This window comes from Lepisosteus platostomus, chromosome 2 (assembly GCF_059453375.1).
Source record: "Lepisosteus platostomus isolate fLepPlt1 chromosome 2, fLepPlt1.hap1, whole genome shotgun sequence".
Taxonomy (NCBI): Eukaryota; Metazoa; Chordata; class Actinopteri; order Semionotiformes; family Lepisosteidae; genus Lepisosteus; species Lepisosteus platostomus.
In genome coordinates, this window is record NC_142612.1 from 51,267,297 (window position 1) to 51,411,475 (window position 144,179).

Consider the following 144,179-nt stretch of genomic DNA (forward strand, 5'->3'; position numbering starts at 1 on the left):
GGTTAAGGATTGGATCAGAAGAATCCCTCCCAGGAGTAATTTACACTCATGGAAAGAGGAGTGATCAGTGTGAGGGGAGCTCTAAAGCTAAGCTTCCAGCACAGAGCTGTGTCTATAACCTCCCCAAGAGAAACCTCAGCCCGTCTGATGCTGGGATTTACTTTTGTGCTGTGGTCACATGCTGGGAGATAGTGTTTGGGAATGGGACAGTTCTGGAGATAACAGGTATTGTTATTACTCATACAGATGCACCCATTCAAAATGCGCTGGCGATACCGCATTATGCACTGTACGCAGTCTACCGTGAGTTACCGGTAAATACGGCTAGTTACCGTAAATTCTCCTATAATACCGCAAGCAAAATAATAGTATCCGGAATTTCTGCAAGGTGGAGCTAATAAAGCTCAACCTCTCATGTTTGAGCTGTCGCCATCAAAGTCTTTAACGAAGATATTACTAATAGTATTAATAATGAATGACCTTGGACAAGCTGTAAGTGTAAACTCAAAGTATTGCCCTGGTCCTCATTCTTTTTTTCATTGACCGTCTTTGTAAAAGTAACACCACAGCATTTCGCAATCACGCATTTGTTTCCAATCATGCAAAGTACAGTAATTTTTGAGAATCGATTCACCATACCTTTCACATGCTCATAAAAGAGATTGATTTAGGAACATAAACATATTACTGTATGCAAACTGTACTGTATACAGTATGTATATGTATATTTAATGTCTTAACTGTGCCCGTTTAAGTATTGAATATTTATATGGAATTTTACCACTGAAGCATAAAAGCATTTTATTTTCTATACCCGTTTTCTCTGGGTATTTACTTTGTAATCTGTGGATTACATCTACTGTATTGTTTTGAGATGCCACTTTTAAAGGTGATATGTAAAATAAAGTTTTTTATTATTGTTATAGAGAAACATGATCAGATTTTCCCTGGTTCCGAAAAAAGACGATTAAAATCTGTAATCTTTCCACTTGTATCGGAAAATACAAGAAGTTTCTGCTTTGTGTTTCTGCTTTGTGTAAGGATGGTATCAAAAAGTAATCTAAGTGGTGAGAAAGCTGTGCTCCCCAAAGCGCTTTACAGGATAAAAACAATAACAGCAATAGTGGCTGGGCAAACGTTTTTTTTAAAGAAATACAAAATGAGATATAATGATGTGTTCCGGCTAAGACATTAACGAGTACAACCCCCCTCTCTGCGGGAGTGCAGGCTGTGACGAATTAAACCAGTTTCACAGGTATTTTCATAGTAGAAGGGGGCGAGATTTCCAGCTTAATTTTCGTGTTAAATAATTTTTTAAAATTAAAATTCATCCAATACAGCAATCGCATATTTGGGTACCGTTTCATTTAACTTTCATGCTTAAAATGTTTAGGAAGAAATGGAAGACTGATAATGGAATGGAATGGAATGAATGATAAGTGTTGCAGTTTAAATAAATTTCATAGTTAGAAATTATGAAATGCTCTGTTAAAAGCAAGAGAGTTTTTGTGTCCGTTGCAGTAAAAGAAAATGCCTGACAAAGTAGGGCTTGGACAGATTCCATCTTTAAATCTTTATTTATGGGTTGCAATTTAGAAAAAGTCAAAAACCGCACTCAAAATGCAATTTAGAGCTTTCTGGCAAGAGGAGACACCCAAATTATAATGTAACATGCCACTGTTTGTGCATGAACAAAGTTATACTGCTATTTTCCTTAGATACCAGGTAATAACTTAACTATATGTGCAAACGTTTTATGATATGTCGCTGTTGTGAATGTCTGTGGAGTGTATCTTATTTGCATGTCTGTCCTGGCTCTCTCGCTCGCCCTCCCCCCTCTCTCTCTCAATTCAATTCAATTCAAGGTGCTTTATTAGCATGACAATCAGTGTGGGGTATTTACTTTGCTTTGAGATTCCACTTTTAAAGGTGATATATAAAATCAAGGCTTTAACTTGCTTTAACTCCGCAAGTCTGAGTTCTCGTGTCTGTCCTATCCGAACTCGAAAGTATTACAATATGTATCTTTATAGCAGGTGGTGTACAACTTTTTAGCATAGATTACACTTTTATAAAATGTATTTAAAAAATAAAAATGATTACAATCTAATCTTCCCACGTTTGATCACAAGATCCCACGAAAAATAAATCTAAATGGGGAGAAAGCTACAGATGCAGCCATTCAAAATGGGTGAGGTATTTCGCGGCATACCGCGACACGCCCACCGGGGTATCACGCAGTTCATGTGTGTCACGTGACTAACTATCCGGCATCGCCTTGTAAAACCGCCAGGGGGAGCTTAACCTCTCATGTACAGCATTTGAGCCTTTAATTTTGAACTGTGTATTACAGCATGTTAATCATCAGTCATTCAAATGTTGGTATATTTTATGAAAGCAAGATTGCTCAGTTGGACAAAAGTACACAACCTACCTTTATCAGAAATATTTATGCATCAAAGCCTTTACTGAAGATATTACTAATAGTATTAATAATGGATGACTTTGGACAAGCTGTATACTCAAAGTATAATTTCTTTAGCACATTTGTACAAGCACTTGGAATCTGTCCAAGCCATACTTTGTCAGGCATTTTGTTTTACTTCAACGGGCATAAAAACTTCCTTGCTTTTAACAGGGCGTTTCATAATTTCTAACTACGAAAATGATTTAAAATGCGACACCTATCATTCAACTAGAGCTTAAAATATCACAAGGATCCTCAAGAGCACAGCAAAGAGTGTATTAAAAGACACTTGTATTTATCAACGCTTTCTTTTCCGTATACCAGATTTTATGGAACCACTTCAGAGGGGTGTTCCAGGAATCGGCACTTTAAAGAAAAAAATACACACCAGTATTCCATTTCTCCCTAAACATTGTAAGCTTCGAAGTCTTGAACTAACGTGATACCGGAGTGAACAAGCATACTTTTAGAATTTGATTAAAAGGGAATATAATATGGAATCGCGTATCTCAAGAATTTAATAACGGTATGATTATATCCATGTACTGCGGCAGGGCTGTGTAAGGCTGTTTCGCCTCCCTGTTCATGCAAGTTGTCTTGTAGCCTACTGGTCTAGGTGGCCTGGCACGGTGAAGTGCGCTGGCAGCTGTGTGGTGTGACGCAGTGGTGGCCTGGCACGGTGAAGTGCGCTGGCAGCTGTGTGGTGTGACGCAGTGGTGGCCTGGTGGATGGATTTTTAGAAACATCCCATCATATTCACAACGTGAAATCTAGAAAATAATATTACGTAACCAAAATCCGCAATATGGAAACAGAACCTGTGTAATTGTTGATAGATGATGTACTCGTAACATTTTTTCAAGATGAACTACAACATTTAAAAAATGACTTGTATGTACTTGATATCTCTAATCAATCCACGGGTCCCAGCACAAAACGAAACTAAAACGCATACCGTTTCGCGCTTCTTATTAGTTGCTCAAAAGTAATTTGACCGTATGAAATGCATAATATAAACCTAGAAACATATACGTGAGCAGTACTTAAGCACTGTAGTATCGGTGTTAAGACATACCTATCAAATACTGTAAATCAAGTTAAAAATATCTCAAGACCGATTCTGGTCATAATGAAACCATGTTTCGTGTATGTTTTCTTTTTCATCTTGAAATAACTCATTTCTAAATACCTTTTTCACTGTTAACATCTTGCAGCAACTCTGCAACAAAATATACACTCTGACAGTTCATCCTGCTACCAACATTAAATAAAACAAATCTTAAGATTCTATATTTATGTCTTTATTTAGTGGTTTCATTAGTGACAAAGGCTAAACTTTCTTGGAAAAATGTATTTTATGTGTTGCGGAAAAAACTGACTTGCTTTAACAAAATATGTTTACAAATCCTTTCACCTGGCATTTTCGTAGTTAGAAATTATGGAACGCTCTGTTAAAAGCAAGGGAGTTTTTATGTCCGTTGCAGTTCTTTTGCAACATGAATATAATTATATCGTTATTAATTTCTTGAGATACGCGATTCCATATTATATTCCCTTTTAATCAAATTCTAAAAGTATGCTTGTTGACTCCGGTATCACGTTAGTTAAAGACTTCGAAGCTTACAATGTTTAGGGAGAAATGGAATAATGGTGTGTATTTTTTTCTTTAAAGTACCGAGACCAGCCATATACTGTATGTTTATGTTCCAAAATTAATATCGTTTATGGACTTCACACGCGTTACAGTATGCTCCTATTCTTTTTATGCTCAGCTACTTAGATTTCCCTTCAGTGGTAAAATTAGATATGAATATTCAATACTTAAACGGGCACAGTTAAGACATTAAATATACATATACATACTGTATACAGTACAGTTTGCATACGGTAATATGTTTATGTTACGCGATTAAAAAATAAATAAAAATGAAAAGTCCAGCACCAGCTGGATTCGAACACACAACCTGCCAGGTGGTAGTCACGCACCTAGACCAGTAGGCTACAAGACAGCTCGCATGAACAGGCAGGCGAAACAGCCCTACACAGCCCTGCCGCAGTACACGGATATAATCATACCGTTATTAAAATCTTGAGATACGCGATTCCATATTATATTCCCTTTTAATCAAATTCTAAAAGTATGCTTGTTGACTCCGGTATCACGTTAGTTAAAGACTTCGAAGCTTACAATATTTAGGGAGAAATGGAATACTGGTGTGTATTTTTTTCTTTAAAGTTCCGAGACCAGCTATATACTGTATGTTTATGTTCCAAAATTAATATCATTTATGGCCTTCACACGCGTTACAGTATGCTCCTATTCTTTTTATGCTCAGCTACTAAGACTTCCCTTCAGTGGTAAAATTCAATATCTACAACGGGCACAGTAAAGACGTTTACAGTAAGTCTTTCTACGACAGACCAACGGACCACGAGTGCCCCTGTCGGTCAACCAATCACGCACCGCGGTATTTTGCGTCATCGCGCGTCACGATGCACGACGCCGTAGCCAATTACCTCCAGTACGTGTCTGTACCGCGCACTTTGAATGGCTGCATCTGTATGCTGAAAGTTTATTAAGATACTTAGAAGACAAAGATATCAATTTATGTTGCATTTGTCTGATTGTGAATCAAAAAACACATATATTTAAACATGCGTTTACGATTTAAATCAAAACGCGATTCAAATCAATATAAATGTTTATTTCGTAACGCATAGGTGACTATTCATTGTTATTAAAATGACTTACATTCGATCATGTTGTGATATTTAGAAATATAAATTTGTTTGGTGCGAGTGAGGTTTTATTTAATCTCTGACCAAGGGAAATGTTTCATTTTTTCAAAGAAATGTTTGTTAAAAAAAAGTCAGGGTTCCACAGTGGGATTTGATCACAGACCATCTGACACAGGAGTCAGGAACCTAACCCACAGTGCCACCGGTGCGGTCACATCCAGTGTGCTGAAAAAGCACTACAGAAACATTATCAACAGACAATGTACAGTGTGTACTATTCTTGTGTTGCGGTACATGAATATAATTATATCGTTATTAATTTCTTTAGATACGCGATTCCATATTATATTCCCTTTTAATCAAATTCTAAAAGTATGCTTGTTAACTCCGGTATCACGTTACTTAAAGACGTCGATGCTTAAAATGTTTAGGGAGAAATGGAATACTGGTGTGTATGTTTTCTTTAAAGTACCGAGACCAGCCATATACTGAATGTTTAAGTTCCAAAATGAATATCGTTTATGGCCTTCACATGCGTTACAGTATGCTCCTATTCTTTTTATGCTCAGGTACTAAGATTTCCCTTCAGTGGTAAAATTCCATATAAATATAAATTTTAATTAAATGTTCTACTACAAGGTTTTTTGGTTTCTTAACATACAGTATTTATAGATACATCTATCTACAGTTTTTTACTGTTTCCCCACCCAATTTGAAATTTCCAGATATTTTTAGACTTGTCTAATGAAATGAGACATCCAGTCCTGCTCCTACAACATGCCAGCATGCACAGCCAATTTGTCATTTGTGAGCTCCACAGTCCCTAAATGCAAATGTACTGGAAGAATACAAGGATCTTTACTGGCATCACTGCAAGCCACATGCCAAGTCACGAGACTCATTAGTGTTGGAAAGCAATGTGCAGATGAATCACAAATAATAATAACTCATCATTCAAAATCATATTTTACTAGGAAAATTGACACTTATATAATTCGTTTTGCTGTTGTTACTGTGCACAAAGGCTAATTTTTCTCATTCTGTTTTCAGCTTTCTCCAAAGATACACATCTTGGTGCATTTTTCCATCAGTGCACGAGAGAAAGCTCAATTTACAAACAGGTACAACAGCAACCTCTGAAAATAATTAAATTATTCAATTTCTAACATAAAAGGTTTAAAGAACATGTGTTAATTCATACAGAATAGTTTTTTTAATTGAATTATTGAATAATTATTAATCATTTGAAACCCTTCACTAAAGAATAAATGAGCTGAAAATGTTTTCCCTTTCTTTTTTTCTGCCACTTGGACATCACTTCATTAAACATACAGTAGTTTTGCATTATTTTTTGTTGGTATTTGAAACAACAAAAACAAAAGAATATAGAACATTAGTAGAATAAATGTGTAAATTGTGTGCAGTTAAATTACATAAAGTTAGGCATTATCTGATTTACAGTATGTGTAACTCCTTTTCTCTTTTTTAGAACCAGGACACAGAAGTGCTGAATCACGCTGCCTTGAGTTTTACTGAGAGTAATTCTAGGCCTGGGAGGAAGATGACTGAGATGGACAGACAGGCTGTGTATTCCCAGGTCCAGTACAAGCAGTGTAATTGAGTGTTCTGGAGGTTGTGCCTGTCTCCAGGGAGGAAAGAGCCATTTCAAGATGAATTAATTACTGTCATGTTCTCCTCCACTGGAGCACTGCAAAGGAAACTAGCTTTACCATGGTAACTCATGATGGCTCTACTCACCTGTCAGTCAGCCGGTTGCCGGTACACAAACAGACTTGAAGCCTGTTCCACCTGTGTGCCATTTACTACCACATTTTTCTCAAGTGGATCAGCCCATTTAAAATCTGTTTTGGCCTTGCCCGGGGCCCTGTTATACAGTTTTGCCTGGAGCTTCAGTTGAGTTCTCAAGCGTTGTATTACCTCCATTGGAGGTTTCCTCCACTCTCTGGATTCCTAGCTTCGCTTTGTCTCAACCTTGCCTTTGGATTTTCCCTATGCTTGCTCTAGTCTTTCACACTAATGGATCTTTATAGCTTGTCTCAACCATGCCTTTGGATTCTCCCTGTTCTCCACAACAGTGTCTACTTAGATTTCATCCTTGCTTTGCTAGAACACATCTCTGGATTGTGTTTGCCTATTTCCATTGGCTGCTCTTATGTTAACCTTATGACTCCAGGCTGCTGCAATACTCCATTATGAGCAGCAATATTACAATAACCTGCTTGTTTCAAAAATATAATCTGATCAAATAGCTTAATCTACCATGATGTGGGGGTACAGTATACACAGGGCTGTATTCTCCAAAGCACTTACAGCAAAAAATCCCCACAGTTATTTCCTCTTGAATGAACTTTTATTTGAGCTATTTTCACGTGAGAGTTCTTTATCTTAGATGTGTATGTAAAGATAAAATACATAAAGAATATGTATGTGCTGAATAAATATTGAAAGCCCCAGAAGGAGAGTGAATATGTCTAGTCTTAACATGAACTCCCATTTACAAATTTCAAAAAAAGCATTTGTGTGTCTTAAAATATTTATTGGTAGTGTGGCAAGTTTGTCTCCAAATGCTAAGGAATTGGAATTTGATTAAATATGCAATTGAGGTTATTTAGTACTCATCTCACAAAAAAAACATCAATCAACAAAATATCTTTTTAGATTCTCTAAGGGGTCACTATTCACATTCAATTTCTCTCCAAATTGTATTAACCATTAGTCATCTGCTAAATGGATAGTTATATATAAAAAATCTCTGTGGTGGTACTATAAAAGTTTTATTATTCTAAAGAAATTGATTATTTTAAATTCTTGTATCTTTCAGCTGAGCTGAGATGATATCAAATTAATAAATCATTTTGTCTTTTACACATCCTTAATAATAGCAATGCAATTTCTTTGACTTCCACTGAACACTTATTCTGTATGCCACAAATGAACTGCAGAAAGATGTTATTTTCATAATTCTTACTGAAATCTCCAGTAAAGCAGAGCATGTGGAAAAGGAGGGAAATTAAGGTGGAAACCTTCAACATGATGACTGTTGAAAGCTTGTTTGACTTTTTATACAATTCTGAGTAAAAAGGGGGAAATAGCCACATGTTTTCAAGGGTTTTATAATTTCTTTAGAATAACATGTGTGACTTTAAATCAAACCTGTATCTATTTTACAATTTATTTTGGAAAAACATCATTGCTTAAATTATAAAGAAATCTGGTATTAGATTCTTTCACATTCTGAATGGAGTGGTTTCTCTGTGGTTGACTCTGATCAAATAAAGAGCATAAAAATATTAAACAAGCATGAAAACGTGATTTTACTGGGCACTGTGGAGAATCTGTTTCACACGGAACAAAAGAACACACAGAATGAAAGAAAAAGTAAAACTGTTATAAAATGTGTTAAACAAAAAATAGGTACCAGACACTGTTACCATATCTGGAAGAAAGCACTCATTTACATTTCAATGAAATCAGTGATTTTAGCAGCCAGCAAATGTTTTTCTCAATATTCTGTGTGGTGGAGTTTGTATCCTTGACTGGACACACTGTATGCAATTGTTTTTCCTGTGAAGTTTCTTTCTCTTCTGAAGGAACCAGTACATAATGGTTTAAATACAAGCCATGAGAGATAACCAACTGGTACTAGGTATGGGCTGACAGTCATCGAGCAGAAAATAATATAAACAACAAATGAGAAACTATGGGCTTGGAAAAATAGTTTTTAATTTCACCATAGTTTCTATTATTAACCTCAGACAGCCATGATCACACTGATCTCTCTGTCTCTGTTCTCAAAGAACGGTTTCTCAACTGCCATGACAGAAAGGCAACAGAAACTAAACTCAAAGGCAACTGAAACTAGGTTCAGACCTTCACCCTTCTCTGAATGATAGACTTATTTTTGTGTAATCTTCTCTATTCTCTATTCTATTTTTATTGTTTTGGCTCTGTACTCCAGCACATTGGATTTGAAATGAAACAATGTCTATGAGGTTAAAGTGCCGAATGTCAGCTTTAATTCGATGGTATTTACGTCTATATTGTCTGAAACATATAAGAATCAAAGCCCTTTTAATACATAGTTCTCCCATTTTAGGAGACCAAAAGTAATTGGACAATTGGCTGCTCAGTTGTTTCTTGGCCAGCTGTGTGTTGCTGCATCATTAGTTCATGCACAAATGAGCTAACAAAAGGTCTACAGTTGATTCTAGATGTAGCATTTGCATCTGGAGTCTGTTGCTGTTGGCTCTTAACATGAAGACCAAAGAAATGTTAATGCCCGTAAAGTGGGCCATCATGAGGCTGAAAAATCAGAATAAATCAATCAGAGACATAGCCAAAACATTAGGTGTGTCAAAACCAACTGTTTAGTACATTGTTAAGAAGCAAGAATGCACTGGTGAGCTTAGCAATAGCAAATAACTGTAACGATCAGTTTTTTCCGGGCCCTATGCGGACGACACGATCCGGAATTGTGAGGATACAATAGGGTAAAATAGTCATGCAGGAGAAGGGTCTGGAGACGGGGGGCGTGTCCGATGAGTGCAGGTGTCCAGGGGGAGTGAATCCAAGGCGAACAATCCAAGCGTATATCCAAAGGGGAAATCTAAAACAGGAGTCCAAGACCAGGGGATCCATCCAAAGGAACTAAAAACACGAACCGGGTCGGAACCAGTGGGACAGGGAATCAGGAACAGGAAACTAAAACCATGACGGAGCCAGATGCGGCAGGACCCGGGCTCTCACGAAACGGGATTCAATGAGAAGCCTTGGGCAAACACCTGCGCCTGGCTTTAAAGGTGGAACTAAAGAGGGGCTGGGCAAAGGAACAGGTGTAAACAATGGGGGAAAACGAGGAAGGGCTGGAGCGCCCTCAAGAGGGGGAGTAGCGATCCTGACAATAACCTTGCAGAGCACAGTAGTGGATGACCAAAGAATACCTTCAATCGTGAAGAAAAACCCCTTTTCGACTGCTGAACAGATCAAAAACACTCTCCAGGATGTAGGCATAGACGTGTCAAAGACTACCATAAAGAGAAGAATACACCAGCATACACCATCTCAGAGGGTTCACCACAAGATTCAAACCACTGGTATGAAAGGCCACAGAAAGGCCAGATTACAGTTTGTGAAAAGTACATAAAAAAGCCTCTAGAGTTCTGGGAAAAAGCCTTATGGACAGATGATATGAAGATTAACCTGTACCAAAGTGATTAAAAGAGAAAACTATGGAGAACAAATGGAACTACTCATGATCCAAAGCATACCACCTCATCTGTGGAAGATGGTGAAGGTAGGTTCATGGCTTGGGCATGTATGGCTGCCAGCGGAACTGGTTCACTTGTCTTTATTGATGATGTGACTGCAGACAGCAGCAGCAGAATGAATTCTAATGTGTACAAAAGCCTCTTATCTGCTCAGATCCAACCAAATGCTTTAAAACTTATTGGACAGTGCTTCCCCTTGCAGCAGGACAATTACCCCAAACATACTGCTAAAGCATCTAAGGAGTTTTTCAGGGCCAAAAAGTGGAATGTTTTTGACTGACCAAGTAAGTCGCCTGACCTGAATCCCATTGAGCATGCATTTCACTTACTGAAGACAAGACTAAAAGCAAAAAGCCCCCGAAACAATCACTAAAAATGATTGAATTACAGGCCTGACAGAGCATCACCAGGGAAGATACCCAAGGTCTGGTGATGTCTATGGGTCGCAGACTTCAGGCAGTTATCAACTGCAAAGGATTTGCAAACATGCCAAATTTTATTTAAGGTTATGTTAATGTGTCTCATTACTTTTGGTCCCATGAAATGGGGGAACTATGTATAAATAGGGCTGTGATTCCTATATGGTTCACCCAACATAGATGTAAATACCCTCAAATTAAAGCTGACATTCTACACATTTATCTCATAGTCATTGTTTTATTTCAAATCCAACGTGCTAGAGTACAAAGCCAAAACACCAAAAATTGTGTCGCTGTCCAAATACTTATGGACTGCACTGTATTTGTGCATTGGGTTTTGTACAGCACCACTCACAGTGGAGGGTGTGTGTAAGTAATTGAAAAATAGCAAAGAAGTTTCCCATCAGCTTATGAGGAGCATGTCTGGAGCATTGGACATGCCTGTTTACATGCCCACAGTGGCAGACACAACCCCCAGCATTTAAACAAATTACTGAATTTCCTATTTAGAGTGAAAAATTCCCTTTACAACATATTTAGAAAATAAAACTTGAAATCTCCTAAATAACTAATAAAACCTGAAGTTTGCCAAATAATTACACCTCTACTAGATTACCGCAACATTTTATATTTCAGTCTTTCAAATCATTGCTCATGTAGTGTGCTCTCACGAGGCACCAGTTCCGTAGGGTTTGGGCATTTACGGGGACAATTATTAATTGTAGCCATAAATCACAAAGTGATTCTTTTAATGGCTTTAGAATCCAACCATGCGATATAACTCAAACAACGCACACACACAGGTACTAATACACGAGGATACATTTATTAATACATAGAATATGCATGTAAACCTAACAGATCTTATCGAGAGGGTTATCAGAATACAAAAGGTATATATTCAGTCAGTTACGAAGAGTTACACATATCAAGAGGACATACGTTCGGTATATCATTCATTTAGACCGTTTCGTAAATGAACTTGGTTATAACTTCTACATTAGATACTCAAAACAAGTACATAACTCTTAGGAATTAAATTGATATCAACTGGTTGGGATAACAATTGAATTCTCGAGCTGTAATGCATTGAAGTTGAATACTCATCCAATCTCTGGGGATTCAGATCTCCTGCGGGCTCTCTGGCTCGGTGCCAGGCTGTGCTGTGCGGCTTGCGACGGTGCGCTGCTGATGCTCACTGACCGGCTAGTTAGTGTTGACTTTAACTAGCAAAGTTGTGCTCAGGAGAAAAGATAACGGTGGGTCCCAACAGGTCAGGAAGAAGACCGGTTCGTTCCTGATGAAGCGCTAGTTCTTAATAGTGATTCAGCTGTCCACAGTTCCGACCTGTTCACGGGCTTGCTGCTGATGCTAACCTCGGGTGTATCCTCTGGTTACTCTCTGGCAACCTCCGCTCTAGACTCTTAGAACAGAGGAAAGTTCTGGCACTCGGAGACACTGGCTGTTCCGCGGTTGTCCGTTGTCTCAGGATGTTCAGGAGGAGCGCTGCGAGAATGTCCTGCCCTTGGGAGCCTTTCTGCTCCTGGGCCGTCCTACCCTGGAATTGTCTCGCACCCCTGGAATTCTCCTTAGAATTCTCCTGCTGGAATAGTCCGAAATAGTCTCTCAGGCCCTCTGTGTTGCTTGTTTTTACCTGGAGGAACTTCAGCTCGTTCATTGGCTGAAAGTTCCAAGGGCATCATAATTCCACGTGGGTTACTCGGCCCTACCAGTCCCTGATTGGTTGATCAAGGTGAGATATGAGTCACTTACTCCTGACACTTAGGAATGCAGTCCAGATGTCCATCTGGCACTCCCTAGACAGATAGGCGCCAATGGATGACCATTGATCATGATAGCCAGGCTTAGCTAAGTGCATCCCCCTTTGGGAGCTGTCCCTTATCAAAAGAAAACAGCCTGCATGAATAGCTTCTCTGTGGCTGCACCACAGAGATGAAGAGAGAGATGGGGCCTCATTTGGGAAAGCACAGCAACACTTAATTCTGTCTTATTAACAAGCATTGCCGCTACACTTATCTGAAATACACATTGCTTATCTGAAATACCAGGACATCTTTTAGTATTAGCTGGTGGCGTATTATGCAATTGATTAAAAACTATTTCATTAGAGATTTAGATTATTTCATCAGAGATTTCTATATTGGTCAGAACAGATCTAATAATATTGTAAATATTAATCTCTGTATTTCAAGAGTGAATTACAAAAGGAATAGACAGGTTACTTTTTTAGCTTTCCAAGAATGTGGAACTTTTTATCATCTTCAATCAAAAGTTCACCTTTCAATTGGATTTATTTTATTCATCAGGCATTAAAACACCTTTATATTTCATAATCTTTCTATAATTGTATACACATTATACATAATTTGGCTTCTTCTATGATGTTTTTTGCATTTCACATTTTAATTTGTCTTTGTTTTTCATTTCCTACACTTTCTACTCTTTTCCACTCTGGGCTTGTTCTTTGTAATGAATTTCATATCATGTTCATAGTTATTTTCTTAATCATTTTCAGGATATCAAAAATCCTCAGTCAGATCTCATTCAGTCTTTTACATTGCACAGTAAAAACCTTTTTTATTTACCTGATTTAAGGCAAACATACTTGTAATAATCCAGAAATTGTTTATTTTGTGACTTTTCCTGTGTAAAGTTTGTACATAAAAATCACATAAAAGAACTGAAGCACAGATTAAATGAAATACTGAACCTCTGGAAAATTTCAAGCATGTCTTGATAGAAGTGTTGTTTGGCAGAAGCCACTGTCATGCTCTAAGGTTTTTCATTCGTAAGTTAGTAGCAATATTTTTAATGTAATTAAAAAGCACATTTTTTTTTCAAAAGAAGAAAACTAAATATGATTGTATATTATTATTCATTAAATCAAATTTCCCAACACACTTATCCAGTCACTATTCCTTCACTTAGTTTTTTATGTTTATGGCAAGAATTTGTTTCTTCCCTCTACCTTTCCATTTACATGGAGTAAATTAAGATGGTATCAATGCTACTCAGCTACAGATGCAGCCATTCAAAACAAGCGGGCAATACCGCATTATAATGCGGTGTGCTTGTCGCAGTGTAACGCAAGTTACCGTATTAGTATCCGGAATTTCCTCAAGGTGGAGCTAATAAAGCTCAACCTCTCATGTCTGAGCTGTCGCCATCAAAGTCTTTACCGAAGATATTACTAATAGTGTTAATAATGAATGACCTTGGACAACCTGTAAACTCAAAGTATTGATCCCCTCTCCCACCCCTCTCTGTGTACAGTAGAGCCTCCTGTCATGACTGGAGGAGCTCATCCAGCTGTGTCTGGACAGAAGCCAGGGTATCGGCTTCAACAACAGGGATGGGTAGCTTGTTCCCCCCTCCCACCGCTCTCTTTGTACTGTAGAGCGTCCTGTACTGACTGGAGGAGCTCATCCATCTGTGTCTGGAGAGAATCCAGGTAATCGGCTTGTTCCCCCCTCCAACCCCTCTCTGTGTACAGTAGAGCCTCCTGTCGTGACTGGAGGAGCTCATTCAGCTGTGTTTGTGTCTGTGTTCAAGCCGATACCCTGGCTTCTCTCCAGACACAGATGGATGAGCTCCTCCAGTCAGGACAGGAGGCTCTACTGTACACAGAGAGAGGTGGAAGGGGGGAGCACCCCCTGCTGGCCTCACTAACACCTCTTCCAGCAGCAACATTAGTTTTTTCCAGGAGGTCCCCCATCTAGGTACTAACCAGCTCACACCTGCTTAGCTTCAGTGGGTTCCCAATTGTAAGTTGCAGGGTGACATGGCTGCTGGCTACAATCCTTTATACACTCAAGTGAAAAATTAATAACGCCAATGTAAACGTCGTATTTACAATTTGTTGATAATAAAAATGTTAAGTTCTCTAAAGCTTTGTAATTTACCCAGGGAGCTGTGTAAGCATGTGTGGGCAGTAAAAGATCAGCTAAACTGGGAAGACGCAATACCGAAGATATTATTAATAACCTTTTAAATCTGAAGGGAGATATAAAGGGATCCCCACACGATAGAAGCAGGAAGCAGAAGCAGAAGCAGGAACCGTTGTCAGAAGGAAAGAAGGTGACTTGGGTGAGATCCTCCAGTCAGTACAAGAGGCTCTTCTGTACACAGAGAGGGGTGGGAGGGGGGAACAAGCTGTCCATCCCTGTTGTTGAAGCCAATTCCCTGGCTTCTGTCCAGACACAGCTGGATGAGCTCCTCCAGTCATGACAGGAGGCTCTACTGTACACAGAGAGGGGTGGCAGAGAGGAACAAGCCTTCGCTTTGCTTGTTGAAAGCCTTCAAAGCAAATGCACTTTGAAAACCACAACTTGTGAAAATGTTCACAGCCTCAACAGAAAACGATCAGCGAGATAATTCTCTTCTTTTAACCCTCCGGTTTTTCACAGATGCATAATCACGCATTAACTGGAACCCCCCGGGGAGGCGGGGTGCCATGTGTTAAGAAAGTTAGGTGTTAGCATAAACTATTAATGAGTGGTTCTGGTGGGGGGTCTGCCCTCAGTGACAGCTGACAATCCTCCATACATTGAAATGAAAAATTAATAATGCCAATGTAAATGTCTTATTTACAATTTGTAGATAATAAAAATGTTAAGTTCTCTAAAGCTTTGTGATTTACCCAAGGAGCTGTGTAAGCATGTGTGGGCAGCAAAAGATCAGCTAAACTGGGAAGATGCGACACCGAAGATATTATTAACAACCTTTTAAATCTGAATGGAGATATAAAGGGATCCCCACAGGATAGAAACAGGAAGCAGAAGCAGAAGCAGGAACCGTTGACAGAAGGAAAGAAGGTAACTATTCATTGTTGTGATATTTAGAAATATAAAAAGTAAATTAATTGTCCATAATATTGCTATTTTATTTTTTCAAAGAAATGTTTGTTAAAAGAAAAGTCACAGCACTGGCTGGATTTGAACAGTCAACCTCTCACTCACAGTACAAGTCCAGCACTTAGACCACCACACCACTCACATGAGGAGTGGTGAAACAGCCCTACACATACAGTATCAACAGACATTGTACAGTGCATACTATTGTGTTGCAGTACATGAATATAATTATATCGTTATTAATTTCTTTAGATACTTGATTCCATATTATATTCCCTATTAATCAAATTCTAAAAGTATGCTTGTTTACTACGGTATCGAGCGTATTCACAGAAAAGCTTAAAACTACCACTTTTTATACACATGTTATTTCACATGTTAGTTGGAGACTTCGATGCTTAAAATGTTTAGGGAGAAATGAAATACTAGTGTGTATTTTTTCTTTAAAGTTTCAAGACCAGCCATATACTGTTTACATACTGTAATACTGTGTGTTCATGTTCAAAAATTAATATCGTTTATGGCCTTCACAAGCGTTATGCTCCTATTCTTTTTATGCTCAGCTACTAAGATTTCCCTTCAGTGGTAAAATTCCATATAAATATTCAATACTAAAACGGGCACAGTAAAGACATTTAAATCTTTCTACGACCGACCAACGCACCACGAGTGCCCCTGTCGGTCAACCAATCACTTACCGCAGTATGATGCATTATTACGTGCTATGACACGTGATGACGTAGCCAAATGCCCGCGGTACGTGTTTGTGCCGTGCACTTTTAATGGCTGCATGTGTATGCTGTCTGTTTGGGCAAGGGCATAACTGTTGTGGTTTACATTTCTTTCTTAGCATCAGACACAGAGAAAAGATCTTCAAGAGATCCCTTAAGTGATTCTAAGAAAGGGAAACTAGAGTTGTCGAATCCAGGGAAGCTGATAGGCCATTATTTACTACATTATACATGCTGGTAAATGTAATTTATTTTTGTTTGTCTGGTTCTTTTTGTGTTTGCATGCTTACACATGTTCACTAGAAAAAAAAGGAAATTCACCACAGAGCCGTAAAGTGTCGTTTCAGCACATAGAAGCCATAAACAAAGCAAAGAATGAAAACCACATACTAAAATGCACCCCACAATGTGTTTACAATCTATCAGCTAAAGAAACTTACAGACTGCACTTTGATTTTGAGGTTTAGCTTTACTGACAGCAAGTGCTTATGTATCTGTGCTACACTTATGTGTAAAAGACACTCCACTTCAAAATGACAAAGAGCTTAGAAACATCTTGACCACAAAAAAAAATAACCCAGACATTAAGTTTCATAAGATCACATAGAACATACAGAGGCTTGTTTCAAGACTCCCTCAATACAAGATAAAAGCAAACCATTGCTACATTTGACAAGCCACATACTCAGGTGCAGGTGAACATATACTGTAGAGGGTTAACATTTGAGTAAGAAACAGTATGGAACTATTCACATAGCTTTGAAAGATAATTCATAAGCTCTGAAAACAGTGGTGCTCAGGTCCAGCAGCTGAAGAGACACTACATTAAGAAGGTTCCTGGCTTCTAAATGGAGACATGGCATAAGAAAACAGGATGGTAATAAGCTTTGATGTATATTAAACGACAGCACTCCAGTCAGTGAAGTTGGTCTTCTCTGAAGATGCACAGTGAACGTAGGCTCAGAGTTCAGCAGGACACGCTGATTTCACACTGATCCACAAGGAATCAGAATTCAATAGTCAAGCTTTGACACTGCCACCCAATAGAACAGTGAGTCAGGGACAAATTAGGAGAAGAATAAAACAGTCAACACAAAACATCAGTACTATGGAATAGATGATGTAAAATACATTTTCTTTACCTTCTCCTTTTACTGCATAGAGTAGGAGGCTGGAGGTTTTAATTTGCTGTAACAATCAGAAATTGTAACAGTAAATTGCAAGAGTACTTGAAACGTTTGTGAAACAATAAAACATAATAATTAACAATCTCAAACACAGATTCTAAAGATATAATATACAATTTATTTATATAACCAGACATAAATAACAAACATAAATGTAATAGAATATGTACCTGTGAAAAGATCTGCTGTGAACACGAATGACTGATCATTCACTCAAGGATTACAAAGATCAGAGTTAAACTTCAGAGTTAAAATACACATTGACTATAAAGTGTTACAATCTAGCTCATAGGTTCTATCGGTCTCATATAACTTAACCAAATTTATATTCTCATACACAAGTAAATATGCATTTACTACTGTATAGTGAATTTAACATCAAGATGAAACATGTGTTTGTAATAATCTTGAGAATAATACTTCAACAATCCATTCTCCACATGTTCTTGACGAGTTTAAACTTCACATGGGTAAAAAGCTATCTGGGTTTCCGTAGCAGTTTCTTTGTGCTGGGAGGGTCCCGGTGCAGGAGAGAGAGAAAGAGCTTTTACCTTGCTTTGCTTAGCACCTTGCGTTGACCTCAGGTAGCTCTGCCAAAGTACCGTCCTGCTGAATTCGGTCTTCAAAACAGTTTTAAAAATTCAGTCAGTGCAGTTTGTCTTCTTGGGGTTCACAAGGTAAATAAAAGGGAGCTCAATTCATTCTGTGCTATAGATTTTTTTTATTATTCTGGATTCTGACAAAAAGAAAGAGTCCAACTGTCTAATTTCACTGACCATTGACCAAAAATAACACTGGGTTCCAAAATATATTTTTTAGTTTCATGAAGAATATCTTGAACAGAATTATGCACTTTACTGACTCACTCTGGTATCTTGGAGAAAAGGTTAAGTGCTGCTTGCACTCACGTGGTTGTTAAGGTCAGTTTGCCAGTTTAGAGAGAAATTGAGAAAGCCATTGATCAACCAAGAAAAACATTGCTTGTGTTCCAGTTTATATGGGGCAACATCACCAGATGGTGATTGGCGGAGATACCATCAGGTCTGGTTCAGGTGCCCTCCCTACAGATCCCCAGATGGTGGATTTTTCTTTTTTTATTTCTTCTTCGGGTGATGGATAATGAAGTTTGAAGAAATCAGCCTGGAATCTGCTCGAGCCCATCTGTGCTATATATCTTTAAATATATACCACTGGCACAGTTTTACAGTCTTTTATCAAAGGGGCCTCTTTAGCTATATTCCTCTGAATTTAAGGAGAGGCACCAGGCTTTTTTGTCAAGGCACAGAAAGATTATTAGAAATCTTTAATAACTCTTAATTCTAAGTTAAATTATAAACTTTGTTCCTATAATAGTATAGTTTTTCTCTCTGCATAAAAACCCTATAGGGTCACTTAAATATCGCGTCTACTTAATATTAAATTCACAAATTTAATTAGGAAATGTTCAAAAGGCTAGGCTGAATTTTAGCCAGAACTTTAAGATAATATTTTAAATTTCCAAAAAATTAAAGTACTCATGATCTTATCTGGACAGTGCCACTAGCAATACAGCATCTCCTGCATACGAGTAGCATTTTGTAGCAAATGTGTGGAGCATTTTGAGAATATAAGATGCACCAAGAAGGCAGAAAATCAATGGAAAAGCTGTAACATTATAGAAAGGCATTAGAACAATAAACACGTCCACATTCTCTGTTAAAGTGCAAGTTTTAGTTTTCCACGTATTTCTTTAACCTCCTGCAGAGATAAATGAAAGAAGAACAACACCGCGTCAATTAATCTCTGATAATAAGACTCGTTTTTACATAAAATAAAACTGAATTTGAGACTTAAATAAGGGTTAATTTAAATATCTGTCAGAGCTAAATCAACAGTTAATTATTTACTGAAGAACAATAAAATGAATAACAAGAGCTGGCCAGTTAGTTGCACTTTTTGCTGATACTCATTTCACAAATCTATTTATGAAAATTGCATAATTCAACATGCTATAACTATAACAAACTGACCAGAGGGCCTTGGAATATGATCATCTGTATCTGCCCATATGCCACCTAATGGATGACCTTGGCTCACTTGGCTCACTTGAATTGGGGTAATACTATATATTGTAGATCAGATCACCATTCAGCAAATCTGCCTAAAAATTAACCACATAGTCCAGGATTTCCATTTTTCTATAGAGTGTCAGTCTTCTTCAGTCTGAATATACAGTAAAGCTCATTTACTGGCTAAGAAGAGGGGCTCATCTGTTTGATAATTCAGCCAGACCGGAGGGAAGTCATTAATATGCATTTATTTAATAAGGCCCAAAATAAGATGACTGGTATCTACCTCTCCTGTTATTTGGAATAAATGAAAAAGGTGTTGCAAGCTTTTAATTAAATACTGTATGTAAATTAAATGTGTTAAATCACCTGGATGAAAACATAAATGATACTAATGAAGGACTTATTTTGCGATCTGACATTTACAGCAGTAGTAGGTGCTCTCAATAGTACTGTATGTGTGTAAAATTTCATTACAAGGTTATTATGTTATAGACACAGCAATAAGCAACACAGTCAATGTTTTACATCTGAGACATTTATTGTGCTGAATTACATATGTTTTTACACCCTATTAAATGATGATGTATGAACGGCCCGCCTATCTTACAGTGCAGTGTCCTTACCCTCCCCTATTTATTTCCAGTGTGTTTTCTGGGTTCGGTCATCACTGTAACAGCCAGAAGACCTCAGGAGAAGACAGCATGTTTGCAGCTTCTATTCTATCTGTCACTCTATACACAATAAGTAAGTTTGGTTCAATATTATAAACACAATTGTTAAAGAACATTCTTGAAAACATTTTTATTAGACTGACCTTCTGTTTGTTTTAATACTTAATTGAAAAAACAGTGAAAATGCCAAGCTAATTGAAAAATTAATTTTAGTATTCCAAATCCGCGAGTATACATTCAGCACTGACAAAGTTTAAATAATTTGTCAAAGTTATCAATGATTACTTAAGACTTAATGATTTATAGTATTCCACTGGATGTACTATCCTCCCTGTAAAATATAATCACTATATAAAAACTGATTACGTAAAGAAAATAAATTATTTTGGTTTTCTTTAAAATATTTTTCAGACTATTAAATGAAACATATCAACAATACTATATATGTTCTACATATTTTAAAAAGTGCATTATCTTTATATGCTCTACATATGTTAAAAAGTGCATTATCTTTATATTATCTTAATTAAGATGTAAGTTCTATTTTATGAATTAATTTCTTTGTCACTTAGCTATACCAAATCTTAAAATATATGGTTTTATATTTGAACACTTGCAATTCAACACTTTTTTAAACAACTTGTCTGAAAATAAAAAACAAAGTTAAGCCTTCTTGTCAGTTTAAGTAAGTTGTTCTCTCTTGTTAGTAGTTCTAGGTCTGGTTCCTGGAGGTGCCGTCTCTCAGCCATCTCTCTCACTGACAGTGAAGCCTGGAGACACTGTCACCTTGCAGTGCTGTGTTCTGATGAGAGACCCAGGTCACCTGGCCTGGTTCAAACAGGACACAGGTCGGGCTCCTCTGTGTATACTGTCCACCTACAGCAATGTGAATGGATCAACAATTCATAATGGATTCAGCATAAATCGTTTTAAAATTCAGAAGGGCAGCAGCAGTTTTAACCTCAGTATCTTGCATGTGGAGTTCTCGGATGCTGGGCTGTATTTCTGTGGAATGATCCCCACCACACATATGGAATTTGGGAATGCAACTCTTCTACAGTTTGAAGGTAAACAAATTATCATTAAAATGTATTTGACTGATGACTGAATTCTTTATCCAAAGAATTTGAACACCCAACCTAAAATACAGTTATCTACACACAGGTCGTCACTGTTGTGTCATAACATGCCTTTGGATTGGCCTTAAAAACACATTCACAATGTATTCTTTAAAATTGTACTCCACAATTTAGTTCCAGTTTTAAACGTCTAAAAATAAAAAAGTAACCATACAGTATATCATAATGGATATTATAATGATGGCATAGACTGTACAGTGAACATTACTGCCTTGCAGCTCTGGGGATCTGGGTTCAATTTCAGACCTGGGCAGTGAGATGTGAAGGAGGTTGTGTTCATCAGTTGGGCCAGTAAGTAGTCAGGAATTGAGACAAGAACACACCTTAGGCAAGTTACACTTAACAAAATAAGTATTTTACAGAGAAATAATTGAAAAAAACAACGATTGGTTCACTTCCTTCTAATGGGTATATTCTTTAAAAATAACTTAAACTGCATACCGAGGAAGCTGGTCTGCCCTGATAAAATAAAAAGCACAAAAACAAAAAAACACTTGTCACCAACACAGTGGAAAAAAAAAACCTCATATCCAAAACAAACATAAATTTCTTCTCAAAGTCCGAAAAATAAATCTTGCCATTCCATCGTTAAAAAAAAAACAAACAGATCCAGTCTTGCCTTCTTAACAGTATAAAAATAGATATGAATAGACTGCCTCAGCAATTGGTCTTTCTTTTATTCCTTTTCTTAGTAATCATTAGACTTTCTTCCTTGAATTCCAAAACAAAACTTGATGTGTTCCCTTTTTCTCATCACCTTTCTTTCTCATCTAAAGAATACTATCGTGGATCTCTTGCTTATTTATTTACTTTATTCTGTACTTCTTTTGAGAAAATGGAGGTCGCTTTGAGTTGGCCATTCAATGTCCAGTGTTATGATTATAGCTTCAGGACTTCAAATTCTCACCAGTAGTGAGAGGCTTGTGTCAAGGAAATGTCTGCTCATTCTGAGAGATTAAATAGTGCCGTGACCCTTTGTCTCTTAACAATTGTCTCTACAATTTGATCCACTGATTTGGGTTTTGCATGCCTCAAAAAACTGGTAATCTACAGAAAAAGTGCTCAAATTACTATTTATTCAACAATCTTGGGATCTAGAAGTTCTTCAGGTCATAGTCATTTTCTGGCCAGGTGAATCAAATCAAACATTTGAGACCTTGGTGGTTTCTCCAGTTAGTATACCCAGCTATGGAACCTTTGGGCTCATACAGTAGTATTCAACCCCAACCAGGGAAAGATTTCTTTCTTAAGTTCATCAAAGTTTTCTGTATCTTGATGCTCCAAATTGAAATAAGCCTTCTGTGCTTCTCTTACTAGCAAAGGGGCTAATATGCCAGCCCACTGTTCCCAAGGCAATTTATTCCTGATTGTAGTCCATTTTGAGATATTCTTCCACACCATCTAAATGTGTCATCTTCTGTAGTCCTGGATAACTCATATTGGAGATTGGTACAGTAGTAGTTTTAATTAATGGTTAGTAGTAGTAGTTTCTTTGTGTAGTAAGTTCCAGCAATATTTCCATTCTGGAAAAAGATGCCTACAGGAGAAGACAGGGAAAACTTAGTTCATGGGTTTCTTCTTCCTTCCTTCCTATAACAGTAAGCACTCAAAAATACTAAAGTACCTGTAGTACCTAAGGTACTATCTGCGCAGAGTTTGTATGTTCTCATGTGTTCGCATGGGTTTCCTGTAGGTAGTCCAGTTTCCTCCCACAGTCCAAAGAAATACTGGTAGCCTAATTGATTTCTGAGAAAATTTGTCCTGGTGTGAGTGTGTGTGTTGGAGTCCATTCTTGCCCTGCAATTGACTGGCATCCCGCCCAGGCTGTATCCAGCCTTCTGCCCACTGCTTGGTGAGATCCCCTTGTGACTCTGTATTGGATAAAGTGGTTAGAATATTGTTGGACAATGATGACATAAATTTATAAAATAATCTTTAGAACGAGGTTTGACATTTTAACTTTACTTTGTATTTGTAATGTTGTTTATATTTAAGTTTATATTTTTTATATTTTGTGTTTATATTTAAGTTTTCTTTATATAATTGATGTTCTTATTCTTCTTATTTATGAATGAAAAAGCCAATGAAACCGCAGCTGAGAAGCCAAATCCAGGTAATTGTCTCTGCATATCTATTCTCATTAGCACTTTAGGTTTTCCAAATTTTGAAATGCACGGAAACAAGTTATCAACATAAAATTATTTATATAATTCCTATATAATATAAATTATATATAAAATATTCCTAACAATATAAGTTTACAAATTGTTTATACCATAAGTGAGAACACATTTTTATTAATAGAATTCAATCACAAATAAGTGGAAGTTCTTGGCAGGTTAATGACACTATTAATATCTAATGTGTTGTAAAGAATTCATGAATGGCAACTGCAGTGCGTATTTGTCAGTTTTTCTACAATATCTTTAGAGTGAGTACTTTTGTATTAATTGAACAGGGCCATGTGAAGGGTATGGTCTTCTTACAGTCCTGGCTCTGGCTGGCGTGAGTGCGGTGCTCTTGATAACCATCGTTGTCCTTATTTATCGACTGAACAAGAGAAGAAGATATTATCACAGTACAGGTATTCAGTCTATTCAGGTTTGAATTATGCAGTACATGGCTTGAGAGAAATGATGCACATATGAACAGGATCATATCGAAATGCATATACTGTCTTGATGTGCTACAGAACCAGTTCACCTTAGAAATAAGAAACAGGAAACGTCAACCATACAGCAGTACAGTGAGCATCAAATGTCTGCTGGCTCAGAACTCGATGAGACAACAATAAAAATGGGCACTCCATGTTAACAGTAACACAATGTGAAACTGCCTTCACTCAAGCTATTTATTCTACTTTACTTCTTTTGAAGTGTAGTGTGCTCTCTGAAGGCACACACACACACAGGTACTAATACACGAGGATACATTTATTAATACATAGAATATGCATATAAAACTAACAGATCTTATCGAGAGGGTTATCAGAATACAAAAGGTATATATTCAGTCAGTTACAAAGAGTTACATATATCAAGAGGACATACGTTCAGTATATCATTCATTTAGACCGTTTCGTAAATGCACTTGATTATAACTTCTACATTAGATACTCAAAACAAGTACATAACTCTTAGGAATTAAATTGATATCAACTGGTTGGGATAACAATTGAATTCTCGCGCAGTAATGCAGTGAAGTTGAATACTCATCCAATCTCTGGGGATTCAGATCTCCTGCGGGCACAAAGAAACAGTTGCAGGCTGTTGCTGTCCAATCCGCTCTCCAAAATTGTTTAAGTTCCAACATTAATATCGTTTATGGCCTTCACATGCGTTACAATATGCTCCTATTCTTTTTATGCTCAGGTACTAAGATTTCCCTTCAGTGGTAAAATTCCATATACATATTCAATACTACAATACTACAACGGGCACAGTTGCATTTGTCTGATTGTGAATCAAAAAACACATATATTTAAACATGCGTTTACGATTTAAATCAAAACGCGATTCAAATCAATATAAATGTTTATTTCGTAACACATAGGTGACTATTCATTGTTATTAAAATGACTTACATTCGATCATGTTGTGATATTTAGAAATATAAATTTGTTTGGTGCGAGTGAGGTTTTATTTAATCTCTGACCAAGGGAAATGTTTCATTTTTTCAAAGAAATGTTTGTTAAAAAAAAAGTCAGGGTTCCACAGTGGGATTTGATCACAGACCATCTGACACAGGAGTCAGGAACCTAACCCACAGTGCCACCAGTGCGGTCGCATGCAGAGTGCTGAAAAAGCACTACAGAAACATTATCAACAGACAATGTACAGTGTGTACTATTCTTGTGTTGCGGTACATGAATATAATTATATCGTTATTAATTTCTTTAGATACGTGATTCCATATTATATTCCCTTTTAATCAAATTCTAAAAGTATGCTTGTTGACTCCGGTATCACGTTAGTTAAAGACTTCGATGCTTAAAATGTTTAGGGAGAAATGGAATACTGGTGTGTATGTTTTCTTTAAAGTACCGAGACCAGCCATATACTGAATGTTTAAGTTCCAAAATGAATATCGTTTATGGCCTTCACATGCGTTACAGTATGCTCCTATTCTTTTTATGCTCAGGTACTAAGATTTCCCTTCAGTGGTAAAATTCCATATAAATATAAATTTTAATTAAATGTTCTACTACAAGGTTTTTTGGTTTCTTAACATACAGTATTTATAGATACATCTATCTACAGTTTTTTACTGTTTCCCCACCCAATTTGAAATTTCCAGATATTTTTAGACTTGTCTAATGAAATGAGACATCCAGTCCTGCTCCTACAACATGCCAGCATGCACAGCCAATTTGTCATTTGTGAGCTCCACAGTCCCTAAATGCAAATGTACTGGAAGAATACAAGGATCTTTACTGGCATCACTGCAAGCCACATGCCAAGTCACGAGACTCATTAGTGTTGGAAAGCAATGTGCAGATGAATCACAAATAATAATAACTCATCATTCAAAATCATATTTTACTAGGAAAATTGACACTTATATAATTCGTTTTGCTGTTGTTACTGTGCACAAAGGCTAATTTTTCTCATTCTGTTTTCAGCTTTCTCCAAAGATACACATCTTGGTGCATTTTTCCATCAGTGCACGAGAGAAAGCTCAATTTACAAACAGGTACAACAGCAACCTCTGAAAATAATTAAATTATTCAATTTCTAACATAAAAGGTTTAAAGAACATGTGTTAATTCATACAGAATAGTTTTTTTAATTGAATTATTGAATAATTATTAATCATTTGAAACCCTTCACTAAAGAATAAATGAGCTGAAAATGTTTTCCCTTTCTTTTTTTCTGCCACTTGGACATCACTTCATTAAACATACAGTAGTTTTGCATTATTTTTTGTTGGTATTTGAAACAACAAAAACAAAAGAATATAGAACATTAGTAGAATAAATGTGTAAATTGTGTGCAGTTAAATTACATAAAGTTAGGCATTATCTGATTTACAGTATGTGTAACTCCTTTTCTCTTTTTTAGAACCAGGACACAGAAGTGCTGAATCACGCTGCCTTGAGTTTTACTGAGAGTAATTCTAGGCCTGGGAGGAAGATGACTGAGATGGACAGACAGGCTGTGTATTCCCAGGTCCAGTACAAGCAGTGTAAATGAGTGTTCTGGAGGTTGTGCCTGTCTCCAGGGAGGAAAGAGCCATTTCAAGATGAATTAATTACTGTCATGTTCTCCTCCACTGGAGCACTGCAAAGGAAACTAGCTTTACCATGGTAACTCATGATGGCTCTACTCACCTGTCAGTCAGCCGGTTGCCGGTACACAAACAGACTTGAAGCCTGTTCCACCTGTGTGCCATTTACTACCACATTTTTCTCAAGTGGATCAGCCCATTTAAAATCTGTTTTGGCCTTGCCCGGGGCCCTGTTATACAGTTTTGCCTGGAGCTTCAGTTGAGTTCTCAAGCGTTGTATTACCTCCATTGGAGGTTTCCTCCACTCTCTGGATTCCTAGCTTCGCTTTGTCTCAACCTTGCCTTTGGATTTTCCCTATGCTTGCTCTAGTCTTTCACACTAATGGATCTTTATAGCTTGTCTCAACCATGCCTTTGGATTCTCCCTGTTCTCCACAACAGTGTCTACTTAGATTTCATCCTTGCTTTGCTAGAACACATCTCTGGATTGTGTTTGCCTATTTCCATTGGCTGCTCTTATGTTAACCTTATGACTCCAGGCTGCTGCAATACTCCATTATGAGCAGCAATATTACAATAACCTGCTTGTTTCAAAAATATAATCTGATCAAATAGCTTAATCTACCATGATGTGGGGGTACAGTATACACAGGGCCGTATTCTCCAAAGCACTTACAGCAAAAAATCCCCACAGTTATTTCCTCTTGAACGAACTTTTATTTGAGCTATTTTCACGTGAGAGTTCTTTATCTTAGATGTGTATGTAAAGATAAAATACATAAAGAATATGTATGTGCTGAATAAATATTGAAAGCCCCAGAAGGAGAGTGAATATGTCTAGTCTTAACATGAACTCCCATTTACAAATTTCAAAAAAAGCATTTGTGTGTCTTAAAATATTTATTGGTAGTGTGGCAAGTTTGTCTCCAAATGCTAAGGAATTGGAATTTGATTAAATATGCAATTGAGGTTATTTAGTACTCATCTCACAAAAAAAACATCAATCAACAAAATATCTTTTTAGATTCTCTAAGGGGTCACTATTCACATTCAATTTCTCTCCAAATTGTATTAACCATTAGTCATCTGCTAAATGGATAGTTATATATAAAAAATCTCTGTGGTGGTACTATAAAAGTTTTATTATTCTAAAGAAATTGATTATTTTAAATTCTTGTATCTTTCAGCTGAGCTGAGATGATATCAAATTAATAAATCATTTTGTCTTTTACACATCCTTAATAATAGCAATGCAATTTCTTTGACTTCCACTGAACACTTATTCTGTATGCCACAAATGAACTGCAGAAAGATGTTATTTTCATAATTCTTACTGAAATCTCCAGTAAAGCAGAGCATGTGGAAAAGGAGGGAAATTAAGGTGGAAACCTTCAACATGATGACTGTTGAAAGCTTGTTTGACTTTTTATACAATTCTGAGTAAAAAGGGGGAAATAGCCACATGTTTTCAAGGGTTTTATAATTTCTTTAGAATAACATGTGTGACTTTAAATCAAACCTGTATCTATTTTACAATTTATTTTGGAAAAACATCATTGCTTAAATTATAAAGAAATCTGGTATTAGATTCTTTCACATTCTGAATGCAGTGGTTTCTCTGTGGTTGACTCTGATCAAATAAAGAGCATAAAAATATTAAACAAGCATGAAAACGTGATTTTACTGGGCACTGTGGAGAATCTGTTTCACACGGAACAAAAGAACACACAGAATGAAAGAAAAAGTAAAACTGTTATAAAATGTGTTAAACAAAAAATAGGTACCAGACACTGTTACCATATCTGGAAGAAAGCACTCATTTACATTTCAATGAAATCAGTGATTTTAGCAGCCAGCAAATGTTTTTCTCAATATTCTGTGTGGTGGAGTTTGTATCCTTGACTGGACACACTGTATGCAATTGTTTTTCCTGTGAAGTTTCTTTCTCTTCTGAAGCAACCAGTACATAATGGTTTAAATACAAGCCATGAGAGATAACCAACTGGTACTAGGTATGGGCTGACAGTCATCGAGCAGAAAATAATATAAACAACAAATGAGAAACTATGGGCTTGGAAAAATAGTTTTTAATTTCACCATAGTTTCTATTATTAACCTCAGACAGCCATGATCACACTGATCTCTCTGTCTCTGTTCTCAAAGAACGGTTTCTCAACTGCCATGACAGAAAGGCAACAGAAACTAAACTCATCCTGAAACTAGGTTCACACCTTCACCCTTCTCTGAATGATAGACTTATTTTTGTGTAATCTTCTCTATTCTCTATTCTATTTTTATTGTTTTGGCTCTGTACTCCAGCACATTGGATTTGAAATGAAACAATGTCTATGAGGTTAAAGTGCCGAATGTCAGCTTTAATTCGATGGTATTTACGTCTATATTGTCTGAAACATATAAGAATCAAAGCCCTTTTAATACATAGTTCTCCCATTTTAGGAGACCAAAAGTAATTGGACAATTGGCTGCTCAGTTGTTTCTTGGCCAGCTGTGTGTTGCTGCATCATTAGTTCATGCACAAATGAGCTAACAAAAGGTCTACAGTTGATTCTAGATGTAGCATTTGCATCTGGAGTCTGTTGCTGTTGGCTCTTAACATGAAGACCAAAGAAATGTTAATGCCCGTAAAGTGGGCCATCATGAGGCTGAAAAATCAGAATAAATCAATCAGAGACATAGCCAAAACATTAGGTGTGTCAAAACCAACTGTTTAGTACATTGTTAAGAAGCAAGAATGCACTGGTGAGCTTAGCAATAGCAAATAACTGTAACGATCAGTTTTTTCCGGGCCCTATGCGGACGACACGATCCGGAATTGTGAGGATACAATAGGGTAAAATAGTCATGCAGGAGAAGGGTCTGGAGACGGGGGGCGTGTCCGATGAGTGCAGGTGTCCAGGGGGAGTGAATCCAAGTCGAACAATCCAAGCGTATATCCAAAGGGGAAATCTAAAACAGGAGTCCAAGACCAGGGGATCCATCCAAAGGAACTAAAAACACGAACCGGGTCGGAACCAGTGGGACAGGGAATCAGGAACAGGAAACTAAAACCATGACGGAGCCAGATGCGACACCCGGGCTCTAACGAAACGGGATTCAATGAGAAGCCTTGGGCAAACACCTGCGCCTGGCTTTAAAGGTGGAACTAAAGAGGGGCTGGGCAAAGGAACAGGTGTAAACAATGGGGGAAAACGAGGAAGGGCTGGAGCGCCCTCAAGAGGGGGAGTAGCGATCCTGACAATAACCTTGCAGAGCACAGTAGTGGATGACCAAAGAATACCTTCAATCGTGAAGAAAAACCCCTTTTCGACTGCTGAACAGATCAAAAACACTCTCCAGGATATAGGCATAGACGTGTCAAAGACTACCATAAAGAGAAGAATACACCAGCATACACCATCTCAGAGGGTTCACCACAAGATTCAAACCACTGGTATGAAAGGCCACAGAAAGGCCAGATTACAGTTTGTGAAAAGTACATAAAAAAGCCTCTAGAGTTCTGGGAAAAAGCCTTATGGACAGATGATATGAAGATTAACCTGTACCAAAGTGATTAAAAGAGAAAACTATGGAGAACAAATGGAACTGCTCATGATCCAAAGCATACCACCTCATCTGTGGAAGATGGTGAAGGTAGGTTCATGGCTTGGGCATGTATGGCTGCCAGCGGAACTGGTTCACTTGTCTTTATTGATGATGTGACTGCAGACAGCAGCAGCAGAATGAATTCTAATGTGTACAAAAGCCTCTTATCTACTCAGATCCAACCAAATGCTTTAAAACTTATTGGACAGTGCTTCCCCTTGCAGCAGGACAATTACCCCAAACATACTGCTAAAGCATCTAAGGAGTTTTTCAGGGCCAAAAAGTGGAATGTTTTTGACTGACCAAGTCAGTCGCCTGACCTGAATCCCATTGAGCATGCATTTCACTTACTGAAGACAAGACTAAAAGCAAAAAGCCCCCGAAACAATCACTAAAAATGATTGAATTACAGGCCTGACAGAGCATCAACAGGGAAGATACCCAAGGTCTGGTGATGTCTATGGGTCGCAGACTTCAGGCAGTCATCAACTGCAAAGGATTTGCAAACATGCCAAATTTTATTTAAGGTTATGTTAATGTGTCTCATTACTTTTGGTCCCATGAAATGGGGGAACTATGTATAAATAGGGCTGTGATTCCTATATGGTTCACCCAACATAGATGTAAATACCCTCAAATTAAAGCTGACATTCTACACATTTATCTCATAGTCATTGTTTTATTTCAAATCCAACGTGCTAGAGTACAAAGCCAAAACAGCAAAAATTGTGTCGCTGTCCAAATACTTATGGACTGCACTGTATTTGTGCATTGGGTTTTGTGCAGCACCACTCACAGTGGAGGGTGTGTGTAAGTAATTGAAAAATAGCAAAGAAGTTTCCCATCAGCTTATGAGGAGCATGTCTGGAGCATTGGACATGCCTGTTTACATGCCCACAGTGGCAGACACAACCCACAGCATTTAAACAAATTACTGAATTTCCTATTTAGAGTGAAAAATTCCCTTTACAACATATTTAGAAAATAAAACTTGAAATCTCCTAAATAACTAATAAAAGCTGAAGTTTGCCAAATAATTACACCTCTACTAGATTACCGCAACATTTTATATTTCAGTCTTTCAAATCATTGCTTATGTAGTGTGCTCTCACGAGGCACCAGTTCCGTAGGGTTTGGGCATTTACGGGGACAATTATTAATTGTAGCCATAAATCACAAAGTGATTCTTTTAATGGCTTTAGAATCCAACCATGCGATATAACTCAAACAACGCACACACACAGGTACTAATACACGAGGATACATTTATTAATACATAGAATATGCATGTAAACCTAACAGATCTTATCGAGAGGGTTATCAGAATACAAAAGGTATATATTCAGTCAGTTACGAAGAGTTACACATATCAAGAGGACATACGTTCGGTATATCATTCATTTAGACCGTTTTGTAAATGAACTTGGTTATAACTTCTACATTAGATACTCAAAACAAGTACATAACTCTTAGGAATTAAATTGATATCAACTGGTTGGGATAACAATTGAATTCTCGAGCTGTAATGCATTGAAGTTGAATACTCATCCAATCTCTGGGGATTCAGATCTCCTGCGGGCTCTCTGGCTCGGTGCCAGGCTGTGCTGTGCGGCTTGCGACGGTGCTCTGCTGATGCTCACTGACCGGCTAGTTAGTGTTGGCTTTAACTAGCAAAGTTGTGCTCAGGAGAAAAGATAACGGTGGGTCCCAGCAGGTCAGGAAGAAGACCGGTTCGTTCCTGATGAAGCGCTAGTTCTTAATAGTGATTCAGCTGTCCACAGTTCCGACCTGTTCACGGGCTTGCTGCTGATGCTAACCTCGGGTGTATACTCTGGTTACTCTCTGGCAACCTCCACTCTAGACTCTTAGAACAGAGGAAAGTTCTGGCACTCGGAAACACTGGCCGTTCCGCGGTTGTCCGGGCTGAGTCTCAGGATGGTCAGGAGGTGCGCTGCGAGAATGTCCTGCCCTTGGGAGCCTTTCTGCTCCTGGGCCGTCCTACCCTGGAATTGTCTCGCACCCCTGGAATTCTCCTTAGAAATCTCCTGCTGGAATAGTCCGAATAGTCTCTCAGGCCCTCTGTGTTGCTTGTTTTTACCTGGAGGAACTTCAGCTCGTTCATTGGCTGAAAGTTCCAAGGGCATCAGAATTCCACGTGGGTTACTCGGCCCTACCAGTCCCTGATTGGTTGATCAAGGTGAGATATGAGTCACTTACTCCTGACACTTAGGAATGCAGTCCAGATGTCCATCTGGCACTCCCTAGACAGATAGGCGCCAATGGATGACCATTGATCATGATAGCCAGGCTTAGCTAAGTGCATCCCCCTTTGGGAGCTGTCCCTTATCAAAAGAAAACAGCCTGCATGAATAGCTTCTCTGTGGCTGCACCACAGAGATGAAGAGAGAGATGGGGCCTCATTTGGGAAAGCACAGCAACACTTAATTCTGTCTTATTAACAAGCATTGCCGCTACACTTATCTGAAATACACATTGCTTATCTGAAATACCAGGACATCTTTTAGTATTAGCTGGTGGCGTATTATGCAATTGATTAAAAACTATTTCATTAGAGATTTAGATTATTTCATCAGAGATTTCTATATTGGTCAGAACAGATCTGATAATATTGTAAATATTAATCTCTGTATTTCAAGAGTGAATTACAAAAGGAATAGACAGGTTACTTTTTTAGCTTTCCAAGAATGTGGAACTTTTTATCATCTTCAATCAAAAGTTCACCTTTCAATTGGATTTATTTTATTCATCAGGCATTAAAACACCTTTATATTTCATAATCTTTCTATAATTGTATACACATTATACATAATTTGGCTTCTTCTATGATGTTTTTTGCATTTCACATTTTAATTTGTCTTTGTTTTTCATTTCCTACACTTTCTACTCTTTTCCACTCTGGGCTTGTTCTTTGTAATGAATTTCATATCATGTTCATAGTTATTTTCTTAATCATTTTCAGGATATCAAAAATCCTCAGTCAGATCTCATTCAGTCTTTTACATTGCACAGTAAAAACCTTTTTTATTTACCTGATTTAAGGCAAACATACTTGTAATAATCCAGAAATTGTTTATTTTGTGACTTTTCCTGTGTAAAGTTTGTACATAAAAATCACATAAAAGAAATGAAGCACAGATTAAATGAAATACTGAACCTCTGGAAAATTTCAAGCATGTCTTGATAGAAGTGTTGTTTGGCAGAAGCCACTGTCATGCTCTAAGGTTTTTCATTCGTAAGTTAGTAGCAATATTTTTAATGTAATTAAAAAGCACATTTTTTTTTCAAAAGAAGAAAACTAAATATGATTGTATATTATTATTCATTAAATCAAATTTCCCAACACACTTATCCAGTCACTATTCCTTCACTTAGTTTTTTATGTTTATGGCAAGAATTTGTTTCTTCCCTCTACCTTTCCATTTACATGGAGTAAATTAAGATGGTATCAATGCTACTCAGCTACAGATGCAGCCATTCAAAACAAGCGGGCGATACCGCATTATAATGCGGTGTGCTTGTCGCAGTGTAACGCAAGTTACCGTATTAGTATCCGGAATTTCCTCAAGGTGGAGCTAATAAAGCTCAACCTCTCATGTTTGAGCTGTCGCCATCAAAGTCTTTACCGAAGATATTACTAATAGTGTTAATAATGAATGACCTTGGACAACCTGTAAACTCAAAGTATTGATCCCCTCTCCCACCCCTCTCTGTGTACAGTAGAGCCTCCTGTCATGACTGGAGGAGCTCATCCAGCTGTGTCTGGACAGAAGCCAGGGTATCGGCTTCAACAACAGGGATGGGTAGCTTGTTCCCCCCTCCCACCGCTCTCTTTGTACTGTAGAGCGTCCTGTACTGACTGGAGGAGCTCATCCATCTGTGTCTGGAGAGAATCCAGGTAATCGGCTTGTTCCCCCCTCCAACCCCTCTCTGTGTACAGTAGAGCCTCCTGTCGTGACTGGAGGAGCTCATTCAGCTGTGTTTGTGTCTGTGTTCAAGCCGATACCCTGGCTTCTCTCCAGACACAGATGGATGAGCTCCTCCAGTCAGGACAGGAGGCTCTACTGTACACAGAGAGAGGTGGAAGGGGGGAGCACCCCCTGCTGGCCTCACTAACACCTCTTCCAGCAGCAACATTAGTTTTTTCCAGGAGGTCCCCCATCTAGGTACTAACCAGCTCACACCTGCTTAGCTTCAGTGGGTTCCCAATTGTAAGTTGCAGGGTGACATGGCTGCTGGCTACAATCCTTTATACACTCAAGTGAAAAATTAATAACGCCAATGTAAACGTCGTATTTACAATTTGTTGATAATAAAAATGTTAAGTTCTCTAAAGCTTTGTAATTTACCCAGGGAGCTGTGTAAGCATGTGTGGGCAGTAAAAGATCAGCTAAACTGGGAAGACGCGATACCGAAGATATTATTAATAACCTTTTAAATCTGAAGGGAGATATAAAGGGATCCCCACACGATAGAAGCAGGAAGCAGAAGCAGAAGCAGGAACCGTTGTCAGAAGGAAAGAAGGTGACTTGGGTGAGATCCTCCAGTCAGTACAAGAGGCTCTTCTGTACACAGAGAGGGGTGGGAGGGGGGAACAAGCTGTCCATCCCTGTTGTTGAAGCCAATTCCCTGGCTTCTGTCCAGACACAGCTGGATGAGCTCCTCCAGTCATGACAGGAGGCTCTACTGTACACAGAGAGGGGTGGCAGAGAGGAACAAGCCTTCGCTTTGCTTGTTGAAAGCCTTCAAAGCAAATGCACTTTGAAAACCACAACTTGTGAAAATGTTCACAGCCTCAACAGAAAACGATCAGCGAGATAATTCTCTTCTTTTAACCCTCCGGTTTTTCACAGATGCATAATCACGCATTAACTGGAACCCCCCGGGGAGGCGGGGTGCCATGTGTTAAGAAAGTTAGGTGTTAGCATAAACTATTAATGAGTGGTTCTGGTGGGGGGTCTGCCCTCAGTGACAGCTGACAATCCTCCATACATTGAAATGAAAAATTAATAATGCCAATGTAAATGTCTTATTTACAATTTGTAGATAATAAAAATGTTAAGTTCTCTAAAGCTTTGTGATTTACCCAAGGAGCTGTGTAAGCATGTGTGGGCAGCAAAAGATCAGCTGAACTGGGAAGATGCGACACCGAAGATATTATTAACAACCTTTTAAATCTGAATGGAGATATAAAGGGATCCCCACAGGATAGAAACAGGAAGCAGAAGCAGAAGCAGGAACCTTTGACAGAAGGAAAGAAGGTAACTATTCATTGTTGTGATATTTAGAAATATAAAAAGTAAATTAATTGTCCATAATATTGCTATTTTATTTTTTCAAAGAAATGTTTGTTAAAAGAAAAGTCACAGCACTGGCTGGATTTGAACAGTCAACCTCTCACTCACAGTACAAGTCCAGCACTTAGACCACCACACCACTCACATGAGGAGTGGTGAAACAGCCCTACACATACAGTATCAACAGACATTGTACAGTGCATACTATTGTGTTGCAGTACATGAATATAATTATATCGTTATTAATTTCTTTAGATACTTGATTCCATATTATATTCCCTATTAATCAAATTCTAAAAGTATGCTTGTTTACTACGGTATCGAGCGTATTCACAGAAAAGCTTAAAACTACCACTTTTTATACACATGTTATTTCACATGTTAGTTGGAGACTTCGATGCTTAAAATGTTTAGGGAGAAATGAAATACTAGTGTGTATTTTTTCTTTAAAGTTTCAAGACCAGCCATGTACTGTTTACATACTGTAATACTGTGTGTTCATGTTCAAAAATTAATATCGTTTATGGCCTTCACAAGCGTTATGCTCCTATTCTTTGTATGCTCAGCTACTAAGATTTCCCTTCAGTGGTAAAATTCCATATAAATATTCAATACTAAAACGGGCACAGTAAAGACATTTAAATCTTTCTACGACCGACCAACGCACCACGAGTGCCCCTGTCGGTCAACCAATCACTTACCGCAGTATGATGCATTATTACGTGCTATGACACGTGATGACGTAGCCAAATGCCCGCGGTACGTGTTTGTGCCGTGCACTTTTAATGGCTGCATGTGTATGCTGTCTGTTTGGGCAAGGGCATAACTGTTGTGGTTTACATTTCTTTCTTAGCATCAGACACAGAGAAAAGATCTTCAAGAGATCCCTTAAGTGATTCTAAGAAAGGGAAACTAGAGTTGTCGATCCAGGGAAGCTGATAGGCCATTATTTACTACATTATACATGCTGGTAAATGTAATTTATTTTTGTTTGTCTGGTTCTTTTTGTGTTTGCATGCTTACACATGTTCACTAGAAAAAAAAGGAAATTCACCACAGAGCCGTAAAGTGTCGTTTCAGCACATAGAAGCCATAAACAAAGCAAAGAATGAAAACCACATACTAAAATACACCCCACAATGTGTTTACAATCTATCAGCTAAAGAAACTTACAGACTGCACTTTGATTTTGAGGTTTAGCTTTACTGACAGCAAGTGCTTATGTATCTGTGCTACACTTATGTGTAAAAGACACTCCACTTCAAAATGACAAAGAGCTTAGAAACATCTTGACCACAAAAAAAAAATAACCCAGACATTAAGTTTCATAAGATCACATAGAACATACAGAGGCTTGTTTCAAGACTCCCTCAATACAAGATAAAAGCAAACCATTGCTACATTTGACAAGCCACATACTCAGGTGCAGGTGAACATATACTGTAGAGGGTTAACATTTGAGTAAGAAACAGTATGGAACTATTCACATAGCTTTGAAAGATAATTCATAAGCTCTGAAAACAGTGGTGCTCAGGTCCAGCAGCTGAAGAGACACTACATTAAGAAGGTTCCTGGCTTCTAAATGGAGAAATGGCATAAGAAAACAGGATGGTAATAAGCTTTGATGTATATTAAACGACAGCACTCCAGTCAGTGAAGTTGGTCTTCTCTGAAGATGCACAGTGAACGTAGGCTCAGAGTTCAGCAGGACACGCTGATTTCACACTGATCCACAAGGAATCAGAATTCAATAGTCAAGCTTTGACACTGCCACCCAATAGAACAGTGAGTCAGGGACAAATTAGGAGAAGAATAAAACAGTCAACACAAAACATCAGTACTATGGAATAGATGATGTAAAATACATTTTCTTTACCTTCTCCTTTTACTGCATAGAGTAGGAGGCTGGAGGTTTTAATTTGCTGTAACAATCAGAAATTGTAACAGTAAATTGCAAGAGTACTTGAAACGTTTGTGAAACAATAAAACATAATAATTAACAATCTCAAACACAGATTCTAAAGATATAATATACAATTTATTTATATAACCAGACATAAATAACAAACATAAATGTAATAGAATATGTACCTGTGAAAAGATCTGCTGTGAACACGAATGACTGATCATTCACTCAAGGATTACAAAGATCAGAGTTAAACTTCAGAGTTAAAATACACATTGACTATAAAGTGTTACAATCTAGCTCATAGGTTCTATCGGTCTCATATAACTTAACCAAATTTATATTCTCATACACAAGTAAATATGCATTTACTACTGTATAGTGAATTTAACATCAAGATGAAACATGTGTTTGTAATAATCTTGAGAATAATACTTCAACAATCCATTCTCCACATGTTCTTGACGAGTTTAAACTTCACATGGGTAAAAAGCTATCTGGGTTTCCGTAGCAGTTTCTTTGTGCTGGGAGGGTCCCGGTGCAGGAGAGAGAGAAAGAGCTTTTACCTTGCTTTGCTTAGCACCTTGCGTTGACCTCAGGTAGCTCTGCCAAAGTACCGTCCTGCTGAATTCGGTCTTCAAAACAGTTTTAAAAATTCAGTCAGTGCAGTTTGTCTTCTTGGGGTTCACAAGGTAAATAAAAGGGAGCTCAATTCATTCTGTGCTATAGATTTTTTTTATTATTCTGGATTCTGACAAAAAGAAAGAGTCCAACTGTCTAATTTCACTGACCATTGACCAAAAATAACACTGGGTTCCAAAATATATTTTTTAGTTTCATGAAGAATATCTTGAACAGAATTATGCACTTTACTGACTCACTCTGGTATCTTGGAGAAAAGGTTAAGTGCTGCTTGCACTCACGTGGTTGTTAAGGTCAGTTTGCCAGTTTAGAGAGAAATTGAGAAAGCCATTGATCAACCAAGAAAAACATTGCTTGTGTTCCAGTTTATATGGGGCAACATCACCAGATGGTGATTGGCGGAGATACCATCAGGTCTGGTTCAGGTGCCCTCCCTACAGATCCCCAGATGGTGGATTTTTCTTTTTTTATTTCTTCTTCGGGTGATGGATAATGAAGTTTGAAGAAATCAGCCTGGAATCTGCTCGAGCCCATCTGTGCTATATATCTTTAAATATATACCACTGGCACAGTTTTACAGTCTTTTATCAAAGGGGCCTCTTTAGCTATATTCCTCTGAATTTAAGGAGAGGCACCAGGCTTTTTTGTCAAGGCACAGAAAGATTATTAGAAATCTTTAATAACTCTTAATTCTAAGTTAAATTATAAACTTTGTTCCTATAATAGTATAGTTTTTCTCTCTGCATAAAAACCCTATAGGGTCACTTAAATATCGCGTCTACTTAATATTAAATTCACAAATTTAATTAGGAAATGTTCAAAAGGCTAGGCTGAATTTTAGCCAGAACTTTAAGATAATATTTTAAATTTCCAAAAAATTAAAGTACTCATGATCTTATCTGGACAGTGCCACTAGCAATACAGCATCTCCTGCATACGAGTAGCATTTTGTAGCAAATGTGTGGAGCATTTTGAGAATATAAGATGCACCAAGAAGGCAGAAAATCAATGGAAAAGCTGTAACATTATAGAAAGGCATTAGAACAATAAACACGTCCACATTCTCTGTTAAAGTGCAAGTTTTAGTTTTCCACGTATTTCTTTAACCTCCTGCAGAGATAAATGAAAGAAGAACAACACCGCGTCAATTAATCTCTGATAATAAGACTCGTTTTTACATAAAATAAAACTGAATTTGAGACTTAAATAAGGGTTAATTTAAATATCTGTCAGAGCTAAATCAACAGTTAATTATTTACTGAAGAACAATAAAATGAATAACAAGAGCTGGCCAGTTAGTTGCACTTTTTGCTGATACTCATTTCACAAATCTATTTATGAAAATTGCATAATTCAACATGCTATAACTATAACAAACTGACCAGAGGGCCTTGGAATATGATCATCTGTATCTGCCCATATGCCACCTAATGGATGACCTTGGCTCACTTGGCTCACTTGAATTGGGGTAATACTATATATTGTAGATCAGATCACCATTCAGCAAATCTGCCTAAAAATTAACCACATAGTCCAGGATTTCCATTTTTCTATAGAGTGTCAGTCTTCTTCAGTCTGAATATACAGTAAAGCTCATTTACTGGCTAAGAAGAGGGGCTCATCTGTTTGATAATTCAGCCAGACCGGAGGGAAGTCATTAATATGCATTTATTTAATAAGGCCCAAAATAAGATGACTGGTATCTACCTCTCCTGTTATTTGGAATAAATGAAAAAGGTGTTGCAAGCTTTTAATTAAATACTGTATGTAAATTAAATGTGTTAAATCACCTGGATGAAAACATAAATGATACTAATGAAGGACTTATTTTGCGATCTGACATTTACAGCAGTAGTAGGTGCTCTCAATAGTACTGTATGTGTGTAAAATTTCATTACAAGGTTATTATGTTATAGACACAGCAATAAGCAACACAGTCAATGTTTTACATCTGAGACATTTATTGTGCTGAATTACATATGTTTTTACACCCTATTAAATGATGATGTATGAACGGCCCGCCTATCTTACAGTGCAGTGTCCTTACCCTCCCCTATTTATTTCCAGTGTGTTTTCTGGGTTCGGTCATCACTGTAACAGCCAGAAGACCTCAGGAGAAGACAGCATGTTTGCAGCTTCTATTCTATCTGTCACTCTATACACAATAAGTAAGTTTGGTTCAATATTATAAACACAATTGTTAAAGAACATTCTTGAAAACATTTTTATTAGACTGACCTTCTGTTTGTTTTAATACTTAATTGAAAAAACAGTGAAAATGCCAAGCTAATTGAAAAATTAATTTTAGTATTCCAAATCCGCGAGTATACATTCAGCACTGACAAAGTTTAAATAATTTGTCAAAGTTATCAATGATTACTTAAGACTTAATGATTTATAGTATTCCACTGGATGTACTATCCTCCCTGTAAAATATAATCACTATATAAAAACTGATTACGTAAAGAAAATAAATTATTTTGGTTTTCTTTAAAATATTTTTCAGACTATTAAATGAAACATATCAACAATACTATATATGTTCTACATATTTTAAAAAGTGCATTATCTTTATATGCTCTACATATGTTAAAAAGTGCATTATCTTTATATTATCTTAATTAAGATGTAAGTTCTATTTTATGAATTAATTTCTTTGTCACTTAGCTATACCAAATCTTAAAATATATGGTTTTATATTTGAACACTTGCAATTCAACACTTTTTTAAACAACTTGTCTGAAAATAAAAAACAAAGTTAAGCCTTCTTGTCAGTTTAAGTAAGTTGTTCTCTCTTGTTAGTAGTTCTAGGTCTGGTTCCTGGAGGTGCCGTCTCTCAGCCATCTCTCTCACTGACAGTGAAGCCTGGAGACACTGTCACCTTGCAGTGCTGTGTTCTGATGAGAGACCCAGGTCACCTGGCCTGGTTCAAACAGGACACAGGTCGGGCTCCTCTGTGTATACTGTCCACCTACAGCAATGTGAATGGATCAACAATTCATAATGGATTCAGCATAAATCGTTTTAAAATTCAGAAGGGCAGCAGCAGTTTTAACCTCAGTATCTTGCATGTGGAGTTCTCGGATGCTGGGCTGTATTTCTGTGGAATGATCCCCACCACACATATGGAATTTGGGAATGCAACTCTTCTACAGTTTGAAGGTAAACAAATTATCATTAAAATGTATTTGACTGATGACTGAATTCTTTATCCAAAGAATTTGAACACCCAACCTAAAATACAGTTATCTACACACAGGTCGTCACTGTTGTGTCATAACATGCCTTTGGATTGGCCTTAAAAACACATTCACAATGTATTCTTTAAAATTGTACTCCACAATTTAGTTCCAGTTTTAAACGTCTAAAAATAAAAAAGTAACCATACAGTATATCATAATGGATATTATAATGATGGCATAGACTGTACAGTGAACATTACTGCCTTGCAGCTCTGGGGATCTGGGTTCAATTTCAGACCTGGGCAGTGAGATGTGAAGGAGGTTGTGTTCATCAGTTGGGCCAGTAAGTAGTCAGGAATTGAGACAAGAACACACCTTAGGCAAGTTACACTTAACAAAATAAGTATTTTACAGAGAAATAATTGAAAAAAACAACGATTGGTTCACTTCCTTCTAATGGGTATATTCTTTAAAAATAACTTAAACTGCATACCGAGGAAGCTGGTCTGCCCTGATAAAATAAAAAGCACAAAAACAAAAAAACACTTGTCACCAACACAGTGGAAAAAAAAAACCTCATATCCAAAACAAACATAAATTTCTTCTCAAAGTCCGAAAAATAAATCTTGCCATTCCATCGTTAAAAAAAAAACAAACAGATCCAGTCTTGCCTTCTTAACAGTATAAAAATAGATATGAATAGACTGCCTCAGCAATTGGTCTTTCTTTTATTCCTTTTCTTAGTAATCATTAGACTTTCTTCCTTGAATTCCAAAACAAAACTTGATGTGTTCCCTTTTTCTCATCACCTTTCTTTCTCATCTAAAGAATACTATCGTGGATCTCTTGCTTATTTATTTACTTTATTCTGTACTTCTTTTGAGAAAATGGAGGTCGCTTTGAGTTGGCCATTCAATGTCCAGTGTTATGATTATAGCTTCAGGACTTCAAATTCTCACCAGTAGTGAGAGGCTTGTGTCAAGGAAATGTCTGCTCATTCTGAGAGATTAAATAGTGCCGTGACCCTTTGTCTCTTAACAATTGTCTCTACAATTTGATCCACTGATTTGGGTTTTGCATGCCTCAAAAAACTGGTAATCTACAGAAAAAGTGCTCAAATTACTATTTATTCAACAATCTTGGGATCTAGAAGTTCTTCAGGTCATAGTCATTTTCTGGCCAGGTGAATCAAATCAAACATTTGAGACCTTGGTGGTTTCTCCAGTTAGTATACCCAGCTATGGAACCTTTGGGCTCATACAGTAGTATTCAACCCCAACCAGGGAAAGATTTCTTTCTTAAGTTCATCAAAGTTTTCTGTATCTTGATGCTCCAAATTGAAATAAGCCTTCTGTGCTTCTCTTACTAGCAAAGGGGCTAATATGCCAGCCCACTGTTCCCAAGGCAATTTATTCCTGATTGTAGTCCATTTTGAGATATCCTTCCACACCATCTAAATGTGTCATCTTCTGTAGTCCTGGATAACTCATATTGGAGATTGGTACAGTAGTAGTTTTAATTAATGGTTAGTAGTAGTAGTTTCTTTGTGTAGTAAGTTCCAGCAATATTTCCATTCTGGAAAAAGATGCCTACAGGAGAAGACAGGGAAAACTTAGTTCATGGGTTTCTTCTTCCTTCCTTCCTATAACAGTAAGCACTCAAAAATACTAAAGTACCTGTAGTACCTAAGGTACTATCTGCGCAGAGTTTGTATGTTCTCATGTGTTCGCATGGGTTTCCTGTAGGTAGTCCAGTTTCCTCCCACAGTCCAAAGAAATACTGGTAGCCTAATTGATTTCTGAGAAAATTTGTCCTGGTGTGAGTGTGTGTGTTGGAGTCCATTCTTGCCCTGCAATTGACTGGCATCCCGCCCAGGCTGTATCCAGCCTTCTGCCCACTGCTTGGTGAGATCCCCTTGTGACTCTGTATTGGATAAAGTGGTTAGAATATTGTTGGACAATGATGACATAAATTTATAAAATAATCTTTAGAACGAGGTTTGACATTTTAACTTTACTTTGTATTTGTAATGTTGTTTATATTTAAGTTTATATTTTTTATATTTTGTGTTTATATTTAAGTTTTCTTTATATAATTGATGTTCTTATTCTTCTTATTTATGAATGAAAAAGCCAATGAAACCGCAGCTGAGAAGCCAAATCCAGGTAATTGTCTCTGCATATCTATTCTCATTAGCACTTTAGGTTTTCCAAATTTTGAAATGCACGGAAACAAGTTATCAACATAAAATTATTTATATAATTCCTATATAATATAAATTATATATAAAATATTCCTAACAATATAAGTTTACAAATTGTTTATACCATAAGTGAGAACACATTTTTATTAATAGAATTCAATCACAAATAAGTGGAAGTTCTTGGCAGGTTAATGACACTATTAATATCTAATGTGTTGTAAAGAATTCATGAATGGCAACTGCAGTGCGTATTTGTCAGTTTTTCTACAATATCTTTAGAGTGAGTACTTTTGTATTAATTGAACAGGGCCATGTGAAGGGTATGGTCTTCTTACAGTCCTGGCTCTGGCTGGCGTGAGTGCGGTGCTCTTGATAACCATCGTTGTCCTTATTTATCGACTGAACAAGAGAAGAAGATATTATCACAGTACAGGTATTCAGTCTATTCAGGTTTGAATTATGCAGTACATGGCTTGAGAGAAATGATGCACATATGAACAGGATCATATCGAAATGCATATACTGTCTTGATGTGCTACAGAACCAGTTCACCTTAGAAATAAGAAACAGGAAACGTCAACCATACAGCAGTACAGTGAGCATCAAATGTCTGCTGGCTCAGAACTCGATGAGACAACAATAAAAATGGGCACTCCATGTTAACAGTAACACAATGTGAAACTGCCTTCACTCAAGCTATTTATTCTACTTTACTTCTTTTGAAGTGTAGTGTGCTCTCTGAAGGCACACACACACACAGGTACTAATACACGAGGATACATTTATTAATACATAGAATATGCATATAAAACTAACAGATCTTATCGAGAGGGTTATCAGAATACAAAAGGTATATATTCAGTCAGTTACAAAGAGTTACATATATCAAGAGGACATACGTTCAGTATATCATTCATTTAGACCGTTTCGTAAATGCACTTGATTATAACTTCTACATTAGATACTCAAAACAAGTACATAACTCTTAGGAATTAAATTGATATCAACTGGTTGGGATAACAATTGAATTCTCGCGCAGTAATGCAGTGAAGTTGAATACTCATCCAATCTCTGGGGATTCAGATCTCCTGCGGGCACAAAGAAACAGTTGCAGGCTGTTGCTGTCCAATCCGCTCTCCAAAATTGTTTAAGTTCCAACATTAATATCGTTTATGGCCTTCACATGCGTTACAATATGCTCCTATTCTTTTTATGCTCAGGTACTAAGATTTCCCTTCAGTGGTAAAATTCCATATACATATTCAATACTACAATACTACAACGGGCACAGTTGCATTTGTCTGATTGTGAATCAAAAAACACATATATTTAAACATGCGTTTACGATTTAAATCAAAACGCGATTCAAATCAATATAAATGTTTATTTCGTAACACATAGGTGACTATTCATTGTTATTAAAATGACTTACATTCGATCATGTTGTGATATTTAGAAATATAAATTTGTTTGGTGCGAGTGAGGTTTTATTTAATCTCTGACCAAGGGAAATGTTTCATTTTTTCAAAGAAATGTTTGTTAAAAAAAAAGTCAGGGTTCCACAGTGGGATTTGATCACAGACCATCTGACACAGGAGTCAGGAACCTAACCCACAGTGCCACCAGTGCGGTCGCATGCAGAGTGCTGAAAAAGCACTACAGAAACATTATCAACAGACAATGTACAGTGTGTACTATTCTTGTGTTGCGGTACATGAATATAATTATATCGTTATTAATTTCTTTAGATACGTGATTCCATATTATATTCCCTTTTAATCAAATTCTAAAAGTATGCTTGTTGACTCCGGTATCACGTTAGTTAAAGACTTCGATGCTTAAAATGTTTAGGGAGAAATGGAATACTGGTGTGTATGTTTTCTTTAAAGTACCGAGACCAGCCATATACTGAATGTTTAAGTTCCAAAATGAATATCGTTTATGGCCTTCACATGCGTTACAGTATGCTCCTATTCTTTTTATGCTCAGGTACTAAGATTTCCCTTCAGTGGTAAAATTCCATATAAATATAAATTTTAATTAAATGTTCTACTACAAGGTTTTTTGGTTTCTTAACATACAGTATTTATAGATACATCTATCTACAGTTTTTTACTGTTTCCCCACCCAATTTGAAATTTCCAGATATTTTTAGACTTGTCTAATGAAATGAGACATCCAGTCCTGCTCCTACAACATGCCAGCATGCACAGCCAATTTGTCATTTGTGAGCTCCACAGTCCCTAAATGCAAATGTACTGGAAGAATACAAGGATCTTTACTGGCATCACTGCAAGCCACATGCCAAGTCACGAGACTCATTAGTGTTGGAAAGCAATGTGCAGATGAATCACAAATAATAATAACTCATCATTCAAAATCATATTTTACTAGGAAAATTGACACTTATATAATTCGTTTTGCTGTTGTTACTGTGCACAAAGGCTAATTTTTCTCATTCTGTTTTCAGCTTTCTCCAAAGATACACATCTTGGTGCATTTTTCCATCAGTGCACGAGAGAAAGCTCAATTTACAAACAGGTACAACAGCAACCTCTGAAAATAATTAAATTATTCAATTTCTAACATAAAAGGTTTAAAGAACATGTGTTAATTCATACAGAATAGTTTTTTTAATTGAATTATTGAATAATTATTAATCATTTGAAACCCTTCACTAAAGAATAAATGAGCTGAAAATGTTTTCCCTTTCTTTTTTTCTGCCACTTGGACATCACTTCATTAAACATACAGTAGTTTTGCATTATTTTTTGTTGGTATTTGAAACAACAAAAACAAAAGAATATAGAACATTAGTAGAATAAATGTGTAAATTGTGTGCAGTTAAATTACATAAAGTTAGGCATTATCTGATTTACAGTATGTGTAACTCCTTTTCTCTTTTTTAGAACCAGGACACAGAAGTGCTGAATCACGCTGCCTTGAGTTTTACTGAGAGTAATTCTAGGCCTGGGAGGAAGATGACTGAGATGGACAGACAGGCTGTGTATTCCCAGGTCCAGTACAAGCAGTGTAAATGAGTGTTCTGGAGGTTGTGCCTGTCTCCAGGGAGGAAAGAGCCATTTCAAGATGAATTAATTACTGTCATGTTCTCCTCCACTGGAGCACTGCAAAGGAAACTAGCTTTACCATGGTAACTCATGATGGCTCTACTCACCTGTCAGTCAGCCGGTTGCCGGTACACAAACAGACTTGAAGCCTGTTCCACCTGTGTGCCATTTACTACCACATTTTTCTCAAGTGGATCAGCCCATTTAAAATCTGTTTTGGCCTTGCCCGGGGCCCTGTTATACAGTTTTGCCTGGAGCTTCAGTTGAGTTCTCAAGCGTTGTATTACCTCCATTGGAGGTTTCCTCCACTCTCTGGATTCCTAGCTTCGCTTTGTCTCAACCTTGCCTTTGGATTTTCCCTATGCTTGCTCTAGTCTTTCACACTAATGGATCTTTATAGCTTGTCTCAACCATGCCTTTGGATTCTCCCTGTTCTCCACAACAGTGTCTACTTAGATTTCATCCTTGCTTTGCTAGAACACATCTCTGGATTGTGTTTGCCTATTTCCATTGGCTGCTCTTATGTTAACCTTATGACTCCAGGCTGCTGCAATACTCCATTATGAGCAGCAATATTACAATAACCTGCTTGTTTCAAAAATATAATCTGATCAAATAGCTTAATCTACCATGATGTGGGGGTACAGTATACACAGGGCCGTATTCTCCAAAGCACTTACAGCAAAAAATCCCCACAGTTATTTCCTCTTGAACGAACTTTTATTTGAGCTATTTTCACGTGAGAGTTCTTTATCTTAGATGTGTATGTAAAGATAAAATACATAAAGAATATGTATGTGCTGAATAAATATTGAAAGCCCCAGAAGGAGAGTGAATATGTCTAGTCTTAACATGAACTCCCATTTACAAATTTCAAAAAAAGCATTTGTGTGTCTTAAAATATTTATTGGTAGTGTGGCAAGTTTGTCTCCAAATGCTAAGGAATTGGAATTTGATTAAATATGCAATTGAGGTTATTTAGTACTCATCTCACAAAAAAAACATCAATCAACAAAATATCTTTTTAGATTCTCTAAGGGGTCACTATTCACATTCAATTTCTCTCCAAATTGTATTAACCATTAGTCATCTGCTAAATGGATAGTTATATATAAAAAATCTCTGTGGTGGTACTATAAAAGTTTTATTATTCTAAAGAAATTGATTATTTTAAATTCTTGTATCTTTCAGCTGAGCTGAGATGATATCAAATTAATAAATCATTTTGTCTTTTACACATCCTTAATAATAGCAATGCAATTTCTTTGACTTCCACTGAACACTTATTCTGTATGCCACAAATGAACTGCAGAAAGATGTTATTTTCATAATTCTTACTGAAATCTCCAGTAAAGCAGAGCATGTGGAAAAGGAGGGAAATTAAGGTGGAAACCTTCAACATGATGACTGTTGAAAGCTTGTTTGACTTTTTATACAATTCTGAGTAAAAAGGGGGAAATAGCCACATGTTTTCAAGGGTTTTATAATTTCTTTAGAATAACATGTGTGACTTTAAATCAAACCTGTATCTATTTTACAATTTATTTTGGAAAAACATCATTGCTTAAATTATAAAGAAATCTGGTATTAGATTCTTTCACATTCTGAATGCAGTGGTTTCTCTGTGGTTGACTCTGATCAAATAAAGAGCATAAAAATATTAAACAAGCATGAAAACGTGATTTTACTGGGCACTGTGGAGAATCTGTTTCACACGGAACAAAAGAACACACAGAATGAAAGAAAAAGTAAAACTGTTATAAAATGTGTTAAACAAAAAATAGGTACCAGACACTGTTACCATATCTGGAAGAAAGCACTCATTTACATTTCAATGAAATCAGTGATTTTAGCAGCCAGCAAATGTTTTTCTCAATATTCTGTGTGGTGGAGTTTGTATCCTTGACTGGACACACTGTATGCAATTGTTTTTCCTGTGAAGTTTCTTTCTCTTCTGAAGCAACCAGTACATAATGGTTTAAATACAAGCCATGAGAGATAACCAACTGGTACTAGGTATGGGCTGACAGTCATCGAGCAGAAAATAATATAAACAACAAATGAGAAACTATGGGCTTGGAAAAATAGTTTTTAATTTCACCATAGTTTCTATTATTAACCTCAGACAGCCATGATCACACTGATCTCTCTGTCTCTGTTCTCAAAGAACGGTTTCTCAACTGCCATGACAGAAAGGCAACAGAAACTAAACTCATCCTGAAACTAGGTTCACACCTTCACCCTTCTCTGAATGATAGACTTATTTTTGTGTAATCTTCTCTATTCTCTATTCTATTTTTATTGTTTTGGCTCTGTACTCCAGCACATTGGATTTGAAATGAAACAATGTCTATGAGGTTAAAGTGCCGAATGTCAGCTTTAATTCGATGGTATTTACGTCTATATTGTCTGAAACATATAAGAATCAAAGCCCTTTTAATACATAGTTCTCCCATTTTAGGAGACCAAAAGTAATTGGACAATTGGCTGCTCAGTTGTTTCTTGGCCAGCTGTGTGTTGCTGCATCATTAGTTCATGCACAAATGAGCTAACAAAAGGTCTACAGTTGATTCTAGATGTAGCATTTGCATCTGGAGTCTGTTGCTGTTGGCTCTTAACATGAAGACCAAAGAAATGTTAATGCCCGTAAAGTGGGCCATCATGAGGCTGAAAAATCAGAATAAATCAATCAGAGACATAGCCAAAACATTAGGTGTGTCAAAACCAACTGTTTAGTACATTGTTAAGAAGCAAGAATGCACTGGTGAGCTTAGCAATAGCAAATAACTGTAACGATCAGTTTTTTCCGGGCCCTATGCGGACGACACGATCCGGAATTGTGAGGATACAATAGGGTAAAATAGTCATGCAGGAGAAGGGTCTGGAGACGGGGGGCGTGTCCGATGAGTGCAGGTGTCCAGGGGGAGTGAATCCAAGTCGAACAATCCAAGCGTATATCCAAAGGGGAAATCTAAAACAGGAGTCCAAGACCAGGGGATCCATCCAAAGGAACTAAAAACACGAACCGGGTCGGAACCAGTGGGACAGGGAATCAGGAACAGGAAACTAAAACCATGACGGAGCCAGATGCGACACCCGGGCTCTAACGAAACGGGATTCAATGAGAAGCCTTGGGCAAACACCTGCGCCTGGCTTTAAAGGTGGAACTAAAGAGGGGCTGGGCAAAGGAACAGGTGTAAACAATGGGGGAAAACGAGGAAGGGCTGGAGCGCCCTCAAGAGGGGGAGTAGCGATCCTGACAATAACCTTGCAGAGCACAGTAGTGGATGACCAAAGAATACCTTCAATCGTGAAGAAAAACCCCTTTTCGACTGCTGAACAGATCAAAAACACTCTCCAGGATATAGGCATAGACGTGTCAAAGACTACCATAAAGAGAAGAATACACCAGCATACACCATCTCAGAGGGTTCACCACAAGATTCAAACCACTGGTATGAAAGGCCACAGAAAGGCCAGATTACAGTTTGTGAAAAGTACATAAAAAAGCCTCTAGAGTTCTGGGAAAAAGCCTTATGGACAGATGATATGAAGATTAACCTGTACCAAAGTGATTAAAAGAGAAAACTATGGAGAACAAATGGAACTGCTCATGATCCAAAGCATACCACCTCATCTGTGGAAGATGGTGAAGGTAGGTTCATGGCTTGGGCATGTATGGCTGCCAGCGGAACTGGTTCACTTGTCTTTATTGATGATGTGACTGCAGACAGCAGCAGCAGAATGAATTCTAATGTGTACAAAAGCCTCTTATCTACTCAGATCCAACCAAATGCTTTAAAACTTATTGGACAGTGCTTCCCCTTGCAGCAGGACAATTACCCCAAACATACTGCTAAAGCATCTAAGGAGTTTTTCAGGGCCAAAAAGTGGAATGTTTTTGACTGACCAAGTCAGTCGCCTGACCTGAATCCCATTGAGCATGCATTTCACTTACTGAAGACAAGACTAAAAGCAAAAAGCCCCCGAAACAATCACTAAAAATGATTGAATTACAGGCCTGACAGAGCATCAACAGGGAAGATACCCAAGGTCTGGTGATGTCTATGGGTCGCAGACTTCAGGCAGTCATCAACTGCAAAGGATTTGCAAACATGCCAAATTTTATTTAAGGTTATGTTAATGTGTCTCATTACTTTTGGTCCCATGAAATGGGGGAACTATGTATAAATAGGGCTGTGATTCCTATATGGTTCACCCAACATAGATGTAAATACCCTCAAATTAAAGCTGACATTCTACACATTTATCTCATAGTCATTGTTTTATTTCAAATCCAACGTGCTAGAGTACAAAGCCAAAACAGCAAAAATTGTGTCGCTGTCCAAATACTTATGGACTGCACTGTATTTGTGCATTGGGTTTTGTGCAGCACCACTCACAGTGGAGGGTGTGTGTAAGTAATTGAAAAATAGCAAAGAAGTTTCCCATCAGCTTATGAGGAGCATGTCTGGAGCATTGGACATGCCTGTTTACATGCCCACAGTGGCAGACACAACCCACAGCATTTAAACAAATTACTGAATTTCCTATTTAGAGTGAAAAATTCCCTTTACAACATATTTAGAAAATAAAACTTGAAATCTCCTAAATAACTAATAAAAGCTGAAGTTTGCCAAATAATTACACCTCTACTAGATTACCGCAACATTTTATATTTCAGTCTTTCAAATCATTGCTTATGTAGTGTGCTCTCACGAGGCACCAGTTCCGTAGGGTTTGGGCATTTACGGGGACAATTATTAATTGTAGCCATAAATCACAAAGTGATTCTTTTAATGGCTTTAGAATCCAACCATGCGATATAACTCAAACAACGCACACACACAGGTACTAATACACGAGGATACATTTATTAATACATAGAATATGCATGTAAACCTAACAGATCTTATCGAGAGGGTTATCAGAATACAAAAGGTATATATTCAGTCAGTTACGAAGAGTTACACATATCAAGAGGACATACGTTCGGTATATCATTCATTTAGACCGTTTTGTAAATGAACTTGGTTATAACTTCTACATTAGATACTCAAAACAAGTACATAACTCTTAGGAATTAAATTGATATCAACTGGTTGGGATAACAATTGAATTCTCGAGCTGTAATGCATTGAAGTTGAATACTCATCCAATCTCTGGGGATTCAGATCTCCTGCGGGCTCTCTGGCTCGGTGCCAGGCTGTGCTGTGCGGCTTGCGACGGTGCTCTGCTGATGCTCACTGACCGGCTAGTTAGTGTTGGCTTTAACTAGCAAAGTTGTGCTCAGGAGAAAAGATAACGGTGGGTCCCAGCAGGTCAGGAAGAAGACCGGTTCGTTCCTGATGAAGCGCTAGTTCTTAATAGTGATTCAGCTGTCCACAGTTCCGACCTGTTCACGGGCTTGCTGCTGATGCTAACCTCGGGTGTATACTCTGGTTACTCTCTGGCAACCTCCACTCTAGACTCTTAGAACAGAGGAAAGTTCTGGCACTCGGAAACACTGGCCGTTCCGCGGTTGTCCGGGCTGAGTCTCAGGATGGTCAGGAGGTGCGCTGCGAGAATGTCCTGCCCTTGGGAGCCTTTCTGCTCCTGGGCCGTCCTACCCTGGAATTGTCTCGCACCCCTGGAATTCTCCTTAGAAATCTCCTGCTGGAATAGTCCGAATAGTCTCTCAGGCCCTCTGTGTTGCTTGTTTTTACCTGGAGGAACTTCAGCTCGTTCATTGGCTGAAAGTTCCAAGGGCATCAGAATTCCACGTGGGTTACTCGGCCCTACCAGTCCCTGATTGGTTGATCAAGGTGAGATATGAGTCACTTACTCCTGACACTTAGGAATGCAGTCCAGATGTCCATCTGGCACTCCCTAGACAGATAGGCGCCAATGGATGACCATTGATCATGATAGCCAGGCTTAGCTAAGTGCATCCCCCTTTGGGAGCTGTCCCTTATCAAAAGAAAACAGCCTGCATGAATAGCTTCTCTGTGGCTGCACCACAGAGATGAAGAGAGAGATGGGGCCTCATTTGGGAAAGCACAGCAACACTTAATTCTGTCTTATTAACAAGCATTGCCGCTACACTTATCTGAAATACACATTGCTTATCTGAAATACCAGGACATCTTTTAGTATTAGCTGGTGGCGTATTATGCAATTGATTAAAAACTATTTCATTAGAGATTTAGATTATTTCATCAGAGATTTCTATATTGGTCAGAACAGATCTGATAATATTGTAAATATTAATCTCTGTATTTCAAGAGTGAATTACAAAAGGAATAGACAGGTTACTTTTTTAGCTTTCCAAGAATGTGGAACTTTTTATCATCTTCAATCAAAAGTTCACCTTTCAATTGGATTTATTTTATTCATCAGGCATTAAAACACCTTTATATTTCATAATCTTTCTATAATTGTATACACATTATACATAATTTGGCTTCTTCTATGATGTTTTTTGCATTTCACATTTTAATTTGTCTTTGTTTTTCATTTCCTACACTTTCTACTCTTTTCCACTCTGGGCTTGTTCTTTGTAATGAATTTCATATCATGTTCATAGTTATTTTCTTAATCATTTTCAGGATATCAAAAATCCTCAGTCAGATCTCATTCAGTCTTTTACATTGCACAGTAAAAACCTTTTTTATTTACCTGATTTAAGGCAAACATACTTGTAATAATCCAGAAATTGTTTATTTTGTGACTTTTCCTGTGTAAAGTTTGTACATAAAAATCACATAAAAGAAATGAAGCACAGATTAAATGAAATACTGAACCTCTGGAAAATTTCAAGCATGTCTTGATAGAAGTGTTGTTTGGCAGAAGCCACTGTCATGCTCTAAGGTTTTTCATTCGTAAGTTAGTAGCAATATTTTTAATGTAATTAAAAAGCACATTTTTTTTTCAAAAGAAGAAAACTAAATATGATTGTATATTATTATTCATTAAATCAAATTTCCCAACACACTTATCCAGTCACTATTCCTTCACTTAGTTTTTTATGTTTATGGCAAGAATTTGTTTCTTCCCTCTACCTTTCCATTTACATGGAGTAAATTAAGATGGTATCAATGCTACTCAGCTACAGATGCAGCCATTCAAAACAAGCGGGCGATACCGCATTATAATGCGGTGTGCTTGTCGCAGTGTAACGCAAGTTACCGTATTAGTATCCGGAATTTCCTCAAGGTGGAGCTAATAAAGCTCAACCTCTCATGTTTGAGCTGTCGCCATCAAAGTCTTTACCGAAGATATTACTAATAGTGTTAATAATGAATGACCTTGGACAACCTGTAAACTCAAAGTATTGATCCCCTCTCCCACCCCTCTCTGTGTACAGTAGAGCCTCCTGTCATGACTGGAGGAGCTCATCCAGCTGTGTCTGGACAGAAGCCAGGGTATCGGCTTCAACAACAGGGATGGGTAGCTTGTTCCCCCCTCCCACCGCTCTCTTTGTACTGTAGAGCGTCCTGTACTGACTGGAGGAGCTCATCCATCTGTGTCTGGAGAGAATCCAGGTAATCGGCTTGTTCCCCCCTCCAACCCCTCTCTGTGTACAGTAGAGCCTCCTGTCGTGACTGGAGGAGCTCATTCAGCTGTGTTTGTGTCTGTGTTCAAGCCGATACCCTGGCTTCTCTCCAGACACAGATGGATGAGCTCCTCCAGTCAGGACAGGAGGCTCTACTGTACACAGAGAGAGGTGGAAGGGGGGAGCACCCCCTGCTGGCCTCACTAACACCTCTTCCAGCAGCAACATTAGTTTTTTCCAGGAGGTCCCCCATCTAGGTACTAACCAGCTCACACCTGCTTAGCTTCAGTGGGTTCCCAATTGTAAGTTGCAGGGTGACATGGCTGCTGGCTACAATCCTTTATACACTCAAGTGAAAAATTAATAACGCCAATGTAAACGTCGTATTTACAATTTGTTGATAATAAAAATGTTAAGTTCTCTAAAGCTTTGTAATTTACCCAGGGAGCTGTGTAAGCATGTGTGGGCAGTAAAAGATCAGCTAAACTGGGAAGACGCGATACCGAAGATATTATTAATAACCTTTTAAATCTGAAGGGAGATATAAAGGGATCCCCACACGATAGAAGCAGGAAGCAGAAGCAGAAGCAGGAACCGTTGTCAGAAGGAAAGAAGGTGACTTGGGTGAGATCCTCCAGTCAGTACAAGAGGCTCTTCTGTACACAGAGAGGGGTGGGAGGGGGGAACAAGCTGTCCATCCCTGTTGTTGAAGCCAATTCCCTGGCTTCTGTCCAGACACAGCTGGATGAGCTCCTCCAGTCATGACAGGAGGCTCTACTGTACACAGAGAGGGGTGGCAGAGAGGAACAAGCCTTCGCTTTGCTTGTTGAAAGCCTTCAAAGCAAATGCACTTTGAAAACCACAACTTGTGAAAATGTTCACAGCCTCAACAGAAAACGATCAGCGAGATAATTCTCTTCTTTTAACCCTCCGGTTTTTCACAGATGCATAATCACGCATTAACTGGAACCCCCCGGGGAGGCGGGGTGCCATGTGTTAAGAAAGTTAGGTGTTAGCATAAACTATTAATGAGTGGTTCTGGTGGGGGGTCTGCCCTCAGTGACAGCTGACAATCCTCCATACATTGAAATGAAAAATTAATAATGCCAATGTAAATGTCTTATTTACAATTTGTAGATAATAAAAATGTTAAGTTCTCTAAAGCTTTGTGATTTACCCAAGGAGCTGTGTAAGCATGTGTGGGCAGCAAAAGATCAGCTGAACTGGGAAGATGCGACACCGAAGATATTATTAACAACCTTTTAAATCTGAATGGAGATATAAAGGGATCCCCACAGGATAGAAACAGGAAGCAGAAGCAGAAGCAGGAACCTTTGACAGAAGGAAAGAAGGTAACTATTCATTGTTGTGATATTTAGAAATATAAAAAGTAAATTAATTGTCCATAATATTGCTATTTTATTTTTTCAAAGAAATGTTTGTTAAAAGAAAAGTCACAGCACTGGCTGGATTTGAACAGTCAACCTCTCACTCACAGTACAAGTCCAGCACTTAGACCACCACACCACTCACATGAGGAGTGGTGAAACAGCCCTACACATACAGTATCAACAGACATTGTACAGTGCATACTATTGTGTTGCAGTACATGAATATAATTATATCGTTATTAATTTCTTTAGATACTTGATTCCATATTATATTCCCTATTAATCAAATTCTAAAAGTATGCTTGTTTACTACGGTATCGAGCGTATTCACAGAAAAGCTTAAAACTACCACTTTTTATACACATGTTATTTCACATGTTAGTTGGAGACTTCGATGCTTAAAATGTTTAGGGAGAAATGAAATACTAGTGTGTATTTTTTCTTTAAAGTTTCAAGACCAGCCATGTACTGTTTACATACTGTAATACTGTGTGTTCATGTTCAAAAATTAATATCGTTTATGGCCTTCACAAGCGTTATGCTCCTATTCTTTGTATGCTCAGCTACTAAGATTTCCCTTCAGTGGTAAAATTCCATATAAATATTCAATACTAAAACGGGCACAGTAAAGACATTTAAATCTTTCTACGACCGACCAACGCACCACGAGTGCCCCTGTCGGTCAACCAATCACTTACCGCAGTATGATGCATTATTACGTGCTATGACACGTGATGACGTAGCCAAATGCCCGCGGTACGTGTTTGTGCCGTGCACTTTTAATGGCTGCATGTGTATGCTGTCTGTTTGGGCAAGGGCATAACTGTTGTGGTTTACATTTCTTTCTTAGCATCAGACACAGAGAAAAGATCTTCAAGAGATCCCTTAAGTGATTCTAAGAAAGGGAAACTAGAGTTGTCGATCCAGGGAAGCTGATAGGCCATTATTTACTACATTATACATGCTGGTAAATGTAATTTATTTTTGTTTGTCTGGTTCTTTTTGTGTTTGCATGCTTACACATGTTCACTAGAAAAAAAAGGAAATTCACCACAGAGCCGTAAAGTGTCGTTTCAGCACATAGAAGCCATAAACAAAGCAAAGAATGAAAACCACATACTAAAATACACCCCACAATGTGTTTACAATCTATCAGCTAAAGAAACTTACAGACTGCACTTTGATTTTGAGGTTTAGCTTTACTGACAGCAAGTGCTTATGTATCTGTGCTACACTTATGTGTAAAAGACACTCCACTTCAAAATGACAAAGAGCTTAGAAACATCTTGACCACAAAAAAAAAATAACCCAGACATTAAGTTTCATAAGATCACATAGAACATACAGAGGCTTGTTTCAAGACTCCCTCAATACAAGATAAAAGCAAACCATTGCTACATTTGACAAGCCACATACTCAGGTGCAGGTGAACATATACTGTAGAGGGTTAACATTTGAGTAAGAAACAGTATGGAACTATTCACATAGCTTTGAAAGATAATTCATAAGCTCTGAAAACAGTGGTGCTCAGGTCCAGCAGCTGAAGAGACACTACATTAAGAAGGTTCCTGGCTTCTAAATGGAGAAATGGCATAAGAAAACAGGATGGTAATAAGCTTTGATGTATATTAAACGACAGCACTCCAGTCAGTGAAGTTGGTCTTCTCTGAAGATGCACAGTGAACGTAGGCTCAGAGTTCAGCAGGACACGCTGATTTCACACTGATCCACAAGGAATCAGAATTCAATAGTCAAGCTTTGACACTGCCACCCAATAGAACAGTGAGTCAGGGACAAATTAGGAGAAGAATAAAACAGTCAACACAAAACATCAGTACTATGGAATAGATGATGTAAAATACATTTTCTTTACCTTCTCCTTTTACTGCATAGAGTAGGAGGCTGGAGGTTTTAATTTGCTGTAACAATCAGAAATTGTAACAGTAAATTGCAAGAGTACTTGAAACGTTTGTGAAACAATAAAACATAATAATTAACAATCTCAAACACAGATTCTAAAGATATAATATACAATTTATTTATATAACCAGACATAAATAACAAACATAAATGTAATAGAATATGTACCTGTGAAAAGATCTGCTGTGAACACGAATGACTGATCATTCACTCAAGGATTACAAAGATCAGAGTTAAACTTCAGAGTTAAAATACACATTGACTATAAAGTGTTACAATCTAGCTCATAGGTTCTATCGGTCTCATATAACTTAACCAAATTTATATTCTCATACACAAGTAAATATGCATTTACTACTGTATAGTGAATTTAACATCAAGATGAAACATGTGTTTGTAATAATCTTGAGAATAATACTTCAACAATCCATTCTCCACATGTTCTTGACGAGTTTAAACTTCACATGGGTAAAAAGCTATCTGGGTTTCCGTAGCAGTTTCTTTGTGCTGGGAGGGTCCCGGTGCAGGAGAGAGAGAAAGAGCTTTTACCTTGCTTTGCTTAGCACCTTGCGTTGACCTCAGGTAGCTCTGCCAAAGTACCGTCCTGCTGAATTCGGTCTTCAAAACAGTTTTAAAAATTCAGTCAGTGCAGTTTGTCTTCTTGGGGTTCACAAGGTAAATAAAAGGGAGCTCAATTCATTCTGTGCTATAGATTTTTTTTATTATTCTGGATTCTGACAAAAAGAAAGAGTCCAACTGTCTAATTTCACTGACCATTGACCAAAAATAACACTGGGTTCCAAAATATATTTTTTAGTTTCATGAAGAATATCTTGAACAGAATTATGCACTTTACTGACTCACTCTGGTATCTTGGAGAAAAGGTTAAGTGCTGCTTGCACTCACGTGGTTGTTAAGGTCAGTTTGCCAGTTTAGAGAGAAATTGAGAAAGCCATTGATCAACCAAGAAAAACATTGCTTGTGTTCCAGTTTATATGGGGCAACATCACCAGATGGTGATTGGCGGAGATACCATCAGGTCTGGTTCAGGTGCCCTCCCTACAGATCCCCAGATGGTGGATTTTTCTTTTTTTATTTCTTCTTCGGGTGATGGATAATGAAGTTTGAAGAAATCAGCCTGGAATCTGCTCGAGCCCATCTGTGCTATATATCTTTAAATATATACCACTGGCACAGTTTTACAGTCTTTTATCAAAGGGGCCTCTTTAGCTATATTCCTCTGAATTTAAGGAGAGGCACCAGGCTTTTTTGTCAAGGCACAGAAAGATTATTAGAAATCTTTAATAACTCTTAATTCTAAGTTAAATTATAAACTTTGTTCCTATAATAGTATAGTTTTTCTCTCTGCATAAAAACCCTATAGGGTCACTTAAATATCGCGTCTACTTAATATTAAATTCACAAATTTAATTAGGAAATGTTCAAAAGGCTAGGCTGAATTTTAGCCAGAACTTTAAGATAATATTTTAAATTTCCAAAAAATTAAAGTACTCATGATCTTATCTGGACAGTGCCACTAGCAATACAGCATCTCCTGCATACGAGTAGCATTTTGTAGCAAATGTGTGGAGCATTTTGAGAATATAAGATGCACCAAGAAGGCAGAAAATCAATGGAAAAGCTGTAACATTATAGAAAGGCATTAGAACAATAAACACGTCCACATTCTCTGTTAAAGTGCAAGTTTTAGTTTTCCACGTATTTCTTTAACCTCCTGCAGAGATAAATGAAAGAAGAACAACACCGCGTCAATTAATCTCTGATAATAAGACTCGTTTTTACATAAAATAAAACTGAATTTGAGACTTAAATAAGGGTTAATTTAAATATCTGTCAGAGCTAAATCAACAGTTAATTATTTACTGAAGAACAATAAAATGAATAACAAGAGCTGGCCAGTTAGTTGCACTTTTTGCTGATACTCATTTCACAAATCTATTTATGAAAATTGCATAATTCAACATGCTATAACTATAACAAACTGACCAGAGGGCCTTGGAATATGATCATCTGTATCTGCCCATATGCCACCTAATGGATGACCTTGGCTCACTTGGCTCACTTGAATTGGGGTAATACTATATATTGTAGATCAGATCACCATTCAGCAAATCTGCCTAAAAATTAACCACATAGTCCAGGATTTCCATTTTTCTATAGAGTGTCAGTCTTCTTCAGTCTGAATATACAGTAAAGCTCATTTACTGGCTAAGAAGAGGGGCTCATCTGTTTGATAATTCAGCCAGACCGGAGGGAAGTCATTAATATGCATTTATTTAATAAGGCCCAAAATAAGATGACTGGTATCTACCTCTCCTGTTATTTGGAATAAATGAAAAAGGTGTTGCAAGCTTTTAATTAAATACTGTATGTAAATTAAATGTGTTAAATCACCTGGATGAAAACATAAATGATACTAATGAAGGACTTATTTTGCGATCTGACATTTACAGCAGTAGTAGGTGCTCTCAATAGTACTGTATGTGTGTAAAATTTCATTACAAGGTTATTATGTTATAGACACAGCAATAAGCAACACAGTCAATGTTTTACATCTGAGACATTTATTGTGCTGAATTACATATGTTTTTACACCCTATTAAATGATGATGTATGAACGGCCCGCCTATCTTACAGTGCAGTGTCCTTACCCTCCCCTATTTATTTCCAGTGTGTTTTCTGGGTTCGGTCATCACTGTAACAGCCAGAAGACCTCAGGAGAAGACAGCATGTTTGCAGCTTCTATTCTATCTGTCACTCTATACACAATAAGTAAGTTTGGTTCAATATTATAAACACAATTGTTAAAGAACATTCTTGAAAACATTTTTATTAGACTGACCTTCTGTTTGTTTTAATACTTAATTGAAAAAACAGTGAAAATGCCAAGCTAATTGAAAAATTAATTTTAGTATTCCAAATCCGCGAGTATACATTCAGCACTGACAAAGTTTAAATAATTTGTCAAAGTTATCAATGATTACTTAAGACTTAATGATTTATAGTATTCCACTGGATGTACTATCCTCCCTGTAAAATATAATCACTATATAAAAACTGATTACGTAAAGAAAATAAATTATTTTGGTTTTCTTTAAAATATTTTTCAGACTATTAAATGAAACATATCAACAATACTATATATGTTCTACATATTTTAAAAAGTGCATTATCTTTATATGCTCTACATATGTTAAAAAGTGCATTATCTTTATATTATCTTAATTAAGATGTAAGTTCTATTTTATGAATTAATTTCTTTGTCACTTAGCTATACCAAATCTTAAAATATATGGTTTTATATTTGAACACTTGCAATTCAACACTTTTTTAAACAACTTGTCTGAAAATAAAAAACAAAGTTAAGCCTTCTTGTCAGTTTAAGTAAGTTGTTCTCTCTTGTTAGTAGTTCTAGGTCTGGTTCCTGGAGGTGCCGTCTCTCAGCCATCTCTCTCACTGACAGTGAAGCCTGGAGACACTGTCACCTTGCAGTGCTGTGTTCTGATGAGAGACCCAGGTCACCTGGCCTGGTTCAAACAGGACACAGGTCGGGCTCCTCTGTGTATACTGTCCACCTACAGCAATGTGAATGGATCAACAATTCATAATGGATTCAGCATAAATCGTTTTAAAATTCAGAAGGGCAGCAGCAGTTTTAACCTCAGTATCTTGCATGTGGAGTTCTCGGATGCTGGGCTGTATTTCTGTGGAATGATCCCCACCACACATATGGAATTTGGGAATGCAACTCTTCTACAGTTTGAAGGTAAACAAATTATCATTAAAATGTATTTGACTGATGACTGAATTCTTTATCCAAAGAATTTGAACACCCAACCTAAAATACAGTTATCTACACACAGGTCGTCACTGTTGTGTCATAACATGCCTTTGGATTGGCCTTAAAAACACATTCACAATGTATTCTTTAAAATTGTACTCCACAATTTAGTTCCAGTTTTAAACGTCTAAAAATAAAAAAGTAACCATACAGTATATCATAATGGATATTATAATGATGGCATAGACTGTACAGTGAACATTACTGCCTTGCAGCTCTGGGGATCTGGGTTCAATTTCAGACCTGGGCAGTGAGATGTGAAGGAGGTTGTGTTCATCAGTTGGGCCAGTAAGTAGTCAGGAATTGAGACAAGAACACACCTTAGGCAAGTTACACTTAACAAAATAAGTATTTTACAGAGAAATAATTGAAAAAAACAACGATTGGTTCACTTCCTTCTAATGGGTATATTCTTTAAAAATAACTTAAACTGCATACCGAGGAAGCTGGTCTGCCCTGATAAAATAAAAAGCACAAAAACAAAAAAACACTTGTCACCAACACAGTGGAAAAAAAAAACCTCATATCCAAAACAAACATAAATTTCTTCTCAAAGTCCGAAAAATAAATCTTGCCATTCCATCGTTAAAAAAAAAACAAACAGATCCAGTCTTGCCTTCTTAACAGTATAAAAATAGATATGAATAGACTGCCTCAGCAATTGGTCTTTCTTTTATTCCTTTTCTTAGTAATCATTAGACTTTCTTCCTTGAATTCCAAAACAAAACTTGATGTGTTCCCTTTTTCTCATCACCTTTCTTTCTCATCTAAAGAATACTATCGTGGATCTCTTGCTTATTTATTTACTTTATTCTGTACTTCTTTTGAGAAAATGGAGGTCGCTTTGAGTTGGCCATTCAATGTCCAGTGTTATGATTATAGCTTCAGGACTTCAAATTCTCACCAGTAGTGAGAGGCTTGTGTCAAGGAAATGTCTGCTCATTCTGAGAGATTAAATAGTGCCGTGACCCTTTGTCTCTTAACAATTGTCTCTACAATTTGATCCACTGATTTGGGTTTTGCATGCCTCAAAAAACTGGTAATCTACAGAAAAAGTGCTCAAATTACTATTTATTCAACAATCTTGGGATCTAGAAGTTCTTCAGGTCATAGTCATTTTCTGGCCAGGTGAATCAAATCAAACATTTGAGACCTTGGTGGTTTCTCCAGTTAGTATACCCAGCTATGGAACCTTTGGGCTCATACAGTAGTATTCAACCCCAACCAGGGAAAGATTTCTTTCTTAAGTTCATCAAAGTTTTCTGTATCTTGATGCTCCAAATTGAAATAAGCCTTCTGTGCTTCTCTTACTAGCAAAGGGGCTAATATGCCAGCCCACTGTTCCCAAGGCAATTTATTCCTGATTATTTTCATACACCTAGCTTAGTATTGTTGTTGGAACTAGGGTGTTGTGTGCTTACGACTGTCACATAAATGTGTGTAGTGGTCCAAAAAGTAGGAGACTATGACCTAACACTGAGACAGTTTGTATACCCTTTACTTGTCGAAAGTATCCATAGGTGCCTTCCAGATTCCTTCATACCCCAATGGAATAGGAACAAAACTATCATATAACAGAATGATTGACGAAATACATAATGTATCTTACTTAAAAATATATAAAAATGTTGTTATATTGGAAAAATAGCAGTGAACAGAGCAAAGTTATATATGTCAGAAAAGATATGTGTTAACCTGTATTCTTACTTCTATAACTTTTTATCTTAGGACATGTTTCTGAAAATACCCATCATGCTTCTCATTCCCAGTCTCAAGATGATCAGGTAAATATATTTTTACATCAAATTATTTTAAAATCACAGAATAATTTACACCTGTGTAAATACACCTGTTTACACCACATTTCAGGCTTCAAACATAAAGATATAAATTTTTTATTTTATGTGAAGAATCACCAACAAGTGGGACACAATTGTGAAGTGGAACGAAATCTATTGGATTTTTGAAACTTTTTTAACTAATAAAAAAATGAAAAGTGGGGCGTGCAAAATTATTCGGCCCCTTTACTTTCAGTGCAGCAAACTCACTCCAGAAGTTCAGCGAGGATCTCTGAATGATCCAATGTTGTCCTAAATGACTGATGGTGATAAATAGAATCCACCTGTGTGTAATCAAGTCTCTGTATAAATGCACCTGCTCTGTGATAGTCTCAAGGTTCTGTTGAAAGCGCAGAGAGCATCATGAAGACCAAGGAACACACCAGGCAGGTCCGTAATACTGTTGTGGAGAAGTTTAAAGCCGGATTTGGATACAAAAAGATTTCCCAAGCTTCAAACATCCCAAGGAGCACTGTGCAAGCGATCATCTTGAAATGGAAGGAGTATCAGACCACTGCAAATCTACCAAGACCTGGCCGTCCCTCTAAACTTTCAGCTCAGACAAGGAGAAGACTGATCAGAGATGCAGCCAAGAGGCCCATGATCACTCTGGATGAACTGCAGAGAAGTACAGCTGAGGTGGGAGAGTCTGTCCATAGGACAACAATCAGTCTTACACTGCACAAATCTGGCCTTTATGGAAGAGTGGCAAGAAGAAAGCCATTTCTCAAAGATATCCATAAAAAGTCTCGTCTAAAGTTTGCCACAAGCCACCTGGGAGACACCCCAAACATGTGGAAGAAGGTGCTCCGGTCAGATGAAACCAAAATCGAACTTTTTGGCCACAATGCAAAACGATATGTTTGGCGTAAAAGCAACACAGCTCATCACCCTCAACACACCATCCCCACTGTCAAACATGGTGGTGGCAGCATCATGGTTTGGGCCTGCTTTTCTTCAGCAGGGACAGGGAAGATGGTTAAAATTGAGGGGAAGATGGATGCAGCCAAATACAGGACCATTCTGGATGAAAACCTGTTGGAGTCTGCAAAAGACCTGAAACTGGGACGGAGATTTATCTTCCAACAAGACAATGATCCCAAACATACAGCAAAATCTACAAAGGAATGGTTCACAAATAAACGTATCCAGGTGTTTGAATGGCCAAGTCAAAGTCCAGACCTGAATCCAATCGAGAATCTGTGGAAAGAGCTGAAAACTGCTGTTCACAAACGCTCTCCATCCAACCTCACTGAGCTCGAGCTGTTTTGCAAGGAAGAATGGGCAAGAATTTCAGTCTCTCGATGTGCAAAACTGATAGAGACATACCCCAAGCGACTTGCAGCTGTAATCGCAGCAAAAGGTGGGTCTACAAAGTATTAACGCAAGGGGGCCGAATAATTTTGCACGCCCCACTTTTCATTTTTTTATTAATTAAAAAAGTTTCAAAAATCCAATAGATTTCGTTCCACTTCACAATTGTGTCCCACTTGTTGGTGATTCTTCACATAAAATAAAAAATTTATATCTTTATGTTTGAAGCCTGAAATGTGGCAAAAGGTTGAAAAGTTCAAGGGGGCCGAATACTTTCGCAAGGCACTGTATATTATGTTATTATTAAACTCTATGCTATTAAGTATAGAGATAGCACACCTATCCTACAATTGCTATCTTGCAATTTTTAGTTCCTTGAATTGATTCAGGTGGTACATTCTATGTGGAGTTTGTTATGCTCTTTCCTCATGGGTTTTCTCTGGGTGCTATAGTTTCTACTCACCTACTTATAAGACGGAAGTTTTGAAAACTAACTGTAAATGATTACTGTGTGTTTGTCCTGCAATGGACTGGCATTCTGTCTACCATGTAGTTAAGCTCCAGGATACTGTAACACTAATAATTAATGGATATTCATTATAACAGAAAATCAGTTTTTGTCCATATGAATATTGCTTGAATACTGAATATTGGTGATTCTCATTATTTTGTTCTAATTAGTTATTGCTCTGGCTTTGTCTGCAGAGAGGAGGCAGTGATGTACTCATGTATGCTGCCCTGAAATTTGACCAGAATAAACGGAGTACTAGGAAAAAGAGAAGAGAAATGTGGAAGGAATCTGAGCATGTCTCAGAGTATGCTGCTATTAGAACTCTGGCCGGAAGATAAGACATATAATAGACCACCTCAGATATAGATGATGAGAGTTACAGTAGATCCAGCACATTTGAGAAAAAAGATCTGAAACAAAACTGCAAATCTGCAATGAACAGGCAAGATTATCAAGGATTAACTGATGTACACATACTATACAGGAATGATTTACAAATGTATATAAAGAAATGATACCACTTTAGAAAAAGGCTGCGATATTAAGGGTTTATAAATGCTGTATTAATAATGAACTAACAAGGATTCATAGTTTATTGAAAATGAACAAAATATTAATTAAGGATTAACAAAGGTGTTCTTAGGCCTTTATTAACTCTGGTTTTCATGCGTTGTAAATGTTTTCTCAAAATGGATTTAACACAGACTCATAGATTATAGAGCGAGACCAACACATTAACAGATGTCAATTTTTGTTTTGCTAAACATAAATTCTATGCACTGTAGAAGAGCAACACAAGCTGTCTCTGGCACACCTAAGTGCTTTATAGAACACCCTTTGAAGAGATCCACAGCTTACTCAACTACAAGATCACAACTGAAGGTATACTAGATATTTTTGGTAAACGTAAATGTGTTGAAGACAGTGTGTATGCAGTTCCAGGCTGTTGACTCCATTCATCCAGGACAGTCGTAGAATTGCAGTATGGTCTTTTCTGAATGTGCTGTTACAGTATTCTGCCACTTATAACCATCAACCACATTCAGGCTAAGCCTTATGAACAAATTTCCTATTTACTAACCACACATTGGGTTGATATATATTATTAAGAGGCATTTGTTAAGGCTTTACAAGCCTTTTACACATTGTTTGCAGCACTTCAAAGATTGAACCTATTCATGCCTATTAATGCAAAATAATTTGCAGAAAACTATTAAAAGACATTAATAAAGCTCTTGTTCCCAGTGTATTAATGTTTTTACAGTACCCCATGTAAAGTGTGAACCTATTCATGCTTATTAATGCAAAATCATGTTGCAGTTAACCAATAATAGACATTAATAAAGCTCTTGTTCCCAGCGTATTAATGTTTTTGCAGTACCCCATGTAAAGAGTGTACCTATTCATGCTTATTAATGCAAAATCATGTTGCAGTAAACTATTAATAGACATTAATAATGCCTTCATAAACCACACATTAAATGTGCCAATAATACAGAACACATTTTCAAAACGAGATTCTTTTAATTACAATAATTGTAACCACTTTATTACTTATAAAAATATTTTGCAAATACAAAAACAGAAATCTTGGACAACGTTACAGTATCTTAATGAAAAATATTTGTATTTTACACAGAAATTAAATATAACAAATACCCTACATTTTCAACAACAGCACTGAGGCATGCTAACAAAGTAAACATTACTATTAATACAGAAGAAATAGATAAAATTAAATATGAAAGTCGGTTAACAAATACAAAAATGGAAAGATTAGAAAAATCTTCCTACAGGAATGGTGAGCTCAATAATTTCAAAGACATGAAAAACTTACAATGCTTCAGATTTCCTTTTGTTGCCACCAATGTACAGGTTATTTATGTACAGATATCAGAAGTGGCATTAAATGAAAAATAGTGTAAGAAACAATAACGTGATAAATTAAAAGTGTAAAAGACTTACAGTATTTAAATGCAGTGAAACAACTCTTGACCTAATTCAACACTTAACAGCAAGTCTTCTTCTTCAGAGGGAGCAACTTGCCTTCCATTTTCATTTTTTCAGTTTTGGATTTTATTTCACTATCTATTGCTGCTGAATAGAGCTTTAACAACTCAAGCAGCTTTGTACTTCTGGTATAAGACTGTAAATTCTCATTGTATTTCTCAGGTGCACTAATTACTAACTCTAAAATGGCAGCTGTTGAAACAATTGTGTTCCTGTCTACATTCATCCACTGAAACACTTCCTTCATCGTTCCCTTTCTTCTGAATAATTTCAGCACCTTCTTGTATTGTAGCACAACACGGGAAGGAGCATTTACTGCAACACAAAGTTGGAAGATGAGGTATTTACTGAGTAGGGTGGAAAAATCTTAAACAGAGAAAAACAATTCATTCATAAGGAATTATATATCTACTGTAGGTTTGTCATGACTGGTTCTCAGAGGCAAAACTCTTACTGCAACCATTAACAAATTTTCCTTCTTTCCATAACTTTCTCTCATATTCAAAATGATACTGAAAACACTTATCTTTAAATAATTTTGACTATATTAATTGGAGACTCTGTTACAGGCACTGACAGAATAATCCTGTAACAGGTGCTGCAGAAACGAGTCCCTTTAGCGGTCCTAGTTGAGTATTTTAAATGATTCCTAATAACACGGCTACTTGTGTTTTATAATCCACCATAAATGGAAAAAAAACACAAATAAAGTGAACAAAGTATAATGGGTAGAAAAAATAGAAAAGCACACATTTGCCAGCAAAGCCCCTTTCTGTTTTAGTGTCTATGTGGTTTGGGGGTTGGGAGCCCAAGATCTCTTCAGATAGGTGTGGTGTCCAATGTGAGGGCTCAACTGAAATATTGCCATTTCAGTGTAAAGATAATAAGCTGCCACCTCCACATGCTGGTCAATCTTTCAATCATCCTTGCCCAGGGAAATGATTAGTGTCTATTAACTTGACATGTCTTGATCTCCTGATAAAGATGGCTCAGTTGGAAGCGCTTTCTTTTTCTTGCTGTGAAAAGCAACAAATATGTTATTTAAAGATATTAAAAATATGAAACTTACTTAATATACAAAAGACAAATGATGATTGAAATTCAAATTAAAATCTATTTTTTATTTATTAAATGAAACAGACCTTACAATGCAATTGCACATTGTTTACATTTGCCTTACAACTGTATAAATAGGGATTTTTTGGTAAAGTCTTGTCCTCATCAGCTACTGGCATGGTACAGTAATAATAACCTTACCTACATGACATAGAAAAAGGTGTTACTTACTGTACATTCCATCAACTGGTCTCTTAGAAAATGACGTTCAGCGATCAGTTCTTTGTTCTTTTCTTCTTGCCACTGCAGTTTAAGCTTTAGACTTTCCAGTTGTGGCTTATATCTTTCAACTGCCAAAAGTGCCATGGGAGATTCACAACCTTTTCCCCCTAAATAAATTAGAGAAAATGATTAAGTGAGCATGTTTTCTGAATGAGCAACACCAAAACTAATGAAGTACATACTACATAAGTATGCTTTTACCCTTGGTCCATCAACATGCTGTCAGCTACACCATATAGTATAATACAGTATAATTTACTTTGTCTTTTAAGTTGTTATGACATGGTCTTGTCAATGAAACTGAACTACAGGATCAATCAGTTCACATTGGTGAGTTAATGTCTCTTTAAAATTGAACATTTCTTATAAACAGATCTTTTATTCTTTATTTTACTTGTGTAATGTTGCCATAGCCGGCACAGGGACGCCAAAATGTAATGTAGTGTGCTCTCTGAAGGCACCAGTTCTGTAGGGTTTGGGCATTTACTGGGACAATTATTAATTGTAGCAGTAAATCACAAAATTGATTCTTTTGATGGCTTTAGAATCCAACCATGCGATAAAACTCAAACAACACACACACACAGGTACTAATACACGAGGATACATTTATTAATACATAGAATATGCATATAAAACTAACAGATCTTATCGAGAGGGTTATCAGAATACAAAAGGTATATATTCAGTCAGTTACAAAGAGTTACATATATCAAGAGGACATACGTTCAGTATATCATTCATTTAGACCGTTTCGTAAATGCACTTGATTATAACTTCTACATTAGATACTCAAAACAAGTACATAACTCTTAGGAATTAAATTGATATCAACTGGTTGGGATAACAATTGAATTCTCGAGCTGTAATGCATTGAAGTTGAATACTCATCCAATCTCTGGGGATTCAGATCTCCTGCGGGCACAAAGAAACAGTTGCAGGCTGTTGCTGTCCAATCCGCGCTCTCTGGCTCGGTGCCAGGCTGTGCTGTGCAGCTTGCGACGGTGCGCTGCTGATGCTCACTGACCGGCTAGTTAGTGTTGGCTTTAACTAGCACAGTTTGTGCACAGGAGAAAAGATGACTGTGGGTCCCAGCAAGTCAGGAAGAGGACCAGTTCGTTCCCGATGAAGCACTAGTTCTGAATAGTCATTCAGCTGTCCACAGTTCCGACCTGTTCACGGGGCTTGCTGCTGATGCTTACCTCGGGTGGATCCTCTGGTTACTCTCTGGCAACCTCTGCTCTAGACTCTTAGAACAAAGGAAAGTTCTGGCACTCAGAGACACTGGCCTTTCCGTGGTTGTCCGGGCTGAGTCTCAGGATGGTCAGGAGGCGCGCTGCGAGAATGTCCTGCCCTTGGGAGCCTTCTGCTCCTGGGCCGTCCTGCCCTGGAATTCTCCTTTGAATTCCCTTTAGAATAGTCCACAGAATTCTCCACTGAATCCTACTGAATCTCTCAGACCCTCTGTGTTGCCTGTTTTTACCTGGAGGAACTTCAGCTCGTTGATTGGCTGAAAGTTCCATGGGCATCAGAGTCCCACGTGGGTTACTCGGCCCTACCAGTCCCTGATTGGTTGATCAAGGTGAGATATGAGTCACTTACTCCTGACACTTAGGAATGCAGTCCAGATGTCCATCTGGCACTCCCTAGACAGATATGCGCCAATGGATGACCATTGATCATGATAGCCAGGCTTAGCTAAGTGCATCCCCCTTTGGGAGCTGTCCTAGGAAACCTTATCAAAGGAAACCTTAAATCAGCCTGCATGAATAGTTTCTCTGTGGCTGCACCACAGAGATGAACAGAGAGATGAGGCTTCATTTGGGAAGGCTCAGAACACTTAATTCTTTCTTATTAATAAGCCTCGCCGCTACACTTGCAATAGTAATGCTCTTGTTACAAAGGTCTGTTGTAGAACCAGACTATAATAAACTGAGTTGTACTATAGAATTAGACTTAAAATAATTCCTGTACTGTTTTTAACCAGCTCAACTCAAACAAAAGTCTCTCTATGTTTCCATAACATACAGTATGTGCTTCTATACCTTTCCCTATTAGGTTCTCCTGTAAAATAATAAAGACTTAACCTCAATTTACTCTCATGTTCCATTAGACTATAACAATAGTTTTATTTATCTGTTTTTGTTCTTCTTTGTCTATTTAAGCTTCTAATAGTTTGATTAAGGTTTTAAGTCACTGCAATTATGTGTCTCTAATGGCTTCCCTTTATGTAGTTGTAGAGGTTTTATGCATTTACTGGGACAATTTTTAATTGTAACAGTAAGTCACAAAATGATTCTTTGATGGCTATTAGAAAATCGACCTTGCGGAATAACTCAGCAATGCACAAACACGGATACTAATAAACAAGAATACATATATTTATACATGAAATGTGCATATAAACATAACAGATCTTAAGATTGAGGGTTAGCAGAATACAAAAGGCATATATTTGATAACGAAGAGTTACAAATACCAAGAGAGACATGCATTCGGTATACCTTTCATTTATACCGTTTCTTTAATGAGCCTTGATTACAACGTCTACACTAGATACTCAAAAACAAGTACGTCGTTCATAGGAATTAAATTGATATAAACTGGCGTTGAGGTAACAATTGAATTCTCGAGCTGTAATTCAGAATGTTGAACACTCATCCAATCTGCTTGGATTCAGATCTCCCGCGGACACAAGGAAACAAAAACAGGCTGTTGCTGTGTCCAATCGGCATCCTCTGTCCAATCAGTAGTCCTGTTGCGGCGTGAAGTGGGAGAAGTAGGGAGAGATTCCTGATTCTCTGAAGACTGGCTAGTTAGTCTTGGCTGAACTAGCAAGAGTTTGTGCACATGAAAAGTGACTGCATGTCCAAGCAATTCACTCTTTAGACAGGAAGAAGATCGGTTCGTTCCCGATGTAGCGCTAGTTCTGAATACTGAGATTCAGCTGTCGACAGTTCCGACAGTAGTTCACTCCTTGATCCAGCGAGCGTTCGCGGTGGGGTACTGGTGGTTCACGAGGCTTGCTGCTGGGCTAACCTCGGGCGGATCCTTTCGTTACACGCGGACGACCTCCAGTCTCTTAGAACAAAGTAAAGTCCTGGCACTCGGACACACTGACCATCACGTGATTGTCCGAGCTGAGTCTGAGAATGTCCTGGAGGGGCAGCTTCTGAGCCCTGTGCTGCCTCTTTTATCTGGAGGAACTACGGTTGTTCATTGGTTGAAAATTTCACGGCATTCGAGACCCACGTGGAGTTGTCCTGCCCTACCAGTTCCTGATTGGCTGGTTGGGGTGGAGGATGAGTAGAAATGCATTCTGATCTTAGGGTTGTAAACCATGGGATGAGACTCTCCCATGGAATCTCCCAAACCGTAAGGCACCAGAGATGACCATTTATTAGGGTGGCTGGAGAATCTCAGCCTTGGGAGTTGTTCCTTATCAGGAAACTCTATCAGCTAGAAAAACAGCTTAAATCTGAACCAAATGGAATAGCCTCTCTGTATCCAGCACCACTGAGACGAGGGAGAGAGGAACTGGCAAGGATGCAGCAAACTTAATTCCTGTATTATTAATAAGCCATGCCACTACATAGTGATTTATAAGATCACCTGTTTCTTATCTTTTGGATATAAATTTTATTCCAACTGTAGTAAATATACCTCTGATTTCTAGTTTCTGTATAATTTATATTAAAAATGTCATTCTTTTATTATTTTATTGTTCCATGTATGCATGTTATTGTGTTTTTGCACTTTTTTCAACATATTAAGTACTCTTTTAACTCTACATAATCATGTACTCAGAAATACTACACCATCACCAATAATTTGTAGTTCATTTAGCATTGTTTTCATCAGTTTTATATGTTCTTTTAAGTAATACTCATACCTTTTCTTAACTTTTCGTTCTTAATATATGCAGTATATGTCTCCCCCTCTACTGACATAATAGTATTGTCTTTAGGGTTATCATAAAGCTGCTATTATCATCACTTGTAATGGTGTCTCATGTGGTTTGCTTCCTCTCAGTGAAAGTATAACAATAAAAGTGGATAACCTATATACTTTATACAGTATATTTCATTATTTCATTCTTTTTCACAATTTTAAAAGATTCATGCAGAACTTTTATGTTTATGTTATATCATAATGCACCTTTATCTTTGACATGTACTATATACAGTGGTGTGAAAAAGTAAGTACACCACATGAAAAGGTTTTACATTTTTGGACAAATCGATATTTGATCATCATTTCAACAATCCTGATAGATAAAGGTGATCTCATTTAAAAAAAAATAACTGACAAACTGCATTTTGCGCTCATTTGTGCTATTTAAATCAACAGAACTGCAATTTCCTTGTGTGGAAAAATGTCGTACACCCCTACCTTTATCATTGCATCAAATGCCTAAAATTACAATGAGGTGCACCAAAACAGGTGGAAATGATTAGAACATCATTAGAGGGGAACTCAGAGGACACTGCCTTCTATAAACATCAGACACCTGTTGTCTGGTTTGGTCTAAGTAATTGAGATGTGTGGCTACATCATGCCAAGATCAAAAGAGCTCTCTGAGGCCCTCATGAGAAAGTTTGTTGATGCCTATGAGTCTGGGAAGGGTTTTATAGCCATTTCCAAGAAATGTGTAGTCAATCACTACACTGTCTGAAAGATCATCTACAAAATGGAGAAAATTTCTAACCACTGGCAATCTATCCAGGCCAGGTCGTTCCATCAAATTTAGCCCAAGAGCTGACTGAAACATGCTGCAGGAAGTCTCCAAGAACCCCAGGATAACATCAAGGGAATTACAGGCAAGTTTTGCCTCAGTCAATGTCAAAGTGCATGAGTCAACCATCCAAAAGAGACTATACAACTTTGCCCTACATGCGAGGGTCAGGAAGGAAGAAACCTCTGCTCTCAAAAAAGAATATAAATGCATGACTGAAGTTTACCAGACAACACCTAGGTGAAGATCACAACTATTGGAACATTGTGCTCTGGACGGATGAGACAAAGGTAGAGCTGTTTGGCCACAATGCCAGACGTCATGTTTGGCGAAAACCAAAAACTGCCTTTGACCAAAAGAACCTCATACCAACTGTAAAGCATGGTGGTGGAAGCATTATGGTTTGGGGCTGCTTTTCTGCCTCAGTGCTAGGCCCTCAGGGGCTGGCCAGTGTGCCTGTCACGACCGCCACCCAGCGGAGACCAACTCTTAAGCGATCTAATCAGCACCAGCAGCAGGTTATTATTAACAAGCGCCGCTGCACGTGTTAACCCACCTGCAAACATTCTACCGTGCAGCACGCCGTGCTATTTATACTATCCTAACCTGCTTCCCATTGCTCGGTATTGAGTCTACTCCTTGAGAGCTCTACCTGGCATTTTTCCCCATACCTCGTTTATTCTGAATTCTGGATTCCACTTCTGCCTTTTTGACTTTGGACCTCGCCTCTAGTCTCGGACTGTTTGCCTACTGTGTTTTCTCCGGATTACGACTTACCTTACCCCTTTTGACCACGACATTGCCTCTTGCTTCAGATTGTTCGCTTCTATCGCTCTTCCTGGTTACTGATACACCCTTTTCCTTTGGACCACGAACTCGCCTATCGTATTGGATTGTTTGCCTGCCTTGTCTACTACTCACTCCTGCATCTGCACAGGGTCCTTGTATATATCCACCAGGGATTCCTAACAGAATACCGAGCCTAAAGATGTATCCCGCGGACGCTCAAGCCTTTCGCTCACTTTTTAATCACCATTGCCAAGCTCTCACCTAGCTTCGATCTTCGCCCCAACTTCTCTCTAATCACTTCACTCGGCTTCTGCCCTCCCCTCTCTCTAGGGCTCCTGCACCGACTACTGCTCCGATCCCCCTGACCCCGCCCACCACTCCCACCACTCCCGTAACCTCACCGTTTGTCCTCCCGGAAAGATATGATGGCAACGCCGCGGGCTACAGGGGCTTTATTGTTCAATGCTCCTTGGCTTTCCAGCTGCATCCCGAGTGTTTTTTTCTCCCCGGGAGCAGATCAGTTTTGCCCTTTCCTTGCTCACAGGCAAGGCGCTGGACTGGACAGCTGTGTTGCTTGCTAAGGGAGATTCTCAGTTCGCTGATTTCCAGCTTTTTGCAGACCGGCTCCAGGCACGTTTTTCTCCAATCAACCCAGACGTGACTCATCTTCGGCTCACCTCACTTCATCAGGGTGATGGGTCACTGCATGATTATGTGGCTGAATTCCAAGCCCTCGCCACAGAGTCTGACTGGAACCCTGAAGCCCTGATTTGCCTTTTTCTAAAGGTCTCTCGGAAGAACTAAAGGATCACCTGGTGCTCACCCCACTTCATACCCGCTCTCTCGAGGCGGCGATCGCTCAGGTGGTTGGATTGGACACTCACGTTCGGCTGCGGAGAGCAGAGAGCCATCCAGGAAGCAGTCCCGGACGTCCCGAGGGTACTACCCCAATGGTGCCCACTCTGCATCATGCATCCCTTTCCTCGGAGGAAAAGGAAAGGCGCCTTTGGGAGAGACTTTGTCTGTATTGTGCTGCACCTTCTCTCTGCGTGTCCCTCTCAAACCCTTCCCCAGCCTACTGTTAGAGTCAGTAGTGCTGTTTTTTCTCAAACCTTGTCTGGGCTTTTATTCCAGGCAGAAGTTTCTTGGACTGACTTATACCTTCCCCTTTCAGTTTTTGTTGACTTGGGGGCAGCGGGGAACTTTGTAGACACCACTTTTGCTAAAAAGTGGAATATTCCCCTGGCTCCGGTCTCACCCTCTATCTGCATTCAAGCTCTGGATGGATCACCGATTGCGCCTTGATGGATTACCTGGCAGACCATTCCTCTCTGTCTTACAGTTGGTGCCACGCCAAATTCGCCAACCGGCACCGCAGACCAGCCCCCTGTTTTCGGAGAGGACAGTTCATCTGGCTATCAACAAGGAACCTACCTCTACGCCTGCCTTCCAAGAAGCTCGGGCCTAGGTATATCAGCCCCTTCCGGATTCTCTCCCGGATCACCCCGGTTACCTTCTGTCTTGCACTTCCCCCCACCATCAGAATCCACCCGTCATTCCAAGTCTCCCTCCTGAAACCCTTCTACCGCTCGCCCCTTACGGCTCCCCAACGTCGCATGCCACCCCCGCATCGCATTCAGGGGCGCCAGGCATGTACAGTCCACAAGATCCTCTACTCCAGATGGAACCACGGTACCCTTCAGTATCTAGCCGACTGGGAGGGTTATGGTCCCGAAGAGGGATCTGGGGTTCTGGAAAATGATATTTTGGACCCTATGCTAATCAGCGACTTTCACAGTGACTATACCGATCGGCCGTCTCTGGCGTCGGGTAACCGCCCGTGGGGGGGGGGTACTAACAAGCACAGCTGCACGCATTAACCCACCTGCAAATGCTCTACAGTGTGGCACGCCGTGCTATTTATACCATCCTAACCTGCTTCCCGTTGCTCGGTATTGAGTCTACTCCTTGAGAGCTCTACCTGGCGTTTTTCCCCGTACCTCGTTTATTCTGGATTCTGGACTCCCCTTCTGCCTTTTTGACTTTGGACCTCGCCTCTCGTCTCGGACTGTTTGCCTCCTGTGTTCACTCCGGATTACGATTTACCTTACCCCTTTTGACCACAACCTTGCCTCTTGCTTTGGCTTGTTCACTTCTATCGCTCTTCCTGGTTACTGATACACCCTTTTCCTTTGGACCACGAACTCACCTATCGTATTGGATTGTTTGCCTGCCTTGTCAACTACTCACTCCTGCATCTGCACAGGATCCTCGTATCTATCCACCAGGGATTCCTAACAGTGCCATCATTGAGACAACCATGAATTCCACATTGTACCAGAGAGTACTTGAGGAGAACGTGAGGCCATCTGTCAAAAAGCTGAAGCTGAACCGTAAGTGGGCCTTGCAACAAGACAATGACTCTCAAGCAAATCCACAAAAGAATGGCTCAAAAAGAAGAAATGGAGGGTTATGGAATGGTCATGTCAAAGCCCATATCTTAACCCCACAGAAATGCTGTGGGGGAACTTGAAGCAGGCAGTACATGCAAGAAAGCCCTCAAACATCACACAGTAGGAGTAGTGGGCAAACATGTCGATGTAGGAGTCTGATAGACAATTACAATAAATGCCTACAAGAAGTGATTTCTGTCAAAGGGGGCAACACCACCTATTGAAGCTAGGGGGTGTACTTATTTTTTCCACAGCACACAATTGCATTTCTGACTTTTTTTGTTGAATAAATGATTGAAAAGAATAATTTTCATTGTTATTTGTTAAATTAGATAAACTTTATCTATCAATATTGTTGAAATGAACATCAAATATCCTTACATGCAAATATGTTGAAAAACACACACCTTTTCATGGGGTGTACTTACACTTACACTTGTACTTTCTATTTACGTTTTGTACAGATGCAGCCATTCAAAATGCGCGGTAAAAACCCGCGGTACATTAACCTCCCCGCAGGGCACCGGAGGGCACCGCGGTAAGTGATTGGCTGGCCAAAATGACCGACAGGGGCACTCGTGGTGCATTGGTTGGTAGTGAAAAGATTTAATAATTTAATGTCTTTACTGTGCACATTTTAATCCGCTTAGTTTTGAATATTTATATGGAATTTTACCACTAAAGGGAAATTTTAGTAGCTGAACATAAAAAGAAGAGGAGCATAACGCATCTGAAGGTCATAAACGATATTAATTTAGGAACATAAACATTACTGTATGTACATAAACTGTACTGTGTATGGCTGGTCTTGATAGTTTCTTGATAGAAAAAATACACACCAGTATTCCATTTCTCCCTAAACATTTTAAGCATGAAAGTTTTATGAAACGGTACCCAAATATGTGATTGCTGTATAGAATGAATTTTAATTTTTAAAAATTATTTAACACAAAAATTAAGCTGTTTACATCTTCCGCCTGAGAACAGTCACCCGTTGCTACCCAACACAGAAACACAGCCACTAACTAGCAAAGAGAGGACATTAGCTAGCCAATATGATAAAGAAATAAATGATTATTTTGTTTATTTCTTTTGCATTTATTTGAACATTTCCATCGATTGTACAAGCACTTGGAAACTGTCCAATCCCTAGTTCATCAGGCATTTTACCGGTCTGGCGCCGGTCTGTGTCTTCTAGGATATAATGCCAGCGAACTCTTGTTTTTATGTCCACTATAACAGACAATCTCCTTTGCTTTTAACCGAGCATTTAATAATTTCCTAAAATGAAAATGATTTACTTTATTTCCCTCACGGGATCAATAAAAGTATCTAGCATCTGTCTAAACTATGGGACAGAATTCTGGGGTCTCCCCATACCAGAGATTATGGTAGGGCTTCAGAATGGTGATTGGCTGACACCATCTGACACCCCTCTGATTGGAGAAAAAAGACGTGCTGGTTTGCTATACATACAGTACTGTACCAGGAAGAGGATTTTTTTCTGTTCGAAACGTGTATTTTAAAAGTTTAAGAAGTAAAAACCTTACAGCGTACACAGATTTCGTTATCTTTGTCTTATGCATAATAATGTTCACCGCTCTGTCTAGCAAATTAATAATAAACTTTATTATATATAGCGTTTTAAACGAATAAGTAATTAGATTGCTCATAAACCTAATCACTTGCTTTTTCTTTTTATTTAGGCTCAGATTTCAACTATAGATCGTATTATTAATAACCATAATAACAACCAACCAACAAAAACAACCATATAAACATAATACCAACCAAATACATAGATAATGACCACAATACAAAATCAAATATATCAAACCATTATACTCTCGCAAATTCCTCCAATTATCATAATCCCGCCCCTTATCCAAAACCAAACCCTCCTCCCATCCCAGTTTATCCTCTTTATCATCCTCAAAATCCACCTCAATTTTCAACATAAAGCATTACTGCTTACTGGGTTTTTGAGGTGGGGGGGGAGGTGTCTTTCGCTGGAAATCTCGCCTGCTTCTACTTTACGAGTACAACCCCCTCTCTGCCGGAGTGCTGGCTGTGACAAATTAAACCGGTTTCACAGGTATTTTCAAAGTAGGAAGTACAGTGTTAAGTGGTAGCTGGGCTTCTCAATGGAATCGCTTTAACATGCTAATGCGTTGGTTTAACAGTCCGGGAGTGGCAAGCTTCCAATGTCAACTCAACTCGATTGGAAGACAATGAACGTATTTTAGCCCTAAATGAATTAATAGCAAACATGGTTTACATAAAATACATTTTTCCAAGAAAGTTTATAATAATACGATCTATAATTGAAATCTGAGCCTAAATATAAAGGAGAGCAATCACGCTGTGTTTATGTAGAAAAAGCGATTAGGTTTATGAGCAATCTTATTACTTATTCGCTTAAAACTCTATATAAAATAAAGTTTATTTAGAGATGAATGATAGGTGACTATTCATTGTTATTAAAAAGACTTAAATTCGATCATGTCGTGATATTTAGAAATATAAATTTGTTTGGTGCGAGTGAGGTTTTATTTAATCTCTGACCAAGGGAAACGTTTCATTTTTTCAAAGAAATGTTTGTTAAAAAGTCATAGTTCCATGGGATTCAATCACAGACCATGTGACATGGGAGTAAGGAAACTAACACACAGCGCCACCGGATTTAATAACGCAATAAAAACGCTATAAAATAATGTGTTGGGCACAGAAAAAGTTTACAGCACAGTACAATAATAAATACTGACCATGACTTTAGAAGCATAAATTACCTTACACTCAATTTAAACACAAGCTGTCTTTAGCCCTCTAAGCTGGTTCATACAGAAATGTAGAGATCCAGGCTCAGAACACACAGCTTCATTAGCGAATACATATGCAGGACAACTAGAGAAGACGTTTTACAGAGGATGGATTTTTAGAAACATCCCATCAGTGACATCACTGAAGTCAACTCCTAGGTACTGTAACTGTCGTGTGGATAGTTTCACAAGAATCAGACAAAGGTTTAAGAATCGCTTGTTCTAGATAAAACTGCAAAAAAAAACAACAACCCATAATGTACTTCTTTGCGGCTCTGTTTGCCCAAATCATATATTCACAACGTGAAATCTAGAAAATAATATTACATAACCAAAATCCGCAATATGGAAACAGAACCTGTGTAATTGTTGATAGATGATGTACTCGTAACATTTTTACAAGACGAACTACAACATTTAAAAAATGACTTGTATGTTCTTGATATCTCTAATCAATCCACGGCGACATTGTTAAAAGCAGAGTCTCAGCACAAAACGAAACTAAAACGCATACCGTTTCTCGCTTCTTATTAGTTGCTCAAAAGAAATTTGACCGTATGAAATGCATAATATAAACCTAGAAACATATACGTGAGAAGTATTTACGCACTGTAGTATCAGTGTTAAGACATACCTCTCAAATACTGTAAATCAAGTTAAAAATATCTCAAGACCGATTCTGGTCATAATGAAACCATGTTTCGTGTGTTTTCTTTTTCATCTTGAAATAACTCATTTCTAAATACCTTTTTCACTGTTAACATCTTGCAGCAACTTTGCGACAAAATATACACTCTGACAGTTCATCCTGCTACCAACATTAAATAAAACAAATCTTAAGATTTCTATATTTATGTCTTTAAGTACTGAGACCAGCCATATACTGTATGTTTATGTTCCAAAATTAATATCGTTTATGGCCTTCACACGCGTTGCAGTATGCTCCTATTCTTTTTATGCTCAGCCACTAAGATTTCCCTTCAGTGGTAAAATTAGATATGAATATTCAATACTTAAACGGGCACAGTTAAGACATTAAATATACATATACATACTGTATACAGTACAGTTTTCATACAGTAATATGTTTATGTTCCTAAATCAATCTCTTTTATGAGCATGTGAAAGGCATGGTGAATCGATTCTCAAAAATTACTGTACTTTGCATGATTGGAAACAAATGCGTGATTGCGAAATGCTGTGGTGTTACTTTTACAAAGACGGTCAATGAAAAAAAGAATGTTGACCAGGGCAATACTTTGAATTTACACTTACAGCTTGTCCAAGGTCATTCATTATTAATACTATTAGTAATATCTTCGTTTAAGACTTGGCCACAGCTCAAACATGAGAGGTTGAGCTTTATTAGCTCCACCTTGCGGAAATTCCGGATACTATTATTTTGCTTGTCGTATTATAGGAGAATTTACGGTAACTAGCGGTATTTACCGGTAACTCGCGGTATTTACCGGTAACTTGCGGTAGACTGCATACAGCGTACCGGAAAATAATGCGGTATCGCCCGCGCATTTTGAATGGCTGCATCTGTATATACATTTAATAATTTTCTTTTGAATTTAATATTCACCTACCTCTTTTTGAGTCTTTTAAATGCTTTTGTTTACTACTACTTCCTTTATCATTTTAGCCAAAAAGCTTAAACTTTCTTAGATTTCTTAATTCAGTAAAACTGAACTGATGTGTTGGTAGTTAATTATGTACACACCTTTTGTGACACAGACAAAGAGACAAGACACTGAATCCAACACCTGACACCAGACACCTCTGAATTCACAGAAATTTTCTTTGTGTACATAAATGCAACTGTTTTACAAACCTTAAATTTTCCTAATTGAAATTCATTAATGATCTCCAGTATGATTTCCTAAATTTGGAAATCAGTAAATATATATCAATCTTAATACAATAACTTTTAGTTGTGAGTTATTTCCAATGTTTCTCCCTTACCACATATCTTAAGGTTCTTTCCATAATTCTTAAAGTAATTCTTTTGTCTTTTCCTCTTATACAATTACAATTTATATACTTATTTCTTCATGTTTCACCTTGCTTACATTATTTTGCTTAATATCTATGTAGTACAACACAAACATAATGACTTAATTAATTTTATTTTATTATATGGAGATATCCATATAATATTACATGAATATTATTATTTTTACTATTTTTCTGTTTTGTTTCTTTTACTACTTCAAGCATCATATACTTTATATGTCTTCCATTTTCCAGAAAGGACTTACTCAACTCTCTTATCTCTCTGAAAGGGCCTCGGCCCTGGCGCCATACGTCCTCTGAAGCACTCTTCTCTATTGACTCGTCTAGCCTCTTCACTGAAGTACACAGTGACATAATCCCTGTAGTTCTTAGATACACTTTACCAGTTCCCAGCATTAATTCCAATCTACTACTACTACTACTAGACCTACAGTGTATAAGACGGTAGTAATTTATCTATGACAAAAAAAATAGTATGCCTACTTACTTTCCATTGGAGATAGGAATCAAGACAAGTTACCAGCCTCAGAGATTAGTTTAATTGTAATGAAAATGGCTCCTTCCGGAGAACACTGAAGGAAACACACACAAGGTGTATTTCCCACAGTGCCCCGAATTGCAACAGAAAAAACTCAGTTTTACAGAGGTTTATATAGTTTGAGTCCAGCCATGTTATTACCATGAATGGGGGTTTAAGAGTCCACATTCTACTTATGGTGCAGTGGCTATTCTTGAAGATGTTGTCCTGCCTTTCATCTATTTCTGTGGTGTTGCATACAACAGCACGTAAAATTCTCCAGGAGACCAGGTCAATGACCCCAGGCCAGAGCCAGATATCTACAACACCAACACCATCCAAGGTTTCGAAATTATAATGTATAAAATAAACCTTGGATGAAGTTGCATGAGAGAAAAAGATAACTTTTCAGAAGTTGTGTACTCTGCAAAGTAGATGAATTTGAACAGCTAAAGTTGCTTAGAGAATTTAAAATCTGTCTGATTATACTGTAGCTCTCATTTAATTGAGCAGAAAGTCACCTTGCTCTTGCAAGCGGCTCTGTTAGCAGAGTTTGTGTTAACACACTGCACCCTTTTAAATGGATATTTACCACATTTCTCTGTGATAAAGGGTGGGAGTTGTCTCCTTCATCAATTCGACATACAGTATGATACGTCCCCAGTCAGCCGAGAGACTAAAACCCGCTATCAATTAAACATCTGCCTTGCGACATTTCTCAAACTGATCCAAAGTTAGGCACAGAGTAAAATCTTCTAAACTGAAAGCCATATATATTTCATACAGATGCAGCCATTCAAAATGGGTGGGGTATTTCGCGGGACACCGCGGTGGGCGTGTCGCATCAAAATGCATTATCACGCGGTGAATGGCATCATTTGATGTCATACCGGAAAGTATCCAGAATCATCTTGTAAAACCGCCAGGAGGAGCCAATAAAGCTTAACCTCTCATGTACACCATTTGAGCTTTTAAATTTAAACTGTGTATTACAGCATGTTTATCATCAGTCATTAAAAAGTTGGTGTATTTTATGAAAGCAAGATTGCTCAGTTGGGCAAAAGTACACAACCTACCTTTATCATAAATATTTTAATTATGCAGAAATATTTTATGCATCAAAGCCTTTACCGAAGATATTACTAATAGTATTAATAATGAATGACCTTGGACAAGCTGTAAACTCAAAGTATTACGCTGGTCCACATTATTTGTAACCGTCATTTTAAATGAAAATACTTTATTTTTTCATTGACAAAAAGTAACACCACAGCATTTCGTTGATCTAATTAACAAGGACGGGACATTAGCTAGCCAATAAGATAAAGGAATAAATAACTTTTTTTTTATTTCTTTAGCACATTTATTTGAACATTTCCATCGATTGTACAAGCACTGAAAAACTGTCCAATCCCTAGTTTGTCTGGCATTTTCTTTTAGTATAACAGAAATAAAAACTGACATTTATGTCTGCGACACTTATCATTCAACCAGAGCTCAAAATATCACAAGGATCCTCAGAGTTTACAAAGACTGTATTAAAAGATACTTGTATCAGATACATGAGAATCCAAGCTTATTTATCTACACTTTCTTATCTACGCTAAGAAGTAGTCTTTAAAATTTATCACACAGTAACAAGTCAAATTTCAGGGGCATCCGTATATCAGAGATTATGGTACTGCTTCAGAAGGGTGTCAGCCAGTCAGATTCCAGGACCGGAATTATCTGTTTTATAATCAAGAATATGTAATCACGTATCTAAATAAAATAATAATTATATTAATTTAAGGATCTATATATCTAAATCTATGTATCTATATAGCTGGTAGTATTACTGTATTTCACTTTCTTTGTAAACACGTTTTGTTAACACCTGAATCGCAGGTGGATTCTGTTTTTTGGTCTGTTTTGGTCTGTAGCTCAAATCCTGCTTAACTAAAAATTAGACACAAGAAGAGTATTATTGGACAATGTTGTGAGGCTCTGGCAGAATTTCTCTGTAAACTGAAGAGTTATAGAGGAGACAGGTTGTGTATCGCTTCTTTTGACACTTGTAAAAAATACATTCCAATGTAAATGCGACACGGAAGATAATGTGGTGTATTGGTCGTTAGTGAAAAGATGTAATCATTTAATCTATTTACTTTGCACATTTGAATCCACTTAGTATTGAATATTTATATGGAATTTTACCACTAAAGGGAAATTTTAGTAGCCAAGCATAAAACGCAGAGGAGCATAATGAAGGTTATAAACGATATTAATTTAGGAACATTAACATATTATGTAAACTGTATGTTGCTGTTATTGGTATTTTAAAGAATAAATACACACCAATACTCAATTTCTCCTACAGTATATTGACATTTTTTATATTTCAAAATAACACATGTTCGTACTGTATGTACAGTACACAGCGGTACCACAGGTTGAACTGTAGGTTGCAAATCCACCCGAGCCCAAAAGACCAACATATTAATATACATTCGCCTGGCACTACAGGGTTTTCATCACTCTCTGCGGGAGTGCTGGCTGTTACGAATTAAACCGGTTTCAAAGGTATTTTCAAAGTAGAAGGAGCAAGTCTTCCAGCGAAAGACACCTCTCTCCTCCTCCAAAACCCGTTTTTTTTGCTTACAGTAGTAGTACTTAAGTACAATACAGTAAGTACAGTAAGGACTTACTGTACAGGTGGGTAGCTGCGTCAGCATGCGTAGGCTGCAAAAGAACAAGTAATAGGTTTATTCCATGCTGAAAAAAAGAAGAAAGAGAACACAAATTTTCGGCCGTGGAGCCTTCTTCAGGTCTGAGAGAGACAGGGCAGTAGGCAAAGGTAAAGTAGCGGGAGAACAAAGGTTGGGAGGGAGGAGGAGTGAGAGGCGGGAGCAGGGGACAGAAAGAGAGGCCAATCAAGAGGTGTGAAGTCAGAATGGGTGCAGAGAGGTGTGAAATGAAACTTCCAATGAATGGAGAAAATTTAAAAGAACAGTAGTCTGTCATTAAGGGAAGGGAGAATGTGTGATCCTAGCTGCAGAATAATTTTAGTTTCGGTGGTCTTTCTGATGTATGAGTTCGGAAAACCATCTTTGAGAACACAGACGGAGAGATTAGAGTGGTCGTGGCCGTCAGAGGTGAAATGAGAAACAATGGGCTTGGAGAGATCTTTAATCTTCACAGCCCTGACGTGTTCTCTGAAGCGGTCTCCGAGTTTCCTTCCTGTTTCTCCAATGTAGATGGCTGGGCATTTACTGCAAGAGATACAGTAAATAAGGTTGCTGGAGGTACAAGATGCTGTCTGGGTGATCCGGAATTGTCCTGAGGGGCCTTGAATGAGTGTGGTGGTGGCTGTGTACTTGCAGGTGATACAGCGAGCTCTGTTGCAAGGGAAAGTGCCTGGTGTGGATGGTTGTTGAGGGCGGTCAAGGGAGCTGTGAACAAGGAGGTTACGCAGGTTAGGTGGTCGGCGATATGAGATGATAGGGCGATCAGAAAAGAGGGCCCCAATGGAGGGATCATCCTGTAGAATGGAAAAGTTGTGGTTAATGGTCCTGGGGATAGGAAGTATGTTAGGGTGGTAAGGAAGCACCAAAGGAATGCGGTTGTTACGGCTGGAGTTCCTGATCGGGTTGATGGTCCGGGGGGTGTTTTTGGCTCGGGCAAGGGCCCTGTCAATCACACTGCTGGGGTATCCTCTGTTGATGAAAAATGAGTATATTTTGAGGGCTTGGTTCTCGAAGTCGATGTCGTCACTGCATAATCGTCGTAACCTAAGGAACTGTGAAAAAGGAAGAGAGTTTTTAGTGTGTACTGTACAGTACTTACTTACGGTAGTACTTCTCGCATTAAGAAAACTAGGTTTTAGCATAAACTATTAGTAATCAATAATATTAAATTTAGCACTGTAATAAATTATGCTAATAATAAATTCCATTCTACTCTGAGAATGTAGGAGGGAGGAAGAATGCCCGTGGTCTTTTCACTGATAAACTTGTCAAGCTGTCAACAAAAAAACAGCTGTCAAAATAAAGTTTTTTTTGTAAACAAGTCAATTGTGTGTCCATAATATTGCTATTTTGATGTTGCTAATTGCTATTGCTACTGAGTCTCTGTGTCTACAGTACATTGTTTATGAGCCAACCGGTTTCACAGGTATTTTCAACCCCCAGCCACTGTTGTTTCATCGATTCTTATCCTGTAAAGCGCTTTGAAGAGCCACCTTTAAAGGTATAAAATAAAGTTTATTATTCTTATTATTATTAATAATGATCATATTTTTCCTCCCAGAACTTGTAAATTGTTGTGGTTATTGTTGTTGTTATCCTGTAAAGCGCTTTGAGAAGCATACTGTCCAGCTTGTCAGGTGCATTCTCTTGTAAAATAATAAGTAGAGCTTTGAGGTTATTAGTGCTCCACTTACAGCAACCCAATGTAAATACATTTTGTCTCCAAATCCACCACCACTTGTATGAATCATAGCCCTGCCAAATGATGCAAATTCCGCTGCAATGGTTGTGTGCAGGAATTATTCAGTATGGCATCTCCATGTTCAAGTAAACACTGCTCTGTGTGCAAATGCAAATGCATTTAAAAAAAGTTTTTAAAAAGCCACCTTTAAAGGTTCTTTATGAAATAAAGTTTATTATTATTATTAATATTGATGATATACTTCCTCCCAGGACTTGTAAAATTGTTGTTGTTATTGTTGTTATCCTGTAAAGCCCTTTGAAAAGCATACTGTCAAGCATATTGTATTTCATTGCACTTTGACAGGTTGTCTTATAATCACTTGTTGTTAGAATATCCCCCAAGAGGATATTCCCCCCAAGAGGATATAGAGGATATCCCCCAAGAGGTATCCAGGTAACAGTGAAACAGGCGTACAGTCTGTGGAGATCGCCCGTTTTCCATGTAAATAGTTCCCTGGTTCCGCACCCCTTGGTGTCTCTCTCTCTGTCTCTCTCTCTCGGGCCCGCGCTCTTGGCGGGCTTGTCTTGTGTTTCTCTCTCGTCTGGGTGTGGGAGTGCTGCTGGCGGGTGGTGACGGAGAAGAAATAAAGTGCAGTTTTTAACTCCACAAGTCTGAGTCTCTGTATTCGTCCTCAACAAACCCAAATTCATTACATTGGTGTCAGCAGCGGGAGGATGGACAGTGAACGGCCGATGATGTCGGACTTAGAGACCTGCCGGTTCCCCCAGCCCCGGGGACTCCAGAGGCCGTCGGGAAACAGGAGCGGGGTGGGCTAAAGCGGGGAAGGCCGCCCTTGAGCAACGCTACCCACGCTCCGGAAAGCCAGAAGGAGTGCTTCACCCCGCCTGCTGTGGGAAGAGTTGGCCACAGCCGGGGCTTATTCCTTCCCTTCCTCACTGAGGGCAGACCCTGCCAGGCCCTCGTTGACACCAGTTCGACCATCACCCTGCTGCGGCCTGGTTTCCTGCTGGGCACCGAGGCAGCTGGACCCCCAGGGCGCTCACCGTGCACTTTGGGACTGCGAGGGTGAAACACCCCTTCTACCTTGCCCCAGTCCTCGAGGACTGTATCCTGGGGTTGGACTGGTTGCAGCAAGTAGTGGTTGCCTTGACTTGGGTGTGAGGGACAGGGTGCTGCGCCGGGGGTGGCGGGTGCCCTTCAGCGGCGAGGTCAGGTGGCAGTTTGTGGTGTCGCGGTTGCTCCGTGGGGCAGTTCTCCAAGCGGTGCACGGCCAGCTGGAGGCCGCCAAGCAGTGACCTCGCCGCTGGAGGGCACCTGCCACCCCCGGCGCAGCATCCCTTCCCTCACCTCCAAGGCCTCCCACAGTGCACAGAGTGCCTTACAGACTTCGAGTAGGAGCAAGCTTATCTCACCGTCCTGGGAGTCAGCTCTGACACGCTCACCCCGACACCCACGGCATCGACAGGCCCAGGTGACGCCCACTGCTGACACCTCCGCTTCCCGCTCCGGTCAACCCACACACCCCAGACACCAACCCGCCCTGCCCACCGCGAGACTGATTCGTTCCCCCCTGCCCCACCAACTCTCGCCAGACCAAATCAAGGCAACTACGCACTTGCTGCAACCAGTCCAACCCCAGGATACAGTCCTCGCGGACTGGGGTAAGGTATAAGGGGTGTTTCACCCTCACAACCCCAAAGTGCATGGTGAGCTTTCCAGCCACAGGTGCACATCCATAGCATATATACTGTATATATCCTTAGCAATAGCATCCTGTTATTGTTTAGTGGAACTCAGAAACATATTGGTTAGTGATTAGCAATTATTGTTATGATTGTTACATAAGGGGGGGGTCTCCTTGACATCTGATGCTCCTCTGGATGCTTATAAAAATGGTTGCAAAGCCTTCTCAGTCAAGAACTGAGAGTTCAAGTAAGGAGCTGCGTCAGCATGTGTAGGCTGAAAAGGAACAAGTAAAGGTTTATTCCATGCAGAAAAGGGAAGAAAAGAAATTGCCAGAGTGGGGCTGATAGGGCAAAAGGATCCTGTGCAGAACTCAAGACTCAGAGAAAGACACTAAGCTGAATCGCTAGGCAAAAACGAAAACCAGGAAGCAGGTGAGTAGGTCTGAGAGTCAACGAGGAAGCAACAATCCAAAACACAAGGCGAAATCGAATCCAGAAAGCAGGCGAGTAGGTCAGAACACGGAAGTACAACGAGGAAGCAGCAATCCAAAACACAAGGCGAAATCGAAAACGAGAAGCAGGCAAGGAGAACAAATACCTGAGAAAAGCAAGAGATAAATGCGCACTAGGGAGCTCGAAGAGAATTCGCAATAGTGAGCGGGGAAGTGAGGAAAAAGGAACTAAAATAGAGACGGGAGAGAAAGGTTATTGGCGTTTACTTGCGGCGTGAGCTTGTTTTACAGGGTGTGCGCGTGGGAATGCAAGAAGGAACAGAGGCGCGAGTGGAATGCGTAACAGAAATACAATGTTTCGGCTGTGAATGTTTCCTTCAGGTGTGAAGAATAGAGTCCCAATTCAATTGCAGCTTAAACCTTCCCCTACACACCCCCCCCCCCACTGCGATTAGAAAATATACAAAGAAAGCACTGTAAGCACTCAAGGGGACATTTTGTTAAAAGTAAAACTTGCATTTTGGTTGCGATTAAATGCAGAACTTTCCGCACGCTTCAATGCATGTTTCAGTGACCTTTTTAATACCACTTTGATATTCTAGATTATAATTATAAAATATATATATATACGATTTTGTTTTAAAGCTTGTTTTTACCCCTGCCATTGACAGTATCTATGTGTGCAATCTCTTTCATATTCATTATTAATATTATGAATATCTTCCGAAATGCATTTAAATTGGAATGTTTTTACTTTTATAAATCCACCAGTCCATCCACTTTCTAATCGCTTTATCCAAGACAGGCAGTATCCAGGCAGTAGGCTGTGACCTACAGTATAATGTTACATTTTTTAGGTTTTGAGAGACACTTCTACCAATGCCTAAAAATGTAACATAATGTGTACTGTGGTGAAAAAGCTATTGAGCACAGAACATCTTTCCTCCTGTCAAAATAATATCATGTGTAGTTTATTCTTATCTGAGTAAAAACAGAAAATACAGAAAGAGTTTCTCAAGTTTAAGGAGAGGCTGAATCCTATGAGTTTGTGTTATTCTGCTTTACTTTATATGGTCAGGTGTTTCGTATACATAGGAATAGTAAATTTTGCATTATAAACTCGTTTACACCTGAGATTTATAATTAAGGTTTCTGAAATTGGAACCAGGCACTAGATGTTGTTTATTTAAAAGTTGTGAACATTTTCACGAATTGTGATCTTTAAAATGCCTGTGGCTTGAAATCTGTGTGTAATTTGTTTGCAAAGTTATTGACTTTCAAAAATAGTTGTTTTAATAAGAAAGTGAATGTTGTGCAATCCGTGACAAATAACCAAGAGCAAAATACAAGCAGTTTGAAATTTCAGTGGTGTTTTTAATATCACTTTGTTATTCTTGATTATAATTATAATATATGCTGTTTCATTTTAAGACTTGTTCTAAAAGAATCTTGAATCGCCCCATTGGATTACAGAATTTTGAATTGAATTGAATTAAACCGGTTGAACTGGTTTTTACAAACATTGTTGACAGTATTCACATTTCCTCACTCATATTTTCAATTTATTTATTGAACATGGTGTGATATATAAAAATAAAATGTCAATATAATGAACATAATATTTACTTTTAAAAAAACGAGTCTTTATTTGTTAAAAGAAAAACAAGCCTTGACAAGGAAACAGTCCGCTGTACCGCAGGTTAAACTTTTTCCAACGTAATCACAAGCGAATGAGTCAACTAAATGAATGCAGATGTTTACAAAGAAAGTGGAATACGGTAATACTTTGAGCTATATAAATTTCTTTCAATATGCAATTCATATTAATTCCCTATTAAGTGGATTCTAAAACGTATACCTTTTTTTACTGTGATAATGAGCGCAAGTATTCAAAGAAAAGGTTAAAACATTGTAGCTTTTTATAAAGTATATAAACTTAATATTGTCAGAATGAGCACATCAAAACTTTTCCAAAATAATCACAGCAAGTGACCAAGTGAAAGATTTTAATGCATAAAATGTTTAGGAAGAAAGTGTTGTAGCGGCGAGGCTTATTAAAATACAGGAATTAAGTTTCTGCTCCCTTGCCAGTCCATCTCTCCTTCATCTCAGTGGTGCTTGATACAGAGAGGCCATTCCATTTGGTTCACATCTAAGGTGTTTTTGTAGCTGATAGGGTGTCCTGATAAGGAACCACTCCCAATGCTGAGATTCTCCAGCAACCTTAATAAATGGTCATCTCTGGCACCTTAAAGTCTGAGATTCCAAGGGAGAGTCTGATTCAAAGTTTGTTTACAACTCTAAGGTCAGAGGACATGGTTACTCATCATCAGCCAATCAGGAACTGGTAGGGCAGGTTAACACCACATGGGTCTCTGATGCCCATGAAACTTTCAACCAATGAACGACCTGCATTTCCTCCAGGTAAAACAGGCAACACAAAGCGCCTGTAGAACAGTTCCCAAGTGCAGGACATTCTCGCAGCGGGCCTCCTGGACATTCAGACTCAGAGCTCTTCCTGAACATCCTCAGACCCGAGGTTAGCCCGCAGCAAGCCTCGTGAACCCAATCTGAATCTAAGGATTCAGAACTAGCGTTTCATCAGGAACTAACCATTCTTCTTCCTGACCTCCTGGGACCCGCAGTCACTTTTCTCCTGTGCACAAACTTTGCTAGTTTCAGCCAACACTAACTAGCTGGTTTTCAGAGAGCATCAGCAGCGCATCGCAGCTGGAATCCCTCCCACCACGTCGCACACCGCACCGAGCACTGCTTGGCACAGAGCCAGAGAGCACCGATTGGACACAACAAGCCTGCCACTGCTTCTTTGTATCTGCAGGAGATCTGACTCCACACAGATTAGATGAGTATTCAACATTCTGCATTACCGCTCGAGAATTCAATTGTTACCTCAACACCAGTTCATATCAATTTAATTCATATGAGTGATATACTTGCTTTTGAGTATCTAGTATAGAAGTTGTAACCAAGTTAATTTACGAAACAGTCTAAATGAATGATATACTGAACGTATGTTCCACTTGGTATTTGTAACTCTTCGTGACTGAATATATACCTATTGTATTCTGCTAACCCTCACGATAAGATCTGTTATGTTTATATGCACATTTTATGTATTAATAAATTTACCTCGTGTATTAGTACCCGTGTGTGTGCGTTGTTTGAGTTATCCCGCAAGGTTGGATTCTAATAGCCATCAAAAGAATAATTTTGTGACTTACTGCTACAATTAATAATGGTCCCAGTAAATGCACAAACCCCTACATTTACGGTTGCTTCGTGAGAGGATAACTACAGTAGAATACTGTTATGTATTTTTTTTAATTTAAACTACCATTACCAGCCATATACAGTGAGTATAATATAATTATATTCCTAAATAAATATAATTAATTACTTTCAGAAACTTTATGCTCCTATTATTTTTATGCTCAGCTACCAAAATTTCCCTTTAGTTTTAAATTTCCTAATTAAGCGGATTCAAACATGCACAGTAGAGAGACTAAATGAAGCAATTGTTTCATTAACAGCTAATGCACCACAAGTGCCACCTGTTGATCATCTTTGGCCAGTGAATCACATGACATGGCAAACTGCAGCCCAAATCATGCTTTACAGGGTTTTACCGCACATTTTGAATGGCTACATCTGTAGGTAGCACTTGTGGTGCATTAGATTTAGTGATAAGATGTTGTTGTTAGATGTTGTAGTCATTGACAATTTCTACATCTGACAATTAATTACATTAGGTTGGAGGGGTGTTGCAATTTTCCGAAAATCACTGACAAGCTCCATTGTTTATTGCTTTTTAAAGTTTAGGATAAAGTCATTTTTTGGCTTGAAGCTCTCTGAGAGTTTCTGTGCAAGCCATGATGGTTGTATTTCATTCAAAGCACAGGAAAAGTTAACAAACAATATCCTTATAAATGATCTTGCCTGATCAAGATGCTAATAGACCAAGTTAAACTATGCAATTATTGCATCTTCTACCCTTTCCTTTCTCTGAAAGCAAACTGCTTAAAGGTCTTGTGTGGTTTTATGATTCTCTCCAGGCTTTTCATTGGGAGAGATGTAAGAGCAGCTGGCTTGTAGCTGTTAAGCTCATTTGACCTGGCAGTTTTTGGAATAGGGATAGTGATGGATTTCTTCCACAGAGAAGAGATAATTTGTAGATTTAAGAACATTTGAAAAAGCAAACTGAAACTATTGCACAGCTGATCTGCAAAGATTGCAGAACTCTTCCACACACTTTATCTGGACCTGCACTCCTTCTCACTTTATTTTCTTAAAACGCTTACGCAGCTCTGCTGGGAGGTCAGAACTGTAAGTTGAGGTGGTTGTGGGGTTCATTTCAAACCGGGTGTAAAACACATTTCAATAACTTACCAGCTGTTGTATACAGTTTATGGCTGGTAGTGGTAGGTTAAGTGGTAGCCTTTTCTATGAATATTTGCTGACATTATTGCTGTAATACAAGCTTGTAGCTCTTAATACTACACTTAATATGGTATATTAATATGGAATTATGTCATTAAAGAAATTTGGGTAGCTAAAATAATAAGTTTATCAATGTCATTAGCAATATTTATCTATGGATCTAAATCTAATTTATTTCTATTGCTGGTAGTAGTACTGTATTGCACCTTCTTCATAAACATCTGCAAAAAGTTTAGTTGAATTGTGGTTATTTTGGAAATATTTTGACGTATCTGTTTTAACTTGATATTGAGCGATGGTTTGGTACAGTGGTAAAGTGCGCACCTATCACCCAAAAGGTCCTATGTTTGATTCCTGGTCAGGGTACAAGCTTTATTTATAACAAATAAAGACTCCCTCTCTCAAAATAAAATAGTAAATAATATGAAGACTATATTGACATTTTTATTATTTTATATATGGCATTAAAAAATATGTTAATACATAAAAAAACATGAATGAGTTGAAAGCTATGTATATGAAACAACTTACCAAATAAAGCAGAATAACACAAACTGAAAATCCTTTTCAATTTTGCATCTTGTGTGGGTATTGGCTTCAACCTCTCTTTAATTTGTGAAGTTCCTTCTGTATTTTATGTTTTTACTCAGATAAGAATTAGCTACATATACAATTATTTGACAGGAAGAAAGATATTCTGTGTAGCGGCAATGCTTGTTAATAAGACAGAATTAAGCGTTGGTATGCGGTCCTAAATGAGGCCCCATCTCACCCTCCATCTCTGTGGTGCAGCCAAAGAGAAAGTATTCATGCAGGCTGATTTAAGATGTTTTCTTTTGATAAGGGACAGCTCCCAGACGGGGATGCACTTAGCTAAGCCTGGCTATCATGATCAATGGTCATCCATTGGCACCTATCAGTCTAGGGAGTGCCGAATGGACATCTGGACTGCATTCTTAAGTGTCAAGAGTAAGTGACTTATATCTCACCTTGACCAACCAATCAGGGACTAGTAGGGCGTGGTAATACCACATGGGTCTTCAATGCCTGCCAAACTCTCAACCAATCAGCACACATCTGTGTCTTGGTCAAAAAGGGAGCGCAAGCTCAGATCGGGGCTCTCCTTGGCCATTTTCGCGCATCCTCAGAGACAATCACGTGACAACTGCTGTTGTCTGCAAAGGGACTTGGACTTTGTTCTAAGCACGAGGCCGAGGATCCCGTACGTACTCAGAATTTTACCAACGTGAATGCTCCGCTTGATCAATAGCAGCCTACAGTTGGACCCTCGTCGACAACCTGAATAGCTTATTCAGAAGCAGCGCTGGACCGGGAACGAACCAGCTTCTTCCCAGGCAAAAGAGTGACTTGTGAGGACTCGCGGTCACACTCTGTGCATACAGACTTTCTACTAGCCAGGCGGACTGCTGGTAGATCCCCTCGGAGCAACGACTGCCCTGCGCGCCGCAGTTAGATTCCTCCGCCCGTCCTACTCCGAGCTGCACCTCGACTGGTTGGCCGGTAGCCAGAGGACGCCGACACAATGCCCATTGGACAATCGCTGGAACAGAGGCTGCAACAGAGCCTGTCAGCTGGTTTGGTGTTCGTGCCGGGAAATTCCAAATCCATACACATTGGATAAGTAAACCCCATGTTCTACATTGTGTCTCGAGAATTCAGTTGTACCTCAACACAAGTTGTTACCAATTTAATTCATGAGTAATGTATTTACTTCTGAGTTTAGAGTAACAGTGGGTAATAACACTGATTAGCGATTTGGTAACCGAACAATATATATTGACATATATTCTCTGTTGTGTATCTCTTTGTGTATGCATCTCTTCGAGATTATATACCTTGTATATTGATAACCCTCACAGTAAGGTCTGCCGCTCGTATCCAGGCAGACTAGTATATGTTTGGTGCACAGTTTATATTAATAAATGTATCTCGTGTATTGAACCCGTGTGTGTGCGTTGTTAGTTGTTCTGACGATTGATTTTATAAAAGCCCCAACGAACAACCTCATGATTACTGCTACAATTAATAATTGTCTCAGTAAACCCATCAAACCACTACATTTAATGGCGTCCCTGGGCGGGCAAGTTTAGAATGAAATGAGAATCAATCGCACAGAATAACTGATGTTGCTGTGAGTTCAAGTTCAGCACAGCACCGCGGCTTCTATACGCGAATACCGGGTGTGCTGATAACTGCGTAAAGAAATCCCCCTGTTTTCTAGCATTTAGTGTAACGTGTGCTGATTGGAAATCCATCTGCTCGGGTGTTTAGATTCCCTACTGTATTTTGGTAAAAGAAAAAAAGTAATACTCTTAAAGTTTCTCTGACGTAATGACAATGGCTGCTAAAATGTCTGAAGTGGAGTCCCTTATAAGTAATATTTCTAGCGACGACAATCCTGGTTACTGGAGCGGTATCGAAAAGTTGAACTTTGATGATATTGAGAAGCTGCAAGTAAATTTAGTAGCTAAGGTAGCGACCAGCTTAACACAGGAGGGTCTGTGAACGCAGTTCAGGTCCTATCTAGTTTCGCCTTAAATCTAGCTAAACAGCTGGAACTGTCTTTGTCCGAGCTGACAAAGTTTCAAAAGCTTCAGGGAAAGCTAGAAAGATATAAGGCGGAGCGAGTTGAGTTGTTGGATATAATCAGAGAAAAGAGAGTGAAAAATGAGGAAAGTGAAGACAGACTCAGGGAAGTTTTAGATAAATTAGATGACTTGTCTGCTAGAGAAACTGCGGCTGAGGTAGCGAGGAGAAACCTGGAAGCGAGCTTGAAAGAAAAAGAAAAAGAAATTGAGTTTAAATGAGCTCAGCCAGGAAAGGCAAAAGGAGTTAGATGCTGCCGTACTGGAAGCAAAACAGGCTAGATCCCACTTGCATGACAGCCCACCTAGCAGCCCGGAGCGCTCACCCAGCGCGCCGGGAGGAGGTTTCTCCCAGCCAGGGTCTGTGGTCGGATCGGCATGGGGGAGATCGCCGAGTCCTGCGCGAAACGCAAGGGCGATTCAAGTCAGGCATAGACCCCTTGCTCCTGATCACGGCCGTCACCCTGCCCGTGGAGAAACCGTAAAAATTAACCTCCACTCCCTGAGGCAGTTAGCCAAAGATGTAGAAAGGTTTGACCCGTCAGTCTCAGGGAATAATGTGGAGACCTACATCGATGAGCTGAGATATACTTTGCAGTTTATGCCCGAAGCGTCCGAACAGGAAAAGGCTGTTAGTAAGGAAAACTACCAGCCGAGCGGTCCACGAGTGGATGTCTAGACAAGGACCGGAGGTCTGTAATAGCTTTGAGGAGCTGTGTCAGGCAATGATCGGAGAATTTTCGGCTTTTATCGATCCCATAGCTGCCGTGGCCGCTGCGCACCATATTAAGCACGAAAAAGCTGAAGCCCCTCGCGACTATTACGAGAGGCTTAGGCGCACTTATTTTGCAGGGCGGAATGAAGAGGGTTGCAAAGAGAACGTGAATTTCAAAGGTTTATTCATTGCTAATCTGCATCCCTCAGTCAGGAAAATGATTGTGATGCACACTGATGCAAAAGCGATGAAAATGGCTGACATTAGAAGGTTGGCTCAAAAAGCCTGGGGAGCTGAAGTCTGTGCTTCCTCAGAGCAAAAACCTGCTAAAACGGCCGTGTTCGCCACTAAAGCCAGCAGGGTTGACGACTCGCCTCAGCTTGAGGGAGCTGAGGTTCCTGAGCCCACTAAGCCCCGGCGCAAAATAGACAGGCAGGACCGCACTAAGCGTCAGAGCCGCCGTGAGAGCTACGGGGAAGGCAAGGGCTCAGGCAGAGCCTATCATAAGGCTGGACGAAAGGAGTCGACTGCAGCCCGCCTGGCCAGGCTTGAACAAGCCCTGCTTGAGAGATCAGGACAGGGTAAACCTTCCGCACCAAATGCCGGAAGCGTGAATGAGCTTAGGGGGACTACGCCCCTTCTCACTGGAGGAGGCGGGGATCCATCCCAAGCCCCTCCTTCAGTCCATCTGATTGGGTGGGAGGGTTCCCACCTGGAAGAAGGCTGTGACTCTGAGTTGGGTGCTGACCCCACCCCTGAAGTCAAAGAAAAGGCAGGCTTCCAATAGTTCTTAGGGAATCTCAGCCAGAAAGGCAAAGCAAGGCGTATTTATATCAAGGTTTCTCTTGAAAACGTCTTAGATAGAGAAGCACTGATTGACACTGGGGCTGAAATTAGTTTGATGTCAGCCGATCTACTCAGCGAGCTCAAACGAGTAGCGAAAGTAAAAAGGCATCAGACTTAAGGTAGAACCGTGTAAGATAGATATTTCCAGCTATACCCAGGATCATGCCAGGATCACACACCGAGTGTGGGTGGCACTTAGGTTCGGGCCAATGAACGTGGTGCATCCTGTTTACATCTCTAGGTTTAAAACAGAGCCACTACTCATTGGCCAAGACCTGCTTGACAGGCTGGAGCCTCTGGTGGACTGCCAGCGTGGAAAATTGTGGGCTCAGGTCAAAAACCCTAAGCCTGTTGTACAGCAAAAAGGGGGGTTCAGTGGTTATGCTGTGATCACACAGTGCCCACTGAACACTATAGCTGAGTTGGAGGTTCCTCCTGGTTCCTCTGGACGAGAAATAAATGTCTCTTCTTGCTTTCCAAAACTACAGGGAAGGCCAGCACTCCCACGGTCTCCCAACTACAGGAGCAGTGCTCCGAGCAGCTGCTTGACCCGCCAGGTAAAGCACACCCCTTTTTCATCCCTGAAGAAGAGTGGATCTCCCTGTCCGGTAATGAATGGGAGTCCTTTCTGTGCACCCTGGTACCTCAGGGGGACCAGGACTACCACCCCATGGTGGTGGGAGGGGTCCAGGTGGCAGAAGTGCAGGTTGATGATGTAATTCTCAGCCTCAGCTCTGAAAAGTCCATAATCAGTGAAGGCCTGTTAAAGGACCTGTCGCGAAGCCGTCAGGTGACCATGGTGACGCAGTCACAGGTTCTGTGGTGGGCACCCCCACCTCATAGGTCCATTTGGAGCAAAGGAAGCTGTGTAGCTTCCATCTCCATCGGAAAAAGGAAGTTTGCTCACTACTTCCAGGTAGCACCTCAGCTGACCCATTCGGTCTGTATTGGTGCAGACCTGTTGGTTCGACTGGGCGCCCAGCTGGACACAGTAAAAAGTGTGCTGTGGACATGGGTGAACCCAGATGCCCACTCTCTAAGCAGTGACCCCGAGAACATTCGGTCAGGTCAGACGGTTCCTCAGGCCTGCCAGGTAGTAAACGAATGATCGTTCCTGCGTCAACAGCAGGGTTTCCAGTACGCCTTGTCCTAAAGAAGGGACAGAGAATGGACGCTGAGATGGTTTTCTTCCAACCATCAGCTCAGTTTATCAGACTGAACCTAGCAGTCTCTGGTACCCCCAGACTGGAACGGAATGGCTGAGCCACCTGCCTGTTGGTGCAGAACATAGCAAAACAAGATGTCAAAATCCCTGCTCGCACTGACATGGGACTGGTAATTGACAATGGTTTCTATGATTTCAAACTGGCCATCCCAGTACTGGGGCAGCTCCCTGGTCCCTGGGCCAGGGAGGGGGGAACCGAGCAGGTGTACTACACCTACCCCCGGCGGATGATTGCAATTATGCCAATAGAGGGATTCTGCAACCAGGAGGTGTGCAGAGTGGACCTTAGCAATAAGGATGAGATGGTTGTGTACACAGTACACGCAGGTGTTCGGAGAGTGCGACCCGGGATACTGCCATGCCGTCAAAAGCGGGGTTCCTAGAGCAGGTACAGGAACAGGTTGGTAAGGCTGATGCCCTGGAAACGGAATGCCAGCGTCAGCAGCTGCATCAGATCTTCCAGGATTTCCAGGAAGTGTTTGCACGGGACGCCTATGACTGCGGGGTGACGGATTTGCACACAGTGCGCATTCCCACAGCCCCTTGCGCCCGCCCAACCTATGTCAGGCAGTATCGCATTCCCCTCATGGCATACAAGTCCATAAAGCAGACGTTGGATGCTCTACTAGAGCGTCAGATCATAAGGGAGTGTAACTCCACTTATAACTCCCCACTGTGGCCGGTGCTGAAACCCAATTGTAAGTGGCGTCTGACCATTGACTACCGGCAGCTGAATAAACAGGTTCCTTTGTCACGATGGCCAATGATCTACCTAGATCAGGAGTTAGCCAAGGTGACAACAGTGAAATATTTCACCACAGTGGATGTGGCCAATGGGTTCTGGACCCTTTAGGTAGAACCGACAGACCAGTACAAACTGGCCTTTTCCTTTGGAAACAGGCAGTTCACCTGGAATCGATGCCCCTTTGGGTATTCCAACTCCCCAGCGGAGTTCAACATATTTCTGCACAAAGCCATGAGTGATGCAGCCGCCAGGGGCAACCTGGTCTATGTGGACGATATTCTGATGCGGAGTCAGACCTGGGAAGAACACATGGCCGAGATCAGGCATGTGTTGACCCAGCTCTCCCGTGCAGGGGCCAAACTTTCTCTGGCTAAGGGACAGTGGTGTAGGACCCAAGTGGAGTACGTGGGACTATTGATTGGAGCCCAAGGCATACAGCCACAGTCCAGCAGAGTCCAAGCTATCCAGAATATGAAGTCGCCCACTAACCTGTCTGAACTGTGCATCTTTCTGGGAGTATGTAATTATTCCCGGCAGTTCATTGAGGATTACGCTGAAATAGCAAGGGCCCTCCACAAGCTGTTGCAGAAAGACGTGCCCTTTGAGTGGGGGCCTTCCCCAGAGCAGGCTGTGATGGAGCTGAAGCGCAGACTCAGTAGTGCGCCGTGCTTGGCCTACCCTGACAAAAATAAGGTCTTCTACCTTGAAGCAGGGTTCTCAGAGCACTGCCTTGGGGCTGCTCTGAGTCAGGAATATGACCAAGAGCGAAGGGTGGTTGCGTATGCCAGTCGAGCCCTGAGCCCAGTGGAGCAAAAATTATTGGACTGCGAGAAGGCCCTGTTGTCTACGGTCTTGTTCGGTAGAACACTTCCGTAGTTATGTTGGGGGACAAAAGATCAGCATCGAAACCTGCCACCAACCTGTGACATTCCTGCATAGCCAGAGACTGAAAGCGGGCAGGGTGTCAAATAGCAGGATTGTGGCATGGATGATGGCCCTACAAGGCTATGAGATAGAGGTACGTTATGCACAGAGCAAGAAAATGTACCTGGGACAGGGCCTGGCTTTGGGCCAAGTGTGTCATGGCTGTGACACTGACATGGAAGCTCCAGAAACTATTCCCGCTGCTGAGCTACCGAACAATCATCGGTACTACGATGAGAACGTGGGCCAGGGCTTACCCATGGCCTATGTTGACGGTTGCTCTTTTCGCCATGAACAGCAGGTGCTAGCAGGGGTAGGAGTAGTCTGGCAAGACAATACTCCCTGTGGGCCGACCCGCTATAAGCTAGGACCAAAGACTAGTCGGTATGTGGAAGTAGCTGGGGTGCTGATCACCCTCCAGCAGGCCCTGACAAATGGCCTTAAACAGTTTGTCATCTGTAGTGACTCGAACTACGCCCGACATAGCTTCGTGTCCCATCTTCCGTATTGGAAGGGCAACGGCATGAAAAATGCCCGGGGCAAGGAAGTAAAGAACAAAGAGTTGTTCCTGGCCAGTGACAAGCTCACGACCGAGGCTGGAATGATGGTTTACTGGAGGAAGGTGAAGGGACGCTCCCAGGTGAAGTGACCCGACAAAGACGGGAATGATGAGGCCGACCGGCTGGCCAAATCTGGCGCCTTAGAGGGTGAACCCTGGCAGTTCCAGCAGGAATGGCTACCCACAGAAACCGTGGCTGAGGTCAAGGCGGTCACCCGAAGCAGGGCTAGACAGGATGTCGGACCTGACCCTCAATCTGTAGTGCTTGGGTCACAGGGTTTTAACACCGATCTTGCGGAAATGCAGAAACAAGACCCAGCAATTGGGCAAATGTATCGGCATATCGCTGACTCAGTGCGTCAACCTCTTTTGGAGCAGGTGCTGAGCCAGTCTCCGGAGCTGAAGGACCTGGCAGAGGTGAAAGACAACCTAAAAATTATAAAGGGGTTGTTGGTTTGTGTACCAGTTGCACAAGGTGTCCCAAAGTGGGTAGTTCCCCGCTGTCATCGGGGGGTCATGATCCAACACGCTCATGACGAACCCTGTGGGGGTCACCGGGGAATCAAGGCCACGTACGACACTATCCAGCAGGTGGCATTCTGGCCTCACATGGGCCGAGACATCGCTGCGTATGTAAAGGGGTGTCTGACGTGTAGCCAGTTCCAACAATCACGGCCCTTGCACCGTGCACCACTCCAGAAAAAGGACATGACATTCCCCTGGTCCAATCTACAAATGGATTGGGTGGGGCAGCTGGTGAGGTCATCCAGAGGGAACAAATATTTCCTCACTGTTACGTGTGCATTCACAAAATGGATTGAGTGCCTCCCAGCACCCAACGACACGGCAGAGACAACTGCAGTGCTGTTGGTGAACCATGTGTTCAGTCGATGGGGACTCCCCCTGAACGTGGACTCGGATCGGGGAACCCATTTCACAGCTACAGTAATGGCAACCCTGTGGAATATGCTTGGGGTCAAGGCCCAGTTGCATATCTCCTACCACCCTCAATCCTCGGGCCAGGCAGAAAGGGCAAACCGAACGGTGGTTAGTATGCTCAAAAAGTTTGTCTCCACCAGCAGTAGGGACTGGGACATTAAGCTGCCCCTGGTTCTGATGGCCATCCGAGCTACGCCCCATTGCTATACGGGGGTCCCACCTTTTGAGATGAAGAGAGGTCGGAAGATGACTCTTCCCCTACACTGTCTTTATGGGGTGGAGGACCTGAGCACAACGGGGGCTGCTACGGCCCATCAGTATGTGTCAGACCTGCGAGCACATCTGCAGGCAACCTTTGCTTTTGCCCAGAACAATCTGGGAAGGAGTGCAGAGGGTAGGAAAGCATACTATGACTGAAAGGCAGTTAACCAGGAACTCCAAGTAGGAGACAAGGTCCTGTACTTCCAATTTGCCAAACCCACGGGGGTGGCCCGGAAGTTCTTACCCAGTTGGACAGGACCCCACGAGATTGTCGATAAGGTATCACCGGTAGCTTATTGAATTCGGATTGAAAAGGGAAGGCAATCTCTGGTCTACAAGTGGGTGCATCGCAACCACCTCCGGTTGTATCGCCCACCTCAAATGGCGCCGGAGGACACAGAATAGGGTTAAAAGTCCAAACCCGATCAAAGAGGGGAGTGCCCCTTTGTAGCTGCAGGTATTTAGGTACTGTAGTGTAGGTCCTGCTATTAAAATATATTCAAAATTATAGTGGAACTGTACCATGTGCCTCATCTGTGTTCCAGAATGGGAATCCTAAAACTGCCACGGCTGGTCCTGACAGTACTGTGGATCGCCTCAACACAGCCCCTTGAAGTTGTGGAACCCGGTCCTCCTACCGGCATAGTCCTGCAGGACGCTACCGGATTGTTGTTAACAAATTGCAGAACATATACTCAGCGAGTGTATGTACGGCTGGACCCACATGATGTGTTTCGGAAGCACATCAACATGAACAGTAGGGTGTCCTATCATGGTAGGCAGTGGGCTGGGGATACTATATGGCATGCCCAGCTAGACACTATACACATGCTCCACCAGCTGAGGAAGGCAACAGTCACCCAGGAGGAGATGACAGGCCTCAGCCGCCCCAAAAGGTTCTTAGGGGGTCTGATTGCTGCGGCCTCCGCCGTAGGTTCGCTATTTTCAGCTGGTCTGTTTGCTGCTAACACTGTCACCCTGACCACCCTGAGAAGGCAGGTGTCTGGGTTACGTAAGGAAATGCCAGAAATTTATGACAGGCTGTATCAACAGCAGCAGCGGCTGTAAAGCCTAGGGAAAACCTTACAGGGCACAATTTTAGCAGTAAACCTTCATGCAGCAGTGTTAAATAACACCCTCCACACCGTGGGCAGGATTGTCGACGTGCTACAGTGGGACTATGCTTATGTGCAACAGGTCAGAATGCTGATGCAGGATCTGCTTAGTGAGCTTAGTGCCACGGTAACTAGCCTAGCCATGGGACAGATTCCAACCTACTTGGTTCCACTGTCCTTAGTAGAAGAAGTACTGAAGACAACCACTTCCGAGATGGTGCAGCCATTGCAAGTACATCTTGCATACAGTCTAGGCAGTGCCATTCCCATACATGTCAACCCCGAAGCCAAGGAAATAGGTTTCCTGTTGAACCTTCCCATCGTGAGTAGCAAGGACATCTATAGGCTCAAGTCTATATCGAACGTTGGCCTCTGGAGGGGGGACATGCATGTGAAGTTGACCACCCCACCGCTCGTAGCTTACCAGGAGGATGATCCAAATTTGTACCTTGTTCCAAATCTGGAACTGTGTATATCAACGAAGGATATCCACTGGGTATGCCCAAGTAAGCCATTCCTTAGGGACACAACTCAGAGGTTGTGTGGTATCAGAAAGGGGGCTGCCAGAAAAGTGTAAAGCCACAGTGACGAGCAAAAGTGAGGTTAACGAACCCCAGGTTGAGCAGGTGGGAAAGAAATGGCTGGTCAGCAAACCACATTTAACTGTTACAATAACCTATGACAGACATGATACAGCTACCGAAGTGCAGCTACCCAACCAAACAGTTTCTCTACAAGTTCCTGAAGGAGCTATAGTGCATCTCAACGATTAAGCACTATATCACCTGGAGTCAGAACTGTATGAAACGGAACTCGAGATTGTGGACACTTTCAGAGGACACAGCATTGACTTGGATGAGAGAATCCAAGAGACAGTAAGTCTTGAGGGTGTACAGGTAGTTGAATTTGTTCTCAACGACACAAACTTAAAAACTACGCTGGTAGGTCCCAAGCACAGTCGTTGTGGATCCTCTGGGGTGCTAGGAACAGTAAACGTGGTCATCTTGACACTGCTGCTGGGTAGCTGGATCATAGCTGGGGTAATGTGTTGGATGCTGTTCTCTTGTATCAAAGCCTTGCGTGGTAGTTTGAATGAGACAAAGGGAGCAATGGTGTATCACCGAAATCAGGTAACCACTCCCAAACGTCTGCCTGCTGCAGAGCTATCCGATACTGATAGTGAACTGCTGGAAGTTTAAGGTCTAGGGCTAATGATGATGCCCGATGCCTCATTTCTATGTACCTTATAACTGAGAGCAGGTATACGCAATGTTCTTTCCAACACTATTTCCTGTACAAATTCTCGAGAGGTAATGTGAATATTGGGTGGTAGAATCCACCGTGGTACAACAGACATCACTTAACTCTGTTTTTGTTTTGAAGGCAACAACGCCTCAGGACCTCGTGACCTTCAAAAAGGGGGGATATGTAGCGGCAATGCTTGTTAATAAGACAAAATTAAGCATTGGTATGTGGTCCTTAATGAGGCCCCATCTCACCCTCCATCTCTGTGGTGCAGCCACAGAGAAAGTATTCATGCAGGCTGATTTAAGATGTTTTCTTTTGATAAGGGACAGCTCCCAGACGGGGATGCACTTAGCTAAGCCTGGCTATCATGATCAATGGTCATCCATTGGCGCCTATCAGTCTAGGAAGTGCCGAATGGACATCTGGACTGCATTCTTAAGTGTCAAGAGTAAGTGACTTATATCTCACCTTGACCAACCAATCAGGGACTGGCAGGGCGTGGTAATACCACGTGGGTCTCCAATGCCCGCCAAACTCTCAACCAATCAGCACACATCTGTGTCTTGGTCAAAAAGGGAGCGCAAGCTCAGATCGGGGCTCTCCTTGGCCATTTTCGCGCATCTTCAGAGACAATCACGTGACAACTGCTGTTGTCTGCAAAGGGACTTGGACTTTGTTCTAAGCGCGAGGCCGAGGATCCCGTACGTACTCAGAATTCTGCCAACGTGAATGTTCCGCTTGATCAACGGCAGCCTACAGTTGGACCCTCGTCGACAACCTGAATAGCTTATTCAGAAGCAGCGCTGGAACGGGAACGAACCAGCTTCTTCCCAGGCAAAAGAGTGACTTGTGAGGACTCGCGGTCACACTCTGTGCATAGAGACTTTCTACTAGCCAGCCGGACTGCTGGTAGATCCCCTCGGAGCAACGACTGCCCTGCGCGCCGCAGTTAGATTCCTCCGCCCGTCCTACTCCACGCTGCACCTTGACTGGTTGGCCGGTAGCCAGAGGACGCCGACACAATACCCATTGGACAACCGCTGGAACAGAGGCTGCAACAGAGCCTGTCAGCTGGTTTGGTTTTCGTGCCGGGAAATTACAAATCCATACACAGTGGATAAGTAAACCCCATGTTCTACATTGCATCTCGAGAATTCAATTGTACCTCGACACAAGTTGTTATCAATTTAATTCATGAGTAATGTATTTACTTCCGAGTTTAGAGTAACAGTGGGTAATAACACTGATTAGCGATTTGGTAACCGAACGATATATATTGACATATATTCTCTGTTGTGTATCTCTTTGTGTTTGCATCTCTTCGAGATTATATACCTTGTATATTGATAACCCTCACAGTAAGGTCTGCCACTCGTATCCAGGCAGACTAGTATATGTTTGGTGCACAATTTATATTAATAAATGTATCTCGTGTATTGAACCCGTGTGTGTGCGTTGTTAGTTGTTCTGACGATTGATTTTCTAAAAGCCCCAATGAACAACCTCGTGATTACTGCTACAATTAATAATTGTCTCAGTAAACCCATCAAACCACTACATCTGTATGGAAGCTTATGAGCGCCACAGAGAAAAAAAACTATTTTGAGGTTTAAACCAGATGTGGTGTTGCATTTAAACTAGAAAATTATTACATTTATACAAGTTAAAATTGCGTTAAGATGTGATAATTATTTTCAGAACAATAGTGCCTACTATTTTAATATCTTGCATTATATATGCAATCATATTGTCCCAAAACAGCATTGACTTTAACAACAACAGATATAGTATTGCCACACTACATTTTTTGGAAAACAAAATAATGTACACAAGCATGTGTATTGTCAGATGTAGATAAAAAGAAGAACACCCTTTGTGAATTCCTGGGTTTAATGTGCGGCATTTTCGTCATTTCTGTGACAAGTGCAATTTAAAAAAAGAAGGTTCGAGTAATCCTTGAGTGAACTCAGGAAATGTAAACCAAAAGACTAAAGAAATCCGCTTTCGAGAAAACATTTGCAAAATTTCTCAAACTGCTTCAATGTTGTCCACAGAGTAAAATCCTCTAAGCTGAATGCCATGATGTACTCACCACAAATTATCTCTACACAGCACCCATAATACAACATACCACTTAAAACTTAAACAAGCCCAAGTGCACACTGACCCCAAGGAAAAAAAAAATACCCGCTCCACAAAACAGATCAAAGATCCTAAACCAGCCCCCAAATATATTACATCCCTACTATAGTTGTGGTGAAAGTGGGGAGCAACATAAAAGCAGGCTATAACAAACATGTAGACACAAACTGAATAACAATACAAATTGTGTATTTGCAAGAAGACCAAATAGAATCATTTAAAATAAGTACTTCCAAGATAAAGATCACAGTAATATACTCTTATATTGAAACTAACATTCTATGGGCACTACACAGTGGGGGATGCTGCCCACTAACTCCCATTCCTGAAACCTTCACAGGGCCAGCTTTACATAACTTATTCTCAAGTGGCTACATTTTGATCTTGCCTTAATGAAACCAAAAATCCAGACATTTGTAAGCATATGTACTAGTTATCTGGCTGAGTAATCTCACTGTGTTAAATGTCTCCATGGTGCTCAACTAATCTTCACACACTCAGTTTGATAAAAAAAATTGTGATCCCATATGCAGGCATGAAATACAGTAGGGTTACTATCTTTTATTTAAGGATCTGAGATTTGTTTTACAATTTTATCGGTTGTAGCTGTTAATACAATGGCAAATATAATTGCAAGTCTCTCACAATAATGTTATATGCAAACTATATTCATATTTCTGATAATGGTAAATGTCACTGTATGTCAAATATTAATATTAATATTGATAACATTAATGAACGTCCAGACCATCTCCGGGATGCTTGGAAAGAGCAAGGAAATTTAAATATGCTGTTAAACAGAAATTGCATTTTTTTTTTGTATATAGCATTTTGTAAACAAAGTTGCACTTGTAGTGCATAGCACCTCAGCTCATTTTTCTTCAACTGGAGGGATTATTTAATATGAGTCAATGCATTATCTTCTTGCAGTAGGGGGTAGGAAAGAAGGATGGAGGATGTAGATGCTTTAATTTCTGCTCTCTGTCAATACATATTCACAATAGTCATGGATGCAGTTTTAGCTTAGGAAATTAAATCCCCATGAACCCCACAAGTTTAATTAGGGTTACTAAGTAATTCCAGGTTCTAATATACTCTTTTAAATACAAAGGTTTTAATATATTTCCATTATTCAAATCTTAAATAAATTCTCTAATTAAAGGAAATTAATGTGTAAATTATATTGACATTGTTTATTAATTTTATATATTACAGTATGTTAAATATTCACTTTACATTCATGATCTCTTAAAACCTTAGCGGTAAATTGGTAAGTAGTAAATTGAGAAAGGAAGACAATAACTTCAGCCCTAACCCCCACCCCCTGAACAGACTGAGAAAGGTGTTACATTCAGTCAAAATGGTGCAGTGTCATAGAGTTCAGCTCCTTGGTAAATTAATAAGAGGCTATGAACTGCAGTAGTAGTTAAAATGCACTAAGGGGTTAATAAACATTTAATACTCATACCGATTTGTTTGACAACTACAGACAGCTGCGCTAGTTTAAGGATTCTCTGTGGAAAGTGTCAGTTTTACAAAGTAGGGAAAAAAGTGATATGCACTGGAGTCCAAGACACTGCAGTTCATATCACTCTGCAAATCACAAGTGGCAGCCCACTGAAGCTAAGCAGGTGTGAGCCTGGTCATACCTGGATGGGAGACCTCCTGGGAAAAACTAAGGTTGCTGCTGGAAGAGATGTTAGTGGGGCCAGCGGGGGGCACTCACCTGCAGTCCATGTGGGTCCTAATGCCCCGTATAGTGACGGAGACACTATACTGTAAACAGGCGCCTTCCTTCGGAAGAGACGTAAAACCGAGGTACTGACTCATTAAAAATCACAGGGCGTTTCTCAAAAAGAGTAGGGGTGTAAACCTGGCATCCTGGCCAAATTTCCCATTGGCCATTACGAATCATGGCCTCCTAATAATCCCCATCTATGAATTGGCTTCATTACTCTGCTCTCCTCGGCACTGATAGCTGATGTGTGGTGAGCATTCTGGCGCACTATGGCTGCCGTCGCATCATCCAGGTGGATGCTGCACATTGGTGGTGGAGGGGAGTCCCCATTACCTGTTAAGCGCTTTGAGTGGAGTGTCCAGAAAAGCGCTATATAAGTGTAAGCAATTATTATTTTAATATCTCAGTATATCTACAGACACATCACACATTTTAGATGGCTGTATCTTTACAAACACCATACAGATAACATCCCAGGTCCAGAAATAAACCCAGGTCCCCAGTGCTGGCAAGGATGCAATTCTAACCACAGCTCCACTCTGCAGCCTTGAAATACTGTATATATCTCAGTCAAAAACTCACTGTGAAATCACTGATCATGATGTTACAAGAGATGAACATTTATTGGCTTGACTATAAATAGCTTTCAACATGTTTTTTTGTGAATTAGCCAATCAAAGGCTTCAGACACTATGCTCTCATGTCATGTATAAAGAGGTTGAAAGTGGTTACAAATCTGAAGACTTTGCAAGACTTTGAAAAGGAAACATCAAAATGAATAAAATGATAAGACTTTTTTTACTTTTTGTTTTTTTATCTAAACAATGTAATTTTTAAATGATTATATTTTTTGTGACATACAATAATGAACTTAAACAAGATCAACATTTTTATCGGACAGACAAATGTAATATGATGTAGAATTTTATATACAGTTTAAATAATCTGATCTGCAAATTGAAAATATGCTTTCAGGATGACATGCACTGTTTATGAAGAATTACATTGTAGAAAATAATTTTGTGAAGTTTGAAACAGAGCTGTACATTTAATATTATACAGTGTACAAGTGGTGCACAGCTACTTGCAAATTTTTGGTATTCCTTAAATTATTAAAATTCATTACTTAATGGGAAAAGTCCATTGAACATAAATAATTTAATAAGTTTCTATTTTGTTTGCTAAATATTGTTTTCTTTCCAGGTTGGATTCTAAGTAACATCGTTAAGCAGCATCAGTCTTCAGTGACAGTTGAGCTAGGAGCTTCTGTTACACTGGAGTGTCTTTTACGACAGACCTACCCCAACAGTGCCGTCAACTGGTTCAAACAAGTCCATGGGCAATCACCTACACTCATCGGATCAGTTGAGAAAAATATATCTTATTACAATGAGTTTAAGAACAATGAACGTTTTTCAATAGCAAAAAGAGAAAATAATTTAACGTATTTCACAATTTCCAATATTCAGTGGTCGGATATCGCCAGCTACTATTGTGGAATAGTAAGGTTCAAAACTGTGATGTTTGGGAATGGAACTTTCATACAACCTAAAGGTAAATGTACCTTCGACAGATACATCTTTTACTGTTTCCTCATATTGGCCGTTTAAAAATATTAAGAACATTATTTTTGTTAATTAATTTCATTCTTATTTTAAACTGTGAGAGAGTGTTTCTTTTTTGATGAGTCACTTGCTCATGCAAGTTTCTTTCAGACATTAACTATTAAACCAATTTAAGTATTTAAATTACTTAGAATTACCCAAGTAGTAATGGTTTCTAAAACACGATTCTAACAATATATCCAGAAAATATGGGCATTGGATTTATTGGTCCCTTGTAGTATCAAAAAGACTAAAAATAATGACAAAGACTAGTTTTTTTTGTCTGTTAATGTAGAGAAAGACATAAATAAATTAGTAGTTACTTTCACATTAATAGAGATGCCCTCTACCACATAATTTGGTGATTAACAGATTGCTTATTGTTATAAATTGTCCATCTTCATTCTTGCAAATTAGGACATTAAGACAGACAATCCTCTCTAAAACTGTCAATTAGAATCAAAATTATAATGGGGTCCAACAACAGATTTATTGCTGTAAAGTAGCATGTTCATTATGTCTGAATTCAAGAGACATTTTCCATTTTTGGAAATTTCCAGTATGTTGTTAATTACATAAATTAAACTCACTTTAAACAAACACTTCAGCTAAATTAGGTCATAACTATTTCCACAGGATACTTAACTGTCCTGCCACTGATGTTGTATTTCAGTCACTCAGTCTCTACCAGTACTTTAAGAGCTAATGATTTAGTACAATTTATTAACATTTTATCACAGTATAAATAACTCATTTTTGTTTTCAAAATCTTTACTGATCGTTTGGATTCTCAAGGGCTTTATTCAGTAAAACATTTTATTTTTCAATCTGAAACATGAGAAATATATTTTTTTTCTATCTTCAATAAAAAGGAATCAAATAGTTGTATAGAGCAGCAGACTGTCCAGGTCCAGCCAGGAGATGATGTGACTCTGCAGTGTACAATACACACTGAGACCTGTCCAGGAGAGCACAATGTGTATGCTGGGACTTACTACCTTGCTGTAGCCACTTGTGGGGAAACCCTGTTTGGAAATTGAAGACTGCTGAGGATAACATTTAAGCTATATTATTTCTTACTATAAAGTAAAAACTTAAATTTAAATTTAAAGTTAAATTTCCAGTACATTAAATGTAATGGTGTACATGGAACACAGAGGAAAAATGTTTGACTACTTGATAAACAAAAGAATGTTAAATGTTTGAAATGTATGTTTTATTTCAAATTACAGAGATTCTGCGTATTACTGTACATATATAAATACATATCACATAACACAGTATAAAACTTTCAAGTTTACTTTGCTAATACATTTAAATTTCAAGATTTTTTTCAATTGCAAATTATTTCAATCTTCTGCAGTAAGGAAGTCTTAAAGTGAAGATCACAGTATGCACAGTGGTTTGTAAGAAGTATTAACCCTGCACCAACAATGTTACATCTTTCTGAATTACAAAATGGAGGCACAGTTTTTTATAAGCTTTTATATTCGAATTGATCACTCGAAAAAGATGATGAGGTTATGTCCCAGGAAATAGGCAAAGAAGTAATATAAATGTACTAATTTCATAAATGTCCATACTTCCTGGCAAAAAGTGCCCAAGTTCATGGGAAATAGTGGATGGACTGCAATAGTGAAGTAATCATACGTTTTCTGCTAAATAAAACTTGAGATGTTGACTGGACCACTTTTTTCCTTCTCAGAATGGCTTAGGCCTTGTGCTTCAGATCTTTTGTTCTGCTGTAATGTGAATTTTCAACCCATTTTTAGATTTTTGGGTGTCTCATTTGAAAACAAGAGATTTTAAAATGCAAGTAAACAAGTTATTGACATAAAACTATGTATATAATTTATTTACACTATACATTTACAAAGTGTTTATACTTTATATGAGAAGATGCCTTTTATTAAATATATTTAAAGGAACATAAGTAAAAGTCAATCCTAAGCAGGTTAATGCTGCCGTTAATATCCTGCATTTTGTAAACAATTTATTAATGGAAATTACAGGTCTTGGGTTGCAGGTTTTCTGAGATTACTTGAAAAGTAATTATGTATTAATTGAACAGGGCCATGTGATGGCCTTCCTGCAGTCCTGGCTCTGGCCGACGTGAGTGCTGTGCTCTTTATAATTCTCGTTGTCCTTGTCTACAGACTTTGTATTTGTATTGTTTTTTTATATTTAAGTTTTGTTTTTGCAATTGATGTTCTTGTTCTTCTTATTTTTGAATGAAAAAGCCAACGAGACCGCAGCTGAGAAGCCAAATCCAGGTAATTGTCTCTGCATATCTATTCTCATAGCACTTTATTTTTACCACTTTCTGAAATGCAAGGAAACAAGTTATTAACATAAAATTCTTTATATAATTCCTTAACAATATAAGTTTACAAAGTGTTTATACCATACGTGAGAACACATTTTTATTAATAGAATCCAATCACACATAAGTGAAAGCTCTTAGCAGGTTAATGACACTATTAACATCTAATGTGCTGTAAAGAATTCATGAATGGCAATTGTGGTGCTTATTTGTCAGTTCTTTCTACAATGTCTTGAGTGAGTGAGTACTTTTGTATTAATTGAACAGGGCCATGTGAAGGGTATGGCCTTTTAACAGTCCTGGCTCTGGGTGGCGTGAGTGCCGTGCTCTTGATAATCATCGTTGTCCTTGTTTACCAACTGAACAAGAGAAGAAGATATAATCACAGTACAGGTATTCAGTCTATTCAGGATTGAATTATACAGAACATGACTTGAGAGCAATGCTGCACATATGAACAGGATCATATCGAAATGCATATACTGTATTGATGTGCTACAGAACCAGTTCACCTTAGAAATAAGAAACAGGAAAGGTCAACTATACAGCAGTACAGTGAGCATCAGATTTCAGCTGGCTCAGAACTCGATGAGACATCAATAAAAATGGGCACTCCATGTTAACATTAATACAATGTGAAACTGCCTTCACTCAAGCTATTTATTCTACTTTACTTCTTTTGAAGTATTGACAATGAAACTAATGACCATTGTAGACAAAATGTTAATAAACATTCACTTAGACGTTTTCCTACTTTTAGAAATGAGGCCCACCCAATCAGCAGTTTCTGTGTTTAATAACTTGTATCCAAAGAACACATTTGCAATTCTTATTGTACTCTTGTCAAATTAAGGCTCTGTTTGCAGACATACTGTATACAGTATGAACTCCACTTCTTTTATACTGTTTTATTTCTACTATTTTCCTGTAATCACACACAAACAAGATGTAACTAGAATGTTATTTCCTTTGTGTTATTAGTAACACAATATAGAAAGACCTTCATTGTTCAGATATAACGTGAATAATTTAAAATAAACTCAGTGTGATAGTTGCTGTAACCTTTTTAGTAACAGTGTTCGCATTAATGCTTTCTTACATTTTTTTCTTGTGAAAGAACTTGTGAATTAGCAATTCTGGCACAGAAGTGTATAGTTATTGAGTGATTAGAGTTATGGAGATTTATTTTCATATACCTAGCTCAGTATTGTTGTTGGAACTAGGGTGTTGTGTGCTTACGACTGTTTCATAAATGTGTGTAGAGGTCCAAAATGTAGGAGACTATGACCTAACACTGAGACAGTTTGTCTACCCATTACTTGTACAAAGTATCCACAGTGCCTTCCAGGTTCCTATATCTCAATGGAATAGGAACAAAAATATCATAACAGAATGATTGACAAAATACATAATGTATCTTACTTAAAAATATTTTAAAATGTTGTTATATTGGAATAATAACATTGAACAGAGCAAAGTTAAATATGTCAGAAAATAAATGTCTATTATATTATTATATTATTAAATAAAATATTCTTACATCTTTAACATTTTATCTTAGGACATGTTTCTGAAAATACCCATCAGGCTTCTCATTCCCAGTCTCAAGATGATCAGGTAAAGATTTTTTTACATCAAATTATTTTAAAATCACAGAATCATTTATACCTATATGTGTGAAGATGTGTATTCAAATAAGAGCTAAACAATCTATTCTAAAATGTCATTAATTTTACTATTGATTAGTGAATTATATTATGTTATTATTAAACTGTATGCTATAAGTATAGGGATAGCACACCGGTTACAATTGTAACCTTGCAATTTTTAGTTCCTGGAATTGATTCTGGACTGTGGTGCATTCTGTTTGGAGTTTGTATGCGCTTTCCTCATGGGTTTTCTCTGGGTGCTCTAGTTTCTACTCACCTCCCTATAAGTTGCAAGTTTAATTTGAAAACTAACTGTAAATGATTACTGTGTGTTTGCCCTGCAATGGACTGGCATTCTGTCTACCATGTAGGTAGGCTCCAGGATACTGTAACACTATGGATATTCGTTATAACAGAAAATCAATTTGTGTCCATATGAATATTGCTTGAATACTGAATATTGGTGAATCTCATTATGTTGTTCTAATTAGTTATTGCTCTGGCTATTTCTGCAGAGAGGAAGCAGTGATGTGCTCACGTATGCTGCCCTGGAATTTTACCAGAATAAACGGAGTACTGGGAAAAAGAGAAGAGAAATGTGGAAGGAATCTGAGCATGTCTCAGAGTATGCTGCTATTAGAACTCTGGCCAGAAGATAAGACATATAATAGACCACCTCAGATATAGATGATGAGAGTTACAGTAGATCCAGCACATTTGAGAAAAAAGATCTGAAACAAAACTGCAAATCTGCAATGAACAGGCAAGATTATCAAGGATTAACTGATGTACACATACAGTATATACATGATTTACAAATGTATATAAAGAAATGACAGAATTTTAGAAAAAGGTTGTGTATTAAGGGTTTATAAATGCTGTATAAATAATGAACTAAGAAGGATTCACAATTTATTGAAAATGAACAAAGTATTAATTAAGGATTAAGAAAGGTGTTCTTACAGATGCAGCCATTCAAAGTGCGCGGTACAGACACGTACCACAGGTAATTGGCTGCGGTGTCGCGTATCATGACGCAATTTGACGCTGGGTACCGCTGTACGTGATTGGTTGACCGACAGGGGCACTCGTGGTCCGTTGGTCTGTCGTAGAAAGACTTACTGTAAACGTCTTTACTGTGCCCGTTGTAGATATTGAATTTTACCACTGAAGGGAAATCTTAGTAGCTGAGCATAAAAAGAATAGGAGCATACTGTAACGCGTGTGAAGGCCATAAACGATATTAATTTTGGAACATAAATATACAGTATATAGCTGGTCTTGGTACTTTAAAGAAAAAAATACACACCAGTATTCCATTTCTCCCTAAACATTTTAAGCTTTGAAGTCTTTAACTAACGTGATACCGGAGTCAACAAGCATACTTTTAGAATTTGATTAATAGGGAATATAATATGGAATTGCGTATCTAAAGAATTTAATAACGTTATGATTATATTCGTGTACTGCGACAGGGCTGTGTAGTGCTGTTTCTCCTCCTTGTTCATGCAAGTTGTCTTGTAGCCTACTGGTCTACGTGCGTGACTAACAACGCACAGGTTGTGTGTTCGAATCCAGCTGGGGCTGGACTTTTCTTTTAACAAACATTTCTTCGAAAAAATAGAATAGCGATATTATGGACAATCAATTGACTTTTATATTTCAAAATATCGCAACATGATCGATTCTAAGTCATTTTTGATAACAATGAATAGTCACCTTCTTCCCTTCTGACAACGGTCCCTGCTTTTGCTTCCTGCTTCTATTGCGTGTGTGTGTGCAACAGAGTAAATTTTTATAGAGAAATGGAGGCTGGACAGTATGCGTTACAATATAAACATTTATATTGATTTAAATCGTGTTCTGATTTAAATCGCAAACGCGTGTTTAATTATGTGTTTTTTAATCATAATCAGGCTAATGCATTTCTACATTTCTGTATGAACCAGCTTAGAGGTTCATACAGAAAGACAGCTTGTGTTTAAATTGAGTGTAAGGTAATTTATGCTTCTAAAGTCATGGTCAGCATTTATTATTGTACTGTGCTGTAAACTTTTTCTGTGCCTAGTCACATTATTTTATAGCGTTTTTATTGCGTTATTAAATCCGGTGGCGCTGTGTGTTAGTTTCCTGACTCCCATGTCACATGGTCTGTGATTGAATCCCATGGAACTATGACTTTATTTTTTAACAAACATTTCTTTGAAAAAATGAAACGTTTCCCTTGGTCAGAGATTAAATAAAACCTCACTCGCACCAAACAAATTTATATTTCTAAATATCACAACATGATCGAATTTAAGTCTTTTTAATAACAATGAATAGTCACCTATGCGTTACAAAATATACATTTATATTGATTTGAATCGCGTTTTGATTTAAATCGTAAACGCGTGTTTAAGTATATGTGTTTAAAGGCGATATACTGTATAAAAGCGCTGATTCCTATGGAGTGTGTACCGCCGGGGATTCAAAAAATTTATTTTAAATAAGCTGATAAAACTTAGACTAACTGTATTCTAGCCTGTATTACAACAGAACATTGGACAATGCAACGTAAATTGCAAAAATGCACTTGGAATCTGTCCAAGCCCTCCTACAAAAATTATTTAACCTGCGACACTGATCATTCATCTCTAAATAAACTTTATTTTATATAGTGTTTTAAGCGAAAAGGTAATTAGATTGCTCATAAACCTAATCGCTTTTTCTACATAAACACAGCGTGATTGCTCTCTGAAAATGCTTTTCCTTTATATTTAGGCTCAGATTTCAACTATAGATCGTATTATTATAAACTTTCTTGGAAAAATGTATTTTATGTAAACCATGTTTGCTATTAATTCATTTAGGGCTAAAATACGTTCATTGTCTTCCAATCGAGTCGAGTTGACATTGGAAGCTTGCCACTCCCGGACTGTTAAACCAATGCATTAGCATGTTAAAGCGATTCTATTGAGGGAGGAGCCCAGCTACCACTTAACACTGTACTTCCTACTTTGAAAATACCTGTGAAACCGGTTTAATTTGTCACAGCCAGCACTCCGGCAGAGAGGGGGTTGAGTAAAGTGGAAGCAGGCGAGATTTCCAGCGAAAGACACCTCCCCCCCCTCAAAAACCCAGTAAGCAGTAATGCTTTAAGTTGAAAATCGAGGTAGATTTTGAGGATGATAAAGAGGATAAACTGGGATGGGAGGAGGGTTTGATAATTGGAGGAATTTGCGAGAGTATAATGGTTTGATATATTTGATTTTGTATTGTGGTCGTTATCTATGTTTTTGGTTGGTATTATGTTAATATGGTTGTTTTTGTTGGTTGGTTGTTATTATGGTTATTAATAATACGATCTATAGTTGAAATCTGAGCCTAAATAAAAAGAAAAAGCAAGTGATTAGGTTTATGAGCAATCTAATTACTTATTCGTTTAAAACGCTATATAAAATAAAGTTTATTATTAATTTGCTAGACAGAGCGGTGAACATTATTATGCATAAGACAAAGATAACTAAATCTGTGTACGCTGTAAGGTTTTTACTTCTTAAACTTTTAAAATACACGTTTCGAACAGAAAAAAATCCTCTTCCTGGTACAGTACTGTATGTATAGCAAACCAGCACATCTTTTTTCTCCAATCAGAGGGGTGTCAGATGGTGTCAGCCAATCACCATTCTGAAGCCCTACCATAATCTCTGGTATGGGGAGACCCCAGAATTCTGTCCCATAGTTTAGACAGATGATAGATACTTTTATTGATCCCGTGAGGGAAATAAAGTAAATCATTTTCATTTTAGGAAATTATTAAACGCTCGGTTAAAAGCAAAGGAGATTGTCTGTTATAGTGGACATAAAAACAAGAGTTCGCTGCCATTATATCCTAGAAGACACAGACCGGGAGAATGCCCGCAGCGTAAAAGAAAATGCCAGATGAACTGGGCGTTTGCCCAGCGTAGTTATAGTGGACATAAAAACAAGAGTTTGCTGGCATTATATAATTATACGAATTACACGAATATAATTATATCTTATTAATTTCTTGAGATACGCAATTCTTTTAATACAGTCTTTGCTGTGCTCTAGAGGATCCTTGTGATATTTCTAGCTCTGGTTGAATGATAAGTGTTGCAGTTTAAATCATTTTCGTAGTTGGAAATTATGGAACGCTCTGTTAAAAGCAAGGGAGTTTTTATGTCCGTTGCAGTTCTTTTTCAACATGAATATAATCGATACGTGATTCCATTTTATATTCCCCTTTAATCAAATTCTAAAAGTATGCTTGTTGACTCCGGTATCACGTTAGTTAAAGACTTCGATGCTTTAAATGTTTAGGGAGAAATGGAATACTGGTGTGTATGTTTTCTTTAAAGTACCGAGACCAGCCATATACTGTATGTTTAAGTTCCAAAATTAATATCGCTTATGGACTTCACACGCGTTGCAGTATGCTCCTATTCTTTTTATGCTCAGGCACTAAGATTTCCCTTCTGCTTTGTGTAAGGATGGTATCAAAAGCAATCTTAAGTGGTGAGAAAGCTGTGCTCAATGTATTTAAGGGACTTAAAAGTAAAAGGAGATGCTTCATATTGCTTGACTAATTTTAAAAACTAAGTTATAAATGCAGACGCTTCCTTGGTGCGCTGCTCTGGTACGCCGGCTCTTACACGGTGCCTGTCGGCCGTAAGCGTTACAATATACATACCCAACACTGCTTGTACCCATCTGTCATGCAAATAAAACACCTTGAACTGAATTGAATTGAGGGGAGAGGGGGGGAATACTAAAGCCAATACTGGCTCAATACCCTCAATGGGCTTTGACGTGCTAATGCGTTGGTTTAACAGTCCGGGTGTGGCAAGCTTACAATGTCAACTCGACTCGATTGGAAGATAATGAACGTATTTTAGCCCTAAATGAATTAATAGCAAACATGGTTTACATAAAATACATTTTTCCAAGAAAGTTTATAATAATACGATCTATAGTTGAAATCTGAGCCTAAATATAAAGGAAAAGCATTTTCAGAGAGCAATCACGCTGTGTTTATGTAGAAAAAGCGATTAGGTTTATGAGCAATCTAATTACCTATTCGCTTAAAACGCTATATAAAATAAAGTTTATTTAGAGATGAATGATCAGTGTCGCAGGTTAAATAATTTTTGTAGGAGGGCTTGGACAGATTCCAAGTGCATTTTTGCAATTTACATTGCATTGTCCAATGTTCTGTTGTAATACAGGCTAGAATACAGCCTTTTATACAGTACATCGCCTTTAAACACATATACTTAAACACGCGTTTACGATTTAAATCAAAACGCGATTCAAATCAATATAAATGTATATTTTGTAATGCATAGGTGACTATTCATTGTTATTAAAAAGACTTAAATTCGATCATGTTGTGATATTTAGAAATATAAATTTGTTTGGTGCGAGTGAGGTTTTATTTAATCTCTGACCAAGGGAAACGTTTCATTTTTTCAAAGAAATGTTTGTTAAAAAATAAAGTCATAGTTCCATGGGATTCAATCACAGACCATGTGACATGGGAGTCAGGAAACTAACGCAATAAAAACACTATAAAATAATGTGACTAGGCACAGAAAAAGTTTACAGCACAGTACAATAATAAATGCTGACCATGACTTTAGAAGCATAAATTACCTTACACTCAACTTAAACACAAGCTGTCTTTCTGTATGAACCTCTAAGCTGGTTCATACAGAAATGTAGAAATGCATTAGCCTGATTATGATTAAAAAACACATAATTAAACACGCGTTTGCGATTTAAATCAGAACACGATTTAAATCAATATAAATGTTTATATTGTAACGCATACTGTCCAGCCTCCATTTCTCTATAAAAATTTACTCTGTTGCACACACACACACAATAGAAGCAGGAAGCAGAAGCAGGGACCGTTGTCAGAAGGGAAGAAGGTGACTATTCATTGTTATCAAAAATGACTTAGAATCGATCATGTTGCGATATTTTGAAATATAAAAGTCAATTGATTGTCCATAATATCGCTATTCTATTTTTTCGAAGAAATGTTTGTTAAAAGAAAAGTCCAGCCCCAGCTGGATTCGAACACACAACCTGTGCGTTGTTAGTCACGCACGTAGACCAGTAGGCTACAAGACAACTCGCATGAACAGGGAGGCGAAACAGCCCTACACAGCCCTGTCGCAGTACACGAATATAATCATACTGTTATTAAATTCTTTAGATACGCGATTCCATATTATATTGGCAGAAAAGCTTAAAACTACCACTTTTTCACACGCTATTTCACATGCTAGTTAAATACTTCGATGCTTAAAATCGTTAGGGAGAAATGGAATACCGGTGTGTATTTTTCCTTTAAAGTACCGATTCCTGGAATCTGACTGGCTGACACCCTTCTGAAGTGGTTCCATAAAATCTGGTATACGGAAAAGAAAGCGTTGATAAATACAAGTGTCTTTTAATACACTTTTTGCTGTGCTCTTGAGGATCCTTGTGATATTTTGAGCTCTAGTTGAATGATAAGTGTCACATTTTAAATCATTTTCGTAGTTAGAAATTATGAAACGCCCTGTTAAAAGCAAGGAAGTTTTTATGCCCGTTGAAGTAAAACAAAATGCCTGACAAAGTATGGCTTGGACAGATTCCAAGTGCTTGTACAAATGTGCTAAAGAAATTATACTTTGAGTATACAGCTTGTCCAAAGCCATCCATTATTAATACTATTAGTAATATCTTCAGTAAAGGCTTTGATGCATAAATATTTCTGATAAAGGTAGGTTGTGTACTTTTGTCCAACTGAGCAATCTTGCTTTCATAAAATATTCCAACATTTTAATGACTAATGATTATCATGCTGTAATACACAGTTCAAAATTAAAGGCTCAAATGCTGTACATGAGAGGTTAATCTCCCCCTGGCGGTTTTACAAGGTGACGCCGGATAGTTTCCGGCAGAGCGTCAAATGACGCGCGATTAACCACGTGACACCGCGTGATACCGCGACACGCCCACCGGGGTATGCCGCGAAATACCTCACCCATTTTGAATGGCTGCATCTGTAGGCCTTTATTAACTCTGATTTTCATGCTTTGTAAATGTTTTCTCAAAATGGATTTAACACAGACTCATAGATTATAGAGCGAGACCAACACATTAACAGATGTCAATTTTTGTTTTGCTAAACATGAATTCTACGCACTGTAGAAGAGCAACACAAGCTGTCTCTGGCACACCTAAGTGCTTTATAGAACACCCTTTGAAGAGATCCACAGCTTATTCAACTACAAGATCACAACTGAAGGTATACTAGATATTTTTGGTAAACGTAGATGTGTTGAAGACAGTGTGTATGCAGTTCCAGGCTGTTGACTCTGTTCATCCAGGACAGTGGTAGAATTGCAGTATGGTCTGTAATGAATGTGCTGTTACAGTATTCTGCCACTTATAAGCATCGACCACATTCAGACTAAGCCCTATGAATAAATTTCCTAATTACTAACCACACATTGGGTTGATATATATTATTAAGAGGCATTTGTTAAGGCTTTACAAGCCTTTTACACATTGTTTGCAGCACTTCAAAGATTGAACATATTCATGCCTATTAATGCAAAATAATGTGCAGTAAACTATTAAAAGACATTAATAAAGCTCTTGTTCCCAGCGTATTAATGTTTTTACAGTACCCCATGTAAAGTGTGAACCTATTCATAATTATTAATGCAAAATCATGTTGCAGTTAACTATTAATATAGATTAATAAAGCTCTTGTTCCCAGCGTATTAATGTTTTTGCAGTACCCCATGTAAAGAGTGTACCTATTCAGGCTTATTAATGCAAAATCATGTTACAATAAACTATTAATAGACATTAATAATGCCTTCATAAACCACACATTAAATGTGTCAATTATACAGAGCACATTTTCAAAACGAGATTCTTTTAATTACAATAATTGTAACCACTTTCTTACTTATAAAAATATTTTGCAAATACAAAAAACAGAAATCTTGGACAACATAACTTTACAGTATCTTAATGAAAAATATTTGTATTTTACACAGAAATTAAATATAACAAATACCCTACATACCCTTCAACAACAGCACTGAGGCATGGTAACAAAGTAAGCATTACTATTAATACAGAAAAAATAGATAAAATTAAATTTGAAAGTCAGTTAACAAATTCAAAAATGGAAAGATTAGAAAAATCTCCCTACAGGAATGGTGAGCTCAATAATTTCAAAAGCCATGGAAAACTTACAATGATTCAGATTTCCTTTTGTTGCCGCCAATGTACAGATATCAGAAGTGGCATTAAATGAAAAATAGTGTAAGAAACAATAGCGTGATAAATTAAAAGTGTAAAAAACGTATAGTATTTAAATGCACTGAAACAACTTTAACTCTTGACCTAATTCAACACTTAACAAATCTTCTTCTCCAGAGGGAGCAACTTGTCTTCCATTTTAATTTTTTTCAATTCTGGATTTTAATCAATTTTGACTGTTTTAATTGAAGACTGTGTTACAGGCACTGACAGAATAATCCTGTAACAGGTGCTGCATAAACTAATCCCTCTAGAGGTCCTAGTTGAGGATTTTAAATGATTCCTAATAAAATGGCTACTGGTGTTTTGTAATCCACCATAAATGGAAAAAAACACAAATAAACTGAACAAAGTAGAGTATAATGGCTAGAAAAAATAGAAAAGCACACATTAGCCAGCAAAACCCCCGTCTGTTTTAGTGTCTATGTGGTTTGGGGGGTTGGGATATCTTCAGATACAGAAGGTGTGGTGTCCAACGTGAGGGCTCTACTGAAATATTGCCATTTCAGTGTAAAGATAATAAGCTGCCACCTCCACATGCTGGTCAATCGTTCAATCATCCTTGCCCAGGGAAATTATTAATGTCTATTAACTTGATGTGTCTTCATCTACTGATAAAGATGACTCAGTTGAAAGAGCTTTCTTTTCCTTTCTGTGAAAAGCAACAAATATTTTATTTAAAGATATTAAAAATATGAAACTTAATAAATATACAAAAGACAAATGCTGATTGAAATTCAAATTAAAATCTAATTATTGATATATTTGTTGAAACAGACCTTAGAGTGCAATTTCACATTGTTTACATTTGTCTTACAACTGTATAAATAGGTAATTTGGTCTTGTCCTCATCAGCTACTGGCATGGTAAAGATGCAGCCATTCAAAACAAGTGGGGTACGCTTCTACATTTTAAGAATCAAAGTTTTACATGTGGTTATTTTGAAAACGTATTTCGGAAACTCCTTCTGACCATATATTGCTGTACCTTTATATACTTTGTGAAAATTGATCGTTTTAACCTTTTCTGCCAATACGCTCATTATCAGATTAAACAAAAGCATACTTTCAGAATTGGATTAATAGGGAATATAATATGGATTTGCATATCTAAATAAATTAATAATGGTATAACTATATTCATGTACTGTTGCACAAACAGTAGTATAAGACTTTCCATTGATATGTGCTTGTCACATGACTGCCTCGATAGTGTGATAGCTTAATTGACTGACCCTGAGGTTGAGTGTTCAAACCCAGCTGTCGCCATCAGTTTTCTTTTAACAAAACCATTTCTTTGAAAAACTAAAATAGCAAATATTATTGGCAGTATATTTACATTTTTTATATTTCTAAATATCACAACATGTTCGTGCACAGCAGCACCCAGGGTGTAGGACGAAAATCCACGTGAGCCTGTGTAGGCATCCTCTCACGAGGCACCAGTAAATGTAGGGGTTTTGTGCATTTACTGGGACTATTAATTGAAGCAGTAAGTCACAAAATGATTCTTTGATGGCTATTAGAAGACCAACCCAGCGGGATACTCAGCAACACAGACACATGGATACTAATACACGACAATGCATTTATTAATACATAAAATGTGCATATGAACATAACAGATCTCAAAGAGTTACAAACCAAGAGGGACATACATTCAGTATATCATTCATTTATACCGTTTTGTAAATGAACTTGGATTACAACTTCTACACTAGATACTCAAAAGCAAGTACATCACTCAGGAATTAAATTGATATCAACTGGGGTTGAGGTAACAATTGAATTCTTGAGCTGTAATGCAGAATGTTGAATACTCATCCAATCTCTGTGGATTCAAATCTCCCGCGGACAAAGAAACAGCGCCAGGCTTGTTGTTGTGTCCAATCGGTATTCCCTGGCTCGGTGCGGCTGGCGGTGTGGGAGAAGGAGGGAGAGATTTCTGCTGCGATGCGCTGCTGATGCTCTCTGAAAACCGGCTAGTTAGTGTTGGCTTTACTAGTGAGTTTGTGCACAGGAGAAAAGTGACTGTAGGTCCAAGAAGGTCATACTCTTTAGACAGGAAGAAGATCAGTTCGTTCCTGATGTAGCGCTAGTCCTGAATACTGATTCAGCTGTCCACAGTTCCGACCGTAGCTCACTTGTTGATCAGGTGAGCTTTCGTGGTGGGTTCACGAGGCTTGCTGCTGGGCTAACCTCAGGTGGATCCTTTGGTTACACGCTGGCAACCTCTGTTTTCGACTCTTAGAACAAAGGAAAGTCCTGCACTAGGACACACTGGCCATTATGTGATTGTCCGAGCTGAGTGAGGATGTCCAGGAGGAGCCGAGCCTGAGAAATGTCCAGGAGGCGCACCTGAGAACTCTGTACTGCCTGTTTTACCTGGAGGACCTACGGTCATTCATTGGTTGAAAGTTTCATGGGCATTCGAGACCCATGTGGTGTTAACCTGCCCTACCAGTTCCTGATTGGCTGAGGATGAGTAACAATGCACTCTGACCTTAGGGTTGTAAACAGCTTTGGATAAGATACTCTCCCTTGGAACCTCCCAGACAGTAAGGCGCCAGAGATGACCATTTATTAGGGTTGCTGGAGAATCTCAGCATTGGGAGTTGTTCCTTATCAGGACACCCTATCAGCTAGAAAAACACCTTAATTGTGAACCAAATGAAATGGCCTCTCTATATCAAGCACCACTGAGATAAAGGAGAGAGGGACTGACAAGGGAGCAGCAAACTTAATTCCTGTATTTTAATAAGCCTTGCCACTACACCCGAAAGCCGTACATTAATGTTGTGCATTCGCCTGGCGCTGCGTTGTTATCGCATCTCTCTCTCTCTGTGTCTACACTGTTTGTAAACAAACTGGTTTCACAGGTATTTTCAAAGTAGAATAAAGGCAAGTCCACCTTCCCCCAGTGAAATGTTTTCTTAGAAAAACAGATGCACAACACGAAGCTGTGTCAGTCTTCTGTGTAAAACTGAAATTAGCTTGAACACCATGGGAGCTGTTTTTAAGATGCTGCTGAGTAAAGTATAGGACTTTTCCTGCTGTCAGCAGTATTGTGTATATAGTTGACCCTTACCTGAATGAAAACAGGACATAAAGAAAGGGTTTCAGAAATCAAACAAAGCTTTCTTCCTGTGCATACAGTCTGGGTAATTGAAGGCTGGCTGTTATGCTTAGACGTGCAATACACTTCCTCATGATCATCTTAGAATAGTTGAGTAAGCTGCAAGTTTTTTTGTATACATAGCATTCAGAAATACAATTGAGAATTGTTTTGTGGTGTATGCATATGTAATGTTTCATAGCCGTTCAGGGACGCCAAATATGTAATTATAGCCATAGCAAAAATGTAAATGTAGTGGCTCTCTGAAGGCACCAGTTCTGTAGGGTTTGGGCATTTACTGAGACAATTATTAATTGTAGCAGTAAATCACAAAGTTGATTCTTTTGATGGCTTTAGAGTCCAACCATGCGAAATAACTCAAACAACGCACACACACAGGTACTAATACACGAGGATACATTTATTAATACATAGAATATGCATTAAACCTAACAGATCTTATCGAGAGGGCTATCAGAATACAAAAGGTATATATTCAGTCAGTTACAAAGAGTTACATATATCAAGAGGACATACGTTCAGTATATCATTCATTAAGACCGTTTCGTAAATGAACTTGGTTACAACTCCTACATTAGATACTCGAAACAAGTACATAACTCTTAGGAATTAAATTGATATCAACTGGTTGGGATAACAATTGAATTCTCGAGCTGTAATGCATTGAAGTTGAATACTCATCCAATCTTTGGGGATTCAGGCACAAAGAAACAGTTGCAGGCTTGTTGCTGTCCAATCCGCGCTCTCTGGCTCGGTGCCAGGCTGTGCTGTGCGGCTTGCGAGGTGCGCTGCTGATGCTCACTGGCCAGCTAGTTAGTGTTGGCTTTAACTAGCAAAGTTTGCGCACAGGAGAAAAGATGACTGTGGGTCCCAGCAAGTCAGGAAGAGGACCGGTTTGTTCCTGATGAAGAGCTAGTTCTGAATAGTGATTCAGCTGTCCACAGTTCCGACCTGTTCACGAAGCTTGTTGCTGGTGCTAACCTCGGGTGGATCCTCTGGTTACTCTCTGGCAACCTCTGCTCTAGACTCTTAGAACAAAGGAAAGTTCTGGCACTCGGACACACTGGCCATTATGTGATTGTCCGGGCTGAGTCTCAGGATGGTCAGGAGGCGCGCTGTGAGAATGTCCTGCCCTTGGGAGCCTTCTGCTCCTGGGCCGTCCTGCCCTGGAATTCTCCTTTGAATTCCCTTTAGAAAAGTCTCAGAATTCTCTCTGAATCTTACTGAATCTCCCAGGCTCTCTGTGTTGCCTGTTTTTACCTGGAGGAACTTCAGCTCATTGATTGGCTGAAAGTTCCATGGGCATCAGAGTCCCACGTGGGTTACTCGGCCCTACCAGTCCCTGATTGGTTGATCAAGGTGAGATATGAGTCACTTACTCCTGACACTTAGGAATGCAGTCCAGATGTCCATCTGGCACTCCCTAGACAGATAGGCGCCAATGGATGACCATTGATCATGATAGCCAGGCTTAGCTAAGTGCATCCCCCTTTGGGAGCTGTCCTTATCAAAGGAACCCTAAATCAGCCTGCATGAATAGTTTCTCTGTGGCTGCACCACAGAGATGAACAGAGAAATGGGGCCTCATTTGGGAAGGCTCAGAACACTTAATTCTTTCTTATTAATAAGCCTCGCCGCTACACATAGATGAAACTTTTCTAAAATGTATAATAAAATTAAAGACCATTAAAATCTGTAACCTTTTCACGTTTAATGTCCTCAGAAAGTACAATATCAAAAAAGAAACCTGTGCTTAATGATAATTAAGAGACTTAGAAGTCAAAGAAAATGATTTACGTTGTTTAACTTTAAACACTAAGATATGAACACAGATGCAATTGGTGCTTTACAGCCATTGTGCAATATTGAGCTCTGCGCTTCCTCCTTCCCGGTGCTACCTCCCTTTCTGACGCAGTGCAGTGGGCAACACGCTGTTTTCAGATTGGGGAAAAAAAGACCTGATCTGTTCTACATACCAGGAAGTCAACAGAATATGATTTTTTCTATTCGAAACGTGCATTGTTTTTATGAAATTCTTGTATTTTAAATGTTTAATTAAGAAGTAAAAGCCTTACAGCATAGACAGAGATTTGAAGCTGATGACGAAGAAAAATCACCCATTTATTTGCTCATAAAAAGTAGTTATTAACTATTGAAACCAGTTTTAATAGCTTTTAAAGCTTTTTTAAGCTCTATCAATGGGGATTACTCCTATGAGCATCTCTGTATGGCAATATAAACCCAACATGAGCTTCTGATTATTATTTGTGGGTGATAGATATGACAACACCAAGAAGGTATTGATTTCATATTTCCCATTATTAGTGTAACATTTCTTATTGATTCCATACCGCAGGAAGGCCGACAGACACAGAAACAGTCCTGTCATAATAACATAATTATTTCTGTTCACTCAGTCTCTGGTGCAGTGGCGCGGTGACAGTGCAACACATAGATCCAGCTATCACATCCTGTCACTCAGATGGCAGAGTTGGTAGTCAGTAGTACTTGATGGGGTCCCTCCTCAGGGGGGTTGCAACATCTGACAGGTATCTTTTTTTACCAGCACCCACTCGCCAGGTATCAGGTCATGTCTTCCCTCTACTGGAGGTCACCTGGCATCCAGCACCTGTTCACCGGCCCCGTCCACCACCTCAATTAACAACCTACAATACTGCAATAAAGAGTTAGATAGCAAATTCAACTATTCATTAGCCAAATTTAGCCTTCCAGTAAGTTTCGTTGGTTGGCCCATGATGATATCAAACAGGCTCAGTTACACAGTTCTGTTTGATCCAGCCCTCAGGCTACACAAGACCGCAGGCAGACCAGCTACCCACGTTGTTCCTTCAGTCTGATGTTTTGTTGATCTTTCAGAGTTCTGTTCCTTAGTTCCACTGTTCCTGTAGCCTGAGGGTGATGGGGGCAATGTAGGTCCCATCTCACCTGGAACAACACAGCCACAGTCTGACACACCTTTCTTGTAAAGTGTGTCCCCTTTTCATAATACAAGTGGCAGGGCAGTCCCCACTGAGGGCTTCAAGTGTTTGGAAATCACAGAGGCAATGGCCTCAACCCACTGGGAAGACAGATCCACCATCATTATAAGAGCCCAGGTTTCCCTTTACATATCAAGCTACAATAGCCAATTTGCCAGTGCATGCAAGATCCCTCAGGAGCAGGCCTTTGGAGCTCTAGTACCTATACTTTTGACATGCATCACATTGAGATACCACATAGGTGACTACTGCTCAAACCCTGTCCCAACCAACACCCATTTTTAGGAAAACCGGTACACCATTTGACTTACACCCAGGTGTCCGACAGAATGTATTTGTTGGGCTACAAAGGCATCAGAGACTTAGGACATGCTAGCCTTCCAGTGCTCAGATGTTGCCATAATGCATCAGATCCTAGCCCGATTCCTTTTTTGAGAGGCCCACTTTTCCTCTTTGGGTTCCTCTGTCTGTATGTGCTGTAATTGTCTGTCTTGTATAGCTGGCCCAAGGCAAACCTCAGGTTCCGGTTTTTGCGTTTTTTCTTTTAAGCATGCTTGTCTGGCTGCTGTGTCAGCAAGGGCATTGCCTTTAGCCACAGCTGAGTCCTTTTTGCTGTGTCCTTTACATGTAACAACTGCAATCTGTTTTGGGAGGGCCAGAACGTCTAACAATTCTGCTACCAACCCAGCGTTTTTTACTGGAGTCCCTCTAGCTGTGAGAAAATCCCTGTTTCTCCACAATCTCCCAAAATCATGGCACACCCCAAATGCATACCGTGAATCTGTATAAATTGTAACAGTTTGACCATATAGCATATTTACAAGTTTCAATTAAATCTTTTAATTCAGTCTGCTGGTTCAATGCCAGACTATTCACAGTTTATACAGCCAGGCAGAAAGCCTGCACAACAAATTAACATGGACCCTTGGCCACCGTATTGAGGGGTCCTGAATAATAACCTACCAGACGATGCCTATCTCCATGCTCCTGCGCCAGCACAGCAGCAGGCAACTCATTTTATTCACTTACATACAGATGATCCATCTGAGGGAATCCAGCCCAGAGCCAGTACCTGCAAAAAAGCTTGTTTTAAATGATTAAAAACAGTTTCTGCTGCAGGGGTCAAAGCAATTTTGTCTTTAGACTGCACTACTAAGCCAATTCGTCACCAGGCAAGCTCGTTCCGAGAAGGAGAAGGAATTCACCCTGGCTTTACTATGTAGTTGGTTATATACAGATGCAGCCATTCAAAATGGGTGAGGTATTTCCCGGCATACCCCGGTGGGCGTGTCGCGGTATCACGCAGTTCACGTGTGTCACGTGGCTAACTATCCAGCGTCGCCTTGTAAAACCGCCAGGGGGAGCTTAACCTCTCATGTACAGCATTTGAGCCTTTAATTTTGAACTGTGTATTACAGCATGTTAATCATCAGTCATTAAAATGTTGGTATATTTTATGGAAGCAAGATTGCTCAGTTGGACAAAAGTACACAACCTACCTTTATCAGAAATATTTATGCATCAAAGCCTTTACTGAAGATATTACTAATAGTATTAATAATGGATGACTTTGGACAAGCTGTATACTCAAAGTATAATTTCTTTAGCACATTTGTACAAGCACTTGGAATCTGTCCAAGCCATACTTTGTCAGGCATTTTGTTTTACTTCAACGGGCATAAAAACTTCCTTGCTTTTAACAGGGCGTTTCATAATTTCTAACTACGAAAATGATTTAAAATGCGACACTTATCATTCAACTAGAGCTTATAATATCACAAGGATCCTCAAGAGCACAGCAAAGACACATTAAAAGACACTTGTATTTATCAACGCTTTCTTTTCCGTATACCAGATTTTATGGAACCACTTCAGAAGGGTGTCAGCCAGTCAGATTCCAGGAATCGGCACTTTAAAGGAAAAGTGCACACTGGTATTCCATTTCTCCCTAACGATTTTAAGCATCGAAGTATTTAACTAGCATGTAAAATAGCGTGTGAAAAAGTGGTAGTTTTTAGCTTTTCTGCTAATATAATATGGAATCGCGTATCTAAAGAATTTAATAACGGTATTCATGTGCTGCGACAGGGCTGTGTAGGGCTGTTTCGCCTGCCTGTTCATGCGAGCTTTCTTGTAGCCGACTGGTCTTGGTGCGTGACTACCAACTGGCAGGTTGTGTGTTCGAATCCAGCTGGTGCTGGACTTTTCTTTTAACAAACTTTTCTTCGAAAAAATAGAATAGCGATATTATGGACAATCAATTGACTTTTATATTTCAAAATATCGCAACATGATCGATATTTGCGATATTTTGAACATATCTTCCCTTCTGACAGCGGTTCCTGCTTCTATTGTGTGTGTGTGCAACAGAGTAAATTTTTATAGAGAAATGGAGGCTGGACAGTATGCGTTACAATATAAACATTTATATTGATTTAAATTGTGTTCTGATTTAAATCGCAAACGCGTGTTTAATTATGTGTGTTTTTTAATCATAATCAGGCTAATGCAACATAAATTGATACAGTATCTTTGTCTTCTAAGTATCTTAATAAACTTTCAGCATAGGTTTCTACCCGTCAAAATTTATATTTCTTGGGATTTTGGGATCAAATGTGGAAGGATTAGATTATAATCGTTTTTATTTGTCAAATACATGATTGTTTTTCTGAATGTTATGTGACACCTACAGTAGTTCACTGCTTTAAATACATCGAATTAAGAAAGTTGTGTAGCACTTTAGATCTTTTTTCTGAACCAGGGAAAATCTGATCATGTTTCTCTATAACAATAATAAAAAACTTTATTTTACATATCGCCTTTAAAAGTGGCATCTCAAAGTAATACAGTAGATCGAAAAACAGTTAAAAGGGACCAAATTAAATACCAGACAATCGCAAACGCGTTTTCAATAAAATTATTTTATTCATTCAGCAGTTTGTGAGAGGGACATCCAACAGAGAGAGACACACACACACACACACCGGTTTTCATTGACAAAATTGTTTTTTTTCCAATTTCTCTTGTCTAACAGGAATGTTTTGTTTGTGGACAGACTGTTAGACAAGAGGAAAAGACCGCCTCCTCCTACGAAGCATTAATCGCGTATCTAAGGAAAATTGCAGTATACCTTTGTTCATGCACATCATTATACAGTATCTCAATTTGTATTTCAATAAAAAAATCGTTTGCCCAGCCACTACTGTTGTTATTGTTTTTATCCTGTAAAGCGTTTCCTTTTTCTGCGTTTTCCATTTCCTTTTTCTGATCACTCGCTTTCTGGATACACATCTCACCTGTCCTGTTCTTTGTTTTCCTGGTTTGCTGATTATGCCTGCTGCGGTCCACTCCTACCCTCACACCTAAAGAATACTATTTTCAATTTCTTGGCGCAGTTCATTAACCCTTGTATGTGCTGTCCGCGCCCAAAATGCAATTAAAAAAAAGTCAAAAACCACGCTCAAAATGCAATTTAGAGCTTAATAAGATACACTCCACAGGCAAAATTAAAGACAAAATTAAAGACGATTAAAATCTGTAATCTTTCCACTTGTACTGTGAGTCATCGGACAGTTTCTGCTTTGTGTAAGGATGGTGAGAAAGCTGTGCTCAATGTATTTAAGGGACTTAAAAGTAAAAGGAGATGCTTCATATTGCTTGACTAATTTTAAAAACCAAGTTATAAATGCAGACGCTCCCTCGGTGCCGCGCCGGGTGTAAATATCAAAGTATACATTCCCAACAAGAATTGTACCCATCTGTCATGCAAATAAAACACCTTGAATTGAATTGAATTGAGGGAGAGAGGGGGGTAGTGGGACAGAGATACTGTAGACAGACTCAAGGCAAATAAGATACTTATGGGTACGCAGGCATCCACGACAGCAACATACGAAACGTTTGCACGTACTGTATAGTTAAGTTATTACTTGTTTTTCAAAGTGCAACGAAATACAATATTGTTGTTGCTGCTGTTCTGGTTGTTTTTATCCCGTAAAGCGTTTTGAGAAGCCACCTTTAAAGGCGATATATACTGTAAAACCGCCGATTCTTATGGAATGTGTTCCGCAGGAGATTCAAATTTTTATTTATTTATTTTTTAATCGCGTATCTTAGGAAATCTCAGTATAACTTTGTTCATGAACAGTGGCATGTTACATTATCATTCATTTTTTTAACAAGGCTCGCCAGCTAATGTGAATTGAAACCTGTCTTGCTAGCTTTTAAAGTCGTGCATGTGTAAACTGTACTAGAGGGCATGCAAGTTACTCTGCCCCTTTCAGCTGCAGGGAGTCCCTCTGCTGCAACACACAGCAGACAGAACGGGAGACTATTTCCTTTCATATCTGACACCAGTGAAGTAAAAGGGGTGTCTAAAGGGGTGATTTCAGACCACATTTTAGTTACTTTATTTTGTTTACTTTTAACATTTCTGTAATTTACAGTAGATGTCACAATAGAAGCCCGAAGCCTATTATACTCAGTCTAGCCTTGGATCCTCTGAGTCCCATGACTCAGTCTTGTCTGCTTTCCTAGAATAAAACTGTCACGATATTAGTCCCCCCTCCTTAAGGGTGCTCCAGCCCTTTCATTAAAGACTTCATTCTCTGCACCTGTTTCCCATTCCCAGCCCACCTTAAAAGCCAGGCGCTGACGCTCATCCGGGCTCTGCATCTGATTTCCATATCGTGCGAGTCCGGGACCAGGAAGCGCCTGGTCCCGTTAAGGTTTTAACCTCTGTTCCCCGTCCGCCGGTTCCAACCCGGCCTTCGTGGTTTTTAATTCTTGTTCTGATGGATCTCCTGGTTTTGGACTTACTCGTGTGTTTTGGATTTTCCCTAAGGACTACTCTCGGATTGTTCGCCTCGGCCACGCCTCCCCCGTGCACCAGTGCACCTTGGACACGCCCCCCTGTCTTCAGCCCCGTTTTCCTGCATGACGTTTCCCCTGTGTTTCCCCACTCCGTCGGACTGTGTCGTCCGCATAGGGTCCGGAAAGAACTGTTCGTTACAAAAACCAGTTAAGTCTTGTGTACTATGCAATTTATATTTTCCGATTCCATGCATTCCCTTAATGTTTAGAGTTTACTATATTCTCCAGACTCAAACGCATAAGTACTAATAGCTCTGTCCCTTTAGGAGACTCTTTGCAGTACTGTGTCCCACTACCCCCATGAATTCTTTAGGTTGGGTCTAATATTTTCCAGTAATATACAGAATGGGATACAAAATGCTGTCAGGCAGGTAACAGAAAAGAGAAAAATATAAATATTTCCATTTTACAGACGTTCACACATTTATAACATTTTGGCTCAATAAAAAGCTAACCCAATAATTAAATGTGATAAAGTATAGTTTGGATGTTTATACATTCATGTTAATCGTATTCTTGATTTATTTCAATAAGTGTTCATGTTTCATTTGCTAACTTAGAGCATATTGTGCAATGAAGAATAAAATAGCTGCATGACAAGTGACTTCCTTCTCTCAGTGGAAATTAAAAGGTAGCCTGATAAATTATAAGACAGTAAGAAAGGTTCCAATCAGGAGGAGACAATTCTTTCCATTTTTTTTGTTTGATTGCTGGTAGCAAACTGATCTGAGGATCTACTCCAGCTCTTTCTCTTTTTATCATACAGTAAATTTTATTATCTTGCTTTCTGAAACACAATATAACAAAAAATAACCTCACAAACTCAAAGAAAAAATCCTTGCTCTCCCCCCTCCCCTTGGCAGTACTTCTTCCCATACTTTTAACTATGAGCATCTAAAATACTGTCAAACAGCTACAATGGTATCTCTGTACAAGGCTTTGACTGTGTCAATCACAGCACCTACCGTTCCCTTACCAGCAACAACATGGATTCTAACACTCAGACATTAAAAAAAGTCAGGCCAAGAGAGAAAATACCGAGCTTTACAACATGCGGTACCAGTAACATTTTACCCACAGTAGAATCACCAACCAGATGTGTTTCAGTTTCTGTGATAAGCCTAGATTAATCATATCCTCTCCTCTAGTAGGAGCACCAAGTGTAAACATGTAACGTCCCTATTAAAAATAATGGCAAAACAGAAGTTCACTCTTTCTAGAACATACCTTCCTATGGACACTCCTAAAATGTATAAAATAGTGTCCACAGCATCTCATAATAGAGGCAAATGGGGAACTACAAACTCATTTCATACAATGCCATCCATGAGGGGTTAAATACACCCTGAGAGAAATTAATTTCTGGATAATTCAACGGCTGTGATTTCTGGAATATGTATTATCCCAAATATTTTCAAAAGAAATTGAATCATTTCAATGAATCTGTGCCATTCAAGTACCTGCTCCAGACAGTAACCACTGCTAAGGGTTTATATGAAGCTTGCATTAAAAGACTTTAAAAAAATGTCATGTTCCCATAAAAAAGTCATGCCTTGGAGTATAGACCCCCAAAGGAATGCCATAGACTCAAACTGCAAAATAAACACATACAGAAAGAAAGTATTTGTATTGTAATTGCAAATCCTGGTATGAGTGATTGGTATGACTTTCCTCATTACAAATCTCTTATTAGAATTTAAATTTCTCTGTAACTCCAGGTCAGAACAGAGAAAATGTAACTGCCTTAAGGAGTTTATGATTATGAAAAATAGAAGGATAAGCATGATACGTATGTCTTCTGTCATTTTCTAAGTCATGTTACTGAGCACCAAATCTTATTGAGAATATGAATCCATTTAAGGTTTATACCATTAAAGTAAAGGTTTATTCCATGCTGAAAATGTTTGTACCAGACTTTTTTGAGGCCTGTTTAATTGTGTCTGAAGTTGTGTTGTAAATTTTATTGTTAAAAAGATCCATGAAAATGTCACTACTAAAGTTAGCTGGTACTGTTGGTATTGTAAGTGGCAAGTAGAGCTCATAGTTTACCGCTCCTGTCTTTCTGAGCAAGGAAGAGCTCTTCATCTGCAACATATCTTTATGAAAGCGACCCTTTAAGAACAAAACAAATTCCATAATTTGGTAACACCATGGCTGAGTCATTCATGCCTACCTCAGACAATGTACTACACTCATACTGTAAGTACTTCACCCAAGTGCCAGACATCTTTTTCAACTTTCACTTTTGCTAGTGACAGAACTATAACAATTTATTATTAATTACTGGCAAAGGATTGTGTACAGCATATAAAAATTCTCACATACACATACTGTATATCATTAAAACCTACACTTGTTCTCTCAAATCTATAAACAATAGTTTTATATATTTATTTATTGGAAACTAGCAAGTGCACAAAAAACAGGCAGACAGTTGGTAATTCTGTTTGATAGGTATGCTCAGTATTATATCAGGGCAATACCAGGACCGTTCAACACTCTGTAATGACTATAGGTTACTGTGAAGTTAAAGGGAACTTCAGAGATTGTGTACTTTAAAATTATAAAGTGTTTAATAACCTTGCAAGGGTTTGTTGCTTTTAGTTATCTGTCACAACTTTTTTTTTCCTTTGAGCAGGAGAAAGCCTGGAAGAATTTATGAGAGATTTAAATGGTTGAGCATGTGAGTTTGAGGTAACATGCAAATGTGTGTTTCATGCATGAAGCACGAGATATGATATGGCGGCAGATGGTTCACTGAAATTGCTGCTGCAGACAATACAAGGTACAGTATAAAGCTACTGTAACTGCTTATCATTTTTGTCAGAAGTATGAGATTTTATTTTGAAGATGGGTACAGTATAAAACAAATGTTTTCACATTAAAGGACACATCAGTCTTCTGCATTTGGAGAAATTAGCTTTCTAATGTAGAGTGTTGAGATTATTTTATTTCAATGAAATTCCTCCAAAATTTAACTTCTGGACATATACTAGAGAAATTGAAGATTGAAGACTTTTGTTCAATGTTACATGTTGTGGCCTGAAAAAAGACACAGGCACATCCTTGCTTGTGACCTAATCTTCTTGCTGAAGTGTCAAGAAATTCTGCTAATAGGCAAAATCCCTACTCAGCAAGCTGTGTGAATTGTTATGTGTAATGTTCAACCGTATCCATAAACTTTGGATAAATTAATTGCTTTGGAAGTACAGGGGTATGACTCATATTCATTCTACTCTATTTCACCACAAAAGCCTGGCAGAACACTGAAGTGCTTTGTGAACAGCTGTTGAGAATGGCTATGAGTTACTAGTAGACCAGCCAGCAGCCATATCACCCTGCAACTCACAACTGGCAACCCACTGAAGCTAAGCAGGTGTGAGTACCTGGATGGGAGACCTCCTGGGAAATCATAATCAGGCTAATGCATTTCTACATTTTCTGTATGAACCAGCTTAGAGGTTCATACAGAAAGACAGCTTGTGTTTAAATTGAGTGTAAGGTAATTTATGCTTCTAAAGTAATGGTCAGCATTTATTATTGTACTGTGCTGTAAACTTTTTCTGTGCCCAGTCACATTATTTTATAGCGTTTTTATTGCGTTATTAAATCCGGTGGCGCTATGTGTTAGTTTCCTGACTCCTATGTCACATGGTCTGTGATTGAATCCCATGGAACTATGACTTTATTTTTTAACAAACATTTCTTTGAAAAAATGAAACGTTTCCCTTGGTCAGAGATTAAAAAAAACCTCACTCGCACCAAACAAATTTATATTTCTAAATATCACGACCTGTCGCAGCACACGAATATAATCATACCGTTATTAAATTCTTTAGATATGCGATTCCATATTATATTCCCTTTTAATCAAATTCTAAAAGTATGCTTGTTGACGTATCACGTTAGTTAAAGACTTCGAAGCTTAAAATGTTTAGGGAGAAATGGAATACTGGTGTGTATTTTTCTTTAAAGGACCAAGACCAGCTATATACTGTATGTTTATGTTCCAAAATTAATACTGTTTATGGCCTTCACACGCATTACAGTATGCTCCTATTCTTTTTATTCTCAGCTACTAAGATTTCCCTTCAGTTGTAAAATTCAATATCTACAACGGGCACAGTTAAGACGTTTACAGTAAGTCTTTCTACGACAGACCAACGGACCACGAGTGCCCCTGTCGGTCAACCAATCACGCACCGCGTCATAATGCGTCATGATACGTGATACCGCAGCCAATTACCTGCGGTACGTGTCTGTACCGCTCACTTTGAATGGCTGCATCTGTACAGGTGCAGCTATTCAAAACAGTGGGCGTGTCGCATCTTTAGGCATCCTCTCACGGGGCACCAGTAAATGTAGAGGTTTTGTGCTTGACTGGGACAATTATTAATTGTAGCAGCAAGTCACAAAAACTATTCTTCTGATGGCTATTAGAATCAACCTTGTGGGAAAACTCAACGCACACACACGGGTACTAATACACGAGAATACATTTACCAATACATAAAATGTCCATATGAACATAACAGATCTTACCGTGAGGTTTAGCAGAATACAAAAGGTATATATTCAATAAAGAAGAGTTACAAATACCAAGAGGGACATAAGTTCAGTATATCATTCATTTAGACCGTTTCATAAATTATCTTGCATTACAAATTCTACACTAGATACTCAAAAGCAAGTACATCACTCATAGGAATTAAATTGATATCAACTGGTGTTGAGGGAACAATTGAATTCTCGAGCTGCAATGCAGAATGTTGAATACTCATCCAATCTGTGTGTATTCAGATCTCCTGCAGACACAATGAAGCAGTGGCAGGCTTGTTGCTGTCCAATCGGAGATTTCTGCTGCGATGCTCTAGCAGTCTTCTCTGAAGACCGGCTAGTTAGTTCTGGCTTACTAGCAGAGTTTCTGCACAAGAGAAAAGTGACTGCAGGTCCCAGCAAGTCACGCGCTTAAGGCAGGAAGAAAGCTGGTTAGTTTCTGATGAAGCGCTAGTCCTGAATCCTTGGATTCAGATTGGGTTCACGAGACTTTCTGCTGGCTAACCTCGGGTGGATCCTTTGGTTACGCGCTGGCAACTTCTGTTCTCGACTCAAAGGAAGGTCCTGCACTAGGACACACTGGCCATTACGTGGTGGTCCAAGCTGAGTCTGAGAATGTCCAGAAGGTGCAGAGTCGAGAGATGTCCAGAAGGCGCGCTGAGGGGCTCTTCGCTGCCCGTTTTACCTGGTTGACCTACTGGTCATTCATTGGTTGAAAGTTTCATGGGCAACCGAGACCCACGTGGGGTTAACCTGCCCTACCAGTTCCTGATTGGCTGATGATGAGTAACAATGCACTCGTACCTTAGGGTTGTAAACAACTTTGGATAAGATACTCTCCCTTGGAACCTCCCAGACAGTAAGGCACCAGAGATGACCATTTATTAGGGTTGCTGGAGAATCTCAGCATTGGGAGTTGTTCCTTATCAGGACACTATCAGCTAGAAAAACACCTTAATTGTGAACCACATGGAATGGCCTCTCTGTATCAACCACTGCTGAGATGAAGGAGAGAGGGACTGGCAAGAGAAGAAAACTTAATTCCTATACTTTAATAAGCCTTACCGCTACACATCAAACGCGTCATAAGTTATTTCACATCATTTAGCGCTTTACTGTATGCAAATTAGATTATGTTAATAGTATCTGGAATCACCTTGTAAAACCGCAAGGTGGAGCTAATAAAGCTTAACATCTCATGTACAGCATTTGAGCTATCACTAGAAAACACCCGGTTTCAAATCCCAATCACTGTTGAGGGGCAATCTTTATTCAATTAAGAATTTAAGTCATATACTCTTTAGATTTTTAAATTTAAACTGTGTATTACAGCATGTTAATCATTAAACATTAAAAAGTTGGTATATTTTATGAAAGCAAAAGAAAATGCCTGACGAACTAGGGATTGGACAGTTTTTCAGTGCTTGTACAATCGATGGAAATGCTCAAATAAATGTGCTAAAGAAATAAACAAAAAAAAGTAATTTATTCCTTTATCATATTTGTTAGCTAATATCTTGTTCTTGTTAGTTAGATCAACGAAATGCTGTGGTGTTACTTTTTGTCAATGAAAAAATAAAGTCTTTCCATTTAAAATGACTGTTACAAAGAATGTGGACCGGCGTAAGGAGCTTGTCCAAGGTCATTCATTATTAATACTATTAGTAATATCTTCAGTAATGGCTTTGATGCATAAAGTATTTCTGCATAATTAAAATATTTATGATAAGGGTAGGTTGTGTACTTTTGCCCAACAGCAATCTTGCTTTCATAAAATATACCAACTTTTTAATGACTGATGATTAACATACTGTAAAACACAGCTTAAATTTAAAAGCTCAAATGCTGTACATGAGAGGTTAAGCTTTATAGGCTCCTGGCGGTTTTAAAAGGCGATTCCGGATACTATTAACAGTCTCATTTGCATATGGTAATTTCCAGAATGATGCCAAATGACACGTTATACCCCGTCATACCGTGTTTTGATGCGACATACCCACCACGTTGTACCGTGGCGTACCCCACACATTTTGAATCTCTGCATCTGCACTCAAATTTCCCTTTTGTTGTAAAATTCCATATAAATATTCAATACTAAGCACATAAGAACGTGCACAGTAAAGAGATTAAATTTTAATTGGTCATTTTGGCTTGCCAGTCACGTACCACAGTATGAGGTAGGCAGTTGCGTGTAGTACGGGTTTGTACCGTGCACTTTGAATGGCTGCATCTGTACCTTCCCCCCCCATCAGAAGATCTAATACTTGGAGTAACCCGCCCTTATGGATTCCTTCATCAGGTAAAACAATCACAATACTTTGAGCTCTATTGAGGTAGTTCACATAAATGCTGTCTTATACAGTAATTCCTTATAAATGCTGCAGGGCATCCCAGCCCAATAGGACTGGTGTGTCCCCCACCCACATCTGTAGTTGAAACTATACATCCCTTCCCAGGTGTACTGTGACAGCTTGTATCTCCTTTAAACACAACCCTCCTGTAGCCTCCTGCCATCTGTTAGAAAACTTTCTCAAATCTTTTTGCTGTTTTAGTCAATAGTTGCTGTGTCCCCCAATAGGGGAACCTGGACACCATTTACTGTACACTGTAAGATTATTACTCTTTTATTTAAATCCGAAGATAAATTTAGGGAGGCTACAAAGAGTTTTCCTAGTTTAAATCTTATTTCACGCAAAGCTCTCGTTTCAACTTCTGAAATATTCTTTAACTGTGAAATCCAGCCTCGTTCTCACAATTTCTCCAAAAATGCCCTGTTTTTTTTGTTTGTTTTTTTTACTGTAACTGCACACCAGTTTATTAGTAGTTTTATCTTGGGGTTTTGTCCCCCTAGTTAACACACCCCCCATCTGGATATTCTCAATCAAGATATTTATCCCAGTCCTCATTATTTCCTTGAAGGGGTGTTATATCTGGGTATAATTTTGGTGTCGCACTATAATTGCTTTTTGTCCTCCTTGAGAGTTTTTTTTTACATCCCATTTGCAGGGCTCGAACTTTTGCATACATGCTTTGCGAGTTATTAAATCAAATCTGTCTCCGCTCTCCATAAAAGTTGTACATTCTTGGCAACATTAGATTTTAACCCACTCAAGTATATTTGTTTTATTACTGTGGATGTACCTTCATTCACTTCCTTTTCATCAGCTAACCCCAAGGATATGGTCCATAAAGTTATAAACCTTTCCATAAAATCTGAAACATCCTCACTTTCCCTCTGCTGACATGCTGTTACGTTTCTCCAATCTGTGTTTGGTGGGTATTGCTCTTTCAAAAATCTCCACACTAATTCCCACCCTTCTCCCAGATTCTCCTGATTCTATTTGATTGTTTCATCCTGGTTCTGTCCACATCCCATCAGACAGACCATATTTCTTTAACTTTTCATCTACATCTTTTAACTTCTTTTTCTCTGACATCCAGTCAGAAATCTTTATTAACTTGTCTTTACACCAACTCATTTTCCAAAACCAACAAACTCCCGTTTGGCTTAACTGCGTTTCCATCTTCAGACGGGTGGGGTATTATCCAAAATACCTCTATATCAACCTGCCTGGCCCTGATACACAAACCAGGTCTCGCTTTACTGCGCACCACAAAACACTGCACAAACCAGTGGAGTCCTGGCTTTACTGCACAGTCACACAGCTACCTCAAACAGACCCCCATTACCAACACCCAATCATTTGCGGTCCTCGCTACAGCATTGAGAAAATCCCATTAAGGGGTGTGGAGAGAAGGGACTTTTTAGAAAAGAGGAGTCCTTACCTCATTTAGTAACAGCACCTAACGTTTTCTCTCCACTGACCAACGGGAGTTCTCCTCAGCTAGGAGGACACTGCATGCAGCACCAATTGAAGAAACATTAAAATGACAGAATTCGGATGTTGGTGAAAGAAGAGCTGTTTATTTGTGTGCACATGGGAGAGCAGCTTGCAAAAGCTAGTCTCCCCAAAACATGTTGCTCATTGCTTTTTATTCACAGTAACAGACAAGCTTTCTACTTTTGACATAGATTACCTAATCCCTAAAACAAAATCAGTTTTAAGTCAAGCCTGGGTAGCGGAAAACAACTCCTTATTAAGACTTCCGTTATTGCTTACATTTGCAAAACAAGACATTCAACTTTTTACTACATTTAAGACATGAGCTGTACTTTTCCACTGACCTATAGATGCCTCCTACTACGTTTCCACTTGCCAGTGTTATAAGCAGTTAGGAAGCTAAAAGACAAGAAGTTTGTTAGCTTTTATAACATTTCTTTAATGCTTATGAGTCAGGGAAGGGTTTTATAGCCATTTCCAAGCAGTTTGTAGTCAATCACTCCACTATCCGAAAGATCTACAAATGGAGAAAATTTCAAACCACTGGCAAATTATCCAGGCCAGGTAGTCCCATCAAATTCAGCCCAAGAGCCGACCGAAAGATGCTGCAGGAACTCTCCAAGAACCCCAATATAACATCAACAGAATTTCAGGCAAGTCTTGCAATGTTAAAGTGCATGAGTCAACCATCCAAAAGAGACTGCACAACTTTGCCCTACATGTGAGGGTCAGGAAGGAAGAAACCTCTGCTCTCAAAAAAGAATATAGATGCATGACTGAAGTTTGCCAGACAGCACCTAGGTGAAGATCTGAACAGATGAGACAAAAGGTAGAGACGTCTGGCATTGTGGCCAAACAGCATGTTTGTCAAAAACCAAAAACTGCCTTTGACCAAAAGAACCTCATGTCTTTTGGTGGAAGCATTATGGTTTGGGGCTGCTTTTCATCCTCAGTGCCTGGGCAGTGTGCCATCATTGAGAAAACCATGAATTTCCACATTGTACCACAGAGTACTTGAGGAGAATGCGAGGATAATGTGAGGCCATCTGTCAAAAAGCTGAAGCTGAACCGTAAGTGGACCTTGGAACAAGACAATGACCCTCAAGAAAATCCACAAAAGAATGGCTCAAAAAGAAGAAATGGAGGGTTATGGAATGGCCATGTCAAAGCCCAGATCTTAACCCCATAGAAATGCTGTGGGGGAACTTGAAGCAGGCAGTACATACAAGAAAGCCCTCAAACATCACACAGTAGGAGGAGTGGGCAAACATTTCTCCAAGTCAATGTAGGAGACCGATAGACAATTACAATAAATGCTTACAAGAAGTGATTTCTGCCAAAGGGGGCAACACCACCTATTGAAGGGGTGTACTTATTTTTTTCACAGCACACAATTGCATTTCTGACCTTCCCATTGTTATCTGTTAAATTTGATCAACTTTATCTATCAATATTATTAGAATAAACATCAAATATCCATACATGCAAATATGTTGAAAAACACACACCTTTTTATGGGGTGACTTACATTTTCACAGCACTGTATATACCTTTATGCATTATGTTGATGTTAATGCTCTAAAATTAGTTATCTGATAGTTTGTAAGTTTTCTATTTACATTTGTATATACTGTGGTGTCTCCGGGGGAATAGATAAATGTAATAAGTACGAAAGTACTCACACCACACACTCTTCTTTTATTTTCGTGAGGTTTCCTCATTTTCCATCGTTCTTCCGTCTTCCAAACCAGTCCACAATTCGTTTTCTCTGTCCTCGTTCAGTCCGTGTTCCAAAAGTTCGTAAAATCCAACAAATCCGTGCCGAGTCCAAATCACAAGCCATATACCGCTATCCTTTATTTATTCCGTAAATCCGTTGTCTTTAAATCTTTGTCCACTCCAACCAAACTCCACTATCCTCTCCAAAACGCACTCATCTACTGGCTTCCACGCCAGTTCACTGTTTCCGGGGCATATATATTTTGTTTCCTGATGAGACCCACCTGCGTCTCGTTGTCTTTCAGACTGAGCCCTTTCCATCTGCGGGTCAGCTGGTTTCTCTTAGCGGCCATCTTGGTCAGGTCTAAGTCAAGTATAGTGAGCAGATCATTCCTAAAATACCTGTCCTGGATGACCCTTCCTCTGGTCCTCTTACAATACATTTAATAATTTTATTTTGTATTTAATATTCACCTACCTCTTTCTGAGTCTTTTAAGTGATTTTGTTTACTACTACTTCCTTTATCATTTTAGCCAAAAAGCTTAAACTTACTGAGCTGATGTGTTTGTAGCTATTTATGTACACACAGAAAAGACACTGAATCCAACACCTGACACCAGAGCTCTAAATTCACACACACTTTCTTTGTGTACAAAAATGCAATTGTTTTACAAACTTTTATTTTTTTCTAATTGAAATGTATTAATGATCTCCAGTATGATTTTTACATTTGGAAATCAGTAAATAAATCTATATTAATCTTAATACAAGATTTACAGTTATGAGTTATTTCCAATGTTTCTCCCATACCGCAGATCTTAAGGTTCTTTCCATAATTCTTATTTAAAGTTATTCTTTTGTCTTTTCCTCTTATACAATTACAATTTATATACTTATTTCTTCATGATTCACCCTGCTTACATTATGTTCTTGCTTACATTATCTATGTCGTACAACACAAACATAATTACATAATTTTATCCATGTTATTTTTCTTTCATATTTTTAACATTGCATGTCCACTCACTGACCTGAACACAATTTTTCTTCAATCTGAAGGAACTGTCATTGTTTTCATGGGACTTACTTCTTCTCCATATTAATTATAGATTCAAACAAATTCTTCCTGCTTGACCTGGCACCAATTTCCCTTTAGAGGCTAATAGTTTTAAAGCTGTTGTTCTGTCACTGAACATCTTACATACATTTACACACATCTCCGGGAGTCAGGCTGTGTTATGCTTTTTATTTCTGTTACCCAGGATGTGGCTTAAGATTGCCTAGGTCT

The 144,179-nt window shown here is 38.9% G+C and overlaps 5 protein-coding genes and 1 pseudogene across 6 annotated transcripts in view; 5 read left to right on the forward strand and 1 right to left on the reverse strand.

The window, feature by feature from the left end:
- Positions 1 to 6,827, forward strand: part of LOC148676432 (immunoglobulin kappa light chain-like) — an 8,777-nt pseudogene extending 1,950 nt beyond the window's left edge. Inside the window, exons 3-5 of the transcript XR_015941092.1 lie at positions 1 to 225; positions 6,257 to 6,327; positions 6,696 to 6,827. The exon at positions 1 to 225 is cut by the window's left edge and continues 126 nt beyond it. The product of XR_015941092.1 is annotated as an immunoglobulin kappa light chain-like (transcript). The remainder of the gene's footprint in view (positions 226 to 6,256; positions 6,328 to 6,695) is intronic.
- Positions 6,828 to 20,420: 13,593 nt separating this feature from the next.
- Positions 20,421 to 28,456, forward strand: LOC148676433 (uncharacterized). Its single transcript, XM_088608020.1, has 6 exons — positions 20,421 to 20,500; positions 21,138 to 21,494; positions 23,647 to 23,679; positions 24,025 to 24,150; positions 26,188 to 26,258; positions 26,627 to 28,456. The coding sequence occupies exons 1-6, from the start codon at positions 20,458 to 20,460 to the stop codon at positions 26,756 to 26,758; spliced, it is 762 nt and encodes a 253-aa protein (XP_088464146.1). The 5' UTR covers positions 20,421 to 20,457; the 3' UTR covers positions 26,759 to 28,456.
- An 11,890-nt stretch (positions 28,457 to 40,346) lies between these two features.
- LOC148676434 (uncharacterized) lies at positions 40,347 to 48,382 on the forward strand. The gene is made up of 6 exons (XM_088608031.1): positions 40,347 to 40,426; positions 41,064 to 41,420; positions 43,573 to 43,605; positions 43,951 to 44,076; positions 46,114 to 46,184; positions 46,553 to 48,382. The coding sequence occupies exons 1-6, from the start codon at positions 40,384 to 40,386 to the stop codon at positions 46,682 to 46,684; spliced, it is 762 nt and encodes a 253-aa protein (XP_088464157.1). The 5' UTR covers positions 40,347 to 40,383; the 3' UTR covers positions 46,685 to 48,382.
- An 11,890-nt stretch (positions 48,383 to 60,272) lies between these two features.
- Positions 60,273 to 114,330, forward strand: LOC148676435 (uncharacterized). Its single transcript, XM_088608045.1, has 6 exons — positions 60,273 to 60,352; positions 60,990 to 61,346; positions 111,698 to 111,730; positions 112,048 to 112,173; positions 113,342 to 113,397; positions 113,945 to 114,330. The coding sequence occupies exons 1-6, from the start codon at positions 60,310 to 60,312 to the stop codon at positions 114,086 to 114,088; spliced, it is 759 nt and encodes a 252-aa protein (XP_088464171.1). The 5' UTR covers positions 60,273 to 60,309; the 3' UTR covers positions 114,089 to 114,330.
- On the reverse strand, positions 66,347 to 68,818 carry LOC148676436 (coiled-coil domain-containing protein 106-like). Its single transcript, XM_088644103.1, has 2 exons — positions 68,387 to 68,818; positions 66,347 to 67,460 (listed from the first exon to the last, which is right to left on the reverse strand). The coding sequence occupies exons 1-2, from the start codon at positions 68,514 to 68,516 to the stop codon at positions 67,093 to 67,095; spliced, it is 498 nt and encodes a 165-aa protein (XP_088500229.1). The 5' UTR covers positions 68,517 to 68,818; the 3' UTR covers positions 66,347 to 67,092.
- Positions 108,614 to 111,663, forward strand: LOC148676437 (uncharacterized). The gene is made up of 4 exons (XM_088644115.1): positions 108,614 to 108,760; positions 109,057 to 109,454; positions 109,989 to 110,016; positions 110,298 to 111,663. Exons 1-4 carry the CDS (start codon positions 108,691 to 108,693, stop codon positions 110,495 to 110,497), a joined length of 696 nt encoding a protein of 231 aa, XP_088500241.1. The 5' UTR covers positions 108,614 to 108,690; the 3' UTR covers positions 110,498 to 111,663.
- Positions 114,331 to 144,179: the final 29,849 nt, after the last annotated feature.

Excerpts from the sequence above, each read along its gene's own strand:
- LOC148676434 (XM_088608031.1), top strand. The coding sequence starts at position 40,384 with ATGTTTGCAGCTTCTATTCTATCTGTCACTCTATACACAATAA. Across the intron at positions 41,421-43,572 it reads AACTCTTCTACAGTTTGAAG|CCAATGAAACCGCAGCTGAG; the intron begins GTAAACAAATTA and ends TGAATGAAAAAG. Across the intron at positions 46,185-46,552 it reads AAAGCTCAATTTACAAACAG|AACCAGGACACAGAAGTGCT; the intron begins GTACAACAGCAA and ends TCTCTTTTTTAG.
- LOC148676437 (XM_088644115.1), top strand. The coding sequence starts at position 108,691 with ATGATTATATTTTTTGTGACATACAATAATGAACTTAAACAAGATCAA. Across the intron at positions 109,455-109,988 it reads TTTACTGTTTCCTCATATTG|AGACATTTTCCATTTTTGGA; the intron begins GCCGTTTAAAAA and ends TCTGAATTCAAG. Across the intron at positions 110,017-110,297 it reads TCCATTTTTGGAAATTTCCA|AAATATATTTTTTTTCTATC; the intron begins GTATGTTGTTAA and ends CTGAAACATGAG.
- LOC148676433 (XM_088608020.1), top strand. The coding sequence starts at position 20,458 with ATGTTTGCAGCTTCTATTCTATCTGTCACTCTATACACAATAA. Across the intron at positions 21,495-23,646 it reads AACTCTTCTACAGTTTGAAG|CCAATGAAACCGCAGCTGAG; the intron begins GTAAACAAATTA and ends TGAATGAAAAAG. Across the intron at positions 24,151-26,187 it reads AAGATATTATCACAGTACAG|CTTTCTCCAAAGATACACAT; the intron begins GTATTCAGTCTA and ends TTCTGTTTTCAG.
- LOC148676436 (XM_088644103.1), bottom strand. The coding sequence starts at position 68,516 with ATGGCACTTTTGGCAGTTGAAAGATATAAGCCACAACTGGAAAGTCTA. Across the intron at positions 67,461-68,386 it reads AAGAGACCAGTTGATGGAAT|ATTTTTCCACCCTACTCAGT; the intron begins GTACAGTAAGTA and ends TCTCTGTTTAAG.
- LOC148676435 (XM_088608045.1), top strand. The coding sequence starts at position 60,310 with ATGTTTGCAGCTTCTATTCTATCTGTCACTCTATACACAATAA. Across the intron at positions 61,347-111,697 it reads AACTCTTCTACAGTTTGAAG|CCAACGAGACCGCAGCTGAG; the intron begins GTAAACAAATTA and ends TGAATGAAAAAG. Across the intron at positions 111,731-112,047 it reads AGCTGAGAAGCCAAATCCAG|GGCCATGTGAAGGGTATGGC; the intron begins GTAATTGTCTCT and ends TTAATTGAACAG.